At 46.8% G+C, this 143254-nt stretch overlaps 4 protein-coding genes across 5 annotated transcripts in view; 1 reads left to right on the forward strand and 3 right to left on the reverse strand.

Moving 5' to 3' along the window:
- Positions 1–26179: 26179 nt before the first annotated feature.
- On the forward strand, positions 26180–30076 carry FABP6 (fatty acid binding protein 6; the record flags this gene model as incomplete). Its single annotated transcript, XM_081135596.1, has 4 exons — positions 26180–26246; positions 27853–28028; positions 29259–29348; positions 30023–30076. 4 exons carry the CDS (start codon positions 26180–26182, stop codon positions 30074–30076), a joined length of 387 nt encoding a protein of 128 aa, XP_080991722.1.
- Positions 30077–36511: 6435 nt separating this feature from the next.
- CCNJL (cyclin J like) lies at positions 36512–77728 on the reverse strand. The gene is made up of 6 exons (XM_081136033.1): positions 77647–77728; positions 77137–77251; positions 56847–57060; positions 40701–41003; positions 39373–39532; positions 36512–38555 (listed from the first exon to the last, which is right to left on the reverse strand). Exons 2-6 carry the CDS (start codon positions 77197–77199, stop codon positions 38132–38134), a joined length of 1164 nt encoding a protein of 387 aa, XP_080992159.1. The 5' UTR covers positions 77200–77251; positions 77647–77728; the 3' UTR covers positions 36512–38131.
- Positions 77729–101291: 23563 nt separating this feature from the next.
- Positions 101292–115647, reverse strand: C1QTNF2 (C1q and TNF related 2). 2 transcript variants are annotated; one of them, XM_081135191.1, is made up of 4 exons: positions 115571–115639; positions 106978–107088; positions 105504–105756; positions 101292–102072 (listed from the first exon to the last, which is right to left on the reverse strand). In XM_081135191.1, exons 3-4 carry the CDS (start codon positions 105745–105747, stop codon positions 101459–101461), a joined length of 858 nt encoding a protein of 285 aa, XP_080991317.1. In that variant the 5' UTR covers positions 105748–105756; positions 106978–107088; positions 115571–115639; the 3' UTR covers positions 101292–101458. The 2 variants fall into 2 exon arrangements, with proteins under 2 accessions (XP_080991317.1, XP_080991316.1); XM_081135190.1 differs by lacking the exon at positions 106978–107088 and having other exon boundaries at positions 115571–115647.
- A 16723-nt stretch (positions 115648–132370) lies between these two features.
- Positions 132371–143254, reverse strand: part of SLU7 (SLU7 homolog, splicing factor) — a 12984-nt gene continuing 2100 nt past the window's right edge. Inside the window, exons 2-16 of the mRNA XM_081137428.1 lie at positions 142998–143181; positions 142232–142385; positions 141813–141893; positions 141346–141510; positions 140379–140447; positions 138961–139008; positions 138638–138769; positions 138290–138387; positions 138044–138111; positions 137792–137931; positions 136740–136901; positions 135434–135538; positions 135201–135272; positions 134975–135088; positions 132371–133899 (exon numbers count right to left, since the gene is read on the reverse strand). Coding sequence (XP_080993554.1) covers positions 133720–133899; positions 134975–135088; positions 135201–135272; positions 135434–135538; positions 136740–136901; positions 137792–137931; positions 138044–138111; positions 138290–138387; positions 138638–138769; positions 138961–139008; positions 140379–140447; positions 141346–141510; positions 141813–141893; positions 142232–142385; positions 142998–143167 — 1758 coding nt within the window. The 5' untranslated portion in view covers positions 143168–143181 and the 3' untranslated portion in view covers positions 132371–133719. The remainder of the gene's footprint in view (positions 133900–134974; positions 135089–135200; positions 135273–135433; positions 135539–136739; positions 136902–137791; positions 137932–138043; positions 138112–138289; positions 138388–138637; positions 138770–138960; positions 139009–140378; positions 140448–141345; positions 141511–141812; positions 141894–142231; positions 142386–142997; positions 143182–143254) is intronic.

The following is a 143254-nucleotide window of genomic DNA, read 5'->3' on the forward strand; positions in this document are numbered from 1 at the left end:
TGACCTGCACACCCACAGTGCTATACAGTCTCCTCATCAAAATGCAGGGCACACAGGGGCAATTGTGCTATAAATGGAAATGGAAGACACACACAACAAGGCCAGGATTTAGGTCCCTGATTCCTGGTTCAATGTGTGTCCAGCACAGGAGTAGAACCCAGCAGCTATGGGCATCCTGTGATACCTGAAAACCAGGGAAGGGCAACTGGGGCTCCTGATGGTGCCTCCTCCTCTTGGTCTTTGCACATCTGGAAGCTTCTACAGATAGCTTAGCCCAGCTTGGTGCAGATCTGCCACAAGAAGCAAGCTCTGTTTTTCTCTCTAAAGTGAGTAGGAACAGCCTGAAGCTCCCCAGCAACTGCTTTGGGGTCTGAGAGAAACAGATGCAGATGCTGCTAAAAATCAGAAGGCAAATAAGTGGGATGAGGTGTCCCCTAGTTCCCCGCATCTTCTTTTCACAAAGGCTATCATCTCATCTGGGTCCCTGCAGAGTTCCCTTAATCTCCTCTACCCTGCAGGCCCCAATATGACCTCGGTGAGCAACTGGGAAGCAGCTGCCTCCTGCTGCTCTGGAAGCAGGCAGGATCCCACAGGTGACGGCATGAGCAAGGGCTAGATCCAGGCCAGAGCACAAGAGAAGACGTGGAGTCTGAGCCTGTCCTGCCAGGATGTAGTAGAGATTGTCTTGGGAAACCTTCCCTTTGATCCCAAATTCTGCCTCTAGGAATTTATCACACAGATAATCTTACACAAGTGCATAAATATTTCCGGACAGGGATATTCACTGCAGTATGCGCTGCAATTAGCAGAAGACTAACTGGAAAAACAAAACAAGTGGGCAATAGGAGGTTATTTGACTAAACAAATTATGGTGTATTTGAACAGTGGAATACTCTGTGCTCTTACAAGGAATGAGACCCATCTGTATGTGCTGAAACAAGCTGATCTTCAAGATAAATAAAGTGAAAAATGTAAGGGACAGAACAGTGTGTCCGGTATGCTCACATTTTGGGGGGGAAAGTGATGTTTTATGCATATTACACAAGCATCTCTTGCTATCCAAATCTATTTTGTTTCTGAGTTCCGATAGCGAGGGTTCAGAAAGTAAGAGATGCTACATTTATTGAAATCTTTGACTCCTGCATTTCAGAGAGCAAATAACAAGAGTTTAGTAGCAAATAGTTCATCCAAGAGGCTATCGGAATCCATTTTTTCTGATGCTGGAATAGTGTGGGGATAACCTGAGTAAGAGGGTAGTGATACCTGTATATGTGAAACTCTCACCCCATGTATGTGTGGACTCCCTCTGGGAAGATACACAGGAAATTGATTAGGAGTGGTTGCTGCCAGGAGGATAATTCAGCTCCAGGGGAATGGAGTGGAAAGGAGACACTTTTCAGTTTACCTATATGTTTTGGTGGTTTTAAAACACGGTCCCAGCCAGGCTTGCCTGGCTCAGTGGTTGAGCATTGACCTATGAACCAGGAAGTCAGGGTTCGATTCCTGGTCAGGCCACATGCCTGGGTTGTGATCCCCAGTAGGGGGTGTGCAGGAGGCAGCCAATCAATGACTTTCTCTCATCATTGATGTTTCTCTCTCCCTCTCCCTTCCCCTCTCTGAAATCAATAAAAACATATTTAAAAAATAAATAAATAAATAAATAAATAAATAAATAAATAAATAAATAAAATAAAGCATGGCCTCAAATTCTTTGAGAGGTGGGGTCTATGTCCCCTCCTGATTGATCTGAGCAGGTTTGCATGTGCTTAGACCACTAAAGAATGGTGCAAGTGACATTATGTGACCTTTAAGTCTAAGTCATAAAAGGTCTTGCAGCTACAGTTACATCTTGCTTCTTGGATTGCTTGCTCTGCGGACACTCTCTCAGATCCCAGCCACCATGCTGGGAGAAGCCCAAGCCACACCAGGGACCCCACCCATGTAGGCACTGTGGTCTTTGGTCCCATCTGCGCTACAGCTGACAGCTAATGTCATATATCAGCCATGTGAGTGAGCCTTCTTGGAATTTCAGCCCCAGTCAAACATGCAAATGACTCTACCTTCAGCTGTCATCTGACCACAACACCAGGTGCCCCAGGTGAGGACCACCTATATGAACAAAGTCAACACAGAAACCTGAAAGAGACAATAACACATTGTTGTTTTAAGCCATTAAGTTTTGGGGTAATTTTGTGTGTGTGCATATGTGGGTGTGAATATTAAGTGGAAAAAATATATTATCACATGTATTACCTAGCCAAAATTAAGAGTACCTTCCTTGATGGTGCTAAATGTGTAATGTGCAATATCTACTTTATTCATCACACGGTGCACGGACATTATGTCCATTTCACAGGTGAGAAAACTGAAGCTCTGAAGGGTTCTTTGGTTACTTACCCAAGGTCACAGAGCTCTTAAGAGGCAGCCCTGGAGTATGAAACCAGGAGGTCTCTCAGTCGCAGGCTAACTGGCACTCCTGGGACCCACTCTCATTCCTTAATCACTGTGGGCCTCAGTTTCCCCAGTGAGGGGTTTGGAACAAGTGACGTGGAAAACTCAAAGCCTGTGCAGCAACATGGAGGGCCGAGGCGGGTGTGGTGGGCTCTGTCTGGAGCAGCCTCAGCTCAGCTCTGGGAAAGCCAGCTCAGAATCGCCAGATCTTCGTATTTTTAAAGAGAAGCCAGAAATCAGATTTTTATGTGCAATCTATTCCTGTTCTAATGTTGGCAACTAATTCTTTTCTTTCTTTTTTTTCCTACACTTGATCTTAGCCAAAAGGCCGAGAAGCGATCTTTTTTTTTCCTCCCCCCCCCCCCCCCCCAAGACTGAGAAGCAAAACAAAAGCAGCCAATTTGCCTCTCTGGACTAGAAGATCTCTAAGGAGGCTTTGGCTCAGACATCTCGACTTCCAGTAGAACCTCTCTGGGGGCACAGCTCACATTCCAGTCCCAAGAGGCTCAGATCTGAGAGAGGAGAGGCAGTGTGAGGATGAATGCCCAGCCTCTCCTGCTACCGGCCCTGCCGGCAGTGGCGGGGAGGCAGGGGTGCTGGGAAGCCAGGCCACGGGGAGCTGAGCACTGCAGGAGGGCTGCTGAGCTAGTGATGAATCAGCTGCCATGAGCTGTCGGCCTTCCCAGAGCTGTCAGGCTGTTCCCTGGGGCTGCGGGAGCAGCCCGGGCACCAGGGGAGGCTGAATTTCCCTTGCAGTGGGAAAACACCCCCGCCCACACCAGCCATTGTCTCCACTTCTCCTCACCCCACTGCTTTTCCAGTGGGAACCCTGCCCCTGCCTCCTCCCTTCAATCGACCCTCCTTATGTGGAGGGGGCATCGATCCAGTCACTGCTGTCTTTCTGGGCCTTCCCTCCACCCCCAGTGTCTTCGATTCCCTCCTGAGCCTGGGTCTGTTCCATCTTAGCTGACTTGTCTTCCTCTGAGACATGGCCTGACAGAGTTCATGGTGTGATTGATGAGCTTAGAAGCTCTGGCTGGCAAGCGGTGGGCAGCCAGCCAGAGACATGCTCTCACCAGACAGCAGAGCCCCCCGGGGGAAAGCCCACAGCTACCAGGATGCTCCCTGGGGTCCCCCCACTGCCCATGTGGGCTGACCTGGTGGCACTCTGGGTAGAGCCGATAACCACATAGGCCATTAGTACAGTACCTGGCACACAACGGTCCCTTTGTCAATAAGAATGCTCCCTTCTTTCCCACTTCACAACAGACACACAAGGAGGTGAAGACGGTGAACTTTTTAAAGCTGGGAATGTCTGTCATTCAGCCATGACACTCAGTGCAGGTGTTTATAATCTGTGCATCCATCCATTCATTCATTCATGCAAAATGAGGGTTGGCTGTGGGGATCAGCACTTTGCTATAATTGCTAGTGTGATCTTAGGGGAGGAAGGCAGGCTGGTTTAAATCCAGGCTTTCATGGCTGTCTAGCTGGGTGACCTTGGGCAGGTCACGTCACCTCTCTACGCTGCAGCTTCGCTCTTAGGGTTGCCACTGTGAGATTCATTCAGATAATACATGTAAGTACTTAGATAATACATGCTACTAACAAGGAAACTGAGGTCCAGAGAGGGGAATGGATTTGTGCAAGCTCACACAGCAAGTCAGTAGCAGAGCTGGGATGAGAGCCCTGATGTCCTGACTGATGGTTCAGTGCCTCTCCCACCCTGTCCCCACTTCTGTCAATCCACCTCCTTCCCTGCCCAGCCTTCTGCCTTTGAAGATGTCAGCAACCAGCAGATTGGAGCTGACAGGAAATCCCCAGGTGCCTTTTACCAGGGTGAAGGCATTGAGTTGGGGGGGAGGGCAGATGGGCGACCCATTAGGGAGCTAACACTGAGTTCCTGTCAGTTCCATTACTGTCTCTGATTAACCCATTAGCACCCACTGGAAGCAGGAAGCACAGGGACCCCCAAAGGGATGAGTCAGGAAGGAAGTCGGCTCTGACGAGGCCTGAGGGAGAAGAGTTGGAGAGACAGAAAAGGAGTCTCTCCTCTCTCCTTGGAAAGTGGGCTTCCTTAGAGAAGGTGGCAGGTAGGTCAGGGATGACAAAGAGCAGGCAGGACTCAGAGGAGGGTGATTCGGAGCTCAGTGGAGCCCCTGAGCTGACCCTTTGAACAGATGTGACAAGTGAACAGCAGAGAAAAGGAATTCATCTCTGAGTCACTCAGGGAACCCAGGGTTCCTGCCCATCAGACCACTTTACGGACTCAAGTGTGTTTCAGGAGCTATGGCTAAAAATACAGCCAACTATACTGGGTACTGCTAACGGCTTTACATGCATTACCTTACGTTTTCTTTTGTTCTATTTTATTTTTACATTAAGTCTGTATACTGGCTTGTGTGATAGAGGAAAGAGCACTGGAACAGGTAGGACTCTCCCTATGGCTACAGCTCAGATTGTTCCAGACAGTTTTAATCCTCTGCACAGAGTGTTGCTTGCAATGCATTATCTTATTTTCAAGGCAACCCTGGGAGGTAGGTACTATAACCCGAATTTACATAGCAAAACTGAGGTTCAGAGTGGTTGAGTAATTTGCCCAAAATCACACAGATAAATGCCTGGAGGCTGGCTTGGTGGAGTTTCCAAAGATAAGGAAGGTTTTGGTGATAGAAGAGTCAAGATTTGGACCCAGGCAGCCTGGTCACCAAATCTTTATCTTTGTCATCCCGTCATCCTGCTGAGCAGCAAAACCAGGCAGAACCCCTATTTGATAAATGCGTACTTCCTACAGATGTATTTCCTACAGAGTCCTTCGCATAGGTCATGCTCTATATTTTATCCACTTGAAGACGATATAGTCATCCTATTTTACAGGTGGAAAACCCAGGACCCAGTGAGTCCAAGTAACCCACCTAATGTCTCACATAAAATGTTGTCAGAAATAAGATGCCAACCCTTGTTTATCTCACTCCAAAACCAAGGCTCTCAACCATTCCACTGTGAGTATAAGGACCCCATGCTATGACAACTATGTAACATGCCTACCTCTATGCTTGGCATCCAAACTGACCTTCCTTCTTGTCCATCTATTCATTCACTAATTCCACAGATAGAATACTGAGTGCCTGCCGTGTCTGCCAGGCCCTTGCTTACAAGACTGTAGGACCTTCGCACCCCTGCAGTTTATGTTCTACTTGGGGGCCAAGACAGAAAGACAAGCAATTCTAATAGGGTAGGGATGAGCATGACCTAGTTCTAGGGGGCAGAGAAGGCCAAGCTGAGTCTTATAAGCCAAAGAAGCATCGCCCAGAGGTGTGAGAGAGTTCCAATTCCAGTGTGGGGGAGGAACAAACTCTCTTCTACCCTCAAGGTTCTTCTGGAGGGTCTGATAATCCAACAGACATGAGATAGATTAGCAAGAGAAAATAACCATGTTTAATATATACATACATTTGGGAACCCTGCATACATGAGAGAGTCAGAGACCCCACATGCACGAGAAGTTCAGAGACAGAAGGGGACATGGGCATACAAGACTTTCTGAGCTAGGAATGAGGTAAGGTGACTCAGGGGCTTCAAAGGGCCATTGCTGGCTGATAAGAAGAGCAGATACTTAGTAAACAGAAGTTTGCCCTGCCCTATAGGTGGGCCAAAAATGTTATCCTGTTATCCCTGGTAATTTCTTATTATGGGCAAAGCCTCTAATTCAAATTCTTCTAGGTGGTTAAAGGGAGGGGCAGAAGTTTCTCCTGAGCCTGAAGCTAAAATTACCCTTAGCTCCAAACAATCCACATACCGCAGAAGCACATCTTGGGGTGAATAGTTCTGAACCCCAACACCAGCCATCGATGGAGAGAAGCAGAGGCAGAACTGGAGAGTCAAGAAATGGTTGGAGCATGGACTTCATCCCTGATCTGAGGCCACGGGGAACCACTGCAGGAAAAGATTTGCATTTAGAAAGCAGAAAGGATGGGGGTAAATGCCTGGAGGCTGGCTTGGTGGAGTTTCCAAAGATAAGGAAGGTTTTGGTGATTGATTAGATCTGGGAGTGAGGGGCTAGAAAAAAAGGCAAATGGCCAGGCGGGGGTTGGGGGAATGAAGAGCCAGGGAAGAGAAGTCCCGGGAAGAGAGACAAGTTCCCTTGAGCTGTTGAGTGTAGGATGCCTAAGGGGCACCCGGGGGGTTCTGTCCAGAGTGTGGCTGGACTTCCTGGCTTGGATTTTAGGTCTTACTGGTCTTAAGGTCCTGCAGAGAACGGACTTCAGTCCTTTTTACCCTGTGCCTCAGTTTCCTCACCTGGAAAATAGATAATAACATCACTGCATAGAGTTTTTATAAAGATTAAATGGATATAAAATATGTAATTAATGTATAAAGCACTTAAAGTACCAGGCACATGGGAATGCTTAATAAAGGTTAGTTGAATGACTATATGAATGGATGGTTCTTTGACTGTGGCTGATAGAAGTTATTTGGAAAAAGAGTTGTTTAAAAACCCAAGGACCTCTTCCTCCCTCTTCAATATTCAGGGCTGGGTTGGAGGGTAAGGGAGAAGTACAGTAACACAAATGTTACCTGGAAGGGATTGAGTGGGAGAGGGGATGGTGCCATTTTTCAATCTTACCCCCACTGTGGACACGCACGCACGCACAAACACACACACGCACACTTCTGCTGGGAATGCATACCAGCTACAACACGTAGAACAATGTCATTCAGACAGTGGCTTCATCTGTTGTCTGACTCATCCCACAACCATGCCGACTTATGTCAGTATTTTGCCGATGAGGAAACAGAGTAACTGGGCACATAGGCCCCAAATGTAGGAACCCTGTAGGACTCCTCCTTTCCTTGAACCCATGTCCAATATGCTGGCCAGTTGTTTTGATTAATCCTTGAAAATACAATCTGAATCTACCCATTTGGAGGAGGGGGGAGAGCCATAGCACCCGTTGTTTGGGGCTACAATGATTTTTTAGAAGTGCAGATCAGCCCGTGCCACACCCCTGCTTAGAATCTTGGAAGGCTTCCTAGTTGACTCGGAATAAAATCCAAAACCTTCCCCTGCCCACAGGGTTCTGTGCCACTCAGCCCATCTCTCCCTGGCCCCCTACTAGCCCTCATTCCCAGCATTCCAGCCTCAGTGGCTTTCTCAGTTCCTCCATCTCTCCAGGGTGCCATGTTTCCTGTCCTCACCTGAGCTTTGACACTTCCTGCAGGTCTTCACATGGGAGATGGCCCCGGTGACACATCGTCAGCAGGCTCCCATGGCCACCCCTACCTCCTCCTACCCTCTTATCACAAGCCTGTTTCATTCTCTTTCCAGCTGTCATCCTATCAGACATTCTGCCCACACTGTGTCTCCCCCAGTGGAATGCCAACTCCATTCCAGCAGGAACCTCGTTTGCTTGCTCTCTCCTAAATCCCCAGTGCTCAGCCCTGTCTGACACACAGTAGGTGCTCAACAAATATCTGATGAGCTAATGACTCATTGTGTCTGGATGAACTTGCAACACAACCATCCAGCAGACATTGAGCCCTACCATCTCCCTGGCCCTGTGCCAGCCAGTGGGGCAGCCACAGAGACATGCCAACTCTTGGGCTGAGCAACTCACAGGCCCCACAGGCAGAGACATGTGCACACACAGTAAAGCCAGACAAGGTACGGGTACCCAGGTTTTGCTGAAAGCTGCCTGGGATCAAAAGTAGCTGGAGAAAATGCTACATGCTTCTGAATCCTGTAAGAAACGTCAGTACTCTGTGTCCTGGAGCTGGGCCTCTCACCAGGGACGACCTCTGCCTGAAACACTGAACACTGCCCTCTACTGCACCCCCAACCCTCAGGCTTTCATTCATTCTTCAGACCCCAGTTTCCACATCACTTCCTCCAGGAAGCCTTCCCTGATTCCTCATGCCCCACCTTGATGGTATGTCTTTAGAAGAGTCCAGTCTTAGTGTTGGTGGCGGAAATATTAATTGTGCTCTGTTGACAGTGATTGTTAGCTATAGTTATAAGAAATATTAATCATGTTCTGTTAACTGTGATTGTTCTGTTCTAATTAGACAAAGCACTTTCTAACCTGGCTGGGAGTTGTACGTCCCGGACATGGGAGTTGACCTTGGAATGCGAGCCATTCTCCTTAACTGCCTATCATCAGGGAAAGATTAACAACCTTGTTGCAGAAACAAAGGAGTCCCGGAGGCGCCCCACCGATCTGCAAACCCCTAGCCCGTATTTGCATTTCCTGTGACCTGTACCCATTATGACCATTATACCCATTATTCCCATTCTTATTCCTTGTGTCCACTTCCACATGTGATCTGTCTTCTACCCAACTTAAGGAACTGGCTTATTGGGGGGTGGTTAAAGAAGATTTTATGTGGACGAATCCCTCTGCTCACCCATTTTGCTGGCAATAATGGAATAAAACGCTCACATACGATTCAACCTTGTCTGCTTCATTGGCTGAAGCAGCGACAGGCAGCCCAGCCCCACTGTGTCTGGTTTCACCAGCACTTATTATCACTTTGTATTGTCGGCCAGTTTCCCAGTCTGTGCCTCCACACCCCACCCATCCCAACTCCATAGTGCCATTTGTTCCAGGGAAGCAAAGACCTTGCTTGGCCAGTGCCCAGCACAAAGTAGGAGCTCAAGAAATATTTGTTTTCTGAGTGCATAAACACATGGGCAGAGGCTTTCCTGGGAAGGCAGAATTTCATCTTTTTGAGGCCAGGACAAGAGCCCCTCTGTATAGTCACAACCCATTCTTTGTGTTTGCAGCTGGCATTGCCGCCTCTTCCTCCAATAAGGGCTCTAGTGCCAAGTCCCAAACTGATTCTGTCTCTTTAATTTGTTTTCTTAGATAGGTTGATGATGATACATATTTCAGGAGTATAAACATGTACACACTGATGCATCTCTCTTTCTGTCATACCTCTCCCCTGGGCTGCCCTCCTCTTTGTGGTACATGCCCCAAGGGAAATTCATGCCTGCAGCCTGAGTCTCCAGGCCTCTGGAGCCATGGCACCCACTCCCTGCTGGAAGGGAGAGTATTGGCTCTGGCATTAGTGTCCTTGCTCTGCAGCTGGGTTGGGGCAAAGGCAATAATGGGGTGAAGGCAGAGGGGATGTGGGCCAGGATGATTCATCCCAGACTGGAAGATTTCCAGGCTCCAGGGCAGCTGGGGTACCCTCTGCAAAGAAAAAAGACAGTGCTGGCCATCCCACATTACAAGGTCTCTGCAGGCCCTCCTGGCTTGAATGAAGGGGGTTGGGGTATAGTAGGAGGGGTGGTTGGCTCAGGCTCTCAGGGGAAAGGATCTGGCTCCAGAATGGACCTGGAGAAGGGTCATCCTCATTTTGGCTCATTCTGCTAGTTATAGCTCCAAACCTTCCCCAAGAGTGTTGTAAAGACAGTAAAAATATCATCTGTAGTCTTTATCTGCCCAGACATATGAATCCAGGTAACATTAGGTTGAGGTAAAGGGCAGGAAGACCCAAAAGGGAACCTTGATGGAGCGCTGAGAAAGAAGCACAGCCGGTTCCCTAATTCCCAGAGGCTCTCCTGGGCTGGTGTGTAGAGGAACCTCAAGTCTTATTTTCAATGTGGCCTGACAGCTCCATTTTTGAGTCGTCACTCAGTTGCAAAGAGTGGGGAAGGGCAAGATATCTCCCAGTCAAATTCAATTTCCCATTTCCCATATTTTAGGACAGGGAAGGCTTTAGCACCCACCCCCTTCCCGCTCCAGACCTCATCCATTATTCATGGAACCTTGTCTGCTAAGATGTGCACATTCCTGCTCAAGAGGAAACCTTTTTGTCACCCTGCCCTCAAGGTACTCTGCCTTAGCCCTCTTAGCAACCCGAGGCGGCCCAAGGGAATGGCGTCCCTGTAGTTTGGCAGTGCACAACCTGTGCAGCCCTCCTCAGTGGCCCTGGCAGGGCGGAGAGACAGCCTTGGAGGCTCCAGAGGGAGGATGGGAGTGGGGGCTGGGGGGGATCTTGGACACTCTCCCACCCTGCTTCAACCTTAGGAAGTCCTACTTCATCTCCTACACAGTGGACTTCCCAGTAAGACTTCATTTGAAGTAAAATGTCCCATTGCTCACAACGTCACAGCCCATGAAATCCCTTCACTAGAGAGGAAGTGGTGAAGGTGTAGGCATTTAGTCTGAATCCCACCCTGGCCGGTGTGGCTCAGTTGGTTGAGGGTAATTGTGCCCAGGAGGCAACTGATAGATGTTTTCCTCATACATCCATGTTTCTCTCGCTCTAATAGATTTTTAAAAAATTGTTTCAAAATAAATAAATAAATGTAAATCAAATCATGCCATATTCATGCTCAAAGCCCTCCAGTGACCTCCCTGGTCCTCTTTATCAAATCTAATCCCTTGGCATGGACTTCAAGCAGTGTATGTGGTCCCCAACCCCCAACTTTTACCTGAAGATCCTCTGCCCACTATCCCCAGTCTTGTGTCTTTAGCATTAATGTGTCTGCACAGATGTTCCTTTATCAGATGGGACTTCTCTGCCCACCCTGTTTGAAAATTACTTCCTCAAACACTGGTACATCGTCCTATGGTGCAGTCTTCACAGCACTTCTGAACATTCAAATTACCTTGTTTCCTTGTTGTCTGTCTCTCCTTGCTGTAGTCTCAATTCCTAGAAGTCTATCATTAATTTCCACATCCTCAGGGCCCATGTGTCTGGCACATAGTAGGTGCTCAATAATCATTTATTGACTAGACAAAGGAGTGAACAGTTACATGGTCTCCAGAGCCCTTTCCACATTATGCTCTGTGTCTCATTATAAGCTCTGTGGCAAGGCTGGCTGGCAGAGGACATGGTGATGGGGAGGCAGGGGCTGACATGGACAGCTCTGTGAAGGTTCAAAGAGGTCATCTGGGGGCAAGTGCAAGGATGTCAGGGTCGGGAGGACACTTTCGGGATTTCTTATACCTCTCCTGTGACTCTAATGATGGACAGATCATGGTTTCAAGAGCCCTTTTCCTGCTTTCAACAGTCTCTTTGTGTCTCCTTGTTATTATTATTAAGCTGGCTTCCCTCCAAGAAAGGACACCCCTGGGAGTAGTGGCAGGCCCTAGAGATGATAGCGGGGAGAAAGGAACAGCCCATTGTCCCCTGGGCCCAGCCCTTCCTGTGCCTCCCCAGGCCAGGCTGCAGAACTCGCCAGCAGAGGGCGCTCCAGGTCACGCACCTGGCCTGGAAATCAGAGGAGGGCTGGGCGGGGCGGGCCTGGCCTGGCAGGTGGTCCTACCTGCTGGGATGGATACTGCTCTGTATCAGGCCTCAGTGAGCTTTCTCTGAACTCATTCATTCATTTACACACATTGATTCACTTTTCATATATTTGTTCACCACACGTGCTCTGGGATGGGAGCAGGGATTTAGGCAGAGACTCTACTTTCTGCTGTCTATGGTGGGTGGTGGGGGTGGGGGGACAAGGGGACAGATATTGTGAACATACCACTACCCAACGACGTCACTGCCATTCCTATAAGTGCCCTGAAGGAGAAGTGACAAGGCAGCATAGAAAAGGGGACCTGACCTAGCTTCCAGGGCTGGAAAGGCTTTTCTGAGGAAGTGACTTTTTCCCCACTTAATTCTTAAACAATTCCTTAAAATTTCTTATGGAGAATTCAAACACACACCAAGCAAGAGAGAATGTTATAATAAGCCCTAAGCGCCCATCACCCAGCTCCCACAATGCTCGGTGCGGCCATCCCGTTTCATGTCCGCCCTGTCCACTCCTCCACTTCACCTTTACCCAATTATTTTGAAACAAATCCCAGATACCTTAATATTTCACTTGTAAACACTTCAGTAGGAATTTTTTAAAAATAAGGACTCTTAAGAAAAATATCATCAAAACACCATTATCAGACCTAAACGCAAATGAACAAAACAAACTTCTTTTTTCTTTTTTAAATATGTCTTTATTGACTTCAGAGAGAGGGAGAGAGAGAGATAGAAACATCAATGATGAGAGAGTCATTGATCGGCTGCCTCCCGCACGTCCCCTATTGGGGATCGAGCCTGCAATCCTGGCATGTGCCCTGACCCAGAATTGAACCACGATCTCCTGGATCATAGACTGATGCTCAACCACTGCGCCACGCTGGCTGGGCAACTTTTTCTTAAGGGAAGAAGCAACATATCAGCTGAGAGCAGGCCAAGCAGAGGGAAGAGCCAGTGCAAAGGCCCGAGGCAGAGAGGGGCATGTGTATATTTGTGTACATATCCTGAAGGAATAAAGGGAAGGCCCGTGTGGCTGAAGCAAAGACAAGGGTGATGGGCAGCAACCAACCGTTCGGGGCTTTATGAGCTGCAGTCAGGAGCTTGGCTTTGATCTTTATTCTCATAGCCAGGAGTAGCCCCCGAATGGCTTCAATCGATGCTGAAAGATGATCTCATGGGCTGTGAGAAAAGTAATTCCAGCAAAATACCTGTGCCTCCCATTGACCCTGAACTGTGCTTTTCTTTGACAAGGTCATGTATTGTAGGTCGAGCAGTTATTTACCTCCTTCAACTGTCTCAACATCTGTGCTCCTGTTTGGTGACGGGGACTGAGTGTGGGCTCTGGAGTCAGGCAGACTGGAGTTCAAATCCCACCTCTGCGCTTTATAAAGGTGTGACTGTGGGGAAGTCTCTCTCCCTCTCCCAAGACCCTTTCCCTCATCTCTAAAATGACCCTCGGAGCCCTTGCCTCAGAGCTCACAGTGGGACCGAATGGAGTTCTGTAGAGAAGATGGACAGTGACAGCACAGCCATGTCTTTTCTGCCTGCTTCCCACCCCTGCCGGCATATTTTCCTTCCTGGCAGCTCCGTGGAGAGTGTAGCAGCAGCCAAGGGTTCAGGGCCTCCTGAGGCAGGAAGCCTCACCCTCTGTGCAGCCTTGAACTTCCTGCTCTCTCCGAAATCCTGTCCGGAGGTTTACTGCCCCTGGGGTGGGGCTAGGGTGGGGACGGTGGAAGGAGGGGGTGTAACAGATAAGCTTTCCCATTGGCTGTTTGGGGCTCCAGGCTCCTGGGGAATTAAAAAAAAAAAAGTGGAGGGTCTCCTCCACTGCCAGCACTGTGGCTGTGATAAGGGCTGAGTCTTCTGCTTGGCTTGGGACCCAAGGTCTCCCAGTCAAGAACAAGGTCCCAGTAATGATTAGATTGTTACCTTGGCCTGGGTTTTTGCTCTCAGTATATCTTCCCAAGAAGGCCACAGCAAGGGCAGGCCAACTCCATCAACTTTCCCAACTATGCACGCACGTGTGCACAAGACCCTGGCTCAGGTGGGCAGTCACACCTGTACACATCTCCTCATATGTATATGCACGCCCCTCCATACATACTTGCCCACCTGCATGTGAGTATATGCACATAAACAGGCACACATGTGTAAACTGACAAGCGCACACTTACATACACACCGCCACATACACATACCATACTCCCTTTTTTTTTTTTTTTAAATATATCTTTATTGATTTTAGAGAGAGGAAGGAAAGGGAGAGAGAGAGATAGAAACATCAATGATGAGAGAGTCATTGATCGGCTGCCTCCTGCACGCCCCCGACTGGGGATCGAGCCCGCAACTCGGGCATGTGCCCTGACCGGGAATCGAACCCCAATCCCTTGGATCCTAGGTCGATGCTTAACCGCTGAGTCACGCTTGGCCGGGCTACCATACTCCTTAATACACACATACAAACAAAAAGGCACACACTCAGACACACCCACCCTCATGCACAATACACACTCCTGCTGTGGCAGGTCATTTCCAAAGGCAGCTGGCTTGGGTCCCTTTCTTCTCTGCACTTGCACGCTGCTCCACCTATCAAAAGGTAAATTCTGTCTCCCTCCTCTTGAATATTTGTGGCAGAAGTTGCATTCTGAGATTTCTGAATCCAGGTTTTAAAAGGACTGGCAGCCTTTGCTTCCTCCTTGCTGGAAGTCAGCTGTCATGTAAAATGTCCAGCCATCCTGAGACCATGGTGCTGTGAGAAAGCCCAGACCAGTCATACACAGGGAGAGGGAGCCTTGCAGAGGAGCAGTGCCATGTCTCACATGCCAGGAAAGCCTTCGTGGACCTTCCAGCTCAGCTGAGCCTAGTGAGTGACCTCAGATGCCGCCACATGGAGCAGATGACCACTTAGACACACACCCTGCCCGAATTCCTGATCCACAGAATCCTGGGAAATGATACAACTTTGTTCTCTTAAGCCACTATGTTTTGGAATGGTTTGTTATACAATAATAGGTCATTGAAACAGCCATACATATTATATACTCACTGATGTTCATATATATACAAACTCATGTACACTTACAAGTAAGCACTCTTGCATGCCTGCACATAACTTTGCAGTAGGTACTACTGACTCTCTACCCAACACCCATTTCCACTTGTCTTCTTTTCTGACAGAACTCTGTCAGATGAAAGGCTGCTGTTATCTACAGCTCCAGGAGGGTGATCTTGGTTAGTCTAAACCAACCTTGGTAATCTCTGTCCCCTTAAAAGCTGAGAAAGCATACATCCTTGTACATATGCAGATAGAGGGATATATATCTATACTTTTTCACTCATGCATGCAATTCCTATGTACAACACCACAGACATAAGTGTACCTGGGCAAGGTGTATTTTTGTACAAGAGGCACAGAGACACCTATACTGGTCACATCACAGTCAACAATGAATTCAGCCATTCCTGCCCATGTCTGAACAGCCACAATACACATACCCCTCCAACACCCCCCCCACACACACACTCTGAGGGGCTGCTTGGCTGCATGCAGGTGAGAAGCTGCTGGCAGAGGCCAGACAGCACCTCACTGGGACTGATAGTTCTGCAGAGCAGACCAGGGCCCAGGAGGCAGGAGGTCGGTTAATTAATTCCGGGCTATGATAAGTTTGTTTCTGCCCTCGAGGGGGAAAGAAAACTTTCCTCACCTTCCACATTGAGACAAAGCCCAGTCTGTCCTCCAAGGAGCTCTTTTTGTTTTCCTTATAGGCAAACAATGGAATTGGACATTACATGAAAGTGTATTTTCACCATTTACACTGCTGGGCATTCTGGGTAGAGAGAAAAGCATGTGAGCAGGCAAGAAGGTGCCGAACAGGAGTGAGGGTAAAGGATCCGATGGTAATGAGCCTACAGCAGGGAGTGCGAGCGAGACAGAAAATGAGGCTGGGGAGGTGGGCAAGGCCACATCAGCCCCTGGGCTTACCTCCAAGCTCCCGCGGCCCATCCGCTCTTCCTGACACCTGGTGCCCAGTGACTTTGCCCTTAGGCCCTTAATCTTCCTTCCACAGGTTTTATCATACCTAAATCAAATTGATAAACAAGAGATAAGATAGCAATAAGCACACTTCCTTTCTGGCTTGTGCGTGAGGTTATTTGGGTTTTATTTGCTAATTGTCTCTTTCCATGACCCAGAGTTATTATCAAGGATATTCTTGTTCAATTAGCTTTTATTGATCTTTTGATATAAATTCACCTTTCAGCAATTTCTAAGTTTAATAAAAAACTATTTCCAAAATAGCACATATGGTATGATCCCACTGTGAATAACATGTTTGTATGCATACCTGTATGTGCATATAATAATGTCTGAAAGGATATATATACCAACTGTTAAACAATAGTTATAGCTGAGTGATAAAATTATAATTTAAAAAATTTTTATTTATTGATTGATTTTAGAGAGAGAGAGAAACATCTACTTGTTTCACTTATTCATGCATTTATTGATTGACTCTTGTATGTGCCCTGACAGGAGATGGAACCCACAACCTTGGTGTATCAGGATGATGCTCTAACCAACTGAGCTACCTGGCTAGGGCCGGGAGATATGAGTTCTATTCTCAGTTCTGGCACCCAGTGACCTTGGGCAAGTCACTTCACCTCTGTGAACCTCAGTCTCCTTATCTGTCAGAGACGTAATGACAATAATTGGGATGCTGTGATAATCAGATGAGATAACTTATCTGTGACTGCTTTGTGAACTCTAAGGTGTGGTATAGGTCAACTTTTAACCTGTCACAGTGTCTCCAAAGCAAAGGAATACCTCCCTATAGTGTAAATTTAGACCCAAGCAGTAGGCAAGTGGAGTGGACTATTTGGGGGCAGAGCCACCTTCGGAGGGGCCTTTACAATCCCACCACATGGGCGGCAGCCTGCACAGCTCTGACATTACAACATATAAAGCCAGGGAGGGCACTTGAGCCTCAGCTCAAAGAACTGCACAACCGGTTCCCTTCTGTACACTCCAAGGAGAAAAAATAGGGACAGTCTCTTCTGGGCCTTCTCTGAATGGCTGACGCTCTCCATAATTTAACTGCCTGCTCTGGATAATTACTTTGCTCCTGCTTATGAGCTTAGAGCAATAGTGGTTCCCAATAACTAGAGACTTAATAAGGCTAAATTATAATGAGTGTCCTGCGGAATTACACACCACATTAACACCAAATGAGTTCATTAGAAATTCATTAGGAGTGATTCCTGTGGCTGCCGCGGGAATTAATCACAGGTAGCCGGCGGCAGAAAAACGGAATGAAAAACTGCACAAGCAACTGGATGAAGACCTTTTGGCATCTGGCTTTGGCCTGAAGCAAGATTTTTCAAGAGTCATGGGTTGCTCTAGTTGTTAAGTTTGGAGGTCCGGTTGCTTGAATGTTGTTGGAGCTGCCTCCCACCCTTCCTCCTGGAGATGGCCCCAGCCAGGATTTGACTGGTGGACATGGGGGTTGGGTAATCTTCCTTTCCAGCCCTGGGGAGCTGAGGAATCATATAGAGGACTTACAGCTCTTGCCTGTCTTCCTCTGGAAACACTTTCATGTTCCTTCCATGTTCCTTGGACTAGCAGCTACTTCCCCTGCTGCACATGGGTCTTCCTGGACTGTCAGTCAAAACCCTCCACCCAACCCCAGGAGCTGATAGCAGGAGTTGATACACGTCCCTAGCAAGGCCAAATGGACTTTCTCTCCTGGTTCTTTTTAAATATATCTTTATTGATTTCAGAGAGTAAGGGAGAGGGACAGAGAAACATCAATGATAAGAATCATTGATCGGCTGCCTCCTGCACGCCCCCGACCGGGGATCGGGCCCACAACCCGGGCATGTGCCCTGACCGGGAATCGAACCTTGATCTCCTGTATCCTAGGTCTATGCTCAACCACTGAGCCACGCCTGGCCGGGCTCTTGGTTTGGTTCTTTTTTATTAGCTAACATTTATTGAATATGTGCTAGGTGCCAGGCCCCTTTTTAAGTACTACCGTTTTTTTTGGTAATCAGACTTTTTTTTTTTTTTTTTTTTAACATTAGATAACATGCTTATTTTAACATAATTGAAATAAGTAACAAATACGATATTTGATGTATATTTAAGCTTATCTTGTTCAACACAGTATCTGATACTTGAGTTCGAGGATATTTTTTCCATGACTTTTCAGAGTGGAAGGAAGAGAAAGAGAGAGAGAAACATTGATGTGAGAGAGACACATCGATTTGTTGCCTCCCGCACCAGCCTGTACCAGGGCCGGGGATGGAGCCTGAAACTGAGGTACGTGCCCTTGGCCAGAATTGAACCGGGACTCTTCAGGCCGCGGGCTGATGCTCTAACCACTGAGCAAGACTGGCTAGGATGCATTATTCTTTTTAAAATTTTTAAAGTTTTTTAAAAAAATTTATTTTATTGAATTTTTATTTTTTTATTTTTAAGAGAGATGAAGGGAGAGAGAGAGAAACATCGATTTGTTGTTCCACTTGCTTATGCATTCATTGTTTGCTTCTGGTACGTGCCCTGACCGGAGACCACAACTGTGGCTATCAGGACAACACTCTAACCAATTGAACTACCTAGCCAGGGCTTAAATTTTTTCAATTACAGTTTACATTCAATATTATTTTCTATTAGTTTCATCTGTACAGCATGGTGGTCAGGCAATCATATACTTTACAAAGTGTTTCCCCTGATATTTCTAGTACCCAACTGACACCATACATAATCATTACAATATTATTAACTATAGTTCCTATGCTGCACTTTACATCTAAGTACCTTCTTGTATGAGTTATCCAATCCTCCTAAGTCCCTAGGAGGTGGGTTTAATTGTTAGCCCCATTGTGCCAACAAGGGACCTCAAGCACAGAGGTTAAGTGACCTTTCTGGTAATTGGCCGACCGAGAATTTGAGTCTTAAGTGGAGGGTATAAGGATAGAGAAGCATTGAAGGTCACCGCCCTCCACTGTTAGACCCATGAACATCCACAGGAACTTCAGCCCATACCACTCTCCTCAAATAATACTATTCAGGTTAGTAATGGTTTTCATTAATACTTTTGTTTGTTTTCTCCACATTGTGGTGTTTTCCATTTGTGAGTGTAATTTTTCCTACTTAAACTTACTGTCCAACAATAGGGAACTGGTTAAACAGTTGCAATATATCTGTACAGTGGATTACTCTATGGCCGTTAAAGGGATGGCTAGAGCTAGGGTGGGAATGATGTAGGAGACTTAATGACTAGTTGCTATGGGGATGGGGTTGGGGACCACTCAGTGATGAGGGGAAAGACTACAGAGCTGTTTAAAACCTGGCTAAGGGAGGACCATGAATTTGTAGTGGTCTCATTCCCCTACTGTGCCTTTTCTTGTGGTTGTAGTCAGCAGTCCTGAAGCTGGGAGGTGAAAAAATTAAAAAAAAATTTTTATGTCCAAGGATGCAACCTGGGAGGCCAAGGTGGCCAAAGAACATTGAGGATCCTGAAAGAAGAAGTGATGCATCCATGGACTGGATGGGAAAGGGAGTGAGGCTAAGAGTAGGGGGTGAACTGGGAGAAGGGGGATGAGTGGTGAGGTTGGGAGTTTCATCCAGTGGGTGGGGACTGTCTTCTACTGTGTATCTCCATTCCTAACACATAGCCTGGTGCTAAGTAAATAGATACTGAATGAATGAATGAATGAATGAATGAATGAATGGGTTATAACTCTGGCATTAGAGCCAGAGACTGGCATTGTTTTTCAGTACAGTGGCAGCAAGCACCACTTCAGGGCAGGGAGAGCTGAATTCAAACCCAATCTTCATCAATGACAAGGTTGTGACCTTGGACACTTAACACACTCCTGCATAATTTGTGCCAAGCTCTGAAAAAAGTGCTTTACAAAAATTAACTAATTTCATACTCATAACAACCCTTTAAGGTAGGCACCATTATTATGCTCATTTTGCAGATGAGAAAACTGAGATACACGAAGATAGATAACTTGCCCAAGGTCACACAGGAAATGGCAGAGCTGGGATTCAAATCCAGGCAGCCTGGCCTCAGAGTCTCTGTTTTCTAATTTCTAATTGTGGATAAACAAAGTGCGGACTGGACTTTCCAAGAGAACACTGAATTCAGCCTCTGATAGAGTGGGGAGAATCATCATGGAATAAATTGCCCTCAGAGGTTCCACTTAGCCTTGAGATTCTAGGATAAACTTCAATTAGTATTTCAGATTCTTGGTTGAGGAAAAAATAGGAAAGGGGTTTGATGGATCATGTACTCCATGCAAGGCCCTGGAAGCTGCCCAGGTTAGGAAGTTGGAAGGAGGCCTAGGGCTTCCCCTCCAGTCCTGGACGCAAGCACCTGCATTTCCCACCCCCTTCATTAGTTACTCTCAGAATAATGGTGGCCAATTTGAGGCAGGAGTCAGAGTGCAGGGGAGAAGTGGGTGGCCCATGGGCACTAGCCTTGGGGCATTTCTTTATCTCCATTGGGGTATAGTTGCTCTATTGGTTCAATTGCCCCATAAAACCTACTGTGAGTTCATTTACCCTTCTTGGAAGGCTCTCAATGAGTGCCTAAATTAATAGGGGAACCCCAGTTGAGAGGGAGAGAGACTGGGTGTGGGTAGGAGGAAGGCCAGGGGTTGGATGCACGCATCAACTCCAATGAAGTGGAGAGGAGCTGACTCAGGTGTTCTGGTGCCAATGTTGTCCTTTCCACACCCCCACCACTCCCATCTGCCATTGACTCTGACCTTGGATGAGTAGCTACTAAAGAGAAAATAGTTCGGGCTGTGCAAAAAGAAAGTCAATGAAAAGGGTGTTAAATGGGGGGCCTGAAGAGGCCATCTGGTCCATTTGGCCAGCTCTTGCTAATGTCCCCTTGCCTGGAGACTCTCAAGGTAACTGCATCACAACCACTGGGGAACTTGTTAAATGCAGGTTCCATGGCCCCACCCAGACCTACCAAATCAGAATTTCTGGGTCAGGGCCCAGGGATGTCCATTTTTCCATTTTTCACAAACCCACCCCTCCCCCCTGCACCCTCAGCAGTGTGCGATGAAGACCACACTTGGAGGAACACAGCCTCACAGTCTATTCCAGACTGATCTGAACAAATAAAACAAAATCAACAGCATCCCAGTGCCTGCCAGGTACATACCCATAATGAAGTGTGAAATGTGCCTCTCTCCTTGAAGGGATTACAATCTAATTGGGAGATAAGAGACACTTTGTGAAGAGCTAAATTAATGCTACAATAAATACTAATTCAAAACAACAGGTAGACAGGTAATGGAATTATGGAGAAGTTTTGAAAATGTCCTTAGATGATGTTGAAAGTTGTTTCAGTAGTAAATATGAACTACACACAGAGGCTCTGTGACTTTGAGCAAGTTACTTAACTTCTCTGAACCTTGGTTTCCTCCTTGGCAAAATGGGTACAATAATTGTACCTACTTCACAGAGTTGTTTTGAAGATTAAATGAGATAATCCATGTAAAACAAACACTCAGCATCGTGCCCAATGCATACTAAACACTCAATAAATGTTAGCTATTATTGTCATTGCTATTTCATCATTATTATCAATGAGGGGAAATGCTCATATGCTGTAGGTGGGAATATAAACTGTTAAAACCTTTCAGAAAGTCAGTAGAGTAATAGATAAACATTTTAGATACAAAAACCCTTTATCTCAGAGTTATTTATAGTAGAAAATGATTGGAAACAACCTAAAAATCCAAGCAATAGCTATATAAGTTATGAAACATACATTCAATAAAATACTCTGGAGCTATTAAGAAGGATGTGATATACATTTATGTAATGGTATAGACATTACATAAAAAGAGGTTATAGGATATATAATCTCATTTATATAAGAAAGAATATGTATATGTTTAGTTTAAAAGTCTAGGACAGCCCGGCCGGGCACGGCTCAGTGGTTGAGCATTGATCTAGAATCCAGGAGGTCACGGTTCGATTCCTCATCAGGGCACATGCCTGGGTTTCAGGATCGATCCCCGTAGAGGGCATGCAGGAGGCAGCCAATCAATGACTCTCTCATCATTGATGTTTCTATTTCTCTCTCTTCCTCTCCCTTCCTCTCTCTGAAATCAATAAAGATATATTAAAAAAAGGAGGAACAACAAGATGGTGGCGTAACAGCTGCACCCGCCGCCTCCCGCCTCCCGCAACCACATAAAAATTACAACTAAAATACAGAACCACCATCACTCAGAGCCTCCTGAAATCTGGCTGAACAGAAGCCCCACAGCCAGGGAGCTGAAGAAGCACCGAGACCAGTAGGAGGGGCGGAGACAGCGGTCAGATCCCAGCTGAATCACGGAGACGTGGCCTCGGCCCAGACCCAGTGCCTCGGGGTAAACCGGGAAGGGAATCTCCTCAGCAGGGGTTTCCCGGAGGAGGGAGGGGTCCCAGCCCCCCAGCAGGCCCCCAGCCCAGGGCTCCAGGCCGGGAAGAGACGTCCCCACAGCTCCGGGCTGTGAAACCAGCGGGGACTGTCCCTGAGGGTCGCGGAGGCTGCGGGAGCCCCAGCAGCTCCCCTTAAGGGCCCGGCGCGGACTCACTGGGACGCTCCCTCTGAGCCCAGCGCCAGGAGCAGCCTGAAAGGACCCGGGACACTCGGGGGGAACTAACCTGCCTGAGATCCGGGCGAGAGGCGGAGGGCGGCTTCCTCCCAGGCAGAGGGGCTGGCGGAGGCCATGGCTCCTGTGGCGAGTCCTCCCCGCACACAGCCGGCGGGCAGGCGCCATATTTGAGTCGCCAGCACCTGACTCGCACCTTTGGCCCCGCCCCGTGATTCCCGGAGGCCCCGCCCTCCGCACCTGCAGCTCACCCAGGCCATTTCCAGGGGCTTTTCTGTGCAAGCGGCCTCTCGAGCCTCATGCTTAGGACTTTCCTAAAATCTCTCAAACAAGCAGCAGCTGCCCCATACAAGTGGCCCCAGGCCTGGCACTAGCGGCAGCTGCATTGGCTCATAGCTGGGCCTCTCCTGGGCACCTCCAAGCCCAGCACAAGTAGCAGCCAACTACGGTTTGCTATGTAGCTCATGGTGGGTGGTCCTGGGCAAGGCACTGGCAGAGGCTGACTTTGCACCTCCCTGGAGGCCCCGGAGACAGTGCACGTGGTGATCAGACTCAACCACGCTGGATTACAACCCTACCACATCCACGAGTGACACTCAAGGGGTGCACTTGGTGAACACCAAAGCTCCACTGAAGTAAATCCTGATCCATAAGGGTGTCTCCAGCACAGCAGCTCTTTGGCTGTAGTTGCAGCTGGTCCTCACAGCTGATTGGCCTGGGGTCAGTTCCTCCCAGGGACACCAACAGCAACCAAGGCTCAACTATAACAGGACAGTGCACACAGCCCACACAGGGGAGCACCTAGACGGCCCAGCTCAGGGGACTGGGGAGGCTGAGCCACTGGGCCCCACAGGACACCTACTACACAAAGCCACTCTACAAATTCCAGGAGACATAGCAGCTCTACCTAATACATAGAAACAAACACCTGGAAGCAGCCAAAATGCGGAGGCAAAGAAACATGTCACAAAGGAAGAACAGGAGAAATCTCTAGAAGAGGAACTAAATGAAATAGATCCAAGCAAGCTAACAGATAGAGAGTTCAGAATTTTGGTTATAAGGATGTTTAAGCAGACTGTTAGGGAAATAACTGAGAAAATCGATAACATAATAAAGTACCAATTTGAAATGAAGGCTACACGAACTGAAATGAAGAATAATTTACAGGGAATCAACAGCAGAGCAGAGGACACTGAGAATCAAATCAGCAATTTGGAACATGAGGAAACAAAAAACACCCAACCAGAAGAGCAAAAAGAAAAAAGAATCCAGAAATATGAAAATAGTATAAGGAGCCTCTGGGACAACTTCAAGAGGCCAACATTCGTATTATTGGGGTGCCAGAAGGGGAAGAAAGAGACCAAGGAATTGAAAACCTATTTGAAAAAATAATGACAGAAAACTTCCCCTACCTGGGGAAAGAAATCGACTTCCAAGTCCAGGAAGCACACAGGGTCCCAAACAAGAGGAACCCAAAGAGGCCCACAGCAAGACACATCATCATTAAAATGCCAAAGGTTAAAGACAAAGAGAGAATCTTAAAAGCAGCAAGAGAGAAGCAGTTAGTTACCTACAAGGGAGCACCCATACGACTGTCAGCTGACTTCTCAACAGAAACCTTGCAGGCCATAAGGGAGTGGCAAGAAATATTCAAAGTGATGAAAAACATGGAACTACAACCAAGATTGCTCTACCCAGCAAAGCTATCATTTAGAATTGAAGGTCAAATAAAGAGCTTCTCAGACAAGGAAAAGCTAAAGGAGTTCATCACCACCAAACCAGCACTGCAGGAAATGTTGAAGGGTCTTCTTTAACAAGAAGCTAATGAACAAAAGAATCTGATGAACTAAATAGATCCAGAGACATTGACACATGTAACAGATGATCATATTTCAGAGGAAAGAGGGAAGGGGGGTGGAGGGTGGGAAGAGATAACCAAAGAAGTTATATGTATAACCCATGGACACAGTTAATAACGGGGTGAAGGCCTGGGAAGGGGATGGGAGGGAAGTGGAGGGGATCAATTTGGGGGGGGGGAAATGGTATACCTGTAATACTCTCAACAATAAAGATAAATTTAAAAAGTAAAAAAAAAAATAATAATAATAAATAAATAAATAAGTAAAACATAAAGAACCAAGAGTGCCGTGACTGGTCAAGAAATAAATGATGACTTTTTGAAAAAAAAAAAAAAAAGTTTAGGACAGATACCAAACTATTATCAAGGGCTATCTCTGCCAGGACTGTCAGTTGCTCTGAATTATAAAAAATTTTTAATTTTTATTTTTCCCTTTTTATTTAATTTATTGAGGTGATACTCAATTATACAGGTTAAAAAAATTATACAGGTTTCAGGTGCACAATTCTAGAATTATGAAATTTTAATTTATATAATCTAGCATCAGAAAATCCATGATGATGATGATGATGATGATGATGGCGTGTGTGTGTATGGGATGGTTTAATGTGTGTATGTTTTTTTTTGTGTGTGTGTTTTTAAGATAAGACCCCTGGCTGGCATAGGAAATTCCAAGATTGGAGACTGAAGACTGGCAAAATGTGGCAAAGTTGTTTTCATCAGTTTAGGAACCACTGAGTCCCAGCTCTGGGGGTTACCAACTGTGGTGAATTCTGCTTTGGATAGAAATGATGGGGATTCATGAAGAGCTGACTCTGGAAAAAGGGATGGACTTGCAAAATGTTCTTAATTAATAAGAAGGATGAGAGCCTTCACAGAGTGCTTCAGACTTTGCATCCTCAATCTGTTGGGTCCAGAGGACAGTCCCACGAGACAGGCAGGATGGGAGTTATCACTGAGGAGATGGGAGTCCCCACGTGTGAACTGGTGCCAGAAGGCAGAACAGGAACCAGAAGTCGGGGGTCTAACTCCTAGCCCTCCCAGCTGTGAAGCTCGAACAAAGTAGAGTTCATGAAGCTCCTAGCCAGTGCCTCTCACATAGTGGGTCTTCAAGCACCCTGGTACCCCTTGCCCAGTTTGGCTCCCTGGGTCCATGAGCTGGTGCTTTTCGCTGCTTGCATTCTCTGCACCCTTCTTATATCTATTCAAGTGTTCTTTGCTGCAGCCAAACTCATTGTTTCCTTCCATCCAGGCCCCTTCCACCTTTGTCACACTGTTCCCTTATCCTGGAATGTTGTTCTCCTATGTTCTTAGCCTCCTTTAATCCTACTGCTTGTTCTAAAATCCAAATCCTAGTGCTCCTTCAAGGCCTGTATCAGTGCCTTCTACACAAAGATGCACCAGCCACCTGGACATGGTTGTTCCTTCCCCATGCCCCAGACCACACATCTGCACTTCCCTCAGGACCCATGGCATCCTGTGTCAAGGGAGTTTTTGCAGGCGTGTGCCCTGTCTCTGGACCAGACCAGAAGCTCTCTTGGGAAGGGTCCATGTTTCAATCAGCGTTTCCTCAATGTTGGCCTATGCGGGAGGCGCTCCGTGCACTTTGGTCGAGGAAGGTGAAAGAATAACTGAGGGGCGCTGAGCATGGATGGAGGGCAGGGTATGGACGGATGGAGGGAGGGATGGGCAGAGCGGAGGACACCTCAAGCCCATGCAGTGCTGACTCTGGCCCTGTCGGGAACAGCAATGGGACTGCAGCCAGCGCGCCCCTGGGTGAATAACCTCGGGGCTCTGCTCCTCCAGGCCTTGCCCACATCATAAAACATCAAACACTTCCTCCTCGGGCAGGAGGGAGACGTGGGGTGACTTAGGGGCTGAGCCTGGGCATCTGGGAGGGTTTATAAGCTGGGGCGCCAGCCCCTCAGCACCACGAACCTTCCTCCTCTCCTTGCTCCCGGCCTCCAGATCTCCCGCAGCATGGCCTTCAACGGCAGGTACGAGATTGAGAGCGAGAAGAATTATGACGAGTTCATGAAGCGTCTTGGTGAGTGGGGCCCTAGGTACACCTTCCCTGGGCTGGGCTGGGCTGGGCTGGGCTGTAGCAATCTGCCCTGGGCTGGGAACTCGAATTCATGTGCTAAAGTGGGACAGGACTTCATTTAGTCATTCATTCCCTCCCTCATTTATTATTATTATTTTTAAATATATCTTTATTGACTTCAGAGAGAGGAAGGGAGAGGGAGAGAGAGAGATAGAAACATCAATGATGAGAGTCATCGATTGGCTGCAGCCCGCAGCCCGGGCATGTGCCCTGACTGGGAATCGAGCCCTGATCTCCTGGATCCTAGGTTGATGCTCAACTGCTTCGCCACGCCCGGCTGGGCCCTCCCTCATTTGTTGAGCACTACTCTGTCCCAGGCTCTCGGGCTAATAGGACCCACAAAGACTGTTTGTCTTTAAAACACTTGAAATATTAGTATCTCCAGTTTTACTGATAGAAAACTTGAGGCCCAGAGAAGTTGAGTCGCTAGTCCAAGGTCACACAGCTAGAAATTGGTGAAGTAGAGAGTTGATTGGCATATTCATTCACACATTGATTGAACATGTACAATATGCAAGGGCCAACTGGATGTTACTGATGGGGCACCTCAGCTCTTGCCCAAGGTCACTGGAAATCTCTGGCAGAGGATATTAGGATCCAGGGCCTTATGATGAGATGCTGAGTGATGTCACCACACCCTGCCTTGTAAGAGGTGACCAGGGAGTTAGCATCGAGACTAGGTTTGATAAGCTACTTCTTCATTCAGTCATTCAACAAACAAAGGCCTCTTACTGTGTTAGACTCTATGGGCAGAGAGATCAAAGACTCCACACCTCTCACTGCTGGATTTGCAACGCTGGTTGTCGAGAACCAATGAGTTGGTGAACTTGACAATCCTGCAGAAATCGTGGTGCTCTATCTAAGTCTGAGGCTGTGCAACGGTCAGGAGTTGGAGGACAGCTCCAGGCATCGGTGCCCTCACCTTGGTGGCAGAGAGGCCCCAAGAGCAGTCTCGTGAGCCCCAGGGCCTTAGGGAGGCAAAAGCCCTTCTGAGTCAATTATTGCCAATGGTCCTGAAGGAACGGTGACTTGGCCTCCCCTGAAACAGTCTAGTGTGGAATTAGCAGGGATCCAGTCTCAGTTCTAGACCTGGTGCTGCCCAGAATCTCCAGTGAGATGCTGGGAGGCCCCTTTCCTGCAGTGGGTCTTCATTTTCTAATCTGTGAAATAAGAGCCGTAGGAGACAGTCTTGAAAGTCCCCTTCTTTTTAGAACTTCGTGAACCTGGCAAGTTTCTCTTATATTTGTTATGTTACTATTAGAAGAACAGCTGTTATTTATTGAGTGTCAAATGTATGGCAGGAGCTTTAAAAGACACACGCTTTAATCCTTGCACCAGCTATGTGAAACGTGCCTTACGATCCCTATTTTGTGGATGGAAACAACTGAGGCTTGGAGAGGTACTTGCCCAAGCTCCATGGCTCATGGTAGAACTGAAATGTGTGCTTTTAACCATCAGAGTAGCCTGCCGCAGTGGAGGTGAGCTCCTTCCCAAAGCCACAGGTTGTAAGCAGCTCTTACATGGCTCTTTGCTTGTCCCCCCGGGCCAGGGCTCCCCAGCGATGCAATTGAAAAAGGCCGGAACTTTAAGATCGTCACAGAGGTCCAGCAGGACGGGCAGAACTTCACCTGGTCCCAACACTACCCCAGTGGTCACTCCATGACCAACAAATTCACCATTGGCAAGGAGTGCGACATGGAGACCATGGGGGGCAAGAAGTTCAAGGTGAGAGGCCACTGGCCACCCTTCCCTCTTTCCCCAGGCCTCTGCCTAACTTCTGGGTCTCCAATCTGTCCCCTGAGGCTGCTCCCCAACCTGACCTGTCTTTCTCTAGTCTAGCCTCCAGCAGTCAGAGCTTGAGTTCCCTGGCAATTTAACCACTCCTGGGTTTTAATGCTACCGTCAATAATAAATAATACAATGATGATAATAAAAATTGTTAACATTTGACGAGCTTAATAGATGCGATACTTGCTGAACACTTCACACGTTACTGCAGTTAATCCTACGAGGTCGCTACAATTATTACCCTGATTTACGGATGGGGGAGTTGGTCTGAGCCATGGGATTAAGTAGCTTGCTGGGATCACACAGCAGGGACAGGCTTTCACACCCAGGCAGCCTGGCTCCAGAGGGCATGCCCACTGTTTATGCCGCCGCCCAGGGCAGCCTAGAGATTAACAGCCCAGGCCCTAGAATCAGACTCATCTGGGTTTGAAACTGCAGTTTGAGGTAGCAAAGAAGTGAAAGGTGGCTGTTTGTTCCCATCCTACCCAGACTGGTCCCTCAGGTCTTCTACCCATTCTGGGTCCCCTCCAGAGCCCCCAGCCATGACCATGAGTACTTTGTTCTTCAAGCTGCCAATGCAGGGAATGAGTAGTCATAATATCTATATTCTGCCACTTGGGTCTTTTAAAAATTTAACCATCTCTCCTGACGTCTTCCCATGTCCACATATTGACTTGTCTTACTCTTTTTAACGGTAGCCTATAGTATGGAAATGCTGTTATTAACACTCCCTCACCCATAGGTATTTATTTACCAGTGGGTAACCTAGGTTGGATACTTAGGTTGTTCGCAGTCACAATCTGCAATAAACACCCTTGGATGACATCATCATCATCTTAATGATGATCACAACTAACCCCGTGGTGAACAAGGAGGCTCACCATGTGCCTGACGCTGTTCTAAGCACTTCGCATGTCATAGTGGATCACTTACTCCTCACAGTAACTCTATGAAGTATGTATAGTGATGCACAACTGAGGCACAGCAAGGTTGAGTTAGTTGTGCAGGTGATCTGCATCTTTAGTTTATGTAACTGTGTACCTACAAGGCAAATTAATTCCTAGACAGGACTGCTGGGGCCGCAGGCAGGCCCCTGCATCCCTGAGGGGCTGGCCTGCATTTGGGGGCTGCTGCCAACTCACACTCAGTGTTATGCTTCCTTTCCAGGCCACCGTGCAGATGGAGGGCGGGAAGGTGGTGGTGGATTTCCCCAACTATCACCAGACTTCGGAGATTGTGGATGGCAAGCTGGTGGAGGTGAGTGTTTTGCTGGATCCAGGGTGGACTGGAGTGTTTTTCTGCCCCCAGCCATGGCCCCTGAGAGGTGGGCCTCTGGGCAGCTGGCTTTATAAGAATGTCCTGGGTGCCAGGCCCTGTGCTCTCATTTGATCTTCACAATAACCGTGGAAGGCAGGGATTTTTATTTCCATTTTACAGGTGAGGAGACTGAGGCATGGGGAAGATAAGTGATTAGCTGGAGGGGACGTAGCTTTTATGACGGAGCTAGGATTTGTGACTCTGGAGTCCCATAAGTACCAAATGGTGCAGAGGTTGAGTGTGGCCTCTTGACCTCAGAGGGGTTACATGACTCCTCTAAACTTCAGTTTTTTCATGTGTACAATGGGGACAACCTCATAGCGTTGTTGGGAGGATTCAATGGGGTAATACAAGGGCAGTGCCTGGCCTGGTGAACTGAAATGTACGGACAGGTGGAATGTCATCATGCAGAGTCATCACTGCTTAGCACTTTCGCTACATTGAGTCTGTGCAGTGATTTGTGCAACAAATTGGGAAACTGAGGCCCAGAGAAGTGGTGCAACTGATTCATTTCTACTCAGGGCTGGGATTGGAGGCTGGTCTTCCATCAGCTGTGCCCCATGGTCACCTTGGGGTCCCTGCATTGACTTCCTCTGTTCTGCTGCTTCTTTCAGATCTCCACCATTGGAGGCGTGACCTATGAGCGTGTGAGCAAGAGGCTGGCCTGAGCAAGCAGGCGGGGCTCCTGGGGGGCTACAGAGCCACCAATAAAGCTGATTCAATAGTAGACATTCTGCTCACTACAGAACCTTTTTGTCTTTGTTTTCTGGTGTCGTGGGGGCAGTTTCTGGCTGGGTGAGGATGGTTTCATAGGCTAAACCTTGGTCCCAAGATCCCTGTGGATCTGTGTCATGGCAGAGGGAACCTTGAGTGTGGACTGAATTCTCCTGAGGCCCTGCAAGAAGCCAAAGGTGGTGCTCAAGAAGCACAGTGGGCACACTTCTGTGGGCTCACTTCTGTGGACCCCACGCCCCACTTTGCCACCCCCACTGTGTGGGTGAAGATCATCCTTTAAAGGGACAAATGTCATCTGGGAGGGGTGACACACTGACTCTGGGATGGGCCACAGGACAAGCATATCAGAATTGGTGTGGGGGTGGTGGTGAGTAGGAATGTCATTTCCCTGAAAGGCCCCCTGCTGCTGGGCTCCTAGGCTGCACAGACATTGGACGGACAAATGGGGCTTAGCTGGGAAGGTGTTTCAGCATGTCCCTGGCTCTGCCGCTAATTTCCTATGGAGTTGTTCCTTTGGGCCTCAGTTTACCTACTGGCACAAAGGGGAGCCAGGAGGGTCAATGAAGGACTGAGGAAAAATGATAGCCCATGAGGTGGCAAAGGGGCAATGAGAGTGGCAGGAAGAGACTGGGTGTGATGGTTTGGAATAATATTTGGGCAGGGGGGCCTGGGAGAAACAGAGAGAGGCTGTGGCTGGCAAAGGTGGTCAGAGGGTCACTCTGATTCCCTGGTAGGTCCCTGGAGCACTGAGTCAGGAAGGATTCTGAGGCAGCATTCAGATTTAGCAGACATCCCTGCTTGGTTACTGCGTCTGCCCAGGGCTTGGGAGTGGGAAAGGGAGGCCTGCTGGCCCCCTCGGCAAGATAATCCCTAACCCAGAGCACTGAATGGGACCTTTTTCCTCTCCCATCCCCTGGGAGAGTTGCCACACCTGGGTACCACCTTGACCTCTTTTTAGCCCATATTTTTCTGTACGACAATTCACTTATTTTTACTACAGTGAAAACTTTACATCACTTCTAAACATGAAAAGCCAACATCATTTGCCATAAAGAAAACTATTAAAAAAGTTGAAAGTGAACAATGTTGGCTTCAAGCTCGATTCTGTTGCCTGCCCTAAGCCCTGAGGCCGAGACCTCCTTCTGTGAAAACGGTGCGAGAGATGTCAAGTTACAGTAGCATCGAGTGGGAAACTCTCCCCTGACCAATGCCAATTACTGCAAGGCTACTGACAAGGGGAGAATTACAGTCACCCCTCCTTATCTGCGGGAATACGTCCCAAGACCCCCAGCGGATGCCTGAAACCGCCGATAACACCGAACCTAAATACACTGCTTTTTCCTGTACATAAAGTTTAACTTATAAATTAGGCATACTAAGAGATTAATACTAATAAAATAGGACAATTGTAACAATATACTGTGATAAAAGTTAGGTGAATAGGGGCTCTTTCCCTCTCTCAAAATATCTCCTTGTGGACTGGACTGACCTTTCTGGTGATAATGTGAGATGACATTACGCCCCCGACGTGACAGATGAGGTGAATGACAATACATAACAAGCGCTTGCAGCTTCTCTGACGCGTGTCCACATTGCCAGCACCAGTATTCTTGAACTTTGGCTCCATTTTGGAGTAAAATAAAGATGACTTGAACACAGGCGCTGCGATGCCGGGACAACCTGATGACCAGGATGGCTCCTGCCAGCTACGCTGGCACATGAGCAGCCGGGCGCCTGCAGGGCCAGGTGCCGGGCGGGGGGAGAGTCACGTCCACGGCAGCCAGCGGGACGCGCCAGATCTCATCGTGCTGCTCAAATGGCCCGCAATTTAAAACATGAATTGTTTATTCCTGGGATTTTTCATTCATTATTTTCTGACCTCGGTTGACCACGGGCTAACCAAAACTTCGGAAAGTGAAACTGCATATAAGGAACTATTGTACTAACTGTAAGAGGTGAATTATCTAAATTACCTTGAATATACAAGTCCCACACATGGGGCACAAGAAATAAGGGTCTGTGCACACAGCAGGTGCTTCGTAAGTGCTACCTGACCTAAGGCCCCTGCAGCCTGTGTAATCTACAGCATTTTACTCCAGGGGGCCAACCTCGGCCTGGACAGAGGGCACTGCCTACCCCACTGGCAGTTCACTCCTCGCCTCCTCCCTCAGTCTGCCCTGAAGCTCGTTTATCTTTCCAAGAACAGCACTCAGCCTCCCCCACCCACCAAGCCAAGACCCCTGAATTCCATCATTTTGCCAAGACTTATTGCTAATTAAGTGAACTAGGTAAGCATTAAATTAAACTAGCAGTGTTACTGTTTCCCCTCCAGACTGAATAATTACTCATAATGACCTCGGATAACAAGTCTGTAAATAACAGTGAGTTAACCATAATTGGGCTAAAAATTGAGAGAGAGAGAGAGAGAAAGAGAGAGAGAGAGAGATTGTTTTTACTTTGGAAATGGATTCAAAAATAAATTCAAATTATTGGAAGGAAAGAAATTCTTAAATTGGTGTTGTTATAGATTCACAGACTCATGGAATAGCAGGACCTCAGAGCTGTGAAATAGTTTAAACTCTATTTCACAGATAAGCAACTGAGGCTCAGAGAGGGAAAGAAATTCACCTGAGGTCACACAGCAGAGAGTGAGTCTCTGAGAGCTATGAGCAGTTGGGTATCACTGGCCGATGGAGGCTAGTTTCTCAGTCCAGCTCATGAGGGGAAATGGAGTAAGGTGAGCTAAATTGTCCACTTTGCTCACATCTTGGCAGAGAGGCTTTCTCAGTCAGTAGACGGGACAGTGGTTAAGAGGTTCAACTCTGGAGTCACACTGCTAGGGTTCAAATTCCTCTTCTACCACCCAGAAGCTTTGGGTAAGTTCATCCATTTCTTTAAGCCTGTTTCCTCACCTGTAAATGGGGATAACAGCTACTTACCTAATAGAGTTGTCATGCTACAAACTCACTAAATAGTAGCCGCTGCCACCGAGACCACCATCATCTCCATTATCACCACCACCATTCTCAAGCTTGGGATGAAAGGCTTAGGAACGCCTCTTCCATAAACTTGTGAGGCACGTGGGCAAGCCACTGGGTTGCTCAGAGTCCTATCTTATCCATGTGAAAAATGGACCAATCAGACCTTCCCTTGGGTCACAGAAGAGTTGCAAGGATAAAGCGTAAAAATCCATGCTAGCGGCTTCCACAATTAGAGGAGCTTCATCATTTTGCTGTGCTGTTCAAGGCTCTGTAGTGACTCCCCACTCAGTTCAGGTGCCCTTTACCCAGGTTCTTCATGACCTTCACCCTGACCTTGGGATGCATCTCTTCCACTCTGCAGGGGCAACCACATCCCTCCTGACAAGCTCATCTAGTGAAACGGGAGCTTCTCAAAGCTTCTTTACAGACCACCACCAGGTGGCACTCCACCACCCGCCTGCTGTCCACGGACAGTAAGACGTGAGTGTGCGCAGGGGAAGGCGGGGTAAGGGGGCCAGGCAGTGAAATCCTGAGTGACTGGACCTTGGTGCAGGTGTGTATGACTCATCTAGGGGTGACGAAGCACTGGAGGCCACGTGGCTCCTCTGTCAGGCATATCTAAGTGTGAAACTCACTCCCATCACTTGCCCACGGTGAGACCTTGAGCCTCCCTGAACCTCAGCATCCACATCTGGAAAATGGTGTTAACTAGCTCATGGTGGTGTTGTGAGGACAAATTAAGAGTAAGGGGAGTAAGAGAGCACGAAGGAAGTGTCAAGTATAGGGTCTGGAACATAGTAAGTGCTCAGTAAACAGCTATTAAGGGCCCTTCTTGGTTGGTTCTGTGGAAGGATGAGCACACATAGGTCAGAGCTTTTAGAGCAGGGAGAACTGTCCAAACCTGGTTGTGCATGTGCATCTCCTGGGGGTCCTGTTAAAAGGATAGCCCAAGTCCTACCCTAGACATGCTGAACCAAACTCTTTAGGTACAAAGACCAGGGAGCTATCACTGTTATCACTATGAAGTGCTTCCTAGCCAGGCACGACCTTAGAGTCTGTTCCAGTCCCAACCCTTCCAATTTGCAGGTAGAAAAACTGAGACCTAGAAAAGGGAAATTACCTGCCCAGGTCCACATAGCTATGGAGTAGCAGGTGGCCTGGCTCCCTGTACATCCTGTCTGTTGTGTCTCTGGCAAGGGCAGGGGCTGGGTCAGAGCTGGCCCAGCAGAAGCCTGACCACTTGAGCCCTTCCTGTAAAACTCAGAGGTTCACCTGAGCCCCCAAAGGGAGGAGCCTATTTATTCACAATATTCCTCATAGAACTCACTGTTGAATAATGATATCGTATATTCCATGCTTTCTTACCATAAACCTGAAGTGAAGGCTGGTAACCTTCCTGACAAATGAGAGGTTCAGAGTGGAGAAGCTGGCATTTCTCAAGGTCATCTAGCTAAGAGCAGACAAGCTCAGACCTTCCATTTCTCAGGCCCAATGTTCTTGTCTAGTAGTACTAGACGCTGCAAGCGCCCAGCCCAAGAACCACTCTAATCTACAATGTGTTATATTAGTCTTCTCTTGTGTTGAAATGATTTTTAATTTTTAAATTAAATGAAAAATTAGTCGATTTCCTACAAAGTATAGAGATTGCCAGTTTTTCTGTAAATCTGAAGGTTCAGCAACACAGAGCTTAACATCCCTGAAAGGTCTTACTTGCCAGAGCTGAGTAGAAGCCGTAGCTGCTAGCTGGACACTGGTTTCAACACAGTCCCCACCACCAGCTAGATTCACTTATGTTACCTGTCTGGTCCTGGTGGGCATTTGGACTTGAGACTCCTGTCAAATGCTATGGCCTTTGTGCTGAAATTCAAGTCACAAGGTCTTCCCTGCAGAACAGAGAATGAGGAAATGAGGGCTTGTAAGGTTCTTTTCCAGGTACTTGGTGCCAGAGGTTCCCAGAGCCAACCTAGAGGGGAGGTGTTTCCCAGGGGATGCTCCAGGGGAGCCTCAAGCTGGTTCCAGATCTCTACCTTCCCAGATGGGGCTCAGAGAACCCTCCCAGGTCAGAGCTTATTGGGGGCAGACGGATTGAGCTGTAGATCACGTTAGCCTGAGGCAGACATGCAAGCAGCTCTGTTTCTGTACTTCTGCTGGTGAGTACACTCTGAGAGGGCACCGGCCACTCTGTAAACCAGGAGCACTAACGCCAGGCAGCTCTTTTCTTTTATGAACCCATATCCATTATTCTGTCATGTCTTCCCACCAGGTGAGCAGGATGGCTATGGAGTCTTTCACTCACTCAAAACCCAAGGCACCATGGGGTGGCAGGGCAGCTCCAGACGGCCTGGGCTTGAATTATGGCTCCTTCCTTCACCGCTGCTGTCCTTAGGCAAATAACCTCTCCTTGCCCCATTTTCCAATCTGTAAAACACAGCTAATGAAGTTCCAACCTTGTAGGGTTACTAGGATGATTACAGGAAATGCCCTCAAAGTCCTTAGTATGGTGCTTTATACACAGTAAATGCTCAGTAATGCCAGTTGCTATTAGTGCCACCATCACCAGGCAATGATATTCTATATATCCTACTGGGGGGAGATAGCTAAGGACACATCATCAAATCAAGTACACAAATTAACAAGATCATTTCAGAAGCTTTTAAAAGCTGTTTAGAAAATAAAATGATAGTGTAATTAGGGGGTATTACAAGAGACCTCTCTGGGAGGTGACATGCGAGTTGAGGTCTCTTAACCTTGGCATTATAGTCATTTTGGGCCAGATAATTCTTTACTGTGGAGGCTTTCCTGTGCATTGTAAGACGTTGAATAGCATCCCTGGCTGCTACTTGCTAAATGCCAACCACATCCCTCCCCCAACTGTGACAACCAAAAATATCTCTAGACATTGCCACATGTCCCGTGGGGAGCAAAAATGAGCCCTTCTGAGAATCACCAAGACAAAAGAGAAGAGAATTCAGATGTGAGAACAGGTGGCTTTGGACAGATGGACTTGGAACCAGGAGGACGTGACGAAGCACAACCTTGACTCTGACGAACCCAGGCATTTGCAAGGTTGAGCCAATTTCTTAAAATAAATCCCTCTTGCTATATATATAATGAATTCTGTTCCTCTGGAGAACCTCGATTCAGTGGAAGAGCTGGGATGTCAAGCCTTACTCACTTCGGCTGCCCAAGTCCCCAGGGAGGCCCAGCTCCAACCCAGAGGGCCAGACCCAGCTCCATAGCAGCCAGTTCTGCTGTTGCCCATCCCCCACAAGCTCAGCATGAATGACACGTGTGTGTGTGTGTGTGTGTGTGTGTGTGTGTGTGTGTGTGTGGAAGGGAGTCAGGCACAGCTGGCTGAAAGACTAGGAACAGAACTCAGAGACCTAGGGCAGGCGACATGTTTATTGCGGGACACCTTTTTCCGGGGGCCGCCTCACAAGCCCCCAGCCACAGAAAACAAACACAATAACTTGGAATCCAAACCAGTCGCACATAAATAGGTTGGCCAAAGGAAAAGAGAAAAACAAACGAACGTGCAGCTTCCCATGCGAGTGTGACAAAGTGGCAGCACCAGACCCACGTCTAGTCTCTTCTTACTCCGTTTGCACGTGGAGGCTTTGTCCTGCTCAGAACATCACCTTCGGACCCGACTCAGCAGCACGCCACTGTCCCGGTAGCCACCTGCCAGTCTCCTGGACGGGCAAGTGAGTAATAAAACCAACATGGTTTCTTCTTAAAAAACAAACAAACAAATGTTTCCGTGCTTCTTTGCACCTCCCAGTTCTATTGGGTGAACAACACGCCCCCTGACCCCAAACAAACAAACAAAAACCCATGCTGAGCACAAGCCGCGAGTCAGAATAAAAACATATTGCACATGCCACCAGAGTGGTCCTGAGAGCCCCTTGCTGCAGATACCCCAACACTGGCCTTTGGTCTGGTGGTGTCATACGCACCCCCACTCCCCAAATCCAGCGGGCATTAAGCACACATTCCACGTTATTACCCTTTGCTATTAGCCAAACTCAAAGCCGAGGCTGGTTTAACCTCATGTACTAGAAGCAGGTAGAGGGAGGTGGGGATGTTGGTTTTAAACCTTTGTCTACCTTTCAACCTTTTGCCTCTGGGTGGTTATATAAGTTCTACAGGTGAACTCAGCATCCGAGGTGTGGAATCTCCTGGAACCGAGAGACTGGCAAGTGGCTCTCCCCAACCATATGCTTTTGAAAAGGGAGCTCTGCCATCGCCCACAGGTCGGTCACAAGCAGGGGTCAAGGCAACGGCCCGCGCGTGGGACCGGCAGTGGTGGTAGTCAACATCGATTTCCTCCTAAGGAATTTTCAAGTATCACAAAATCCCTGATACAGTGTGTAAACAAGACTTCTTGCTGAACAGAAAGCTAGGTCACTTCGGGAAGCAGCAGCATGTGAAATGTCTAAAAGGGTGAGTAAGGTTTTAGGTTCGACATTAGAGGCAAGAGAGCCGAGCACCGTGCCTCAGAAGGCAGACGCCCAGGCGTCACACACACACAGGCCCCTGCATGGAGCCAGGGGGACAGAAGCACCCGCTGGGGTCCTGAGAACGCGTCAGGCTGCCCTTCTTCGGTGGCGTAGCTGCCATCGGCAGAGAACAAAGGAGTCTTCAATGCTAAACACCGGACACGCTCGTGGACCCGTGTCTGCATCCAGCTCCCAGACTCCTGGCCTCTTTCCAGGAGTTTCTTGATTCTCTGGGCCCCTGCTCCAGGGGACGGCTGTGGAGCCATCCCCTTGCACCCCAGGCACATGTGGAAGATGTTTTTCAGGGGAATGCTCTTGGGTGAGGTATCTCATTGACTGTTTTGCTCTGGGTCCGTTTTATTTAAAAAGAGCACAGACCCTCTCTAGTCCAGGGCTGAGGCTCTGCGGAGATGGCCTCCCAGTCGCCGTGCTCTGCTGAGTTCCCCTCGTTAGTGTCTTCTTCCTCTGCCTGGGTCTCCAAGGCCTTCCTGGGTGGCCCAACGGGGCCCTATCTGTCGAAACAGCCCGTGGGGAATGTGTGGCTCCCACTGAAGTAGCTGCTTCTGTAGGTGGTGGCAAGGCAGTGCCTGGGCTCAGCTGAGAGGGCCATCTGCATGCTGAGGGACGTGGGGAGGGGCACAGGGCACACGTCCAGGGGCTGGAGGGAGGGGTACGGGGAGTGGAGAGATGAGCCAGTGCCCCCTGAGAGCAGGCTCCCCGAACAATGGGCCTGCAGTGAGTCCCGATAGGCTAAACACAAGTCCTGCACGGGGGTCTGGAACTGTGCCAGGGCCACAGGTGTCGGCTGGCCAAGGGTGGGGTAGGCAGGTGGCTGAAACAGCATTTGGGTGGGGGCTGGGGATGTGCCGGGCACCATCGCCAAGGCCTGGCTCTTGACTGCGACGGCATCCTTGAGGACATTGTCATAAGCTCTGAAAGGGAAGGACCGGGGTGAGACTCAGAGGTTAAAAGCAGACAGCTAAGAGCACCTCTATCTGCCTTGCTAGGTGGGATCTGTGTGCTGTTCCTGCTGGACCTTGCCCAGTCTGTGCTCACTGCCTCCAGCTTTGCCTTCCACATCAGGAGGCCAAGAGGTGACTCTTTAGGGACCGAGCCACATGTTCAGTGGGGCAGAGCATCTAGGAGATGCTGCCACCTGTCAAGCGGAAAAGGGACTGTGTACAGCCAGGTAGGATCTTTCTGTCCTGTCTTCTTCCCTGAGGTCACCACTGAGCTCTTCCACCTCTGATGTCAGTTTCATGGTGTTGGGTCTATGATGCCTTTAAGCATCTTCTCTGACACACTGAACATTTTCTCCCCGAGATTCCCAGGGATCCCTGCAAGAAGGTGTTGGGTCTATGATGCCTTTAAGCATCTTCTCTGACGCACTGAACGTTTTCTCCCCGAGATTCCCAGGGATCCCTGCAAGAAGGCTGTGGCTTCTTATGTTAAGCCACTCTGGGCTTAGCTGGCTAAGAGGTCAACTTTGTAGCCACATTGGAGAAAGCAACTTACAATGATAGTCTCTCAATGTGATCATCCATAAGAATGACTGATACAACCCAAAATAAGAAGGACCAACTCCCCAAACTTCAATTCTATCAGGAGGCACCATGGTCCATGTTACATGAGACACTAGCTGGGGAACCCACCATAAGGCTCAGACTTCAGGAAATTGCCTGAATTGGACATTAAGACAAGTGGAACCTCAATATTTCAGAACCATGGAAGGCTTGGAGGGGAACTTACACCAGCAGGATTTCGATGCATGTGCTGAGATGTTCCAGGGAGTAGTTTGAGATCCTCTGCAGGTCTCTGGTCCAGTAGGGAGAAAGCTGAAGGCAAATTCTAGAGGCCCCAACGCAGGCGGCAGCGACCACGGAAGGCTGGAATTTGTAGAAAATATGATCTGAAAGAGAATCAGAGGCAGTCAGCATCACAAAGCCTCGCCTGGAGGCCCGGTGCCCTGCCTGCCTTGTGCCCCCTAGAATCAGTAGATAAATGATTAGGTTCAAGGCTGTTCGTTGCTGCGTCCCCCTACCCCCGCAAGCTCATGATGAAAAAAGTGGGACTACCATGAAAATCTTAAACACCCTGGCTCTCAGTCTAGGATTTCTCATGCCAGCCTAGAGCAGTGATTTTAAAAACATGGTCAATGGCTTCTGCAAGGGGTTTGCTGATGGGCTACAAGGTATTTGTCCTTTCTTTGGTTATTAAGGGTGAATGATATGCCATTTCAAGGGCTACCTATTAACAGTAACAAAGCCTGGACCACAGTAGGCACTCAATAAAAATTTGTCAAATAAATGAATATACGAATGAATGACTAGAGCCGTTTGATTTCACTCAAATTGGCCTAACTGAAGATGAACAAATACAAATTGTACATGTAAATAAGGTGAACAATGTGATGCTTTCGTCTATGTAGACCCTGTGAAACGATCTGAGAAATGCTAATGTTCCACTAAGATATCTTGAGACTTTATGTGGACTTGTTGGGAGGTTCAAATGAGATAATGTATGCAAAGCACTAAAATAAGGTGCCACATGACCAATTTTGGGTTGTGGTGGGGTACTGGGTGGTTGTACGAACTGTATTTCTGACCTGGTATTTTACCTAACATCTAGATTTTTAAGACACTAGGAAGGGAGATTCAAACAGAAGTCCCTAAACAGGGTAACTTAACCACTAAAGCAGATGTAACATAACCACCTCCCCCACCCATCTGTGAGATGACAGCTCTTTCAGACTGACCTACCTGCAAATCTGTCCTATTTACATCATCTGCAAGTTGCAGGTTACCATAAGAAACATTACCAGGTGACCAGTTAAGTTTGTAGAATACCAGTGGCCCGTACTAAGCAGCTATTTCTCTTTTACACATGATTGGTAACAAACACACTGGGTGGATCCTTGTTTCTTTTTTGTTTATCCCTTGCAAAGTGGGAGTGATTTGGGTGGATGGGCTCCAGTCAGTAAGGACTCCCTGGATGGGCACACATGCCTCTTGGTGCCACCCAGTCCTGGCCCCTGGGTGGGTGGGGAAGGGGTGACGGGTCCTGACACCAGGCCCCACCTTGCAGGGTGACCTCTAGGAAGTAGTGGGCGTATTCCTTGAGGCACTCTTTGGTCTTTCGGGGGCAGGTGGTGGGCCAGCTGTGGCAGTGCTGGTCCTTCTGGCTGACGGAGGCCAGGAGGTAGTAGTCTAGGAAGTGGGCGGGCGTGGGCAGGCAGAGGTTCCAGCTGAAGGCCTCCAGGAGCAGCAGCTCCGTGCTCAGGAGCTCCTTCTTGCTGAGGGTGAAGTTCTGGCTGCTCAGGATCCTCGTGCTGTTTATCTGCTCCAACTTGGGTACGTGGTCTTCCCTGTCCTCGAATTTACCTGTGGGAGAAGCAGACAGAGGTTACTGAGAGACAGCAGTCGCCTGCATCCAGGAATTCAGTAAAGGTCCACCTTAACGTGCCTGGAAGGTCCTGGCAGGGAGTACAGAAAGCCAAAAGGCCCGCTGCTGAGGGAGTATGAGAGTCTACACTGGATCTGTCACACCCAGCTCGAATCCCCAAGCCATCACTCCCAGCTGTGTGATCATGCACAGGTATACCACCCTCTCTGGGCCTCAGTTCTGTCATCTATAAAACGGAACCTAGACCTCATAAGGCTTTTGTCAGATACAATTACAAAATGCATACCAAATGTTCAGACCAGCCTGAGGAACACAGGCGGCCTCCCACAGCAGTCAGCAACAACGGCGAGGGCCCGAGGAACGAAGTGGGCTCTCCCATCTGGTCATGACTAATTCACCCCAGGACTGCTCAGAGGCTCAGGTCATAGTCAGAATGACCCTGCAAATCTGTCCCCCCAGATGTGGAAAAGCCCTTCAACAGCTCCCTATTATCCTCAGTTTTGACTGTAAGCTGCATCAGTGGGTTTTTAATTTGGGTCATCCCTGAAACAGAGTGCTTTAGGGGTGAGTCTAGGAAAGACTGGTGGGTGGGAGAAGACGGGAAAGGGAAGAAAACCCCAAAGGGTACTTTATCAAGCGTGTCACCACTGTGGACTACGGGAGCCTATCCCTATGAGGAATTCTGAGAAACAACATAGTACAAGAGCCTTGGTCAAGGGAACCAAGGCACCGACACGCCAACCCTTGGCGGTCATCCTCAGGACAGAGAAGCAGCTGGCGGCAGCTGGGGGTCGGGCTCACTGAGGGTAAAGGTGCCGGGGCCGTGGGTGGGAAGTGGCAGCCTCCACTGTGGGAGGCCCTGCAGGTGGGGCCGCTGGGGACCTCCCAGCCTTACGCCCCTCACTCTGGGGAAACCGCGCACAGCTGGCTGGGGCTGTCACTGCAATCCTCTGAAGGCACCGCTGCTCTCCTTGCCTGCAAGCTTTGTCTACACAGCCCCTCTGTCCAGAGGACCCTTCTCCTTCCCCACTTCACTCAGCTAACCTCACCCTGTTCCCCACCTTGAGTCACTGCCCCTTGGAAAGTTTCTTGACCAGTGCCTTGTACTGCCCAATCCCACATCAGATGGTGACCCTGTGTCCCAGCCCCGCCCTGGTCATGTGTGGCTTCCAAGCCCCACCTCACTGGGTGCAAGGCAGCTGCTGAGAGAGTGTCAGAGGAGGCAGCTGTGCTCAGAGCACGTGTCTGTGCCGATGAAGGGAACAGACGACAATGTGGCCACACACCTGTGCACGACCGCCAGCGCTCATGACCCAGTTCTCATCAGGCTTTCCTGCTTCCCAGGGGAGATCAGGAGGCAACCACCCCAGGCTGCCCTACAGCAGATACGACACAGTCCTCAGGAAGGCTCAAGAGATGTCACAGAAATGAAACACTAACTCTGGAAAGCCCGTGTGCCCATCTTCTCCGCGATCCTGACAACACTCACTAAGTGGACGAAGGTGGCGTGACATGAACCTGGTCTTTGACAGGGAGGAGCTGAGAGGGTGGAAATGTATATACAGCATGGCGAGGAGCGGAGCCAACTGCTGACTGTTCCTAACAGCCTGCGCCCCCAGCCCCATCTCCTTCCAGAGCCTATCTATCTAACACTCACCTCCCCTTGTCGTACATGCAGGGGCAACTCAGGTAAGCGAAGGCCAAGGTCAACGCTGCCCAAGGGGGAAGAGAGCCTCTGGTACAGCTGGAATCCTGGGGTGGGGCCTGGCTGAACCCCATGCCCTCCATTCTCAGGCACAGGATCCAGCCACATGGAACTCTGACCCTCCTCCAGCGGGGAGTGTTTCCCCCCCCAGCATGTTACACCTTACCATGTGACCTCCAGAGCTCAGTTCAGAGGCCACTGGATGTCTCACCAGGGCACTTCTCACACTCAGATTGCTTGTTTAATATTGAGTATTAATATTCCTGGACAGCAGGTCTGAACCCCAGGAGGAGAGGAACCACGTCCCGCCCATTTGCTGCTGTACCCCCAGGTCCCAGCACAGTCCCTGGCACATAAAAGGTGCCCAATGAATATTCATTGAGAAAAGGAATAGTTGTCTCTGGATAGTGAAATTTTAGGCCATTTGAATTGTCCTCTGATGATCTGTATTCCCTACCTTTTTTCTACGCTCATGTATTCTTTGTGATATTTAAAAAGAAACAATATATATATTTTTTGCAAAACTGTCAAGGTTTTCCTGAACCTTGTACTGAACTGGGCCAACACTGTTCACAGGCACTCTACAGATAGGAGCTCTTTTCTTCCCAGGAGCAGAAGGTGGCATGGGGAAGGTCACAGTCTTGGCAGAAACGTGCGCTGTGCTAGGGGTGGCACTAAGACCCTTTCATGGCATCGCTGGCAGCCAGCGATCTATTCCGACTGGCAGATGTGCTCAATCAGATTAGTTTCCCCCCTGCCTTTGGTGCTTTTCAACCTTTTCAGAGCTCTGCTTGCTCCCCAGCCACCAGGCCCAAGAGGATTACCCTGAAATAGAAGGCGCCATGGTTACCGAGGAGTCTGACTTCACCTGCTGCTTCTTGGGGACCCACCATGCTACAGGCCAGAGCCAGGCAGAGGGGGTCTGAATCCTCAGGGGGTTGGCTCTGAACGTACTGGCACTAAACTCCAAAGGCCCTCATTTCCTACCTAGGAATGTGCCCCAGGTGGAGAAAGGATGGCCATGCAAAATGGGATGAGCTTAGTGCCCCGCACACATTGCTGCATGGAGCCCTATGCCAGGCCGGGCACTGTGCTCTGTGCTGGACACACACTGGATCCTCCCAGGTGGGTCCTGTTCAGATCCCCAGAGACTCAGAGAAAACGCTCGGAGAACTCAGCTCCACACTTAGGAGCGACCTCACAGCCCCTGGCCAGCCACCCCCCGCTTGGCAACTATTCTCCAGCACAAAACATTTCACAGCCAGAAAAGATTTTATGAGTTTCCTGGTGTTGCACGTGCCTGGCAGACATTTCCTCCCCTCCTCCCATGACCGTGAGTGGGGCCAGTCCTTTGTCCTCAGCGCTGCCACCACCAAGCCCCGCCACTCAGCTGCCTGCTCTTTATCGACAAGACAAATGACACAGACAACAGATGCCTGGAAGTTTTCAGGCAAGTCTCCCGGGAGGCACGGGGGACAGAGGTCCGAGTCTTTCCAAGTCAGACAAGAGCCACGGATTCTCTTCAAGTTGTTCGATTATTTGAAAAATTTTCAAGTCCACAGAAAAGATGAATGAATTGAGATGACCCTTCACCCAGATTCACTAATTGCTTGACCCATGTTTGGGGTGTGTGTGTGTGTGTGTGTGTGTGTGTATGCGCACACGTGTGCAAGTGTTTATGTAACTATTGGCTCTGCTCGATCATTTCTAGTTAAATTGCAAATGTGACATGACCCCCTAGACACTTCAGCATCTATCCCGAGGTCATTTTCATACATAATCATAATGCTATTAGTAATCCTAAGAACATCAGCATTAATGCAATAACATTTTCTAATATTCAATCCATATCTGACTTTCTGCAAGGGTCCTGAAAAATGTTTTTTTGTTTTTTTTAAGATACGGGATTCATCAAGGCTCACATAAGGTGCCTGTTATGTCTCTTTAGTCCCATTCTCTCTTTGTTTTTCATGACACTGATTCTTTGGATGAATCCAGGCCAGCTGTCTTGTAAAAAAAAAAAAAAAAAAGACTAAAGACTGACCTTCTGGACTGTCTGATTGCTTCCTCATGATCAAACAGTTTGGGCAAGAAAAACTATAGAGGTGAGGTTTTGATGTTTGTGCTTCTTACTGGATCACATCAGGAATTACATAATGCCAGTTTGTCCCAGCAATAGTGATGCTATGTTTGATGGTTTGGTGATCTCTCCATTTTAAAGGTACCATTTTCCTGTGAAATTAATAAGCAATCTGTGAAGTGTCACCTTGAGATTCTATGAATATCCTGTTTTCCAAAAACCTACAGTGGTTTGACATCCACAGATGATCCATAATTTCCTGAATAAATTACACTGAGGTTGAAAAAAATTTTTTTTAACAATTGTATCATTCCATCTACAGTTTTCTTTTTGGATGTTCACATGGCCCCACATTTGAACAGTCAGAGCCCTATCAACATTTTTTAAAATCCTCACTCGAGGATATGATTTTAAATTGATTTTTAGAGAGAGAGGAAGGGAGAGAGAGAGAAACATTGGTGTGAGAAACATCGATCGGATGCCTCCCCTACACACTCAGACCTGGGATTGAACCTGCAACCTAGGAATGTGCCTGGACTGAGAACCGAACCCACAACCTTTCGGTGCATGGGAGGATGCTCCAACCAACTGAGCCACCCAGCCAGGGCCCTATCAACATACTTTTAAGATTAAAAAAAATCCTAACCCTATTAAAGCACTCACCCTGGGTCCGGGAGCCCAGGCACACTCCCGGGAGCCCCTTGTGTTGGTGGCAGGTAGTGATGGTGAAACCTGCAAATGACGCCTTTTCAGACCCTCTGTTCACCCAGCTGAACCACTGCTCGCATCGGGTCAGGCGGCTGGTGCACAGAGTGCCTGGGCAATTCTTGGCAGGTCACACAACTAGTGGACCTAAACTCCTGACCACACACTAGGCCATGGTGGCAAGGCACTGTCCATCCAGCAAGCTGAGGAGGGATATGCATAGACTGGCTTTTAACCATTTTTAACTATATAGTTCAGTGGCATTAAGTACATTTACACTGTTGTGCAATCAATCTCCAGAGCTCTTTTCATCTGGCAAAATCGAAACTGTATACCCATGAAACAATCCCTCCCTTTGCCCTCCCCCACCCTGGCAACCACCATTCTACACTCTGTCTCTCTGAATTGACCACTCTAAAGACCGGCTTTTCTTTTTCCGCCTACTATCCTAGCGATCAAGCCTTTTTCAGACCAAACAGTATTCCTAACTTTTCTGAATTAGGGCCAAGAGAAACAATGCTTTGAACTGCTTAAACGAGACAAACAAAAAAAGGCTTTCTGTTGGAAAATTTTAAATATAGCAAAAGAAAAAGAGAGAAAATGTTATAATGAAGCCCAATGAATGCATTACCCAGCCCTAACCATCACCCATATTTGCCCTGCATTTAGAAAACTCTTAAAATGGTACGCAGCACAGGACTCTATAAAAAGTCAGTGTTGCCCCATTTCTGACGCCCAGGCTCAGCTCTCCAGCAGACAGGCTGCTTCTACAGGTAATCCCCCAACATGCTGGCAAGGTGCCCACTGATGGACTTATCCAGGGCTACCTGCTGCCCAATCAGGAGCTAAACCTAGGCTCAGAGACAAGACCCAAGAGAACCAGCTTTTAAAGCAACAGCAGCCTATTCTTCTTTCCTAAAAACACACAATGCTTTTAAAAACAGGCAAAGCTACAGGCCAGGCTCTGCAGGACACCCAGAGTGGATGCTACAGTGGCTCTAGCCTCCTTCCCCTGTACTGTGACCTCGACTTTCACCCTCCTGGTGGTGTTTCCAAGGTTCAGAGAAGGAGGTAAAGGGGAGTGTGGGGTCCAAAGCCTTTCCCAGGTCACACTGCTGGTTAGCAAGAGGCAGAGAATCCCCGCACCAGGACGTGAGCTCCAGAGGGCAGGGCTGCAGGCCTGGCCCCACCGCAGCCCTGCAGGCAACTGAAACCCCAGGCAGCCCCCGGGGAGGGGAAGCCTCAGAGGACTTGTTTGTTATGCCCTACACAAGTACACTCTGTTCATTGTGGTAACCACCACCCCGGGAGGCTGGCAGTGTTTTCCACATTAACCAGAAGCTCAGAAAGGTGGAGGTGCCGCCATTATCCAGCGATAAAATAAAAAGAGAAGTCTGGCTGTGTGCGCCGTGAGGGTGGGACCACATCTGTCTTGTAGAACATTACAGAGCCCCTTCACCTAGCACAGCATCTGGCATAAAGTTGATACTTAAAGAGCTGCGTGGGGTTTTTTTGGTTTTTGTTTTTTTAGTGAATAAATAAATGGCTCCAGAAGTCCAGAGCTTTCTAAACCGTAAGTAATAAATCTCTAATAGAATCACGAGGATCCCTGAAATCCCAGTCTCTCCATAAGGAGTATATCTATTTGAGTGTGAGAATTCCCGAGGACGAGAGGTCAGGCCAGCTGCAGCCCCTCCCCACCTAACTGCCCGTTCTCCACAAATACTCTGGTCTTCATCTTCCCCTTTGCTCATGCTATGGATTCATTCAATTCCAGAGCCTGCCCACTAAGGGGCTATATGATCAACAGGACTTAGTTTTCTTCCAATGATAGAACTGAAGTTGAAGAGTCTGTACTGTACTGGTATACTTTTATTTTACATTTTTATTGATTTTTAGAGAGAGATGAAAGGAGGGGGGGAGAAAGAAACATCCATCTGCTGTCTCCTGCATGCCCCCTACTGCGGATTGGGCCCACAACCCAGGCATGTGCCCTGACCGGGAACTGAATCAGCAATCTTTCAGTGCACAGGATGACACCCGACCAACTGGGTGAGCCACACCAGCCAGGGCTGTACTGGTATACTTTCTATAGTAAAGGACCACTCTAACTCTGCCTGGATCAGCTTTTTCATTTTAAAGAAACAACTACTCTGGCTTTTTGTAGTTATTGGAGGCCAGAAGGGTGCTTCCTACTCATTCCCAAACAGGGCATTACAATTATGTCCAGCAGACAAGTGTCTTCCTGAGGAACCAGGAGACAGATTTTGAGCAATTTGACAGAAAAGCCAAGAAAGTGCTCCGAGGCCAGCACCCTCTAAAAGGCTGTTTTACTCCTCGATGCAGCAGAGGGGCAGAGCGCACTGAGGATGACCATCCTGGGTTCTAGGGGGCTCGGCCACTCACCCGCTGTGTGGTCTGGGGCAAGTCTCCACCTCTGTGGCCTTGCAATGTGAAGAGGAGGAGATAGAATTGTGGTGAAGATGACATGAGCGCTCAGCATGCTGAGAAGGGTGCTCAGTGCTCAGCAGACACTGGAACTAGCTCTGCTTTATAAACCTCTGCTGGATTCAGGACCAACTGAGCAACTGCAGTCACAGGCACAATGACAGTTCAGTTTCCAGATAGGATTTGATGTGAGAGAGAAAGCCAGAAACAGAGCAAGCAAACCCTCCAGCTATAAGACAGCATTTTTACGGTGGTCTTCAGGGAAGGGAGGAAGCTGTGAAGACCATAGCGGTGGGGAGCAGGGAGCATCCCCCCATTCTGCCTTTAAAACACCTGCTGCAGGCACAACCAAGATCTCTGGGTATCCCAGGGATCTGGAAGTTATGGAGTGACCTGGAGAAACAAGCCTCCAATCCCAGCCATACCTGGGCTTCAGGGGCCCACTGGGTAGATCTGATACCTTCCCAGGCTCAGCTCCCTGTCCTCCTCAGGAAACAAAAGAAAAAGCTCCCATGCTAGCCGGTTTGGCTCAGTGGTTAGAGCACTGGCCCACGGACTAAAGGGCCACAGGTTCGATTCTGGTATAGGGCATGTATGTGCATTGCAGGCTTGATCCACGGCCTGGGTTGGGGCAGGTACGGGAGGCAATCAATCGATGTCCCTCTCACATTGATGTTTTTGTCTCTGTCTCTCCCCCTCCCTTACACTCTAAAAAAAAAAATCAATGGGAAAAATATCCTTGGGCGATGATTAACAAAAAAGAAAGAAAAAGCTCCCTCCCTGTGCCTTGCTCCTCTTAAGGGTAAGGCTGATCCGTTGGAGGCTGCATCTCTAGTCTCTGGGACTGGAGTAGTCCTCGACAGATACTGAATGAATGAATGAATGAATGAATGAATGAGTGAACACATTTCTGACAGGCTGAATCAGTTCCTGAGTACAACTGTGGAAACAGAGGCAGAGATGAGGTTGCAGGCCATTTTCCCCTTCAGGAGGGAACTGTAACTATGCTTCCAAGGCCAGAGGTGGCACTAAGCCAGCTGGGTCACACATGCTGGCTTCCCTTCTGGCTGTGAGGACTTCCCTGTCTCAGGATGGAGCAACTGGTGCGATGACTTCACACAGTGGCCCCGGCAAATCCCTGGCTCCTCTGTGCTCCGCTTTACAGGGGACCCAAATAAGTTCACTGACTGTCTAAAAGGAGGGGCTGTGGGCCCTGGATGGTGTGGCTCAGTTGGCTGGAGCGCCGTCCCATGTATGGAAAGGTTGCAGGTTTGGCTCCCAGTCAGGGAGCAGACCTAGGGTGTAGGTTCTGTACCTGGTTGGGGCACGTACAAAGGGCAAGCAATGGATGTTCTCTCTATCTCTCTCCCCCACTTCCCCTCTCTCTATAAGCATATCCTTGAGTGAGGAATAAGAAATAAGTAAATAAATAAGTAAATAAATAAATAAAAATGAAAGCAGGGGCTGTGGGCAGGGACCACTTGTTATATAAAGGGCTGGCATCCAGCGCCAGGGTCGAGCAAGGGCTTTGTGCAGAGGACGGAGTTGTCTCCTGTAACAAAAGTCACTCCCGGTGATGCTCTGGACCAGGCCTGATGGGGCCACGGCTCCCAGAAGAGCAGAGATCGAGTCCTTCTGCATGCACAGTGCCAAAGGCGTGGGCATCACGGGTCCTGGGTCCTTTGTTCCAACCTCTGCTGGGAGCAGGAAAAAAGAAGAGGAGAGGCAATCTCCTGTCAAGGCTGGATGGGAAGCTGCTTCCAGAAATGAGACCCAGTCCCGAGGGCTGAAGTTTTCATCCAGGTCAGTGAACATGTGGCTCAGAAAGCAGAGCCGGGGGTCTCCCAGCAACCTATCGCTGGCCCGAGTGCTCCTGGTGCAGCCACAGAAGGAAGTGATATGCTGCAGGACAAAGGCCACTGTGGTGCAGTGGCTGAGAACAAAGACTCAGGGACGGCTACCTGGGTCCCCATCCTAGCTCAGTACCCTGGGGCCAGTTACCTAACTTACTGGGCCCCAGTTTCCTCCTCTATCAACTGGTGAAAACAATACTACCTACTACATGAAATTGTTTTGAGGATTAAATGAGTAAATCCATGCAAAGAACTGCTTGGCATATAAACACTCATTAAATATTAGCCATCCCATGATCGCTGGGGCCAGAATCTGTTCTCCCTCAAATTTTGATTTTACACACACACACATATGTACTGAGTTTGCAACTAATTTTTAATTTATTCTTTATATTTTTTTCTATATTCCAATTTCCACAAGAAATAAATATTACTCTCCCACTGAGGAAAAAACAGTTCAAACTTTTCAGAAAACAAGACACCACTGATAGGACCCTAGAAGCCAGAACTGGCAGCGTGACTGCCAAAGAAGGATGCAGAACGTTAGGTCTGCCCTAGTCCGAGACTGTCCCGGCATAAATCTGCTTCATAAGTGCCCAAGGGTCAGGAGGTCTCAAACTTTCCTAGAAGAGTTCCAGAAACCCAACATGTCAGTGACAAAGAAGAGACTTCCTGTCTAGACACTGACATGCTTATAATTAAAACAACAACTTAGGGAGAGGCAGGCTCCTTGAAGACAACTTCGAAAATTCAGGCAAACACACTACCATAAAAACAATCATCTCACCACCCAGGGGTGTAGCAGGCTGGCGCACTTCCTTCGGGTCCAACAGTGGTTTTAACACCAGCAGAAGCTGCCTTGCTGGTACTATCACGGCCAATGCCGACCAGGCAGCAGGTGCCCAGCGAAGGGTAGGCTGCTGCGATCTGGGGAGTGACCCCTCCCCGCTGCGGAGTCTCTTAGGCTAGGCAAGGACCGGCTATAATCTGGAAAACCCTCCAGGTCATTCTCCCAGGGAACAAAGGACCTAATGAATAGGGACCCTAGTGTCCTCTTCTGCATCAGCAATAGCAGGAGAAGCGGTATAATGCAATCCTGGCCATAAAGGGGAGACGGTACTGCAAGATATAAGTATTCACCACAGACAGGGGTCAAGGTTAAAGCAAATAAAAAGAAATGAAAGAGAAACACCCAGCTCCAGCAGCCACACTGCATGTAGCAGGAAGCGCAGACAGGGTGCCTGACGTCAACGTCCCGGTCCTTTTCCCGCTAACTGGCTGAGCCAGGCTGTTCTCCTAACAGGAAGGACACTTGGGTTTTTCTTAGAAGGGAAATTCGCTTATTCTTGGCTCGGACCCAGAGACCTGCTGGCAATGCATGGATTGAAGGCTGCTTCTTTGGGACTGGGACTTGGTCTGCGATGTGCTCCACTGTCTGCAGGCTCAGCGCATAGTAGGTATACCTGTGTGAAATGAATTCTCTTCAACGACAAAGATTGTATACATTCCTTCCATTCACCACCGTCTGCCCGGGGCTGAACACAGCGTCTGGCATATAGCAGAGGTCGAATAAATGTTTTTGAATGATTTACCTGTGTGGGGTCAAGGGTTCCTGAACACTGCATGTTCCATTAACTCATGCAAGTTAAGATCCCCATCCCCCCCCACACAAAAATACCAAGAGCCCAGAATCCCAGGCCCTGGACAAACAGGTCTGGGCAGCAGACTTGCTAAGACAAACTGTACAATTTCTGAGTTTCCAGCCCAGCCAGCTGTCTGACAGGCACTCACACAAAATCCCTCCTTGCCTCCCCAAGAGCTCTAAGCCTGCTAGTCTGCAGAGATGGAAACAGGAATTGGAAAATCACCATGTCCTCCCTCACTGTGCTATAACCCGGGGCCCGAGGCTGAATTTGTGCAGCGTGGCCCTCACGTGACAGACCACCTTTTCCAGTCCACCCTGTGCTGGGCAGCGACCACCAAGAGGCCACGGATGAGCAGGTGCCCCACCAATGTTGCAGCAGATTTCAGAGGAATACAATCAACAACTGTCACATTACGTGCACACATCCAACGTAAGCCCTCTCCTGACTTCAGAAACAAGAAACCACGGCCGGGAGGAAATGTCGTGTTCCTCCTGGGCGGGCACTCTTGCATGGGACGCAAGAAGCTGTTCAATTATCTCCTGCACGGGGGCAGCCACATTTCCTTGCAGATTTGGGTTTAATCCTGCAAGGAAATCTCATGCTCTATCCAAAATTCACCCCTGAAAAAGGCCACCCGGAAAAACTATCCCTTTGCAGGTGCTGCTTACAATTAGTGCCCCGGAGGTACCTTCAGCACCCCCAGCACGGAGGGCTGGAGGGCTTAACCTCCCCAGGGAAGGAAGGCAGCACCATCCTTCATCCTTTCTACCAGGAGGGATTAAGACTGCTTTCAAGTTTCCAAAATCTCCATTGGGTGACCCCATCCTGTGCCCCTGCCCTGCCGTCAAAGCTGCTTCTCAGAAGCAAGTTGCCAAATGATCAAAGCAGGGGGGAGGGGAAAAGGAGGGATGCAGGGGGAGTGCTGGGGTGGTGAGGGTGGTTTACTGGGAAAAAGACAGACCTCTCTGAGAATCTCTGAGGCCCAGAGCACAAGCACCCAGCAGGCAATGGCTTTTACTGGTCCCTGTCCTATGAGACGTGGCTAATAATTTCTGGCTTTAGGATCCTTCAAAGCCATTGGTCTGGGAACTGATTCTTTGCCTGGATATCCTGGACAGGACAGAGCAGAAAGGCAGAATGCAAATACACTCCCCGAGGGGAGCACAGAAGAAAAGCCACCCATGGACACTGGAGAGGGATCAGGATGCGGAAGGGACATGGCTCTTCTTCTGATAGTCTGTTGTTTAGGTGGAGGGTGTGGTTCCGAATCTCCTGCAAATTAAGTTCGATTTAAAAAAAAAGGTATCTCATCAGTGTCGGTTTTATTGAAACATCAGCAAGGCAATTTAGTGCTAGCTATCAAAATCTTAAATGCACACACCCTTGACCCAAACAATTCCACCTCTGGGAATCTATCTCACAGACATACTCACTTAAGTGTGCAAATATAGCACAAAGGACAGTTACCATATTATGTATAGCAATTATCAGTACATAACCTTGTATTGTGTATTTCTGTATAACACAGTGTTGATTCATTATTATGAAACTCAGCCAAGAATACTGTAACTCATGCCTGAACGAAGCTTATCAAACATACATATTTTCTCCCAACGGCACACCACAGCCATCTTGCACTCAGGACCTCCAGACAGCAGCTTAGCACTATGATTGGGGGCCATTTAAAACAGCAAAATCACCAACAAGTGGAAAAACGAGACCACATGGCATTAAACAGACTATGAGAGCTGAGATGAGACGGCAGGGTGTTGCCTTGTTCCATCTCAGCTGCGAACACGAGTGCAGGACGGCTCACGTCTTTGGCCGCTCTGAGCATGTCCGTGAATGACCGCAGAAGCTCTCTGAGTACTGATTTTGAGGTTACAAATAAATTTCACTGAGCAGGTGAATTCGCAGGTACCGAATCTTCCAATCACGAGGCCTGACTGTGTGTTGGTATATGCTCAGAACATTGCTAGAAAATACACTAGATCAATTCTGGAAGAAGACACGAGAGCCTGCTGTTCCCAGAAGCCATCTCTGAAGACTGGGATGGGCAACAGATGGAGAGAAAAAGAGAGAATGAGAAACAGGAGGAAGGGAGGGAATCTGGCAGTTTTGTTTACTGGGCAGTTTCTATGGGTGTAAATCTATGATTCATCCCCTCCCACCCTAGTAAATGAAGATAGATTTTCCCAAACAATCAAAATCTTATGAAAACATATAAGTATATCTCGGTCTGGAAGAATGCACAACCAACTATGGGAATGGGACTACGGGTTCGAAAGGAAACTGATTTTTTACACTAAGTTAGTTCTCTATCTTTTGAATTTTTTACAATAAAAATATACCTCCCACTTCTTATATCATAACAATAATTTCTTACATTTAAGGCCACACTACCCTAGCAAAAAGGCCACTGGGCCCGCCTCATGTCCTCTGGCTTTCTCCCACTGTATTTCTTCTTGCTGCTTCATGCCCTGGGCCTAAGGACGCAACACCCACCCACCTCTGAAGAGCAACCGCCAGGCAAAAAACCAAAACTCCAGGTTCACTTGGAAAGTTCAACACGGAATTACTATCTGACCTGCACTTCCAATGAGCACTTTCACTGAAAGAAGCGAAAACAGCTGTTCAAATAAGACTGGTACCTAAACATCCACAGCGGCACTAATCATGTAATAGCTCGGAGGTGAAAATAACCCAATGTTCATCAACAGACAAATAAACAAACAAAGGCTGTGCATCCATAAAATGGATCGCACTCTGCCACTACAAGGAATGAAGTACTGTACATGCTATAGTACGGATAACCTTGAAAACATCAAGGGAAAGACGCCAGACACAAAAGGCCACATATTCTATGATGCCTTTTATATGAAATATCCAGAACAGGCAAATCCGTGTGGACAGGAAACAGATGAGCAGTTTCCAAGGACTGGGTTCCCTTTGGGGTGATGAACATGTTCTAAAACTAGACAGAGGTGACTGTTGCACAACAGCGTGAATGTACTAAATGCTACGGAATTTACACCTTAAAATGATGAATTTTATTCTATGTTGCAGTATGAATTTTACCTCAATGACAGATAATAAAAATCAAACTCTGAGCTGTGTGGCCTTGGGCAAGTTACTCAACCTCTCTGAACCTATAGAATGAGGAGATGACAGCACGACCACATAGGCTACTTGTGGATTCCATGTGATGTGTGTGTAAAGTGACTGGCACAGGGCTGGGTATGTAGAAAAGGACCGGGTAAGCAACGAAGCTGCTGTTGCCAGAATGACTGAGGATGATGTCACATCGTCTCAGTCAACTCACCTGAAAGCAACTCACCTGAAAGTTGTGGGGTTTCCATATTTTCAAATTATCTTTTTAAGTAAACAACAACAAAAAGGCAGTTGGGGGAGGGGTGCTGTATCAGACGAAAGATTCGAGGAGAGTGGGTCTCCTCAATTTATAGTATATATATAGCTAGACTATTTTTAGCCTGTCCTGGGTTAAGTAGGAAACCCAAACAATTAACTCGGACGTGACAATGGGTGGCTTTGCCACTGGTCCACCACGGAACAACCTATAGGCTGTTTTTTCTTCCACCTCCTTCCACAGGTGTGTAGATATGGGTCCTGGACTGACCCGTTTTATGCGGGCAGAAGGGCCTGTATATGCGTGAAAAGGTTCCATCTGTGCAAAGGCCCTTGTCTGGAAGCAGCTCTCAAAACCTAAGAACTGACAGTGGGGTAAGCAGCCCTGTGGCTCTTCTCTCTCTGGGAATTATCTGGTATAGAATTCACAGAACTTCAAACGTCCTGAGGCAAGGTGACCCCCCTGTGGCTGACAGTGCGCCTGGGGGGAGGGGAGGGAGGACTGAACAGGATTTCAGGCTGTCATGGAAACTTTTCTTTCCTTGGGCCTCTGAGCATATGGCAGGTGTCCTGAAAACTCCCGTCCTGCCACCCGAGGCTGGCTGCTGCCCTCAGACATGTGGGTGGGGGCGTCTGCCTCTCTGTCTGCTGGGCCCCCTCCCTCGGCCACAGCCCCAGCAGCACAAAGGAGTCTCCAGTGTGCGCCTCATGTCCCAGCTCCCCAGACAGACGCTGGGGGACAGCCTGAGTGGCCCCATGGAAATCTAAGTCCCCTGCCCCCGGCAAGCCTCGACGCAGCCCACAGATCACAGACAACGGCAGGCCAAAGGCCACGGCGCAGGCCTCTCCTGGCCGCCTGAAATGCGATGCCCATTCTGCCCTCCACTGACAGGGATGTCTCGCACGCCCCGCACCTCTTCCCAAGACCAAAGAGAGCTGCATGTTGATTTGAGGCTTTGAGGTAGCAAACAGGGTGGACTCGGCCAGGCTGGCTCCTCTCTGCAACACGGGAAATCCAGCTGGCTCCAGGTAGAGAAAATCACAAATTGCGAGGCTGCGAACCCAAAGCGGCCAGAGCAATTATAAATAACAGCAGGTGGAAGGCGCCAGCGTGGAAAACAAGACAGAATTTTGAAAAACCTAAAGCTTCTGGAACTGGGTGATTGTGCCTGTGGGGGTTGGTGGCAGTGTGCCAGGAGCAGACAAAGCCATGGGAGAAAAGGGGTGCTGTCTTCTTATAGCATCACCAGGACTCGAGGGTGGGAGCGGTGCCCATAAAATAAAACAGGACAATAACCTATGGTGGTGGAGACTGTAACATCTGAATGGATTTTAAGGAGAAAATACTAAATGTGAGGAAATGTCATGCTGGCCGCTGGCCACTGTGGGACACTCCGCTTCCCTGCAGTAATGGCAACGAGGTGAAGTGTGGAAGCCCAGCTCTAAAGAAACTCTTGCTCCACTAATTTCATTTATCCCATACATATATTTTTTTAAAGTCTGACTATGTTTCAGGCTCCTTTCCCTCCCTGAAACTCACTGTTTAGTGGGGAAGTGGGTGTTAATTAAAAGTCCATGATGCAATGCCCTGGCCGGGTGGCTCGGTTGGTTGGAGCGCCATCCTGTACACCAAAAGGTTGTGGGTTTGATCCCCAGTTGAAGCACATACGGGAGACAACTGATCCAACTGATCCAACTGATCCAAGCACATACGGGAGACAACTGATCTCTCTCTCCTTCCTTTCTCTCTAAAATCAATAAAAACCCAGCATCTTTGAGGGAGGATTAAAAAAAAATTTTTTTTTTTAAAAGTTCAAGATGCTAAAATCCTTATCACTTACTTAGCCTGGTACATTACAGATGCTAAAGAAAATGCTGATTATCACTAATAATATTAGTTCCCACTCAGTTAAGGATGAGCACAGAAGACGTGCAGACGTGGAAATGGACAAAGATCTGGGGGCACCCAGGCTCCCGGGGGAGGCGGCAGCCTCGGGGAGGAGGCGGTTTCCACGTACTTGCGAGCAGGAGGCAGGAGACGGCCACGGCGTACAGCTGCTTGGAGGTGGTGATGTTATAGCGATCCAGAAAGTGGTCCAGCAGGTAGACGGCCAGGTGCCGGGCCGCGGGGCAGAGCTGGCAGTGGCTGCTCAGCAGGGTCAGGATGTCCACAAAGAACCTGCGGCTCTTCAGGAGCGGGGAGTGGGCTCGGAAGGCAGGCAGCTTCAGTTCCTGGAACAGGCAGGGCAGAAGGGGGGTCAGGGCCGCCTCCCGAGAGCCTCGGATGCCCCAGAAAGGCAAGAGGTGGGAGCCTGCCTGCTGGATGGTAAGGGGGCACCGATTCCCTCCATACCTATGCTGTTCACTTTCCTTGGGGTCCCAGGATGGCAGCCCCTCTATTCCAGAAACTCCTGGACCATGTCCCGTGCACCCTCACCGAGCTCAGGCTCAGAAAGTGTCAGGGAACGTCACGATGACAGGGGCAGGTGAAGGGGACAATCGGCTTCATTCCCAGGAAAAGGCTGACTATTGGATATACACAGAATGTAGGAGACGCACATCCAAGGTGTGCCCCCTGGCCACCTGCCTTCATCCGTTTCCTCCTCAGCAGCTGAGGGTAAAATGAAAGATGGACATGAAGCACCCAGCACAGTTATCTCTCAGGGTCCAAGGCTTAATTCCCTCTGCGGCTGGGACTGTGACACAACTTTTTAAAAATTCAATGTAGCCTGGAAGGGCGTGGCTCAGCAGTTGAGCGTTGACCTGGGATCCAGACAATTGGGGTTCGATTCCCAGTCAGGGCACATGCCCGGGTTGCGGGCTCAGATCCCCAGTTGGGGGCATGCAGGAGGCAGCCGATCAATGAATCTCTCATTATTAATGTTTCTATCTCCCTCTCCTTTCCTCTCTTGGAAATCAATAAAGATATATTTTAAAAAAATAAAAATAAATGAATAAAAATTCAATGTAAAACAGTTGTTAAAATAATAGTACAAAGAACTCCCAAATACTCATACACAAAAAAGCCCTGAACTGTATACTTTAAAAGGGTGATTTTTATGGTATGTGAATATCTCAGTAAAGCTGTTAGGAGAAAATAACATGGACACACCATCCACTCACTCGCAAGGCATTTAGGGCGCAGCAGGAGAGATGGTGACCAAGTAAGACAATTACAGAATTTCAAACTGATCAATCCTAAGAAGGAAAGCTTTGACCACTGTGGGAGTCCCCTATGTCCTCTGAGGGCTGGGAGGTCTGCCCTGGGAAAGAGAAGCTGGGGTTGAGATATCATGCTGGGTGAGATCTTTCCTCTTCTGGCTGCCTCCCCCAGAGAGCCTGAGGCCAGGGCACAGCTTTTTCGGGAGCCCCAGAGCTTTGCTATGGAAAAGTGCTCAGAGCCTGAATAAATTAGTTCCTCTCCTTATGTTTGCATAGGAAGAACCAGAGTCTGAAATAGTCTTATAGCAACACTCCCCTCCTCCTGCAGGCTTTCCTTAACTAGTGACAGATCTGAGGCTGGAAGCCTTCTGGTGTATCTTTTTTTCCCCTCAACCTTTTATTTATTCATTCATTTATTTTTTTATCCTGGAGAAGAGCTTTTACCCCCAGCTTAACTTCTGATTAATACATGATTTCCAAACATTTTCTCCCCTTCCGTGGGTTGACTCCCTTGTGTGTTCTTCATCTTCATTATTTGTAAGTTTATTCGGCAACATGGGACTTTAAACTCCTTGAGGGTGGGGGTCTCATCCTTGTTTTCCCATCACCCTAGTGTGACTAAAACACGGCCAGGTGCCCAGGTACCCAATAACTACCGGTGAGGAAATGAAAGGAGGGAGGGGGGAAGGGAGGAAAGGAGGACTGCCGTGCAGTGGTGAGTACAGAGTGCCCTGGGCGCACTGAGGAAGGCGTGGCGAGCTGTAGAGAGCGGCGAGTCAGGGGGGACTTCAAGGAAAAGAGCTCTATCTAGCCAAGTTTTGGAAGGACGTCTAAGACTTGACTGTTGAAGATGCAGGAAGGAAAGAATGCTCAGCAGGACAAACAGCACCTGCAAAGCCACACAGGCGTCCCATCTGGGAATCTAGAGTGCTTTAACAACCAGACGGCTGGGGCATGCCTGGACCAAGCTGGCCAGGAGAGTGGGCAGGGCCCCAGCTTGTCAGTCCTGCTAAGATATCTGTTCTATCCTGAGGGCAATAGGGAGCCACTGAAGGGTTCAGAGCAGGGCATCCACAAGGACAGAGTGGCCACGCATGATGATCTCTCCCCCAGCCTCCTCCTGGGTTACAGCCAGACAGCTAGTAGCAGCCACCAATGTGGGGCTGCAGCTCCCTATAACAACGGTCCACCTCCCCACCCTCCAGCAGCCCCCACTAGCTTGCAGGCTACTGGCGTATTTCCTCTAAGCCCTAAGACTTTAAGGCTCTTGACAAGAAGCAACACAATCACAGATCCCTGGGCTCTGTCCCGGCAGCTACTGGAAATTAGCCAAGTGAACTTTGGCCCAGCTGCACTGTCCTCATGAAGACAGTTCAAAGCCCCAAAACATACGTCAGACACGCAACATCCTGACGCCCCTCCCTGCTCAACTCAGCCGGGCTTAACTCCTTCTGGATTTCCCTTTGTGCCAACTGGGAGAACAGACCTCAAAGCAACACACTGTCGGTCTTCCCTCCGTACACCTCCCGGGAAAAGGGTCCACTGGCTTGAGCAGATTCTCACAGGAAGCCACTGGTGCATAAAAGGAAAAGTTATGGGCCCCTGGAAGGGGCGACAATGCACGTCAGGGAGTCAGCAGGTAGGGCTTCCTGGAAAAGGCTCGTCTCAAAGATAAGCAGGATTCTGAGAGCCAGGCAGCCGCCTGTGATGCACTTCATCCCCGGTTCCACTCGTCCCTCAGGTGCTGGAGTAAACGTCCTTCCTAAGAGAGGCTTTTCGACCCCCCATCTTCCAAATCAGAGCCCCTCGTTCTCCCTCTTAGCACGCGGGTCTCCGTGGTCAAGTATTCAGTTACTTATTTGTCTCTCCCTGCTACACTCCAGCTCCGGGGCGCGGGGGCCATGCTTGTGTTGCCTACGCCACTTGCCCAGTGCCCGGGATGTGCCTGCACAGAAGCAGGTGCTCAGAAAATACTGGCACAAGGAAAAAAGAATGAATAGCCATGAAAAGGCATAAAGGAAACGTAAATGCATGTTCCCAAGTGAAAGAAGCCAATCCGAAAAGGTTACATACACTGTGATCCCGACTAGGACATTCTAGAAGGGAGAAACTATGGAGACAGTAAAAATATCCGTGGTTGCCAGGGGTTAGAGAGGGAGGGTAAACAGGCAGAGCACAGAGGGATTTTAGGGAGTGATACCTCCCTGAATGATACTATAATGGTGGGTACATGTCATTTGTCCAGACCCACAGAATGTACAACAGCAACAGCGAACCCTAATGTAAACTATGGACTTTGGGTAACAGTGATGTGTCAACATAGGTTCATCGATTGTAACAGGTACCACTCTGGTGGGGGACGGTGATAATGGGGGGAGCTTTGTAGGTGTGGGGGCAGGGGGTGTAAGGGAAATCTCTAACTTCTGCTCAATACTGCTGTGAACCTAAAACTGCTTAAAAAACGAAGTCTACTAAAAGAAAAAAAGGAATACAGGACATCCCTTCTTGTACCAAATACATTCCTCCCCCAACACATGGGGGAGCAGCTTGGCAGATACTGGAGTCAGGCATGTGGATTCTAAATCCCAGTGTCCTCATCTGAAAAATGGGGGCCATGCTGCCATAAATGTGAAGTATTTGGGAGCATTCAGCAAGCATTAGTGGCCTTTCCCGCAAGCTGGGCAATACAACCTCACATGAGGTAAGCTTTTTGCCTCTGTTGGGCTCTCAGAGGGACCCCCTTTGTACAGTGGAACCAACCTTTCTACCTGAGGGTGTAGAGCTGGGCCTGGAGACCTTTGCAGGACAGGAACCCTGCCTATCCCCTCCACAGAGCTCCCAAGCCAAACAGAATCCGGAGCTCCGAGCCTCGGCTTCTTCCCGGTGCTTAGGGGGCGATTCTTTGGCAAATGAACAACAATGTAGGACGCCAGCGTGCTGGCCCCGTTTCGTTGGAGAGTTTGGCTGATTACTTCCCTAACCCAATTAGGGGAAAGGCATTCATGACAAGGGCTTTGCTCTAAGGAGCTGCATTCCCCCCAAAGCACTCTTGACCTGAGTCAGCTTGAAGGCCACAGTGTCTGGTGCATGAAGCAGCCCCTTCTGCTGAGCAGCCTGGATTCCAGAAACAAAAGAGCAGCCCAAGCAGGCGGGCGGCCTGTAAAGCTCTCCAGGATTAGGCAGGCACTTGGCAGGCACTCAGCAGCCAGTGGGCGGAAAGGAGGCAGGAACCGGCCAGGCAGGGTGACCTTCCTCTAGGCAGGTGACCTTCCTCTCAGCAGGGACAGCTTCAGTGTGGCCAGCAGAAAGGCTTTGGGGAAGGTACAGATGAAGAGGGGTGGAGGGGCGGACAGAGGCTTCCAGACTTCCCTCTCAGGCTGCTGGCCCTTTATCACCTGAGTCACATAGGAGAGCATGTGCTCTCAGGTGAGATGACCAGGCAGGGCATAGGGACAGATGGCCTTGATGGAGTTTGGGGGGGGGGGGGAGATCCATCTTACAACAACCTGCTTTTGTTATCTCAGTTGTTTACTTCATTTTTAAAAATAATAATAGGCTAGAAAAAACTATTAGATATGCTCTGGAATGTTAACGTTGGTTATCTCAGAGCACTGGGACCTCATGTGATTTTTACTTTCATGCTTTTCAACAATGTCTGGATTTTTAAAAAAAACATTCACTGTATAACCTCTTTATTATTTCAATTACTGTGTTTCTGTTCGAAAGGAAAAAAACAGAGAGGGACTAGATAAGCACTGTATTAAGGCCCAACTCAGAATGTATCCCTGAGATTCCCTTCAACCCCACATCGTCACTGTCACAAGATTAACCCTTTAATAACAACCCCATGCCAGCACTGTGTTGAATATCCCATGTTATCCTCACAAGATGCCTAGGTCTCACCCAGAAGTAGTCTTTTTCTTATTTTTTTGTATTAACTTTGTTTTAATATAACTTATTTGTGACTATATTATTTTATTAATTTTACTGAGTATATAATTTCTTTAATTTTTTTCTTTTTACTAATTATAAATTATGTGTTCACTGGCAAATTTTCAAAACTAGTAAATAACAAATATCACTTATAGTCCCTCATGCAGAGAGAAGTACTATTAAGTTTTATGTGGATTCCTCAGATGTTTCTCTGGGCAAACGTTTACAAGATGGGGTCCTAAACTACGAAGGTGTCCCATGTCCAATTCAGACACATCAGAATGACGTTTTCAACAGCTGCCTAGCGTTTCACTGCGAGGCTGTGCCATGACTTCACCAGACCCCCATTTTAGACATCTGGGCCGTTTCTCTTCCTTTGGGTCTCTGCTCAGGCCACTCATCAGCACCCTATATGGTCCCATAGTAAGCAATTACTGTTGACTGAAGTGTTTGCTTGTTTATTAACTGTCCTCCCCACTCCCCAGAATGTGACCTCCCCTTCTCTCGCCGGGGCCTGGCTGTATCCTCGCACCGGCACACAGTTCGGGCTGCTGAATATCTGAGTGGAGTGTCCTTGCGTGATGAACACAGGTGTGACTGGAGTAAACACCAACTGGGGGATCCTCCCTCTGTCTGTGGCCTGCTATGCCCTCTCCCCCGCCAGGTGTCCCTTACCTAGCCCTGCATCTTTCCCTGGGGTAACCAACAGAGTGGGGGAAACTGTCCCGAGAGGAAAAGCCTGGCATTCCAGGGACCAGAGGAGCCATTCTGGGGGAAAGGAAGGTGGTGGGAGTCAAGACAGGCTAGAGTCCTTTAGAAACCACTCTTGTTGCTCTCCAAGATCTCTTCCTGGGAGTTCCAGAGAAGAAAAGAGGGTGGTCTGAGAGGGAAAGCATTCTGAGAAAGGACAAGTGAATCATGACCCACATGAAACCCCAAACCCAGCTACAGACAGAGGGGGTGGGGCTGCCTGGACCTGCTTCCAAAGATACCAGATGAGTGTCTCCTCTCCATTGACCCTCCCCGTGCAGTTTGACCTTGGCAGAGGTGGCAAACACTCCACAACTGTGCTGGGCTCAGATGTGCCTGGGAGTATGGGCCAGGCCAGCCCAAGTGCAGTTAAAAAGACCCCGAGTCCACAGCTACGACTGCTGGGCAAGGACCCTGGCCTGTCACTGCTGTAGGACAGATAGGGGAAAAAAATTCAGCGTATGCTCTTCACACATGGGCTCTGCTGGCCTTTTGAGGCTAACCTCAGAGTTTGAAGGTCACGTGCACTGTAAAAGTTCAGCCAGTCAGTCACCCCTGGTTAGTCATATTAGGGGAGGAAGGGAAGTCTTCATTTTAACCCTTGGTGTCCTGCACTGTGTTATTTTCTAATTACCTCACTATTAACCCACTCTTCCTTCAGCTTAAAAGTCACTTCTGGGCCCGGCTGGGCGTGGCTCAGTGACTGAGCATTGACCTAGGATCCAGGAGATCAAGGTTCGATTCCCAGTCAGGGCACATGCCCGGGTTGCGGGCTCGATCCCCAGTGCGCGGCATGCAGGAGGCAGCCGATCAATGACTTTCTCATCATTGATGTTTCTCTCTCTCTCTCTCCCCCTCTCTCTTCCTCTCTCTGAAATCAATAAAGATATATTTAAAAAAAAAAAAAAAAAAGTCACTTCTGAAAAGAGTGTTTCTTGGTCATGCCCTTATCAGACACTCCCCAAGCATCAAGGATTTTTCATCCATCCACCTATCCATCCTCCATCCATCCATCATCCATCCATCCATCCATCCATCTGCTTTACTGTTCTTCACCCCTTGACAATAAACATCACAAGAGCAGGGACTAGGTTTATTTTGTTCATCTCTGTGACCTCAATACCTGACACAAAAGAAATGCTCAATAATTACCAAAGCCTCCAAATTTGGGGAATGGCAAATACCTGAAAAGGTAAGAAAAAATGATTTGCTCCTAATCTTAGGTTGAATAAAACTAATAATCATAGTGAGTCATTCTGAATACTCATGAAGACCAGAAGGGAGGTACAGGAAGCTCGGGGAGCTGAATTCCAGGGGAAGGAGAAAGCTTGTCCTTGCCTTGGGGTGGCATGTGCCTCAGTCTACCCAATAGCATCAGAGAATCACTAAGGAAGAAACAGGTCAGTGTTTACAGAGGACTGGGAGCTTCAAGAATTATGAATTATGAACTCTATACTCAGTCATTTAAAACGGAACATTTCCCAATGTATGTTCTATTGGGAAACTCCAGTCCCAAGATACACTCTGTAAAGAAAAGGGTTCTGTGGGCCATTAGTTTGGGAAACACTGCATACTACATCGCTCCTTCCTAAAAAGAAACATATATTAGCCCATTAGAGGCCCTGAAACATTTGTTCAGGAAAAAAGACTTACAGAGTTTTGAGGAACTCTAGGTTAAATTTATCCATCCACAATGACCACCACACCCCTTTTGGAGGACAGAGTAAGAACATCCCAGAGAGTCTGTTCTGGAAAACGGTGCATTACGGTGCTGGCAGCTGGGTACTGGTGCATTGGGGAAAATTGAGCCCCAGGGCATCTGCATGGTGAAACTCGCAAAAATCCCTGGCTCAAAGTCTGATAATTCAATGATTCTAAAACTGAGAGATTCACGGAAAAGCTCTCTGAGTAAAAACCACAGCTTCCACCCGCAGAACTGCCCTGGTAAGAATTTCCACACAGCAGGAACCGAGGAGAGGCAGGAGAGGCTGGAGATGCCAGTTCCCCGAAGCCCCAGGCATCCCAGTACTGAGGGCCCTGTTGGGGGGCTGGTGTCCAGGGACTGGGCCCAAGGTTAAATCCCTCACGGCTGCCCTCTCTTTTATGTGTAATTGTATATATACATATATATATGTGTGTGTGTGTGTATATATATATAAAATATATGTATTTATAATTTTGGAAGCTCCCAAGTCTCTGTAAACACTGACCTGCTTCCTCCTTAATAACCCTCTGATTCTATTGGGTAGACTGACAAAGCTTTCTCCTTCCTTTGGAATTCAGCTCCCTGAGCTTCCTGTACCTCCCCTCTGGTCTTCATGAGTATTTGGAATTGCTCATTATGATGAAACCTTATATAACCTTCTACTTTATACATCTGCATAATCTGAAAGTGTGTGTGTGTGTGTGTGTGTATGTGTATATATATATATTTTTGCCAGACACAGTGTTTCATGCATTTTGTCTTCTCATCTTCCAACAGGCCCACGACGTGGGGATTGTCAGCCTTCCAGTATCCCTGACAAAGACGGTTCAGAGAGGCTAAGCAACCTTCTTAAAGGCACCAGGTTAATAAATGATGGATCTAAATCTGGGTTTGACTCTGTGCTCTTAACACACACGATAGTTTAGGTTTGTTTTTTCCTTCTAAAATAATGTTATAGTGAACCAATTATAAAATGTCTGATCACTATAGAAATTTTAGAAAATACAGATGAGTATGAAGAACATTAAAATCACCAGCAATCCCACCAGAAGGAGATAAGAGTATGTACATGTTTTGGTATCTGCCCTTCCAGTCTTGTTTCTCTGCGTGCGCGCGCACTCACACACAAATACACACACTTTTCCCTCTCATGGAACTATCACCCCTCACAGCTGTGACTCAATTTGGGCTCTCCACCCCAACACACACCCTTTCAAGGTGGGCCCAAGTAGCAGTAGCACCAGTATCGAGGAAACCAAGGCACAGAAGTGCAATGGCCAAGGTCACATTGCAGGCTGGTGGCAAATCCTGGACTTGGACATCAGAGAAGCTGGCCGGGCCAGGGGTGTGACCCTGCTTTGAGCGTGACAACCACTTTATAAACGGCCCAAGGTGCAGAGCAGAGCTGAGCTGCTCTCCCATACCAGCCACCAAAAGAAAACCACTCTGCTCGCCTCTGCGCATCCCACCATAGCCATGCTCATCCTCACTGCTGCCCACCACTGCCTCCCGAGGGAGGCTGGGCCTCCAGGCACCGAGCCAGCTGCTTGGGAAACAGCTCCTGGGGTTGAGTCTGCCTGAGAACAAAGCGTAGCAAGACATGAAGACACACCATGGGGTAACCGAGGTGACCAACAGGAAGTGGAGACTTGCAAACTGAAAGGGAAAAAGAAAGGGGAGGGGGTAGGTTGGTTGTTCAGAGGCTACAGGAGGCCGACCTGGGAGGCCCTGCGAGGCCGGAGGATCACTCCCCTTCCCTTCTGCGCCCTGTTGCTTCATAAACCCGAAGAGGCATTTTCAGTAAAGAATCGACATCTGTGTGGGCTACTATTTCAACAGAAAGCCAAAAATGCCAGGGACATCCCTTCCTGCTGACGTCCGGCCTGTAGCTTCCTTTCAGTAGACAGAGAAAGGTCATCCCGGGCCACCAACCAAATCTCTCACCAGCCCCCCAAACTCAGAAAATGGCATGGGGGGCTGGCTCCAGACACACCTCCTCATTCCCAGGAGCCAGAGGCTCTGCCTGGCATCCAACTGTGGCCAAAGACGTGTCTGCCCACCCCACTGTGGTCCCCCTCCCACCCACGCCACTGAGCCCTTCCAACACCTCCATGGACAACACTTGTGGCCTTTTTATAACCCTCCCCACCCTTTACTTCAGCAACTCCCTAATATGACCCCATCCGCAACTCCTCGGCCAGGCGGGCCCCTCATTCTCTCCCATGCCTTCTGTTGTCTAGGGCAGGGGTCACCTTCCATATGCCCCTTCCATGCTGTTTTTCTAGAACAGGTCCACCCCTTGGATCTTCCCTCCTTTCCTCCTGGGTCACCATTCCTAAGCTGTGGCCTCATAAGCCCTTTATCCCACACTTCCGACTCCCATCCCCAATTTCCAGATTCCTTCTGATGGCTTCTCCTGGGCACCCTGATGCTAATATGCAGCCCAAAACAGGTCAGTAAAGCAACCACCACCACTACCCACTAGTTGCTCCAGCTGGGACTCCTTTCCCCTGCTGATCCGTGGTCCCGGATTCCTTTAACTGCAGTAAGTTGACCACAGGCACTGGAGTCTCCTGGGAATTTACTGAAAAAAACGGAAGCCTCCCCCACCCCCATACTGAATTGGAGAGTGCCTCCCCACCAAGAACGCTCATGTCTACCCTGAACCTAAGAATGTCACCCTATTTGGAAATAGGATCTTTACAGACACAATCAAGTTAAAATGAGGGCCTAATGGATTAGCTTGGGCCCTAACGCAATGACTGGTGTCCCTATAAAAAGAGAAAACAGAGATGCAGACATACAGAGGAAAGACGAGGCAAAGGTGACACAGAAAGGCGGCCACATGAAGATGGAGGCAGAGAACGGAGTGACGCAGCTACAAGCCAAGGAATGCCACGGATTGCCAGCAACCACCACATGCTAAAAGAGGCAAGGAAGGACCCTCCCCCAGAGCCTTTGAAGGGAGCATGGCACTGATTTTGAACTTCTAGCCCCCAGAACTGCGACAGAATAAACTTTGTTTTAAACCACCCAGCTTGAGGGAGTCCGAGGAACCTACTACATTCCCTGCTTGCTGGTTTACTGCACCAGGCTTCCTGGGCACGGAGCTGGGCACCTGTCTGTGCTTTACAGCTGACGCTCGACTATAAGCTCCGTGTAGGTAGAGAACTTGGTTCTGTTCACCACTTACAGTCACGCATCGCTTAACGACAGGGTACGTTCTGGGAAACGCGTTCTTAGGTGATTTCGTCATTGTGTGAATGTCATAGAGCACACTTACACAACCTAGATGGCATAAAAAATCATTCCATTTCTTATTATGCACCTAGACTATATGTACAGCCTATTGCTCTAGGCTACAAGCCTGTACAGCATGTTACTGTACTGAACACTGGAGGCAACTGTAACACACTGGTAAGTATCTGAGTATCTAAACATAGCTAAATACAGAAAAGATACAGAAAAAATACGGCATACAGGATTAAAAATGTACACCTGTAGAGCGTACTTACCATGAGTGGAGCTCGCAGGACTAAAAGTTGCTCTGGGCAAGTCAGTGAGTGTGAAGGCCTAGGACATTACTGTACACGACTGCAGACTTTCTAAACGCTGTCCCCCAAGTCCTCCCCTTGTTCCTTCTAACAGGTCAGAAGTAGATGTCGAAGCTGTCGGTGCTGCTCCATGAACAGGGATGTGGGCTGGATTGATTAGAAACTGACTGAAAATCGAGGAGACACTGGCTGGATAAGCCCTGGCTCACAACACTTACTGTCAGGAGGGAGCAAAACGTGGTCTGAGGACCAGCAGGAAAAAGAAATGAAGGCGGAGAGGCAGAGAAACAGAGGGATTGTCACGACCAGAAGGCTGACTCCCTCCTTCCAAAAAAGGCCTCCTGACACCTGGGAAGATGTTGGTAGTGGTTTGACAAAAATTCCCCCCAAAGCCGATTCATGGCTCGACTTAAGAGTAACCATGCAAAAATGAACCCTGAAGTATTAAGGTAAAATGGGGTATGTCTGCAACTCGGTTCCAGGGGGAAATATGGGGAGAAAGAACGGTAAGGCAAATGTTTTAAAATGTTCACAACTGTGTACCGGGCTGGCCGCTCTTCCGTAAGTTTGAAATTATTTCAAAACAGAAAGTTAACACAAAAGGAGAGACCAACAAGAGATTTCAGCTCCGAGTCAACAGCCTAACACCCCCCACCCCCCACGGGCCTTCTCACCTCCTCAGTAGCCGCTCAGAGCGCCGGCCTGCTGAAGGGGAAGTTCATGTTACACCATCACCGACTTCAAGGCTGGCTGCAAGTCCTCTGCTTGTCCAAAGTCAGACTCAGGGCAGCACATTGCAAAGTTTTAAGGCTCCAGCTCTCCCACTTAACAGGGGGACCCTGGCCAAGTCCTTGTGCCCTTGGAGGCCGTTTCTCTACCAGAAAGATGGGGTTATTGGCAGCCATGCTACCTACCCCACACGCAAGACTATTTCAACAGTGAGGTCCGGGAAAGTGATGTGTGGGCTGTAACGCACAGACCTCAGATAAGGCGTCCGTGATGTGTACATACTGAAGGGGGGGGGGGGCTCACCTGCAGCAGATGCTTAGACCTGCGGAGACACAGGCCTGCCGGCCTGCCCCTCACAGGCCTGGGAAGCTGGATCCAAATGAAACAATCGCATTTATAAGTGAGTAATTAAAAATTGTGCTGAGTGCTAAGGGAATAACCCAGAGTGGTCTGAGAACATATAACCAGGGGCCCAGCCCTGACCTTGTCTGGGACTCAGGGAAGGCACCTCTGAGGAAGTGATGCTTGAGCTGTCAGCTAGAGAACAAGCAGGCTAAAAGCCCACAGAGTACGGATGTATATAAACCAACTGCTACTAGTGAACTCAAGTTAAACAGCACCATGAAGAAATAATAGGCCAAATCAAGGGTAGGGGACCTTCATCAGGACAAATGACCTGTTTTCTCCAAAAATCAATGGATAAAAAAAAGTGTTTTAAGGGGATGGGAGGCAGGAAGATTATTAGAGTATAAAAGACTTAAGAATAAGTTTTTAAGAATGGAATGCATGGGCCTTATCTGAACCACGACTGAAGAAATCTACTATCAAAGCCATTTGATGGTAAGGTTCTCTATCTTGATTATGGTGGTAGTTACAAGAGTGTATACATTTGTCAAAACTCACTGTACACTCTAAACTGTATGCATACTTAAGATCTGCACATTGCACTATATATAGATTATACTTCAATTTAAAATAATAAGCAGCTCCACTTAAATATCCAACAAGCAGATGAGTTCATGGGATCATAGTGTATCCACACATTCAAACATTACCCATGATACTATAGAATAGTTACTGACATAGAAAGCTACTTAGTACATACAGTTAAAATTAAGTTATACTGTAAATACACAGTGTTCTGAGCAAGATACTTTCCAGTTTTACTAAAATAAATAAATAAATAAATAAATACCCCAAATAAAAATGTATTGTGATGATATACACAAAAGAGCTTATACCAAAATGCCAGCAGAGATCACTTCTAAGTGGTGGGACTGTGGGGGGAATTTTACTTTCTTCTGTTTGCTGGTACTTACTTTTGCAGTTTCCTAAACAAACCAGGAAGAAAACACTGTCATGTATGTGTGTATAGTAACTTATAAAAAGGGAAAGAAAAAGAGAGAAAAGAGCAGAATCACAGTGGCACTGCCTCCTGCCAGGTGCTCAGACACAGTAGAGAATGGCTGGCTGCACTCCCTTTACCCAAGGTGCTGTGTGGTTTAGGAAGACAAAGAACAAGGCAAGGGCAAGGGCACAGGGCCAGCTTGAAGCCTTTAATGTCCTGCCCTCACTTAGCACAGGTTCCCCCAGCCAACCAGAGTGCCCGCCAAACCCCTTCCCCACATCACAACTCAGAGGCCCCGGAGGCTGACGAGTGCTCCTACACCCCCTTTCTCCTGGGACACCTGGAGGAGGGTGGAGCACGGGGCACTGTCCCCGTGTGCAGATGAAAGGAAGGCTCCCAGGTCACGTGCTTCTTCTATAGGTAAGAAGCACTGAGACCAAGTCTGGGCTGAGTGTCGCGGGCGTTTTGGTATTCTAAGTCCTGGAGGACTTGAGACAGGGTGCCGAGTTCTGATTCAGCTCTGTCTCCAGCTTCCTACAGAATACAGGTGAGGCATGGGGGTCGGGGAGTCTCCAAGCTGAACACCACCTTGACCGACATCTCTTCCAGCCCCCCAACCCAATTTCTTACCAATCTCCTATCCTCTCTATCCACCTCCGGGGCGAGCCCAGATCATCCCTGTAGGCTGGACAGCAAGAAACGCCTCCTTATACTAAGCCTCACCCTCACCTCCAGGGGCCCTGGAGGGCCAGTTGCTTAGGGTCACTTGAGCACCACGAGCATAAGGCAGCCCTGTCAGTAGGCAAGGGCTTGTGAAAGCCAGGATTTGGGTTTGCAAAGCCTGAATGACACATTCCTGGAACTCAGCTCGGCAGACACGTGCCGTCGCCAGTGTCTGGAATGCTTTCTTATAGGGTAGAGCTGGGCGTGTCTCATGATTTGCAAAAAACTGCCCCTAGGGGTGCAGAAATCCAAAAGGAGGGGGAGGGAATAGAAAAATCAATGCAGGGTGACCCAGGCAAATAGCTGAGTGTGGACCTGGGTCACCACCTTCTATAAGGAAACATGTTCAGCCTTACAAGGAGGAAATTCAAGGCATTTAAGCGGAGGAGAAGAAATGTTAATGTTGGGAGAAATACAGGTTGTGCATGCTTCAGAGGCCACTAGAAAATGACATGGTTTTACTCAGGGGCAAGGGATGGCGCTGGAATGAGATTCTACCACATCCAGCTGTTAATAGTTCGGGCAACAGAGGGAGGCCCCGAGGTGTCCCTCTTACTCTGGCAGGTGAGAACAGCCCACCACGTCCACCCCAGGGACAGGCGACAGCAAAGGCCAAATCACTTCAAGGTGAGACACACCGCACACAGGTGAGGCACCAGGACCCACCAGGACCAATTAAGGGAAGCCGTGCAATCAGCCCTCCCCAATGCCCACGGCAAGGCCAGAGCCCACAGCTGGCAGCTTCCCAGGACGGTTTTGGGAGATCCCAGCTCTAGTAGGACCATTGTAACACAAACTAAAATACAGACCTACAGTGTCACAAATGGCAGAGCCTCGGTTGTTCCCTGCCTTGTGCTTCTCTTCTCTGCTTAAATGGATGTTCTTTTAAATAAATGTACGTTCAAACTCACACCCTCTCAGTCTTGAAGTTTCCCCACCTATAAATCAGGGTCAAGTCCAGCACCGAGGGTGAGTGAGATAATATATATTCCTGTGCTTGGCACATTTCCTGAAACACAGTAAATGCTCAATAAACAGCGGTCACTCACATTATCATCACTCAACGTCGCTTTTTGTTGGTGGTGTTATGGAAGATCTTTGTATGAATTCAGTCATAGCCCTGGCCGGTTTGGCTCAGTGGTTAGATCATCCACCAGCAGACAGAAGGGTCTTGGGCTCGATTCCAGTCAAGGGCACGTGCCTTGGTTGCAGGCTCAATCCCTGGCCCCGGTTAGAGAGAGCAGGAGGCAACCAATCAATGTGTCTCTTTCACACCGATGTCTCTTCTCTCTCTCCCCCTTCCACGCTCTCTGAAAAGCAAAGGAAAAAATATCCTCGGGTGAAGACTAAGTCCAGTCACAAGTCAGTAAAAATGTCCTTTATACGTCCACTGGTTTAAGAAATGTGGTCTCAGAGGGCTCAAGTTCTCTAGGTGTGAAAGGAATTACGCTACAGGAGTAGGAAAAGCGCATTCATCTCTGCAGATCTCAAATCTGGGGCAGGGCGAGAAGACCCCAAAGGTCTTCCGTGGCTCCAGTCCTGAGAGAAGGCAAACACCTGAGGGAGGAGGCGGCCGTGGCCCAGGAAGATAAACCTACCACGTCATGCCACGTAGGACTTGTCACATGGCTTTGGGAGGGTAGGATTCCCCCCATCCCTGAAGCATCCCCAAATCCCCCTATGCAGAAAGTCTTCCACATCCTCAAGAAGCCTTAAATCACAGCATGAGGGTCCTTAAACATTTTCTTTGTTTCCTAACATAACCACTTCCTACTAATCAGAGTGTGAAAATTATATGTCAGACGGACATAAAACAAAAGAACAGACCAAATTCTATCTATTCTGCTGCTCATTAGGAGATAAAATTCCAGGAGAAAAGCAGAACCTCCTGGAAGAAATCTGGGGGAGGGTGATCTGGGCTCAACCGGTAGTTCTTGTTCTAAGATCCTTACACTGGACTTTGGTTCATGCCAGTAAATCTGCTCTTGGGAATTCCACTTCTAACCCCTTCCCCTATTCCTCTCCTTCCCCTGAATTATCCGGGAGGAGAAGATGCAAGTCTGTAGAGAGTAGGGAGGCAGCCCCCACCTGGTCTTGCGCCTGGCACCACAGCCAGCATCATAGCCATTCACACACACTGCCCAGCCAGGGCAGGGGCATCCCCTGGCACGTGCCAAAGACCTGACTAGGATCCCTGAGAAGTGCTCCTGCACATCCATTCGATGTGCCCCAGGAGGGTCCATCTGAGCCTAGTCCTTCCCTTCTGCGCTCTCCCAATGCTGTACCTGCAGCGGGTGAGGCAGTGGACACCCTTGGGCCCCTCTCCACACCCGACTCTGGTCTGGGAATGTTGAGACACCCCTCAGGGCTGCAAGGAGCTCACAGTCAAGTGGGCAGGACAAGTTACTACACAGGGTGACAAGCACCGTGAGAAAAATGAGCATGAGGTTGGGGCCAGGAGCCGTGGTGGAGGGGAGAGGCTTGAAGGACAAGGAAGGTGGCCCTCAACCTGTTGTTGGACTCGAGACTCGATTCATTTTAAACTCTGGTGTGTGCATTTTTCCAGGGGGAATAAAAAAAGGTGGCTCTTGGTTTTAATCTGAGTATTCGCGAGGGCACATACCTTCTTACCAAAAAATCATCACCGACAGCCTCACTGTCACGACCAGCCTGATGATCCGCTCCTCCCCTCATGTGAAATGCAGAAGTCCAAGGGCACAGGTGGGACAGGCAAGAAAACTGACTCCCCTGTCCTGGCTGGCACCCCCAGCCCCAGCAGAAAGGACAGAAGGGGGAGAGTCAAAGGAGGGATTCTACATATGATCCAGTGGAAGCAACAGGGCCAGGAAGGATGCTCGAAGGCGAAGTTTAAGGCTGAGCATGGGATACAGGCAGCCTGAGAGGCAGGACAGGGAGAGGTTTCTCCAGAGGGGTATGGGTGGAGGAAGGGTTACATTCTCTCCTCACCAGTCAGGATGCCTGATCAGGGCTGGTTAGATCTTGCTGATGGGGTCTAGCTCCTGGTTCCAGATCTCAGCGAGTGTATAACTTTTGGCAAATTGCTGCTTTTCCCACCCTCAATCCCACTGCAAGCCCATAATGGTCCAATGGAATAACAATGTCTTTCTTATAAGGGCTGCCTGTCACAACTGTGAACACCTCAGAGGGTGGTCACAAACCCCAAGCTTACCCTGACCATGCACGTGAAAGGGGCTGCTGGCCTCAGATGCCTCGCTTGTAAGTGGAAAGACACCTGTCATGTCCCCGCCACGCTTCTCACACAGCTGTTAGGTTCTCTCACTTACTCCTAACAGCCTGTAAAACATTCTCTCCAGTTTACAGACTCGGAAACGAAGGTAGAGTCATTATTTCATCATTCCGCACTGGGGAGGCTCTGTTCTAGGCACTGAATAAGGCACTGAACAAGGCCTATTCTTGTGGGGCAGATATTCTGGGGGAAAGGTAATAAACAGAAAATAATTCCAGATGCTGGCAAATGCTATAAAGAAAACAAAACAGGATGATCTGATAGGCTGACACAGAGGAACAGAAATAGAGAAAAGTGGACTCCAAATACAGGGAACAGCCGTGCAAAGGCCCTGAGACACGAATGAGCTCGACTTACTCAAGGAAGAGAAAGGGGGTTAGTGTGGGAGCAGGTGGGAGACAAGGTAGGAGAGCAGACCAGGGCCCAACTGTGTGTGGTATTCCAGGTGGTGGTAAGGGCTGGGAATTTTATTGTAGGTACCATGTGATGACAGCTGAAGGTCTTTAAGCAAGTGACACAACTTAAGTTCCGGCTATTTAGAAGAATGAGTGATGGGGGCCAGGTTTAAAGAGGTTTGAAGAGGTTAAATGAGCAGCTCAGTTTTACCACCATTCCTAGTGTGCATCCAACACCAAGGTGCGTTTCCACAGGGATACATTTCACGCACTGTAGTATAATGTTATATTGGAATGTCTACCCCACAAAGTGGGGTTCCCACTACCTCCGTGATCCCAGCCTCACTTCCTGCCACAGTCGAGAGAGGTGAACAGCTCATGGTTGCAGGACAACAATTCAACAGCAAATAAGGAAACATGCTCTGTACTCATCTGGCCACATTCAGCAAACAGTGAGTGTCTACTGTGCACCGGGCACTTGTAAACTTGTTCCACAGTGTTAGAAATGTGTTATTAGAGTATATGTTTAATAAAAAAATTACTCTGGGGAAAATAAAGGGCCAGCCCTCATTCCTTAAGAAAGGTGAAGCTAGTGTGGCTACTGAGTTCCCCTGGTCTTCACTTTTCTCTCCATCAAGTCAATTTTTCCCGAGAAGCATCTTCTTTTTGAAGAGGGAGAAGAAATAAAGGAGAGAAACAGTTAATATACTGGGGAGGCAAGACATAACAACCAAAGGATTTACCCTCTAAGACCAGCTTCAAATCACAGGTGACCCTGACCATCAACCCCTGAGTGAGTTTTCTATTTCTAACCTGTAAAACCTGAACAAACCTGTCCCCCCTCGAGGTAGTGAACTAATCTGGCACTATGGCATGGGTGAGGCACAATTAATGGGATCTGCCTGCCCTGCTCCTTTGAGTGGCTAGAAGAGAGACAAGAACACTCACTTACATATAAAAGATTCTCAGATAACTGAGTTGGTTGAGTTTATACTGTTCTTAGAAATCTGCCCTGCTGGAAAGGGGCAAATAAGGTCAAAGTCATTCCTCCCAAGCTATGAGCAGAACTGAAAACCACCTGAGCCCATGCTAAGCAAGGACATCCGATTTCCACGGCAGCCCTCACTAATCCATTTAGCCACCACCTCCAGAAAAAGACCAAGACTGCCTGGTCTACCATCCCACTGCCCCGCTCTTTAATTAAACCACTGAGACCCGATTTCTTCTCCAGATGCCCAGAATAGGCTGCACCTTGACCCCTCAGCTCCAGGGCAAAGACCAAGGGATGCAAAGGAAAGTTATAGCCTGGACAAGCAACGCAAGACAGACATGGACCAGTAGGTACAGAACAAAAGAAAAAATAACTTGGCTGAAAGACAGCTACTTCCAAATGAGGAAAAGACCCTGAACAGCTGGTGACTTTTTAAGCAGAATTCCATGGCCACTGGGTGCAAATGCACTGGATGTGGGACCTGTCTGTGTAGGGACTCAGATACCCCACTGAGAAGACCTCTCCCTCCCTGTACTGGGTTGAGTAGTATCCCCCAAAGTCATGTCTACTTGGAAACTCAGAATGTGACCTTATTTGGAAATAAGGTCTTTTCAGATGTATAGTAATTAACTAAATTTAAGACGAGTTCATGCTGGTTTAAAGTAGACCCTATTTCAATGACTAGTGTCCTAAGCAGAGAAAACAAAGACACAGACAGACAGGACATTCAGACACTACAGTGATACATCCACAAAGCAAAAAAAATGCTGAGGATTAGAATGGCCTGGCCATTGGACTTGTAGCCTCCAGAACTGTGAGAGAACATATTCCCACTGTTTTAAGCCCTCATTTGTGCTACTTTGTCATGGTAGCCCTAGGAAGCCATAGGCTCTATTTCACACCTGTTCCCCAAACCACGCGTCCCAGTTTCATCCCAGGGGCGGCAGGCAAGACACACAGGCCATGTCTCCAGCCCACCTGGACTTTCCACCCAGTCAGTGCCCCTTCTGCCTTTGAGGAGAGGGGAGTCCAGGGATCACATTTCAGCTCCCCCCCTTCTGCCACCGGAGGCAAACTGGCAGGGGAGTGTTTTGTTTTCGCCTCACATCCCCTAAGATTTATAGCCTCTCATTGAGATTAGTATTTCTTAAAGTTTATTCAGCGCCATCCTAGAGATACGGGAGGGGGTATAACTATGATACCTGATCTAATATTTCTTTATATTGAATCACTACTTTTACTAACTTTCTTTTTTTGGGGTTATATTTCTTTAAAAAATTTTTTTTTATTGTTGACAGTATTACAGATGTCCCCCATTTTCCCACCCTTTGCCCTGTCCACCCGGCCCCTGCAAGAACTGCTACATCGTGACAGTAAATGGGAAGGAAATCAGCATCGTTCATCCTATGCAAAACTTGCTAGGTACGTTTTTAAATTGCACATTAAAATGTTTAAGCCCATTCATCCACCTTTTAAAATAACCTCGTGTGACAATATTACGGGAAATACCACCTAAAGAGTAGAGCGACTCGGTTTCGCTGGCGGGGAGCTCTGGGCGCCTAATTAGAAAAAACCAACAACTTAAGCTCTCCCATCTCGTTTCTCCCCGGACTCTCCGGGAGAAGGCTCTGGGCAGGAGCGAAGGAAGGCACCGAGAGCTCCCAGTTCTCCCGGGGGCGACCCGAGCAAACAGCCGAGAGCGAAAGGGACGGGACTGAGCCCGGGAGCTGCGGGCCGGGGAGGGACTGACCTTCTCGCGCAGCGCGCAGTGGACGTCCGAGGCGACGCGCCCTTCCCACCAGGGCTCATCCATCACCGCGTCCGCAGCGCCGCGATCCGAGGCTACCGGGCTCTCAGGGCGCCCCCTGCGTGGACACGGGCCCCTCAGCGGCCGAAGCGCGCCCCCCGCTCCGACCCCGGCACCCCATCCTCGCTCGCCCCCGGCCCGGAGCCCCCTCCTGCCCACCTCGGCGGAGCTGGCGGTCATCTCCCGTCCGGGGAAGATTGCAGTGTCCCCTCCCCTCCGTTCGTGGGACCTGGGGGGTGGGGTGGGGGGGAGGGAGACCTGGAGCTGTGCAACAACTTGCAGAATTTTTATCTCCCCTTTTGCAAAAGTTGCAGGGAAAGTTGCCGACTCCGCTAGCTCGCCCGAGGCGGGGGCTCCGGCGGCGGCCACCGGCTCGCAGTTCCCAACTCCTCCCCCGCCGCCCAGCCTTTGTCCTGCTCCCACATCCTGCCCTCGAGCCCGGGCGAAACTCACGCATCCCTCTCCGGGCGGGGAGTGTTGCGGGCGCCGGGCCCCTCCCAGGGCCGAGGCGGCGGGCCCTCGGGTGCCCGCACGCGGCTGAGCCCTCGCGCCCCGCGCTCCCCGCGCTCCCGGCTCTCGACGGCCGCCTCCGCAGCCCCGCTCGCCCCCGCGCCGCCGCGCCCCTGCGTGCGCTCGGGTCCCGCCGCGGCTCGCAGCCTCCGGGCCGCCGGGGGCCTCCCTAGCTCGCTAGGGGAATTGGGGGCCGGGCCTCGCGCATGCGCTGCCAGCCCCCGCACCCCGCGGGGCGGGGGGCTGGGAATTGGAGTCTTTCTTTCGCCGGCTCTGGCTCCGCTTCCTGCCCGCCCTCCTCCCCCGCCTGGGTTGAAAGCTTCCCCTCACCTTGGCGGAGACTCCCCGTGGCCTCCTGGGCACCCTGCGGGTCTACGCGGGGAGCTTGCGGAGCGCAGCGACCCGGCGCCACCTGCGCGCACCACGCGTGAAACGCGCAGGCAGGATGCCCCCGAAAGTTGTCTTCCGCGTGCGCGGCTTCCACCTGTTCTTTGCTGCTTTTCTTACTTTCTCTGTCTCTTTCCTTCCTTCCTTCCTTCCTTTCTTTTCTTTTTTTTTTTTTTTTTGTTCTGTTTTTTTTTTTTTTTCTGGAGCCTGTCCTGCGACGGGGAGGTCGATTTCCACACGGACAGTTCTCCTGAGAGCTCGGGAAGGCCGCCCTGGATTACGCACGAGTCCCTAACTCCAAAGGAGGCTCAGGAAAGCAGCTGGTATTTATTGTGCTACCGCAAAGTACAGATCGACCCCGCACAGGGCAGGAAGAAGCCTTTGGGGAGGGTCCGGTGGGTGGAAAGCATTGTCTTTTTAACTTAGTTGATTGTTTTCTAAAAAAAAAGGCTCCTTTGAGTCAGCACGTCGGGTGGCACAGCCTTGGCGTCCTCTGGCCGATTGTTTTTCGTGATACTCTCGGAGAGTCACAGACCTGTTTCAAATCCACCTGCCAGCTGGCCGATTCCTGCCAAGTTCCTCGCGCTCTCCAAGCCTGGGAACCCTCGTGTGTAAAATGGGAATAAAAATTGCACCGACCTGCCGGAGATAGCTATCGCTAAGAAAGACAACTCGTGTAATGGGATAATCGCCATTCGGAGTGTAAAACCCAAACACTCCATAAAGAGCTGCTGCTAAAGGGCCTTTAGTTCGGACTGGTTTCCTGCAAGCAAATACCCATCTGGAAACATTTTTAAAGTCAGATTTGATAAGCTTCAATGGGAGCTTTAACAGTTTCATTTAAGAAAAAAAAAGAAAAAAAAAGTAAGATTATGAACTCTTGTAAAAGTGTGAAATACCTAGGAATGAACCCACTATAAAGTGCAGACTCCTAATGAAGAAATTATAAAGGTCGCAACATAAAAAAGGCTTGAAGAAGTAGAAGGTGAAATTACCAACTTCTCTGAAATTAACTCTTTTAATAAAATTCTGATGGTGGTGGGTGGATGGGGAAGGGATGACATAACTTTCTAACACTCGAATGGAAGGCTATGAAAAAAGCTAAGATATTTTTAAAATGGGGGGGATAGACCTATATTACCAAATCTTAAAACGTATTGCAAAGCTATCACTGAAACAGTGTGGCGTTGATACAAGACTAGATGATTAAGCATCAGTGGAATAACTGAAAGCTTAGAAACATATACAACATATTTAAAATGAACTGTATGATAAATGTGGCATTTCACTTTCTTGGGGAAAGGATGAATTCTTCAATAAGTTAGGCTGGGGAAAACAATTTGGGAGGAAAACACACAACTAAGAATTTATTTAAACCAGCACCAAAATCAATATCGGACGCTGTCAAATGACAAAACTAAAACAATTTAGGAAGATTTTAATGTGCTTTATACAAAGGAAAACAAGCTATGGTTTGGAGGAGCATCGTGCCTCACAAGCAGTGGAGCCCTCCACAGGCAGGACCTGGGGCAAAAGCCAGTTTAATGGGATGTTAAAAGAGGCAACGCTCGACTGGCTAGGAGGCTGGGCTTTCCTTGTAAGGCGAGCAGGTCCTATTTTCTAGGGTAAGGAAAGCTAGCTAAAGCTGAGCTGGAGGATCCTGATTGGTGTATGTTAGGTTTCCTTGGCAAGTGTTTCCCCTAAGTTCAGGCTGACAGGTTTAGATTTGTGACACGGGTGGGGCCTCCACTTTGTGGATCCCAATACAGCAGTCCCCCCTTACCCACGGTTTCGCTTTCCACAGTTTCAGTGACCCACGATACGAAAATATTATATGGAAAATCCCAGAAATAAACAATTTATAAGTTTTAAATTGCTCACTGCTCTGAGTAATGTGACGGAATTTCACGCCATCCCACTCCATCCCGCCCAGGGCGTGAATCATCCCAGTGTAGCCACCCTCTCTCAATGATGAGAGAGTCATTGATCAAGCCCACAACCCGGGCATGTGCCCTGACCAGGAATCGAACCCTGATCGCCTGGATCCTAGGTTGACGCTCAACCACTGAGCGACGCCCAGCTGGGCTCACACAAATATTTTTAAAATGCTCATACTCACTAGCAAAGACATTAAAAGTTTTCATTAGAAAGAGTGGGGTACATCTTTGTCAAGAATTTCTAAAAACATAATTTGCAGGGTTGACAAATATACAATGTTCTTGTGAATATAAATTAATATCATCTTTCTGAAAGACAATATAACTCAAAAAATGTATCATTTGCTCCAACTAGTCCTCATCTGGAGGTTTAAGAAAATAAAAAGATGAATACAAAGATTTATTTACAGGGGCTTCATCATAGTGCTTTTTTTATTATAGTGAACCATTAGAGCAGTACCTGGTTAAATAATGATTTAGCTCTTTAAAAAAAAGCATTTTTTAAGAGAATGAAGAATGACTTGGGAAAATGTTCACAATATAGTAAGTGAAAACGGTTAGAGTATGATCCCAATTATACTATATTCACACACAAAAGAAACTGGAGAATATTCATAAAAATATTAACTGTAATTAGAGTGGTAGGATTACAGGAAATTTTATTTTACTTGTCATTCTGGCATATCTGTGTTTTCTAATCTCTCTGCAAGAAACATGTATTACTTTCATCATCAGAAAAAAAGAATAAATGTTATTTGAAAATAATCACATGATATACTTGACTAGTGTGGGCTTCCACTGAATCACATAACTCACGATATTGTTTTGTTTTTGTTTTTTTCATAGCTGTATTATTTCTTTCTCAATAATCTTCTTATGCTGGGTGCACTGGAAGAAGACAGGCCTTTATCATTCACTAATTTGGAGACGGCTTTTCCTAAATTTCAGTTCTCAGTTTCCAGGAGTTCTGGTAGGTAAGAGAGGGACACAGAAACATTGGGCTTTTTTCCCCAGGGACTATTTTTAAAGGATTCTAAACATCATTTGTTCATTCCTTCATTCATTTCTTGAAAACCGAACCTTTATCAAGTGCTTACTGTGAGCCAGTTATCACCCAATCTTTGAAGCTCCCAGCTTGGGCACCAAAGATTTAGAGCAAGACCCACCCTCCCCGTGTACAACGTTCCCAGGTGTAAGATGACCTTTCCAGCCTTCCCCAGAGGACAAGCCCATCCAATATTATCAACTGCTCCCTTGAACTTCCCGTATTCTTCTGTTTATTCCTGTGATTCGAGCTCTCACCTGACATACATGGTGACACGGACAGGTTCTCACCCTAGTCCCAGGCCTCATTCTACCCTCCAAGTGCCCGGTGTTTCCTGCCAGAAGCAACCTATGCATTTACCAACATGGACATTCTCGCCTTTTCTCTTTTTACGCGAACGATAGCATACTGTGCATGTCCCTCTGCACCTTGCGCTTTCCTCTTGGTTGTTGCACAGCAGTGCCCACCTTCCCCGTGTACAATGTTCCCAGGTGTAAGATGACCTTTCCAGCCTTCCCCAGAGGACAAGCCCAGAGGGAGAGCTGCGCAGTTCTCCCAGAGCCCCAGAGTCCAGCTCCGTCACGATATGTGTAATTCAGCCTTCTGCTGGACATTTAGGTGGTTTCCAGCCTTTTGCTGCTATAACCACACTGCAGTGTGTATCTCAGGTGACAGGGAGGTCAGTGATGTGAATTCTTCAAGCACTCAGCTTGTTGGGGGAAGTTGAGGCATGTGCTTTGAGTAGTCTTGCCTTAGTGTCTTAATGGTTTGCATTGCTCCATTAGGACCAAAGGCATGAAGGGCTGGCTCTGTTTACAGGGACAGAGGGAAGACATCCGGGCCATAAACTTCGAGACATAAGCCTTGTTTATCACCCTGGTCTTTACCCAACAACCAAGCCAACCCTTTTAAACTGTTTCTACCTGTGTGTTCTACACAGTCAAGAGAACATTGGCCCAACCCTTTATGATCCTTGACCAGAGATTCTTGAGATATAACTCCACTGATTAGGTCTAAGGACCAGGCAAGAACAAAAGAGCATTTTACAAATAGAACTCAAAACCTAGGACATTTATAAAGTTGTCCCATATTGCTTTATTTTTTTAATTAAAAAAGAAAAGTATAATATCAAAAAGGCTCAAAAGGAGCCTTGGTTGGGTAGCTCAGTTGGTTGGAGCGTTGTCTGGATACACCAAGGTTGTGGGTTCGATCCCTGGTCAGTGCACATACAAGAATCAACCAATGAATGCATAAATAAGCGGAACGACAAAATCAGTGTCTGTCTGTCTCTCTTTCTCTCTCAAAATTAATAAACAAATAAAAGAATTTTTTAAAAATAAATCTCCCTTTACCAGGGGCGATTTCATGGTGTGGGACCTGGGTGGTGGCACCGGCCCGTGTGTAGGAAGGCCTGGCACTGGGTTTAACGCTCCGCATGAACTGTTTCTTAGAGTGCTGTTGCCTTCTGTTACGTGTTGAATTGGGTCATTCCATCAAGATATATTGAAAGTCTAACACGCAGTATGTCAGAATGTGACCTTGTTTGGAAATAGGGTCGTTACAGATAAGTTTTGTGCAGTACGTCCACTGTTACTATGTGAACTAAATACATATGTGCCTGTGAGCACATGTTTGGTGATGAATGGCCACCCCAGCCAAGGTGCCAGGGACAGTAGGGAGTGGTGAGGGCTGTGGTCAGCCAGAGAGCTCAGGGTGCAGCTGAAGTGAGGAGCCACTTCTGCTCCCCTCTCGTGGTTCAGAAGTGGGGCCCTTTATTGCCAGATTGCTAAAATTTCCAAATAAGAATTCGAGATATCTCCTGATTTTTAAAACCTGTATTGCCCTTTTGTTTGTTTGCTTGTTTTAAGGCCTTGTGGCCACACTCAGCATCAGCCCTGCTCTGGGAACTCTGGAATAGGTGTGTGATAAGGAGCCTTCCAGCCTGACCAGGACTCTGGGAGGAACAATGAAGCGAGACCCTAAGAGCTCCCCAGACTCCAGGAAGAGGAAATAAAAGCAGCCATTAACTTCAAAGCCCCTGAGCCTGCTCCCCTCCTCCGACAATGAACAGGAAGGAAACTGAGACTGGACAGTAAAAACCAACCGGATGCGGCTGCCAGGGGCTGCCCATGGGACCCTTACCCTCAGGCCCAGGAGGTCCTGGCTGTCAGCAGCAGGGCTCTGCTTTGCTCAGACCACGGGACATCTTGAAGCCAACTTCTAGGAAGGGCTTCCGAAGCTTCCAGGTGTGCAGAGACCTAAGGCCGAATAGCTGAGCATTAAGGTAGCAGCCGTTCACCCTGGGGAGACTGAGGCTGGGCTGTGCAGGGCTCTCGGTGACAGTGCTCAGACTTCGATCGTGGCCTTGTTTCTTCCAAGTTGATGACCTCAGCAAGTAACTTTACGCCAGGTTCCTCATTTGCAAAGGGGGGATATTAATAGTACTACCTCTTTTATAGAGTTATATGAAGATCAAATGCTATAATGTCTGGTTCACACAGGGCACCAAATAGGTGTGAGCCCAAACTACTGTATCATCAAATTGTAATCATATGAAAACATTGTTTTGTATCCTACCCCTTCTAAGCTCAAAATGACCTTATAAGCATTTTTCATGAGATTCCTTAAGTATATCTTACAAAAATATTTGTAATGGCTGCCTAATATTTTATCATATAGATAAATCATCATTTAGTTAACCAGTCTTTTATTATTGGATATTTTAAAATACAACCAAGAGCTATTAGCAACTCTCACGTTGTTTCTGGTTTTACTCTGTGCATAATAAACAACAGTGAGATGAAAATCCTGACAACATACTTTCTTCATGCTTCTCCAATTATATCCTTACGATGCACTCCGAGAAGTGAAATTGTTGTGATAAAGGGTATGAACGCTTTAAGGCTTGTGAACCGAATTATAAATTGACTTCCTGGAAGGTTCTACCAAAACACATTCCTGTCCACAGTGTTAGAAAGTGCTTGCTTTCCAAGACTAAAACTTCATTTTAAAATTAAAAAAAAAATCGTTTTGGAATTTTAAAAGTGTGATTATATGTATTTCTTCTCAAATTGTCCTTTGGCCGTCTTTCTGTTGGCATGTTAGAGTTTTGCTAAAGGAGGAGCAGTTATACATTAAAATTAACAAGACTTGGTTTGTTGAATTTGTTGCAAATGCTTTTCCTGCCATTTTTACATTTTATGTTGTTTTTTTGTGACCTACAGGACACCTGCAGTCACACCTCCGTTTCCTTCCTGAGAGAGTGTGCTTCCAGAGCCCTTTGTGTGCATCCAAGGCACCTGGGAACCAGGTTGCAGGCCCACCGCTGCCCTAGTTTGATGTATAGCCACAGGCAAGAGACATTTCCTCCCAGATCACAGCTTCCTCATCTGTCGTTGGGGGGGGGGAGGGGGTTCTGGTTACACCTCTGAGCTTTCACTCAGCTCTAGCATCCTATGATTCTAGTTCTAGAGCTGAAAATTTGGCTGGGAGCTCAGAGCCCATTGCAGGAAACTGTTACTGCCTACTGCAACAGTCTCTGTCTTAGCTCAGGCTACTATAACAAATTATCATGGTCTGGACAACAAGCATTTATTTCTCACAGCTCTGGAGGCTGGAAGTCTGAACTCAGGGTGCAAGCATGGCCAGGTCTTTGGAGAGGGCCCTCCTCCTGGTTTTCAGACAGCAGCTTTCTTGCTGTAGCCCTGCTTGGCAGAGAGAGAAAGCTCTGGTCCCTTCATCCCCTTTTAAAAGCACCATTTCCATCATGAGGGCTCTATGCCTATGACTCCATTCAAACCCAGTTACCTCCCAAAGGCTCCACCTCTAAATACCATCATATAAATTTTGGGTGTGGAGACACATTCAGTCTATAGTGGTGTCCTAATTGGTCTCCCATTTTTGATCCCTCCAGGCTCCAATTTTTCCTTCCTCTTTCTTTCTTTCTTTCTTTCTTTCTTTCTTTCTTTCTTTCTTTCTTTCTTTCTTTCTTTCTTTCTTTCTTTCTTTCTCTCTCTCTCTCTCTCTCTCTCTCTCTCTCTCTCTCTCTCTCTCTCTCTCTCTTCTTTTTCCTTTTTTTATTGATTTCAGAGAGAGGAACGGAGAGGGAGAGAGAGATAGAAACATCAGTTATGAGAGAGAGTCATTGATCGGCTGCCTCCTGCACGCCCCCTGCTGGGGATCGTGCAACCCAGGCATGTGCCCTGACAGGGAATCAAACCATGACCTCCTGGTTCATCAACCACCCGGTCACACAGGCTGGGCATCCAGGCTCCAGTCTTTAGTGGGCATTGCTAACATCAGCCTTCCTAAGGGGCACTATGAGCACTGCTCAAGGTCTGTGCACCAGACCCTAACTCTCTTGGCAGCCCTTGACCTCCTTCCCTGCTCTCCAGCCCATCACCTCCTGCTCTCTTTCAAAATGAATATTTGTGCTTCCCCAAACATTTTTGCTCATACCACTGCTTTTGCTGAGAATGCTCCCACGCTGTAAATTTTACACAGAAAAACGTTACCTAACTTTTAAACCCCAGCTAACACCACCTTCTCTATAAAGTTTTAGCAACTACCACCCAGTGCAGAGGAAACTTTCTCTTCTGAGCTATAGTATTTTTCACATGCCACATGTATTATGGTTGTTGGTGTTTTATTTCCTGAACAGCAATATACGAACCTCTGAGGCAATAGGGCAAGTCACTAAATTAGTGAGTGCAAACTGGTGGCCTGTACAATGTTTTCAGAATTTAGAAATTTCACATAAAATCCTGATTTCCATCTTCTCTTGAAGAATCAGGAGATCTGGACTACTGCCTTCCTATAAGGCAGACTACAGTGGGCCAAATCTAGCTTGTCACCCGTTATTGTAAATAAAGTTTTATTGGAACATGGCCACGTCCATTTGTTTACATAGTCTCTGTGGCTACTTTCATGCTACAATGGCAGAGGCGAGCAGCTGCCACAGAGATTATATGGCGTATAAGCATATTCACTCCTAGGACCTTTACACACAGAGGTTTGCTGACCCTTGCGGTAAGGCACCAACTGTGGGCCACCATAGAGGCTATGTTTATTTTTTTAATTTATTAAATGTATTGGAGTGACATTGATTAATAAAATTATATAGGTTTCAAGTGTACAATACATATCTTACAGAGGCTCTCTTTCAATGGGGCACATGCTCTCCATTTTCCTCCAGGAACCTTAGATTGAGCCTGGCCAGATGCAAGGATTTATTTTACCCTTGAAGGCTTTTGATCCATTTGCATTTTTCATTCTTTTTTTTTTTTTTTACTTTCTAAATTTATCTTTATTGTTGAGAGTATTACAGGTATACCATTTCCCCCCGCAACTGACTCCCTCCACTTTGCTCCCACCCCCTCCCCAGGCCTTCACCCCGCTATTGACTGTGTCCATGGGTTATGCATATATGCATATAACTTCTTTGGTTAATCTCTTCCCATCCTCCACCCCCCTTCCCTCTTTCCTCTGAAATATGATCATCTATTGCATGTGTCAATGTCTCTGGATCTATTTAGTCCATCAGATTCTTTTGTTCATTAGCTTCTTGTTAAAGAAGACCCTTCAACATTTCCTGTAGTGCTGGTCTGGTGGTGATGAACTCTTTTAGCTTTTTCTTATCTATGAAGCTCTTTATCTGACCTTCAATTCTAAATGATAGCTTTGCTGGGTGGAGCAATCTTGGTTGTAGTTCCATGTTTTTCATCACTTTGAATATTTCTTGCCACTCCCTTCTGGCCTGCAAGGTTTCTATTGAGAAATCAGCTGACAGTCGTATGGGGGCTCCCTTGTAGGTAACTAATTGCTTTTCTCTTGCTGCTTTTAAGATTCTCTCTTTGTCTTTAAGCTTTGACATTTTAATGATGATGTGTCTTGCTGTGGGCCTCTTTGGGCTCCTCTTCTTTGGGACCCTCTGTGCTTCCTGGACTTATAAGTCGATATCTTTCCCCAGGTAGGGGAAGTTTTCTGTCATTATTTTTTCAAATAGGTTTTCAATTCCTTGGTCTCTTTCTTCCCCTCCTGGCACCCCAATAATACGAATGTTGGCCTCTTGAAGTTGTCCCAGAGGCTCCTTATACTATTTTCATATTTCTGGATTCTTTTTTCTTTTTGCTCTTCTAGTTGGGTGTTTTTGTTTCCTTGTGTTCCAAATTGCTGATTTGATTCTCAGCGTCCTCTACTCTACTGTTGATTCCCTGTAAATTATTCTTCATTTCAGTTCATGTAGCCTTCATTTCAAATTGGTACTTTATTATGTTATCAATTTTCTCAGTTATTTCCCTAACCATTTGCTTAAACATCCTTATAACCAAAATTCTGAACTCTCTATCTGTTAGCTTGCTTGGATCTATTTCATTTAGTTCCTCTTCTAGAGATTTCTTCTGTTCTTTCCTTTGTGACATCTTTCTTTGCCTCCACATTTTGGCTGCTTCAGGTGTTTGTTTCTATGTATTAGGTAGAGCTGCTATGTCTCCTGGAATTTGTAGAGTGGCTTTGTGTAGTAGGTGTCCTATAGGGGCCAGTGGCTCAGCCTCCCCAGTCACCTGAGCTGGGCCTTCCAGGTGCTCCCCTGTGTGGGCTGTGTGCACTGTCCTGTTCTAGTTGAGCCTTAATTGCTGTTGGCATCCCTGGGAGGAATTGACCCCCAGACCCTCAGCTGTGAGGACCAGATACAACTACAGCCAGAGAGCTGCTGTGCTGGAGACACTCCTATGGAGCAGGATTTACTTCAGTGGAGCTTTGGTGTTCACCAAGTGGGCCCCTTGAGTGTCACTCGTGGATGTGGTAGGGTTGTAGTCCAGCGTGGTCAAGTCTTACCACCAGGTGCACTGTCTCTGGGACCTCTCGGGAGGTGCAAAGTCAGCCTCTGCCAGTGCCCTGCCCAGGGCCACCCAGCATGAGCTACACAGCAAACCGTAGTTGGCTGCTACTTGTGCTGGGCTTGGAGGTGTCCAGGAGAGGCCAAGCTATGAGCCAATGCAGCTGCCGCTAGTGCCAGGCCTGGGGCCGCTTATCAAGCTGTATGGGGCCCGCTGCTGCTTGTTTGAGAGATTTTAGGAAAGTCCCAAGCATGGGGCTCGAGAGGCCACTTGCATAGAAAAGCCCCTGGAAATGGCCTGGATGAGCTGCAGGTGGGGAGGGCGGGGCCTCCGGGAATCACGGGGCGGGGCCAACGGTGCGAGTCAGGTGCTGGCGACTCAAATATGGCGCCTGCCTGCGGGCTGTGCGGGGAGGACTCGCCACAGGAGCCATGGCCTCCGCCAGCCCTTCTGCCCGGGAGGAAGCCGCCCTCCGCCTCTCGCCCGGATCTCAGGCAGGTTAGTTCCCCCGAGTGTCCCGGGTCCTTTCAGCTGCTGCCCGGCGCTGGGCTCAGAGGGAGCGTCCGAGTGAGTCCGCGCCGGGCCCTTTAGAGGAGCTGCTGGGGCTCCCGCAGCCTCCGCGACCCTCAGGGACAGTCCCCGCTGGTTTCACAGCCCGGAGTTGTGGGGACGTCTCTTCCCGGCCTGGAGCCCTGGGCTGCGGGCCTGCTGTGGGGCTGGGACCCCTCCCCCCTCCAGGAAATCTCCGCTGAGATTCCCTCCCGGGTTTCAACCTCAGCGCCGGGTGTGGGCCTGCGGCAGCGTCTCCAATTCAGCCCCGATCCGCCCGCGTCTCCGCCCCTCCTACCGTCTCGATGTCCCTTCAGCTCCCTGGTTGTGGGGCTTCTGTTCAGCCAGATCTCAGGAGGCTCTGAGTGATGTATTTTAGTTGTAATTTTGATGTGCCTGCGGGAGGCGGCGGGTGCAGCTGTTACCTACGCTGCCATCTTGTTTTTCGTCTCCTTCTATATTTCCATTTTTCATTCTTATTAATCCTAAAAATGACACTCTACCACAATATGAAAGCCAGTATGCCATGTAAGGCAATTTCTAAAAAGTACCTGAAAACATTATACTGCCAATACTAAATTTGATGATCGAGTCTAATATTATTCCTTAGTAGCCATAGCTGCTGATAAAGTAAGTTGTTTTAGTTCAAAGCCTGAGTCGAGAGTCTGATTGCCTGGGTTAATATTCCAGCTGTATCACCAGTGAGCTGGATGACCCAGGTAAGGAAGACTGAGTCTTAAATTTCTCATCTAAAAATGAAGATAATAGCACCTACCCCAGGTTGATGAAAGGATTAAGTTCCTTCAAGTAATATGTACTGATAGTACTGTCAGGCTCCGCACTGGGCTCTCGGGTGAACAGAAATGGCAGTCTCCACTCACCAAGAGCTGACACTCTAGTGGGGGACACCACTAGCCCTAGGGGAAGGAATAATCCAGAATAGAGGGAACAGCTGGTGCAAAGGCCCAAAGCAGGAGTGTGCTTGGCATCTTAACAAAGAGAAAGGTGAGTGAACTGGGAATTTAGTGGGTAAGTAAATGAGGTGAAGAGGAAGGCCAGATGGTGAGGGACTTTTACAGAAATAATGATTCGGGACTTTATTCTAAATTCCATGGATGAGAGCTCACAGGAAGATTTTAAGCAAAGGAGTAACATGGATTGATGTGCAGTTTCAAAATAATATGTAAGAGTGAGTTAGAGTGGGGAGTGGAAACAAAACACCCAGCAGTGGCTGTGGGTGATGATGCTGGCTTGGACTAGTGTCAAAACAACAGAGATAGAGAAAGTAGAAGATTTGGGACATGTTTTATAAAGAGTGGAAAACACAAATAGGGCCTACTATATGCAGGGCACTCTTCCGGCATCCTCCATAAATTGACTCACTTATTGGTCATAAAATCCCTTGAAGGAGGGTGCTATTCTTGGCCCCATTTTACAGATGGAGAAATGGAGATAAAGATTGAGTAACTTTCCTAAGGTCACTGAGAGTGGAGATTTGAGGCAAGGTCATCTGACTCTGCGGTCTAGACTCTAACCATTAGATTACTGCACTTCCTAGAGCCCATCAACTTGCTGAGGGATCAAATGTGGAAAGAAGATGTTCCAGGCAAGACCCCATCCCTCCCTCTCCCCAACACTCACAGCCTCACCGTCATGATCTGCCTTGAGGCCACTTTCAGGTACTTGAATCCTCCAGCTCAGGTCCCCCAGGCCTCCCCTCATTCCACAGGCTCAAATCCTCAGGCCTACCAGTCTCCCCTATTCTGACCCTATCTCCTAAAGCCTGCCATTTTTCCCTCTGGACCCCAGGACAATCAAAAACAAAGTCCCCTACATCCTTGAACTCTTTGGTGTGCTACAGACTGAATTTTGTGCCCCCTCCCAAATTTATTTGTTGAAACTTAATCCCCATTGGGATGGTATTTGGTGATGGGGCCTTTGGAAGGTGATTAGGTCATGAGGGTGAAGCCCTCATGAATTCAGGATTAGTGCCCTTGTAAAAGAGGCCCCAGAGAGCTCTCTTGTCCCTTCCACCAGGTGAGGACACAGCAAGAAGATGGCTGTATACAGCAGGAAGTGGGTTGTCACCAGACACTGGATCTGATGGCACCTTGATCTTGGACTGTCCAGCCTCCAGAACTGAGAGCTATAAATTTCTGTTGTTTATAAGACACCCAGTGTATGGTACTTTGTTACAGAAGCCAAAATCGACTAAAACATTTGGCTTCCAGCAACAGTCCCTTGATTCTCTCCTACCTCTGTAGAAGAGAGGCAACATGACCGAGGAGGCAGAAAGTGGAGCAGTGGCCACAAGTCAAGGACGCCATCACCCACCAGAAGCTGAAAGAAGCAAAGAACAGATTCTTCCCTAGAGCCTTCAGAGGGAGCATGGCACTGCTGACGTGCAGAGCTCAAACTTCTGGCTTTGGAAACTGTGAGAAAATCTAGTTCTGTTGTTTTAAGTTTGTGGTAATTTGTTCCAACAGCCCTGGGAAACTAACAGAGATATCCAATAGGCATCTCCAACTCAACACGTCCAACAATGAGCTCTTCATTTACTCACCTCCCACTCCTGCTCTCCAATCCTGCTCCTCCCGCAGTCTTTCCTGTCTCAGTGAAGGGCAGTTCCAGTTGCTCAGGCCAAAACCTTGGTGTCCGTTCTTGTTGACCCTTCACTATTATCACACCCCGCATCCAAATCATCAGTAAACCTTCTTGGCTTTATCTGCAAAGAGAGCCCAAATCAGATCCCTTCTAACCTCTTTCCCTACAGCCACCTGGGTCCAAGCCACAGCATCTTGTGCTTGGATAATTGTAATCATCTCCTGTCTCCATGATTTTTCCTTGTCCCTTACTGTCTACTCTCAAAATAGTAGCCAGAGTGATGCTGTTAAAATCTAAGTTAGGCTTAACCATTGCTCTGCTCAAAACCCTCCCACGGTGCCCCGTCTCACCAAACGTAAGAGTCAAGTCCTTAACAATGTCCTACAAGGGTCTGTATGATTTGGGCACCCGCAGCCTTTCTGATGTCATCTCTTGCTACTCTGCCCCTCCATCAATCACCCTGCTCCTTGAACCAACCATGTTGGGTCCCAACTTTTCATCGAGAATGCTGGCAGTTTGGGAAGGGAGCCGGTAGGATTACCAGGCTACGTTATGTGCCATCTGAGACTTGTAGGCTGATTGGCACAGTTGTGCGATCTCTTAACTTTCAGTTGGGAATGAGTGAATGGAGAAAGGAAAGGGTTGGGTTTGGCCAGAGTAAGGTTTTGCTGGGGAAGAATGATGGGAAGAGAAGAGTCAGGACATTAAGGCCATTTTTATAAGGCAGTGATCCTAATGTTGGACCATGAAATCTAAGCTGGATGAGAAAGATGGCTTTGAAGAGATAGCAATAAAATCCAAGACAAAGATAATACTTAACAAATATATATGAATCTGAGGTTTAACGAAGTAAGAAGTATATTTCTGCAGTCATAACTGCTTTTCAACTCTAAGAATTTATAATAAACAGCATGTGAAAAATACATCCTTTGATTTAAATACAAAAAGATTTGCTTACCTCTCCAAACAGTTGAGCCTAATGATCTGGCGGTTTTCTCTCATCTGACAAATCATCACTGGGTTGCTTTCAGTGACACAGAAATGTGCCTGACACAGAAAGTGCCTTTTCATCTGCTACCCATATCTGCCAAGTGGCAAGCTGTGGTTGACTAACCGAAAACACATATCCAAATGGTTCAGCTTTATCAATGTGTTCTGGGTCCCCAAGGCCATGGCCATGTTCCTTTAGGAGTCAATATTATTCAAAAGATTTGGCTAAGAAAAATATTTTATTTCTATGTTCATAAAATAGAGATGTTAATGAGTAGAATGTCAAAGTCACATATATCTTAAAAATTAAAACAGATCAGCAAAATTCAGAAGTTGGGCCATGGAACAAAAAATCAACAGATGGGGGTTGCGGTGGGAGGCTCTGTCTGCCAAGGTCCCGCTGATTTTGGATTAAGACAAACCCTCTGTGTCAACACTGTGGTTCAGGGAATGATCCTGACATTTTTGAACTAAGCACCTAACTGCATGGGGTTGTCAGTTACTAAAGTGCGGGAGTTGTGGCTGAAATAAGTGGTTATGGGTTCAAGTCTCTGATTTTATACTTCTAATTGCAGGAGCCTCAGTTTTCTTATCTGTAAAATGGATGTGATAACTCTGAATTTCCTTAGTTTTATCATTCACTTTTGAACATTTCTGGTGTTGAGACAGTGTCTTAAAGTTAACCCATTTGAAAGGTAGTGCTTTTTGTCTTTAAATGGAAAGAGTTAAAATGGGAGAGATTTCCTTTTTTATTGGTGTTGATTAAAAATGTAATGAAGCAGATAGGACCCAGCTCATAAAATTGTGTGAGGACTCAATGAGTGAAAATGAGATGATGTACATAAAGCCTTTAGGAGAGTGTGCACCTGGGGTTGAGGCAGGGTCGGGGGAAGGGCTGTAATTCTCAGTCTGGGGTGCTGCCAAGATTCCATGTCACCTCATCAGAGCTAACGCCTGGTGCACGGCAGGAAAAAAAGAGGGAAAACACCCCTATCCTGCTCTGTGAGGTTATTTCTTATCTATAATTTGTAACTAGGTTCAAGGAGGTGCATTTCTCTGGAGCTGTTTCCCACACCATTGCCTTTATTTTGTTAATCACTGTGAAACCTATTTAGAACTGGGACAGATTTGGCCCACCCCATTGGCACCTCTGCAGGGGGTACTGGAGCCTTCATTTATTTCTTGTTTACATGCAGGGTCATTTATGGAAAACTTCTGTTCAAAATGCTCCAGGGGCTCCATCTCCATGTAAAAGCCAACATCAGGTCAATGGTCTACACTGCCATACCTGGTCCACAATGCCCATCATTATTTTTCTGCCTCTAGCTGAGGTGGCCTCCTGGCCTCCTGGCCCTATATACCACGTAAGCTGCTGTCTCAGGCCTTTTCATTTTTTCATCTCACCTTCTACAAGGTCTTCACTTAAATGTCATCTTTGCAGTAACAACTCTCTAAAGTTGTGACCCACCCCCAACCAGTGACCCATTCTCTTTCCTGATTTATTTCCTCTCCATAGTAGCAGGGACCATCCAGCGTACTATTTTACCTGCTTTCCTGGGTTATTGCTTATCTCTCTATTAGAATGTAAGTGAGGACTGTTACTATCCTTGTTTAATGACTGAGGAGACTGAGACATGATGGTCAAGGAAAGAAAAAAGTTGGGCTGGGATTGGGCTTATCTGGCACTCTAGTTCTGAGGAATTGAGAACCCATGGTCCTAACAGCAACTTTTCCACTTAGAACTCACGTGAGCTGGCACTATTTCCATCCCACCTGCCTTCTCCCTGCCCCTCTCAGAAGTGGGGCTCTGTGGTGTAGTGGTAGGAAAGGCCAACGGTAAGAATTTCTGGTTTCTGTTTACCAGTGGGACCTTGGGCAGATTGATTCATTTCTGCACCTATTTCCTCATCTGTAAAATGGGTTGATGGTACTGATTCCGCCCCCACTTCTTGCAAAGTTATCTGAGAACAAAGCTGCCTCAAAATTGGCTGGAGTCATAGTTTAGGCCTTGCCACTCACAAGCTGCATGACTTCATACCAGCCATAAAATCTCTGGCCCCCTCCCCCAAGTTTCTTATTTCTGTTATGAGGAAGGCACATGAGGTCATCATGAGGCTATCAGATTCTGAGTCTGTAAATGAGACAATAGCTCCAGAAGGGTCTGGAACAGGGAGAAAGCAGCCCACAGACCTGAGGTCTTGGTCTTCACACACTGCTTCCCCATCTCTTTCCAACTTCCCATGGTTGTGCAGCCATTGGGCTCAGAGAGGGTCAGATAAGCGTTTGTGACTTGAGTCACAGGTGCAGCTGGTTGGTGGGATCCTCCTCCCCCCAACCTTCCAAGGCTCCAGAAGCTCTCAAAGGAGTGGATCCGTCCCTGGTAATGGTGCCAACAGCCAGCAGCACCCAGCTCTGGCAGTGCCCTCCCAGGATCAGCTGACCACTCTCTTCCTCCTGGAAACTTGTCTGCAGGCTGGGTCTGAGCCAGCAGGAAGGTGGCTGGCAGGGCTCAGAAACACAGCCTTGAGGACTTGGCTCTCCCTGCCCAGCCGTTAGAGCCAGTGCAATGTTACCAGGTCCCTCAGCCTTCATCTGTCAGTTCCAGAAAGCCAGTTACCTTGAGGAAAGGCTTCTGGAAGCACAACTGGTGAATCATAAAATCACAGACTATCCAAGCAGGAAGGGAACTCGAGGTCACTGAGCCCAGCAGGAGAGATGGCTCTCTGCTACAGCAGCCCTCCCTGGAGGTTGTCCGGGTCTCGGGCCAGTGGGTCTCCACCTGGCTGCACAAGAGACTCACCTGGGGAGTTTCTAAAAATCCCCAATGCCCAGGCTGCTCTCTAGGCCCATTGCATCAGAATCTCTTGTGGGGGTGGCTTCAAATTTTAATACCCACCCAAGTGATTCTAACATGCTGAAGGAAACCAAAGTTTTGCCACCCTGAAGCTGCCTTTTTAGGATATTGATTTTAAGCTGTTTGTTAAGAAATAAGACTCAGAAAGAACCTTTGCTCCTCCCCACTTCCCTGCCCAAGAGATTCAGACGGAGAAACCTGCTTTAGGAAGGGAGCCTTGGCTTGATCGCTTTAAGAATCTCCACCCTAGCATTAGTCAGGAGGACTCCAGGCCTGTTAGCTGGATACCCCCACATACCTCCCCACCCCGTGTCCCATTGTTTCTGAGTTGCCCAGCAACTTTTCCTGCCATGTATGTTCAGCTCTTCCTCAACTACCAGTAAATCACCCATTTTTACTTCTGAAATATACGACCCCCCATTCCTCTCCTTTTCTCCTTTATCCAAAATGTCTTACATACCCAATGTGGCCTTATTGTCTTTGGAACTTTTATGCTTATGTGAATTCCCCATGCGCATGTTTGTAAACATTTGATTTTCTCCTGTTAATCCGTCTCTGTTAATTCGATTATTAGCCCAGCCAGAAGAATACAGAAAGTGGGAGGAAAAGTACCAAGCTTCTTAGCCCCCCCAGTGAAGGCTGTGGTCCCTTGCAGCTTCTGGCGCTGCAGTCATTACGAGCGGAGCCTCTGGGGTCAGACGGACTTCGTTCATTCACACTGGACGATTTTTGTGTTGTTTTTTGTCATTTTTTTCTTTTCTTTTAAAAGAAATATATCTTTATTGATTTCAGAGAGAGGAAGAAAGAGAGATAGAAACATCAGTGATGAGAGAGTCATTGATCGGCTGCCTCCTGCATGCCCCCGACTGGGGATGGAGCCCACAACCCGGGCATGTGCCCTGACTGGGAATTGAACCTCAATCTCCTGGATCCTAGGTCGATGCTCAACTGCTGAGCCACAGCCAGCCGGGCGTCATTTTTCAATTTGACAATCTGAGGGAAAAGAGGTCAGTGCCCCTGACTCAGTAGTCAGGTATTGCATGTTTTAAAAATCTTTGCAGCACACCAGTTGAGACGTTGCTGCTCTAGAGCATCCCGAAGCCACTGGCGTCCTTGACCCCAGGACCCCCCTGCACGGGTGGGCAGGCACCCTCAGGACTCCCATTTTTCTCTCTTCTCTGTTACTTCTAGAAGACGATTCTTCCAGACCTTGCCCATCCTTCCCCCACCAGGTTGTGGTTGTAGGACGCCTGGAACGGACTCCAACTAGGGGCTGGGGAGCTTTTCAAGGGCAATTTGCCCATACAGTCCTCCCAAGTGATGGGGCAGCTGAAAAGTGGTTCAGGATTTAATGCCCTAGTTAGCCTTTCACCACGGAGGCCCTCGATCTCCATGTAATTAAGCTCATACATTAATGAGTTTTAAGGGATAAAGGAGCCCCAAGTGCCATATGAACTTTTCACACTAGGAGGCCGTTTGGGGTCATTATCAGCCTCGGCTTGAAAAACACTTATTTGGGGGGGGGGGGGGGGGATGATTGGCCGTTGCAAGCTTACAAGGGCAGCGAAGAAAATAAAACCCAGTGATGGAACCAGTTCTTCCTTCTTGTTTTTAATCAGGGCCAACCTGAGGCAAAGTGATAAACTAGATGAAAAATTTGCCCGTAGCCATCTGTGGGCCCTTTCCGAGAATTTCTTTTGAAGCCTCTGGCTTCTGTCTCTGAAGCTGGAACCGGGGAATGACCGGGAATTTCAGAGAGGTTATTGGGGGTGAGCGAGCAGCCTTCCCCCTCCAGCCCATGATGCCAGTTGAGGAATTGGGCCTGGGAGCTTACCTTCCAGGGCGCCCTCAGGGCTCCATTTGCCATGTCCACCTGGGCCTGAGGGCAGCTGTGGCCACCAGGAAAGGGGGAAATGAAGAAAAAGGAACACATACATGTCCCACCCCCATAAAAAAGCAGAATCGGAGCCTTTCCTGTTTTTGGTTTCACCCAGCCCAGGGATTGGGAAGCTGGCTGTACTTAGAGCTGGGAGCTGGCTGAGGAGTTGTTAGGGCCAGACTCACAGGCTGCACCCCGGAAGCTGACGGGGTGGCCCAGGTGGAGCTGTCCCACCCCCTTTCACAGCCCCACCTGCCCTGGGAGATTCTGACTCCCCACCTGTCCTGGGACCACTGGTGCCTTCCCCGGCCTTGCCCCACGGATGCCTAGAAGATGTCTGCTGAGCTGACATCCACTAGACTGGATCCTGCTTTGTGGGAGGGAAGTGTTTGGGGTCCAACCCCCTACCACTCAGGAGAGCCTCAGTATCAGAGCCCTTCTCATTTCTCTGGCTGCCTTCTTGTGGGGGGCACACAGCAGGGCAGGGAGGGCCTGGCCAGTGCAGCTGAAAGGCAGCCTTGGGATTCAGAAGCCTGGTTCCAATCCCAGCTATGCATTTCCCAGTGAGGTGACCTCTGGCATTCTTTCTAGGACTCAGATTTCTCCACCTGTAAAGGAGGGGTGTCAAGAAGCTGAAAAGAAAGAATATACATCAAACCCAGCATATGGCTAATGTTCAGTAGCAGTTGGTCATGATTTCTATTCTAGCTCAGGAAACCTAAGAACAGCAATCTGTTGGAAGTCTTCAGTTGGAGACAGAGGGCCGGATGTCAAAGATCAGCGTTTCAGAGCACGCTGGCCCGATTCACCCAGCTGTTTTAATTTATGCTTCAGGAATGCCAGGCTCTCTCCTTGGCTCTGCTTTGGAGACAGAAACATAAATGTTTAGTGCCAAAATGGATTCTGAGATCATCTGATCCAACCCTTCATTTTACAGATGGGGAAACTGAGGCCCCCAGTCTAGAAATGACTTGACCAAACCTGCCCAAGGAATCTGAAGGCAGAACTAGGACTGGAACCCAGACTTTCTGTTTCCCTGACAACTGCTATTATATTCCTGCCTTACACCAGCTATGTCTGCAATTTAGAATGTGTCCAAAATCCCTTTAACTGAGAGTACTAGGAAGACGTGCAGCTCTTGTGTGTAATTCTTTTTCTTTTCCCAGCAGAAGGTCATGGTCGTATAAAACAATGGGCCAGAATCTCTCTCTCTCTTTCTCTCTCTCTCTGTCTCTCTCTCTCTCTTTTGTCTTTGGCTCTGAATCTAGAAAACAGTCTGGAGAAGAGACCAGGGCATGCCTTTCAGTTTCTATGCTTCAGGACTGAAGGTTTGTATAGTAGATGTGCCCCACCTGGTGGAATAAGTGAAGATGACCGTCAGGAAATGAAAGAGGGCCTGGCTGCTGCTGCAGGACTCAGCTGGTCTTATCTCTCCTTAATTCCAGCACTGTCAGATCTCTTCTTTATTTAAAATTGCAATAGTTTGTTCACAGAAATTTTTTTAAAAAATATGTTTTTATTGATTTCAGAGACAGGAAGAAAGAGAGAGAGAGAGAAAAAGATAGAAACATCAATTATAAGAAAGAGTCATTGGTCTGTTGCCTCCTGCATGTCCCCCACTGGGGATCCTTGGCATGTGCCCTGGTCATTAATCGAACCATGACCTCCTGATTCATAGGTCGACACTCAACCACTGAGGCACACTGGCCGGACCATCACAGAGATTTTTTTGCATTAGTTTCAATGTATTAATATATATTACATTAAAATATTACTTACATTGATTGCTGAGGTTTTTGGCACTCAGTAGGTGAATGCCTCATTTGCCTTCCCCGGTCATGGTCCTCATCTAGCAGTCAGCCCTGAAGACCCTCCCAGATGTACGGTGCCCTCACTTGTCCGATGAGCCATGAGGCTGGGCATGGGTCTGGCTGATGTGTCAGGATAGCGGCCCCAGTGCTCTGTGCAGCTTAATAACCAGAGCTGCAGCTTCTCTAGGCTTTCTCCAAAGGGGACCATGACAAAGACTCTCTCCTTGCTCAAACTCTAGCCAGGCTCCTCTGAGCCCTCTTCTTGACCAGGCCCGTCAACCTTGGCTTATAAAGACTCGAACAAACACATAGTTTCTAACAGCTCAAGGCTGCAGCCCAGGGATGACCCAACCCTCCCTTAAAGTGGCTGCCTGAAAAAACTCAAGCCAGCCCAAAGAATGTATTGCTTGTTCTAGCCAACATCTGAAGATAGCATCTGTCTCCCAGTTTCTGTGGGAGGAGAGAAGCCTATTCAATAAGAGCCAGTTAGCAAACACAGTGTGTTTCACATGGACTGATGTCCCATCTTCCTGTTTTTCGTAAGTTTTCACTTCCCTGACTCTACAGAGTGCCCCTCCCCTCCTCTCCCTATTCCCTCATCTGCCCTTTAAAACACCCAGACACCTGTGTACAAGGTGAGTTCACGTTATACGTGCTTCCCTATTATTAAAATTTATATATTGTATATTCCCTGTATACTGTTGCAATAGTATATTACTGATTAAAATCTGACCTTACCACTTTAACTAGTGTCGAGCTTAGTTTATCTTTGACAATGGCTGAATTTCAAAGTTCATCCCTTATGAGAAAACACCCTGGAGTCAAGGGCAATTTTATTGCACAAAGATGCATTGGGCTCTGGGTTTTCACCAATGCCTGCAAATGTGAAGGCCTAAAGGTAGGCCCTGTCTGCTGAGGCTCACAGTATGGGGCTGGTCCCCCAGTGTGTCTGCAAAGGCCACCTTCTTGGGACACCTTCCTTGTTTGGGCCTCCATCCTGCATCACGTGCTTGCCAGAGGACTCCAGTGGTTCACCAAGGAGGCAATCACCCTCAGAAGTGTTAGTGGATAAACCAGCCCTCCTCCTTGCCATCAGCTGGTTATGAGAGACCCCCTGAACTGTGTCACCTGCTTCTGCCCACCTACCACAAGCACTCCCGTCACCACCTCCAATGGCACTGGACCACATCCAAGGGAGAGAAGACCCCGGCCCCGATTCCTGCAAGGTTCTGCCTCCATCTGCCCCACCCCCACAATGGATGCTGACTACCCCCCCACCGTCCCCACTGCCCTGGGGATTCTCTGGTAGGGTGACAAGAAGACACGGGTTTAGGTCAGACCCAGATGTGGCAACCACAGAGCTCTGGGGTCCTGCTCATCTTGCTCAGGCTGGATTTATTACCCAGGCTACAAAGGGTTAAGTCCACTGCCTTCAAATGCCTACATCCCTGGAGGAAGGAAGAGGAAGTGGTTAAATAAAGGAAAAGTGAAAAGAACTGTTCACAAAGATTCCTGCTCAAACTCACAAGCTGGCCCCTCCCCACAGGGGTGCCAGGCAGGACCCCGACTGACCTACGCATTAATCTGTTTGGGCCCCAGACCCCTTCCTGGGTTTCTTACCTGGGGACGTCCTGGTGTATCTCACTGATTGAGAAGTGGGCCTGCAGGTGATTTGTAACTAACAATAAGGTGCTTAAATGTGAGATGGACTTGACTCAAGCACGGAGCAGATTCAAGGTTATCCCTACATTGCCCTGGCTGGTGTAGCTCAGTTGGTTGGGCACCATCCTATGCACCAAAGGTCACTGGTTTAATTCCTGGTCTGGGCACATGCCCGGAGTACAGGCTTGATCCCCAGTAGTGGGTGTGCAGGAGGTAGATGGATGTTTTGTTGTTCTCACATCGATGTGTCTCTCTCTCCCCCTGTCTCTCTAAAAATCAATAAAAAAATTTTTTTTTAAAAGGTTATTTCTATATTAATGTCATGCTCACTCTTGCATCCTGACAAGCTTTCTTGAGGGAATGAACTCTGCCACGACCTATGAGGTTCTGTATAATCTTCCAGCCTCGCACCTCATGCCTCCCGGCTCCTTTGTTACTTCTCTGCAACCCTCTGGCCTTCAGTCAGTTCCTCAGCTATGCCAAGATCTCTCCAATGTCTAGGCCTTTCCACTTGCAGCTCCTTCTGCCAGGAGACCCCTTCCCCCAGCCCTCTGCATGGCTCCCTCTTCTGCTTCAGTGCTCAGCTTAAAAATGAACCTCTTTCTGGGACTGACTTGGAAGGGACTTAAGAGAGCCTTGGGTAGTTGGGGCGCTGGAAATACTCTGTTCCTAATCTACACAGAGGTTACAAACTCTGCATATAAGTAAAAATCCATTGAGCTGTCCATTAAGATGTGTAGACTTTACTGAGTATAAGTAAACCTAAAAGGATGGAATCCAAAAAAACTTCCACCTCTTCTCTGTCTCCTGTTATTCCGATTACTTTTGACCATGGCGTGTGCATTTCCACCCTGGCTCAATAATTACATTATTTGTTTATTTGCACATTGTATCTCTGCTGGAATGGGAGCCCCATGAGGCCAGAGCCTCTGTCTGTCTTGTTCACTGCGGTACCTTCCAGCCTGTAGCACAGCTCCTGTCACACAGTAGGTACTAAAAAAAAATAATAATTAGTGAATAGATAAATGGAAGGATGAATTAAAAAAAGCTTGGATTTAATGATGGAGGAAAAGGGGGCAGAGGAGGTTGGCCTGAGTCCAGAAGCTCCTGACCCCCAGCCCCAGCAGACAGCTTAGGGGTCTCGCCCTGTAGGCCCAAGTCCAGGAGTGGGTTCTGCCCCTGGAGACCCAGTGCGGCCCGTCTACACCTCATTGGGGTCGCCCTGGTCGGCGTAGATGAGAAAGCCTGTGAAGAGGCTGTCGGTCCAGTAAGGGTCATAGAAGAGCCCGTTCTGCTCCGAGTAGAAGATCTGCAGCCAGACCTCGTCACCTTGCTTGAGAGCCAGGATGGTGGAGCCCGAGGCCACGTCGTGGTTGCCCGTGTTGGCGTCGAAGGTCCGGATGCGGTACTGGCCGTTGTGCACCAGGCCGATGGCCAGGTGCTTGTTGGCCAACGTGATGTCGTAGGTGAAGTAGTAGATACCGGGCACGCTGCAGACGAACTTGCCGCTGGATGCGTTGTAGTGACCGCCCTCGTTCATCAGGATCTTGTCGAACTTGATGGGCAGCCGCTCCCGGGGGTAGCTCTTGGTCACCGCCACGGAGAAGGCCGACTTGGCGTGGCCACTGCCGCAGCTGCAGGGGCCCGGGAGGCCGGGCTCCCCCTTCTTGCCCTTGGGCCCCTTCTTGCCCGGTGTGCCATGCTTCCCTGGGGCACCACTCACCCCTTTGGGGCCACGAGGGCCAGCCTGCCCGATGGCCCCGGCTTTGCCCTTTGGTCCTGGCTTTCCTCGGTTACCTGTTCGGCCCGGTGGACCTGGAAGACAGAGCAGCTGGTGTTATGAAGGGCGCCTCAGAGAAATGGGCAGACCTGTGGGCCTTGGCTTTCCATCTTTGGAACACAGGCCTTTGGGTAATAGGAAGAACCAGAGGGCTTTGGAGCTACCTGGAAACGGGTGCAAATCCTGGGGCTGTAACCCGGGGCACGTGTCCCAGTCCTATCTGGAAACTGGGAATGGTGATACTTACCTTCCAGAATCACTGTGGATCGGGGCAAAACTAACGTAACAACTCATAGCCTTTTCTCTTCTTGCCTTCTAAGGAAGAGTCTGGTTTGTTTGCTCGAACAGTCCTTCGAAGGGCTGTGCTGGTCAAGGGTTGAGAAGAGAACTGGAAGAAGCCTCTTGACCTCAAAACACTGATCTTAGTGAGATTCCTGCCTAGTGCCCAGATCCCTGCCCATGTGTGCAAGGGTGTTTAGCACAGCATGGATTGCAATAGCAAACACTGGGGACAACTAACTGCCCATCCAAGGGGAAAGTATTAAAGATTATGAAATTCTATGCAGGAGTTTTTAAAAAATGAGGCAGATTTATGTGTACTACATGAAAACTTCTCCAAAATATCCTGTTAAGAGGAAAGAGAAGGTGGTAGAACCATTTTTTTGCTTTTTTTGTTTTGTTCAAAGGAAACCACAATGCTATTTCTGCTCATTTAAGTACATAGAAGAGCACCTGGCCCATAGTGAGCATGAGCTAAATACACTAGGCATGCCCTGCAGAACATTTCCTGTAGAATGCCTCTTGGTTTTTAATACCATATTTCACAAAATGTGCATTTCTCTCAATACAATATTTTTGGCCAATGATTATATAGAAAATATTTATAGTCATGTCTCCTAAACTCAATACAACATTTTATCTTTTTAAAAAAATTGATTTTAGAGAGAGAGGAAAGGAGAGGGAGAGAGAGAAACATTGAGTAGTTGCTTCCTGTACATGCTCCAACTGGGGATTAAACCCGCAACCAACTATGTGCCCTGATCGAGAATCGAACTGGCGACCTTTTGGTGCATGGGATAGTGCTCACACAACTAAGCCACATTGGCCAGGGCTAACACAACATTTTAAACAAAACATATTAAGGGTAAAGAGCTGAGTCACATCCAAACACAATTGTACAACTGGTACAATTGGTTGACCGGTAGAACTGGGTGTAGATATTTTGAAAAGCCTATTGAATGCCAATGAAGGAGCCTGCTTCTGAAGGTTGTTGGTGCTAAAGAACATTCTAGCATCACTGTACACAAGGCAGCTCTTTGTTAACCACTAAAAATTGGATGATCAGAAAGTAATGTAGGTATTTTATACCCTAACAAGATACTTTGCTTCTTATATGTATATATGTAGGCATTTTACTGTGTTTTAGAGTTTTGGGTTAAAGTGTAATATATTTTAATGTTTCCTAAGTAAGTAAGGAAATAGATTCCCTAATAGTATCTTCTCACTGAACATTTAGTTTTCAGGAACAGATGGCTTACACTAAGTGCCTGGCAGTGCCTGGTATTATTATACACGATGTAAGTATGTAGAAAAGGGCCAGGGAAGATTCATATTTAACCAGTTATCAGTGTTTACCTCTGGAGGGTGAGGGCAAGACAAGAAGGGGGTAGGAATTAAGGAGGACTGTTGCTGTATTTGCATTGTTTGAGTCTATTGCAATGACAATGTATTTGTGTATAACTCAAGCTGTAAGTTGGTTGGGCGTCATCACATGCGCTAAAGGGTTGCCAGTTCGATTCCAGGCCAGGGCACGTGTCCAGGGTTGAGGGCCTGATGGCCAGTGGGGGGCTTGCAGGAGGCAGCTGATGGGTGTTTTGCTCTCGCATTGATGTTTCTCTCTCTCTCCTTCCCTCTCCCGTTCTCTCTCTCTCAAATCAATTAAAAATCTTTAAAAATAAGTAAGTAAATAAATAAAAGGAACAGGGGGAAAAACAAAACCAAGAAAGGTCACAAAGCTGTTCTTTAAAAAAATGAAAACAAACAGATGGGAGAAGGGGCTGAGTGAGGAGAAGTAAAGGCAGAGTTGTTTTGGATTTAAGGTGTTTGGGGAAGACAAATAAGGAAGCCTACCGGGAAGTTTCTACCACATGTTATGTGATGTGCTTCCTTCTTGATTACTTGTTTGAGAAATTTCAGGAAGAGCTGACTTCACGTTTCAAGACCTTCGTGGAGATAAAGTTATGCATGTGTGTCAGGGGAGGTGGTTGGTGGTCTTCCTGTACTAGGACTGGTCCCAGGGTGACCGGGCTTTGTCCTGGTTACATGTCAGGGCTTTCCATCTCTCAACATCACATTCCTTGGTGTGTTGGATTAATTCTCAGCAAAGATTCACTACATGGCAGGAGAGATGGCCCAAAGCAGCCTCAGACCTCCATCCCCACAGCTCTTGATCAAGAGGGGGGAGTCAACAGCAGATATATCTGTCCTACCCTAGGACTCCTAAGGTGAGAGTCAGGGAAAACTCTGGCTGGTCCTGTGTGGAGCACATGCCCAGACCCGAATCTACCACTGTTGGCAGGAAATGAGATAATGCTTTGTCAATGTTAAAATGCCATACAAATAAAAGTTATGATTTCCCTCCTGCTTAAAACGTACACTTTGGAGTGCTGCTGACACTGGAAAGTATTTGGTTACTGGGGTGAGAGTTCAGAGATGTAAGCGAAGTCAAGGCTGAGAGGGCCTGTAGACGGTATCCAACGTGTTTGCTGGCTACCTGGCATCCTTCGGGAACTGACCTTCACTACCTCATGTGATCCCAGTGAGGCTGTCAATCCCAGTGACCAACTGCCCTCACCACCCAATCACACACACCCAGGGGTGGGCACAAGACCCAGTTCTGGCAAATGGTGGTACCTCACCTCCATGGTCAAAGGGATTGATCCAGGATGGACATGTGATCATGGAGGATCAGTCATCCTGAGATTTGCTCTATGGGTCAAACCTTGAAGAGGAAGCCTTGAGCCTACCAGTTGCCATTTCAGAACTTGCAGCCTTCGTGAGAACAAAACCAACACACAGAGAGAAGCAGAGCCGTGACAATATTTGAGTGCCTGGATCCAGTCATTCCTGAAGCTTAACTCTTGGGCTTCCCAGTTGCATGAACCAATAAATTCCATTTCGGGCTATAAACTGGGTTTCTACCACTTGCAACCAAAAGAGGTCTGAATAGCATTTCAGGAAACTTGCCCAAAGTCACTCAGCAAGTCAATGGTGCAGCTGGGGAAGGAACACAACATTTAATATTCACTTTTTCTTTCAGAATACACTGCTCTTTTTTAAAGAGACATAAATTTGGTTGATAATGAGGTGGGATTAACACTAGTTTTCGTAACTTCATAAACCCCATCTGTGCCAGATGCTATTAACCCCAGGTGGGAACAGGAGGGGCAGACACCGGGCCTCTTACCTTCCTCTCCGCTGTCGCCCCGGTCCCCATCCTGGCCATCCTGGCCATCTTTGCCGGGAAAGCCCATCCTTCCCACCATTCCCGAGGGCCCTGGGGCTCCTGGGGGGCCGGGTGGGCCCTGGGGGCCAGGTAGGCTGCAGACAAGTTGAGGGGAGCCCTTCTGGAAATCCCTGCGGACGAAGGCACCAAGCAGAGGGTCGGCTGCACAGGGGAGCGCACAGGCCAAGAACACCCAGGGGATCATGGTGGTCACCTGCAGGAGGCAAGAGAGCTGTGAGCAGGGGAGTCCGGCCATTGAGCTGACTGGTGGTCAGTCAGAAAGGCATCCGGGGGGAGGAGGCAGCTGGGAGAGGCGCAATTCTATTTCTCGCTCCTGCTCTCTCCTACCTCACATACAAGTAGCTGGACACTGTCATCAGATCTTGAGTATATATTTGGATGAGCTGAGTCATGGGCCCAGGATATACTTTGGAGGGGTCTTGGGGTGACACACTCATCATCACACCATTGTCCTCTGGAGCAGCAGGACTTATGGCCCAGTGACATCTGGGCTCCCAGAAGAGAAACCCAATTCTTCAAGCAGGTTTGCACTGGTTTGAGAAGTCACAATTTTGGTTGAGGGAGAGAGAGGAAGGAAGCAGTGGAAGTGAGTTTCCCAGGCAGGTGAGAGTCCAGTGAACAACTAGATGAAGACAGGCAGGAGAGAGGGGAACCATGGGCGTCAGTTACCCATCCCCCCTCTCTCTGACCTCCACTCTCAGCCACACATGCTGGCCAAGAGGGAGGCGGGCCTGCTCTCCAGCCCATGCCTGCCGGCACCAGCCTCTCTGAACAGCAGGGACAGCCTCAGTGACAGCTCGCCCAGGGCAGGCCCAGTGTCAGGGCGGAGAAGCAGGGCTCTAGAACACACAAGGAACAAGGGATTTCTCAGAGCTGCAGCTGGAGGTTCCCGCAGCCGGAGCCAGGAACTGTTTTGGAAATAAAGACTGGATGACTAGATTCTGGTTCCAAACCTAGAGGGAGGGAGAGGAGAGGCTCCTTGGCCCCAGGACACCTCCAAGGAAAACAAGGCTCCAAATAGCCTTGCTCCCAGCCTGTGCACCCACCCTCCGGGTTGCCCCCCCTCCCCCAGTCTACTTTCTATACCAAAGTGCTGAGAAAACCTGGGGTGGGCGCCATGGCCTGAGGAATCCAGACAGCTTAACTCTTCCATGGTCTTTTAAATAAATTCAGAATTCCAGACTTGGGGAAGCCCCAAGGATTGGTCTCCTCTGACCTCTTCAGTGACTGACAGGGAAACAGAGACAGAGGCAAACTGACTTTGCTGGACACCTACAATTTCCCAGGCACTGTGTGACGCTCTTTACTTGAATTCTTTTATTTGAAGTTTACAATACATCCTATGAAGGTGGAAAACTCATTGTTCCATTTTTCAGAGGGAGACACAGAGGCTCTAAGAAGTCAAACGATTTACCCAAAGTCACATAATCGGAGCAGTGGGAACAGCATTCGAACCCGTGTCCGAGGGCTCTGCAGACCACACTTCATTCACTGCACCTTGCTCCCTTCTCCCGATATTGGTTTCCTGTTTTATAGAAGAGGAAACTGAAGCTCAGAGAGGCTAGTTCGCTCATGTTTACATAACTAGTTTGCGGCCGAAGTTATATTTGAACTTGGGTTTGGCTGACCCTCATGCCCAAATGCTTTCCATTATATCAGGGTTTCTTACATTTTTCCTCCCAAATGTCCCAAATTACAGGAGGGACCTGAAGTGTGTGGCAAAGCTATACAGAGCAACAGAGGTTTCTTTGATATTGTGTATTTTGTCATTTTACACACATCCCCACACACACTACACACAGAGACTTTGAAAATGTAAGAGTGATGCGTTTTCTCCTCAGGATACTCGAGTAAATCGATGCTTGAAGAAAACCTCCTGTTCTTTAAGAGGCCTGCGCTTGGCTTAGCCAAGATGATGGGGGAGGGAAGGCAGCCTCCTGGGCTCTGACTCCCCACCATCAGCCTCTTTGGAGTGTTAACGGGGTGTTTTCAGGGGCTGAAGCAAAAGACCAGGGTGCACAGAGCCCATCCGGAGGCCATCAGCTCATTCCTTGCTTGGACCTGGCAAGAGCCTCCTCCCTGGTCCCTCGCTCCCCACGCACGCACTCTCCGAGCTGGAGCCAGAGGGATCTTTTAAAAGCACAACTCAGCCACATCACTTCCTGGCTGATCTTGCTCCACTGGCTGCAAATATCAGACCCCCTGGCGATGTGGCCCACAAGGCCCTAAATGACCCGGCTCCCCTCTACCACCACCCAACCCCGGCTCCCCCCACCTCTCACTGCGCCTCCGGACATCCCTTCTCCTTCAGACCAAGCTCCAGGCTGCCCCTCTTTCTGAAACCCAGGGGCCCCGCCCTTTGGCAGGCTGGCTTTTTATCCTGTTTCAGCTTAAATGTCACTTCTTCCGAGGCCTTCCTCACAGCTCTCCCTTTGGACCCCAGCTCCTTGCTTGTCTTTCCAGCTCTACAAGCTCACCCCTATTCACGGTATTTGCCTGCTTGCCTGCTTACTGGGCCTGTTGCCTTTCCCCTGTGCCTCCCATTAAAACAGAAGCCCCTTGGGAGAGGGGACCGCAGCTAACCTGCCATACCCCTGGGGCTTCCAACTTTCTTGCACATAATGGGTGTTCAAGAAATACTTGCTTTGCCCTAGCCAGGTTGCTCAGCGGTTAGAGCGCGGGCCCGCGGACTGAAGGGCCCTGGATTCGATTCTGCCAAGGGGATGAGCTTCTGTTGTAGGCTCATATCCACCCTGGTCGGGGCCCATGCAGGTGACCAATAGATGTGTCTCTGTCGGATTGATGTCTCTCTCTCTCTCCCTCTCTCCTTTCCACTCTCTCGAAGAAGCAATGGGAAAAAATATCCTCAGGTGAGGATTGAAAAAAAGGAGAAAAAAAGAAAAAGAAGTACTTGCTTGATTAACGAGTATTTGGGACTCAGTCTCCCCTAGAGAACATCCACAGCAAAGGGAAAACAAGGCAGCGGCCTATTGGTCCTTCCTCACCTTTAAAAAATTATCTTAGTTCCCACATTGTCCTTTCTGGAGTGAGTTGACTGCAGGAGGCTGCAAGACAGTCTGCCTGCTAAAGGGAAAAAAGTGTTGGACGATTAAACCCCAAACACAGAATCATGAGGTGCTAAACTTGGATAAAGTCCTTCAGTCTGGTTTTAATCTGCCCAGTCTCTTAACTCATCTTTCAGTTAAGTAGCTAATGATTCATAAATACACATGTTCTAGGGAAACATTAGGGGCTAAAGGGCCCCAGCCAGGACTGTCAGGGAAGCAGCCTTTCTCCTCCCTCTTCCTCCCACCCTCAGGAAATGCCCCCCAATTCCTTCCCAAGGGCCCTCCACCCAGATTGTGATGTGAGAAAGGCCAGAATGGGGACATCTGTCTCTGGCTGACTCTACCTGAATATGGTCTGCCAGTAGAAACTCAGGGGACACTTGTGTGGGCCTTGAGCAAGACTGCTAGGCCTGAGTTCTAAATAATCTCATCTTGGAGATCAGAGGACATAAATCATGTACAAATAAATTTGACCTGTTGGTGATCAGGCTGTGGCGCACTGATAGGTAGGGGCGGTTTTTAAGAGACATGAGAAACCCAGCCAGGAAGTGTCCTCAACTATCCGGTAGAAATAATAGTATACCTGCCTCGTGGTGTGTGTAGGCATAGTGAGACAATGTCCTCAGGGTTTCTCGCCCAGTGAGAGACACAGTAAATGCTCGGCGGCTGGAGAGAACTCTGCCTAAAATGCCCCCTGATGCTAGTCTCCTCCATCCAAAGCCCTCCAATAGCTGCCTGCCTCCTCCTTCAAGCCTCAAGTCTAATAACCTCTCCTCCGAGAGTCCTGCCCCAGCACAGGATCTAAACGAGCCCGCCTACCCTGCTTATTTGCTCAGACCACCCTGGCCTTCCTTTCTAAGCATAGGGCTCAAGTTGTGGTTCTATATTTCTTTGCTTCTTGACCTGTTAACTGTCTATGTCTTTCCCCTGGAGATGAAGGTCCAGGAAAGCAGAGATCCTGCCCATCTTGCTCTGTGTGATGTCACCGGAGTCTAGCAAGTGCTCAACTCACAGTTGTTCCAGCCTTGAATGAAATGGTCACTTACAATAAAAGAGCAACAGGATCAAAAGGGTTTCAGTAAATGTGCGGATGACAAAGCCACACTTGGCTGCTGAGGGAAACCCAATGAGATGACTGGACTGGGATTCAGAAGACTGGGCCCCAGTCCTAGCTCTGCAACCTACTGGTCATGTGACTGTAGAAAAATCATTTCCTTTATCGGAGCTTCCATCTCCCCACCTACAAAGTGGAGATAATAACACTCACCCCCTCTGCCTCACAGCGCTGCTCTGAGAATCCAACAAGATAATGGATGTTGAAAGCAAAACGTGATACAAAAGTTAGAGCCTTGTTTAAAATTGTAATTGCTGCCAACTGCAGCTGAGCTAACAGCACGCAGTCCTGATCTCACACTAGGGGCTCCCGGAGTATTTCATGGGGAGGCCTAGTTCTGGGTGGGGGAGGGTACCTGAATCTGACCCAACTGGGCAAACCTTCCAGTGCTTGGACTTAAAACGGAAGGGCCGTGGTTGCAATGGGGCGGGGCTTGCTTGCAGATGAAATGCCTTAAAAATTGGCTTTAATGGGAGTGCAAATTCTATAATGAGAAACACACCTCGCCCTCCCTGAATTCCAGGAAGCAAATTGGAAACAGCCGTCTCCAGCTTCTCTGAAGAGCTGAGACACCGACTGGAGGAGAGAGGCGCTGGCTGCAGGGACTCACACAGCGCTCATCCCACGGTCCCCTTTCTTGGGATCTCCAGGTCGATGCCCATTTGGAAAACTCCAGCATCCAGAGTCAAAATACAGACCATTAAAAGTCATGGGACCTACTTGTCAAACGGCCCCAGAAAATATCTGGTCTCTTTTCTCTTTCCACCCCCTTTTTCTGGCTCAGTCTAGAAAAAGAGGCCCGCGGCCAAACCATGACCTGGTGAGGTCTCAGCAGCCAGGATCTCTCGGGGTCTGTCTCAGGGGTACTCCTGAGAGCACACGGGAAGTCAGCCTGGTGGCCACTGCATTAATGCCCCAAATCCTAAGAAACCAGAGAACGTGGCACGTGATGCAGTGACGTCGAGCCCATCCTTTGGGCCCTGGGCTTCACGTTGGACCTCAGCTGCTTGTGCAGTGCGGTCCAGAGTCAGGCTGTGGGGTGTCTGAGGCCAGAGTCATCAAGCTCCGGACCTGCCCAGCGCTGCAGTGAGAGGGAAGAATGCAGCTGATGTGCCAGATGTGAGGGGAGGTAAGGAGGCCTGAGGCTGTTTAGAGGCCTGTATCCAGCTTCCCCTGAGGACCAGCCACCAAACAGCAGGCCAGAGGGCTGGGGACCATGTTTGAACAGTGCTGTCCAACAGACATGTGACATAATGCCACATATCATTTTAAATGGCCTTATTGCCACGTTAAAATGTTTTTGTTTTTTTTAAAAAAAAGCAGGTGTAATTAATTTTAATAATATGTGTAGGTTAGACTAATATATCTCAAACATCACCATTTCAACATTTAATCAATAGAAAAATTATTACTGAGGTATTTCACATTTTTTAATTGGCACTAAGTCTTAGAAACCCGGTGTGTGTTTTACACACTTGTAGCGCATCTTAATGCAGACTGGCCACATTTCACGTGCTCCCTAGCCACGTGGCGGCTACTGCATTAGCTCTAAGCGCAGCTGCTTGGGTTGCAATCCCACGAACTAGCAGTGCAGCCCTTTACAAATTACTTGTCTTCTTTCCCTCAGCCTTGTTCTCTCCTGGGGGCGACGGCAGCGGTGTCTACCTTAGAAGGTTCCATAATGCTCCTAGAATGCGGGTTGCACATGGTAAGAAGCATCACCTACTGTTATTTCATTATTTCTTGTCTTTCTGAAAATCAAGCAACATAATGGATGTTGGAAGTAAAGCTTGATACAAAAATTCAGACCTTGTTTAACCTTGTCATTACCACCAGCTGCGGCGGAACTAATGAAAAACAGTCTTGACCTCCCTCCATGAGTCCCGTGGCATTTCAGGTGCAGGCCCTATAGTCTTAGAAGAAACTCTCCTTTTTCACTTAAGCTAGTTTGAATTGTTTCTGTAGGTTGCTACCAAAAGAGTGTTGTAGGGAAGCTTGGCCTTCATTCCTGCCCAGCCATTCCACACTGGGGGACGTTGTGGGGGTCCCTGTCTTGGCCCCACACACCTATGAGCCACCTGGTGTGACCACGATCCATACATAATGCAGGTGAATAATAAAGGCAGGTGAGTCGATGGGATAGTGCTTAGCTCTTCAAGTGACAGAAGGCCCGTGGGACGTGTGTGCTGGAACTTGGCACCACGGCTTGGCAAGGATGCCCAATCGATGGTGTCACCTATTTTTACTGCCTTTGAGGCTGGATGCTGGAATGAAAAGCTGTGGTTGTCGCTCATATAGGGCACAGCGTCTGGTCATAATGAGGACCCAGCCTGGCATACCTGTGTGGCCAGGAGAGGAAGTAAGTCTTGCCCCTTCTTTCTCTTTGACACAGGCTCTCTCTCAAGGGCAGCCAGGACCATGCTGAAGGCAGGGGAAGGAAATGGGGCTAGGCGATTCCTCAGAATGGCACAGAGGCACCACATTTGAGGATCTGGGAACTGAGGCAGGGGAACAAAATCTGAACTCTGAAGGGTTGGGGAAAAAAGGCTAGGTTTTCTTTGACTTCCCTGGGCTTGCTGATATCCATGGAGCCACTTCTGGCCAGGCCCTGACAGACATTTGGAGTAACTCTAAAGATCTAACATAGGACTGGTTTTCAAGAAGCACAGAGCTGATCTGGTGGTTAAGAGATGGTTAGGAGTCATTTTCTAGCTATTTGACCTCTGCTAAGTTATCTCTGAGCCTCAGTTTCCTTGTCTGTAAAATGGGAGAAAACTGTACGGTGATATTTGAATCACTTGAATTTGAAATAGCATGATAGAAACATATTTATGGTTTCCCTTTATGTGTGAGAGCTTGTGAAGAACCTTGCAAGGCAGCAGGAGTTATAAATTGCAGACTGTGTTTATGCGGTAGCCATGTGAGAGCCCTTTTCGAATCCATGAACAGAAATACTGCCATCGTTCCTTCGGCAGGTGCGTTTTGAATTATATCAGGAATTTGAGTTATATGAGGTCTTTAGGAATGTCTCCCTGAGTGCTTTGATTGCCTGTCCCTCCCTTATAGAGTAATGATAATATTAAATGAGCTAATGTAGTAACCAGCTCTCAGGAAGCACCCAGCAACTGCAGTGTTATTCTGATATAATAATAATGTGTGAGACCCGGCCGGGTGTGGCTCAGCAGTTGTGCATCAACCTAGGATCCAGGAGATCTCGGTTCGATTCCCAGTCAGGGCACATGCCTGGGTTGTGGGCTCGATCCCCAGCAGGGGGCGTGCAGGAGGTAGTTGATCAATGACTCTCATTATTGATGTTTCTCTCTCTCCCTTCCTCTCTCTGAAATCAATAAAGATATTTAAAAAAGTAATAATAATGCGTGAGAACAGGAGAGATGTGATGGGAGATTAAAAAGCACATCCCGGGTGGCGTGCAGCCCCTGGTCCAGAGGAGGAGGGGACTCCCTATGTATGTGTTCTCTGTGTGGACTGTATGTTCTTGTTTCAAAGCTTTGATGTTCACCCTCTCCGTTAATCTCCCCACAATTCTAAGACGCTGATGCTATCATCCCCATGTGGCAAAAGAGAAAACAGGGCTCGTAAATAAAAATGAAGTCAGTCCTTTTTCCCAGGTCGGAGCTGGAATGAAACTCAGGCCTATTGACTCGGGGCCCAGGGCTCCCTACCCTCTCCCATGGCCCCTCTGCTTGGGCACAGGACATGTACTTAAACCTGACCAGGGCAACTCTGTAAATAAGCCATCTACAGAAATGCACACATCCAAGGGAGAATTATTTCCTTGAAAAAAGATTCAGCACAGAATTTCTTTCAAAAGTCCACATAGACTAGAACTTAATGACCAGAAATCAAATTTCCACAGGAGCTCATCTCACGAAGGCCAAGGCAGGTTGGCAGGCCTTTGACCTGAGGGGGGGTGCGGGAAGCTGTGAGTGTACACCCTCTGCTACCCCATGGTGAACATTGGGGAGTAGAAAGCATCAGAGACTGGGACTGTGGAGAAGGTCTGGTGGTCTGTGTCCACTCAGTAGATGAAGATGAGAAGGGATAGCAAGATAGGGCATAAACGCCTGGTCAGTGTGGCTCAGCAGTAGAGAGCCCGCCCATGAACCAGGAGTCCACTGTTTGATACCCGGTCAGGGCACATGCCCGGGTTTTGGGCTCGATCCCCAGTAGGGGGCGTGCAAGAGACAGTGGATTGATGACTCTCTCATCACTGATGTTTCTAACTCTCTCTCTCTCCCTTCCTTTCTCTGAAATCAATAAACACATATTAAAAAAAAAAAAAGATAGGGCAGAATGGAGGGATTTGCAGAGAAAGAAGTAACTTCTTGGGGAATTTGCTGAATATCTGATGGAGGCAGAGTAGCTTCAAAGATGACCCCAGACTAGTGAAAGAAATCCTGATTTATTGGTACAATGACACACTAAGACACCGTCATAAGAACAAAGTAGGTCTGTGTATGCAGATATGGAAAGATGGCCAAGATACACAGAGCGAAAAAGGCAAGTAGCAGCATGGAATGTAAAGTATGATTGTCCTTGAGTTAAAAAAAGATAGAGACATACAAATATATATACAGGAAATTTCCAAAAGGACGCAACATCTTGTTGAAGGGGTTGCCTTTCCGAATTGCGAGCTGTATGGGCTTTTAGTTTTCACTTTCTACCTTTTTGAAATGTACATTGTTACATTGTTAGTTTTATGTTGTTTAAAACAGGGGGTAACCCTAATGTAGAAGGGTTAGAAGATCAGTGAGGTTGGCATCCCTGCCAGGGGCTGGAGGGAAGCCAGACATCTGGGAAGAAACGGGTGTGTGGTGCATGCGACGTGTTAGGACGAGGGCAGTGGCGATGTTCTGAAGGTGTGGAGGGCATGAGGAGTTGGCAGCTGAGAGTCACCAGATAACAGAATAAATCAGAGGAGAACTGTGTGGCCGGACGGGCCTGCAGAAATGGAGAATGGGAGAGAAAACACTTCAGACAGTGCTAGGATCAGCCTTGGGCTGACATAGAGAGGACACTGTTGATGCTGCTGGTTCAGCGTGGCAGGGACACGGGGCCTCTGGGAGGAGGCCAGTCTGAGGAGGGGACTCTTGAAGGGCTCTGGGCAGGAGAGTTTGTCCTAAAGGAGCAGAGGAGGACCACACTGAGGCTGTGGAAAGCACTCAAGGTGTTAGGGGAGAGGCCTGGGCTGGGAGACCAGTCCTGCAAGGGGGCAGTGGCAGTGGGGATGGAGAAAGAAGAAAGTCTGGGGGAGGAAGGAGGCGCCCAGGGCTGTGAAGAACGGGCTGCACGCCTCGGCTTGCAGTTTAGTACTCAGAGCTCAGTCTGCAGCTCTGTATAAATTCAACCACGCGAAGAGCCCACGAGGTAATGCGCGCAGTAACTGTTAGCCAGGATTGTTAGCTGCGGTACTGGACTCAGACTCACCAGGGTTCAGATCCCCTGACCAGCAGTTACCAGGTGCTCAGCCCTGAGCCAGTCACTAGCACCTGAGCCTGGCCCCGCTCCCGCCGAGGCGCCGAGCTGCTGTCCTGGGGATGAGACACCACAGCCCGCGCCGGCAGGGCCGCGGCTGTCAGCAGGTGAGCCCAGCCCCAGCCCGCACGCAGCAGGCGCTCAGTAAACGCCAATTCATGGTACATGCAGTTCAGGAGACAGAGGCCAAGAGGTAGGAATCCGTGCACTGCCAGGCCTGCAAAGAGGGGGCGCTCGCGGCCCCCCTCCCCCTCCTCGCACCCCCACCCCAGCACCGCGCGTCCTCCCCTCCCCGCCGGTCCTTCTGCGGACAGAGGGAGGACACTCACCTGGCTGCCGCCGCGGTCCAGCAGCGTCCGGCGCGCCGAAGCCGAGGGCCCGCTCGGTGTCCCCGCCCCCGGACCGCCCCCGCCCCCCGCCCCGGGCATACTTTTCCCATCCCGTCACCCCGACGCCTGCCTCCCGGTCACGTGGGTCGACCCGCGGCTCCGCGCGCTCCCTTCCCAGTGGGTTTGGAAAAAACTTTTAGCGCTGGTGGCGACCGGGGTGTGTGAACGCATCTCTCCGTGTGTAAGAACCTGGCAGTGTATTTGGAGGTTTCCGTGCGTGAAAGCGACGGTTACCCAGGCGTTTGCAAGGGCGTGGGTGCGTGTGCATGTGTCCGTTGCTTGCACGTGAGCACTCCTGTCACGGTGGATCTGAGGGTGCCTGTGGGCATGACAGCTTACAACAGAGCACATTTCCCTCCGTCCTGAATGTGCATGTACTTGAGAGTAAGGATCACGAGTGTGGGTGTGCATGGGTAAGTACATGCGTGCAAGCATCCATCAGGGCTCAGGTATGCACATGTACATGCACATGTCCGCTATTGCAGCTTGGTGTGCAACCGAAGTGTATTTCAGTTGCTGGGTGTACGCAGTAGTGGCTGGATATCTGGGCATTGACTGGGTGCATGTTTAGATGTGTGTACCGGTATGCAAAACTATGCATCAGTATGTATATGCACGATGTCTGTGGGCACCCGTTTGTGCAGCGGCTCATTCTGCGTGTGTTTATATGTATGTATGCGTTGGTGTGGATTTTGTCTAGATGTGAGTGTGCTCATGCATAATAGTGTGGACAGGCGCCCCTGCATCGCAGCCCTCATCTCCCTCCTCCCCAGAAGAAAAGGCTTCGCTGGCCTCGCTAACTCTCTGGCCTAGTCCTGCTCCAGGGCCCCAGCTCCCAGTGTAATAGTTATAGGATAAAACCTAAATACCCTAGCAGTTCTGTAGCCTCGCTAACTGAAAGCCCATGTTTTGACATCTTTTCTGCCATTTCTCCCATTTTCCTTGTATGTCAGGGTTTCTCAACCTCGGCACTATTGACATTTGAGGCTGGGCCATCTTCATTTGTGGGGACAGTCCTGTGCAATGTAGGATGCTTAGCAGGATCTCTGGCCTCCACCCTCTAGATAAGAACAGTAGCTCCTCTCCCAGTTGTAATAACCAGAAATACCTCCAGATGCTGCCAAATGTCCTGAGAGGGGCAAAATCACCCTTCATTGAGAACCACTGCCCTACAGGGAGCCCTGCTTTGGTCAGGGTGCTCTTCTTGCTGGCTCCTAGATACACCTTCAACTTGTATGTTTCTGCACCTCCACTTATGCACGTCCCTCTAACTAGCACCCACTCTTCTGCTTCTCCACAAAGCTGTGCCCATATGTCTACCAGAAATTCATGACTCTTATCTGCCAGTAACCCTATGTCCACTGGGGAAGTCTGTGTGGATGATTCTCCTGTGTACTGAGTGGCAGAAAGAATGGTCTCTCCTAGTGCTCTGCCTGCCCTCTGGCTGCAGGGGCATGTGGACCAGGTACCCTTTCCTTTTGTGCCCAGTTAAGAGTCTAAACGGTGGGCATGAGACCCAAGCAGAACCAATCAGAGTCTTTCCATGTGATCTCCATGGCAGGGCGCTGCTTTTTATTCTGACTGGTTAACTGAAAGACATAGTCCTGGGTTGCCACTGAGCCTATTTCCTGCCATGTGGAGAGAGCCTGCTTATGGCAGGAGACAATGACATCAATACACAAGAGCAGATGCAAGAAGAGCTGAAAGCTGGAGAGCAGGTGCTAGGGCTACATTAGTACAGCCCTTCGTTCAGATCCTTGTGCTAGACACTCACGCTCTCATGTTCCTGTTTTCTCTAGTTGGAACTCTGTTGGTTACGGTGGAAAGATATCCTAGTGCAGTACCCTCCAATGCCTATGTCAGATCTCTCCTCTCTCATGAAGTCTTCTCAGCACAGAGCCATCTGAAGAAAATGCTCTTTGAATTCCTAATGGATGGTTTGCTGAGGCCAGCAGCCAATCCTGTACCTCTCTTCCTGACTCTGTTTAGTGTCGTCACATTAGCAGTTTGAAATTTTCATAGTGGGAATAATTAGGCTACAGAAATAAGCAAATGCTACAAATCAAGGCTGTTCTTCCCCCAACTGAGCCCCAGGTTGTTTACCAGCACATCACTGTCGAAGTCCCTGCTCAATTGTACCACGCGCTTGGATTTTAATAATGTACTGATTTGTGACATCTCTTACTTTTTGAATACAGTGAGGTTGGGAGGACGAGTGCCCCTGACCTACACTCCATCTGCATCTTCAGAATCTCAAAGCAGGAAGGGTCCTGAGAAATAATTTGGTCTGTAGTCTTCATTTCACACATGAGGACAAAATGGTCCACAGGCCTTCAGTGACTTGATAGTTGTAGAGTCAAGACAAAGAAGTCCAAGATCATTTTGTCTTGCATCCATTATTAAAAAGTAGGCCTTCCTGTTTGCCTTTTACCAACCCTTTCTTTTCTCCAATTTTGGTAAAAAGAGTGTTTAAAAATGATTATTGAGTCATTCCAAACAGCTAATGGCCAAGACCCAACCTGTCAATATTTTCTTTCAACAAGGATCTTTGGGGCAACACAAGATCATCTTGTATGCAGTCTCACTAATGCTGCAATACTGGGGACAGCTGTTGATAGAGAGGACTCGCTGCCATTCCACAGAAAGACCTTGATGGAGCAAATGTTGGCTACTCTCTGTGTTATGTCACTTAGAATGAAAAAAGATGACAGCTGAACTGCGAGGAAAGCTTTGCAGATTTATAAAAATGAGAACTACACAATTTATTTTTTGACATAGCCATTCTATTTCCTGTAACTTATCCTGGAAGTGAGTATAAGAATGTTCTTTGCAACCTTGTTTGAACTGATAAAAGACTGGAAACAATCTAAATGCCTAGCAATAGTGGACTAATTAAATAAATCATTATATGTACATAGAGGCAGATGTCTATGTACTATTATGGAATTATCTCCAAGACAGTGAGAAAACAGTGTGTTTCGTTTTCTACCATTCAAGTTAAATAAAGAAGAGGTGAGGAAAACACACACAAACACCTGGACATAGGAGCATAACTGATCTCCAGAAGGATGTACAAAAAACTCTAACACAAGAAGTTGTCCCTGGAGAGGGGAACTGGAAAACAGTGGTGAGAGGGAGGCTTATTTTTCCCTGTGTGTCTTTCGGAACAATTTAATTTTTAAAACCATGAAAATCTATTACTTATTACTACCTCTCTCAATAAAATTTTTAAAACTATGTTTTTGTTGATTTTTGTTTTTTTTTTTTAGAGAGAGAGGAAGGGAGAGGAAGAGATAAACAACTGGTGACCTCTTGGTCCAAGGGTTGATGCTCAACCAACTGAGCCACACCGACCAGACCAAAAAATTTGAAAAAAATGTCTCTCTCTCTTTCCCTCCCTTCCTCTCTCTCTCTAAAAATCATTTAAAAAAACATATACTCGGGTGAGGATTTTTTGAAAAAGCATATGCTGTGTTACAGTTCTTGGAAATTCTTCCTTTGCCCCTATGGATGAGCTGGATCTGGGGATACGGCAGAGGGTTTAGAGAGTTAATAATCATAAATCCTTGACAGTTTTAAAAAACACGTTTCAAAGAGCAGTCTGTTCCAATCTTCCCAGTTTGGAACAAGTACTTCTCCCACTGTACAGCGGAAGGAACTGCAGCACCGGAGCAGGCATCCTCCCAGGGTTACACAGGGAGTGAGGGGCAGGGCTGGGATGGGAGCGACGATCCGGCCCAGTCATAGTTCCTCCTGCTGGGCCCTATTTAGGCGGGCAGAGGGCTTCACCAAGCAGAGCGGTTTTCCTGGGAAGGAAAAGAAGAACCAGGGAGTTCTGAGAGGTTCTTCTGGTCTAAGGTTTCAGGAGAGTTAAAGCCCACAGCCAGCTAGAGCCCCGGCACAAACGAAGTCAGACCAAAATAGACACCACTCATATTCAACGGGAAATGACCCAGAAAAGATCCAGCCAGTTTCCAGATGTACTTGAAGGGCCTCGGTTGGGGAGACTTCGTTTTGGAATCTGTTGCAATAAGCTCTTGATGAGGTTTCACAACTCAGTGTGAGGATGGGAAATGAAAAGATGTCTGAATTGAGGAAAATGCCCAGCGAAGAAGGCCCAGGGGCTTCTGCTTTATAGAATCAAGCTTTGAGAAAGCAGCCTATGGATGACAGGAACTAGGGCTTTCCCAGCATCTTTCTGGGAGGAAATACGAGAAATAAAGGGCCCACCTCTGCCTTTTGGCTTGGAAGAAAAGCAGAAATCCCAGACTGAGAAAACGAGGCATGATTAAACTGCGCACATGAAATTTAGCTAGCGGCTAGAAAGAAATTTTTTGTCTGTTAGCTGTCATGAAGTAGAGGAGGCTAATTTCTCTAAGTCTTGTATTTCAAAAGACTTCTACAGATTTCTTTTAAATAACGCTCACAGACACTTAGCTCCACACATCTCATTCACTTAATTTATGTGTATAATAAAAAATTAAAAACCTTAAAGCATACAAGAGTGTCTAATGTGCTACCACTTGTGGAAAAAAAAAGGTTATACACACACAAACATGAATGTTTATGTGTAACCATCTCCTTAAAAATAGCCTAGTAACAGTGGCTGTGGCTGCCTCTAGGGAGCATTGTGGAGCTAAGAGATGACGTAGGAGACAGTCTTTGCTGTACTGTTTTGATTTACCATATGCCTGTAGTAAATATTAAAAATAAAACATGCTCTTAAAAAAGTTCAAAGGGAAAACATCCCTTTATAATGGAGAGATTTGGTGGCCAGTCTGTTAACCAACTAAGGAAATTTAGCATTACCAAGTGTATAACAACCTGATGCACTTGAGGATTTTAACTTGAATATAATCTAGCCTTCAGATCTAACCTCTGATTCGTAGAAAACACATAGAATAGAGGAACGAGTTAAATGATATTGGAGAAAACAATTCAGACAGAGGGACACTCTTCAAAATGTTAATGTCATAAGAAATTAACAAGGTGGCTCAAATAATTAGTAATAAAAGATATTGGGGCAACTGGAGGAACTTTGAATATGGCCTGAGTATTAGACAATATTAGGGAATTACTGTTAATTTTCTGGGGTAAAAATGGTTTTGCGTGCATAGGAGAATGTCCTTATTTTTTGGAAATTCGTGCTGAAGTATGGAGGGCAGAAGAGATGTGATGCTGGGAACTCACGTTAAAATGGCTCAGCGCGCACACACACACACACACAGAAACAGAGAGAAAGAGAGTTATTAAGTTAGTCTCTTAGCTTTAAACTTGGCTCTGTGATGCCAGGGCTGAGACTGCAAATCACATTTCTCCTTTGCCAGGTGCCCTTCTGTTATTCTGCCAATAGGGGGCACTAGAAGGAGAACGGAAGTCTAGAGGAGTGGCAAGGAATTTGTTCCTTTCTGTTTTGCTTCCTGTTACTGTCACTGTCACCCAAGCAATAGTTCCTCACCCTGGCAATGACAGAGCTATTTCCCGTAGGAGCAGATGGTTCAAGTTCACATTTTTTCCACAATCTCAGAAACAGCCTTATTATGCTTCTTCAGACATAATGGTATCAGCAGGCAGATGACTTCTCTGTCCCAGCTCCATGGGACCCTGCACCCAAGCTTCTAAATTTTATTTTTTTAATCTTTATTGTTGAAAGTATTACAGATGTCCCTCTTTTCCTCCCCATTGGTCCCCTCCACCCATCTGCCTCACGCCCAGGCCTTCCCCACACTATCGTCTGTGTCCCTGGGTTATGCATTTATGCACATAGCTTCTTAGATTAATCTCTCCCACCCACTCCCCAGCCCCGCCTTCCCTCTGAGGTTCCTCAGTCGGTTTCATGAAGCTTCTAAGTTTTATGAATCCCAAGCTCTTCTTGTTTCCCTTCCTAGGGATGGTAACTCTTTCTGCATTTGGCACAGTATACCTTTTGCCTTTCCAGTTCTCCAATACCTGGCTGACAGTTCTTTATATTAAATTCTCTCTGCAAAAGTAACTGGAGGAGTTTGTGTCTCCTGACTGAACCTTGACTCATTAGATATTTGCACCAGGAGTCTCAGGAAACACCCTCAAAGATGAAATTTTCTCAGGTGCCAGGGTTTGTCTTTAGACTTGAATGCAATGTTGAGCTCCTTGCCATGGAAATGGGATGTCGGTATTGCATGGCATGGAGTGGCACTGATTATTGTGATGAAGAGCCTCCTGTAGCATGCCCTGGGGGACCAAGTGGCTGCTGGGAATAACTACACAGACTGTGGGGTGGGTGCCTCCTAGTGCCCCGCTGAGCCTACAGAAAGGACACACTCAGCTCTAACACCTCAAGTCCCAGTCAGAGAACTAGAGAGGTTCTACGGCTGCCCTAAAATATCTCAAATCTCTTACAGCTGCAATACGTGCTCCGAGTTGTGACCAATGAATATGGTTTGGTTTGGTTTCCAAGGCAGAATGCATTGGTCCAGGAATTAAGGGTTGGATGTGGGAGTGGCTCAGACTGTTGCATCTAATAACTCACAGAATTTTTGCTTTCCATTGGTACAACTGTGAACTCATTGTTTGGAAATCTTGGTTCCCAAGGGAGAAATGCTTTCACCAGGGGATGTAATAGTGGTTCTACTCAACTGGAAGCTGAGACAGTCACTGACCATTTTGGGCGTGTGCCATGAGGGTTAATGCCAGAGGGCCTGAAATTGTCCTGATGAGTAGTGTTTTGTAACCATGTGTCTGAGGAATTTCTGGGTGGTTTGTACCAGTTTGTCATCATTGCTTATGGTAATAGTGAGGTGATATATACCTACAGACCTCCTCTACTACACTCGTCCCCAAGCCCCCAAAGAAAACCCAACTTGGTTGTTGGGCTTGTTTTTTTTTAAAATATATTTTTATTCATTTCAGAGAGAGGAAGGGAGAGGGAGAGAGAAACATCAATGATGAGAGAGTCATTGATCTGCTGCCTCCTGCACACCCCCACTGGGGATCGAGCCCACAGCACAGGCATGTGCCCTGACTGGGAATCAAACCTCGATCTCCTGGATCCTAGGTCGATGCTCAACTGCTGAGCCACGCCGGCCAGGCTGGACTTGGTTTTTAGGCAACAGATTAATGAGACTGCTACCAAATTTGAGTTGACTATGTGACTCCTCATTCTGGAGAGAAGGTGAGAACATCTTCATTTGTACAAAGGATAGTTATACCTTAAAAAACTCACAAAGTTATGCTTATTGTATACAAATTCAAATATGGATAGAAAGGTATGAATGGATGCTAAATAGCCAAAGGGGTGGAATGTGCTGCTTATTGTTTTTCAGCTTCAAACCCACCCTTCTATACTTTCTATAATTGCTTTGAGATGCTGTGGCTGGAACTCCACAAAGTACATTTCTTTATCACCTATATTTCTGTTAGGTTGTGCAAGTAAAACATACAAGAGAAATAGTGTAAATCTAGAGGGAGGGCCAGGGACTTGCTTCTCCCTTTTTTGCTTCCTAATGCTGTATTATCTCTGCAGTGGTTGTTCGCCCCAGTGACAATTAGCTCCAGTAGCAGTAGAAACTAATTGGGTTAAGTGTTCCATTTTTTTCACACTTCCAGAACCAGTCTCATCAAACAAACATATCAAGCATTATACATACTCATCCAGGTTTATTCCTTTACGAGCTTGGAAATTTTTCCAACTGTTCTTGACATTAGATTATACTAGAAAAAATAAAGACATTTTGTAACTACATTTTTAAATGAAAGAAGGCATATATTTATTGACAAAAGTATTCTGATGGATGGTCATAATGTTCAGTTTTGAGTAGACAATATAAACTTCAATTTGCAGTTTTCAAGTGGCATCTTAATTAGGTAGTCACATTCCATTCCCCTCCAGGCTTTTTTTGTTTTTCCCCCCAATTTTTCACTATTATAAAATGCTGTGATCACCACCTTATAAATAAAACTTTGTGGAAATCCCCGATTTTTTCCATGCAGTAAATCCCTAGAGGGGAAAATCCTCAACCAAAGGACTATGAATAATCAATAGAGCAACTAAAATTAGTACCATAATAAAAAAATTAAGAGTAGCAGGAAAGGAGATGGATGCTTCATAAATTCAATCCTTACCTATTATCTATAGGAGTCAATATGTAACTTCTAAAGCTAATAAATCAAAACTTGCATATGTATTTGGTGTAAACACATTTCTTAGCCACATGTGTGGAACCACAGAAAGTTAAAGCAGAAATGGTTAAGGTAATTGGGCAGGAAGGAGACTGCAGCTTTTCATTATAGGGCTAATTTTTTTCCAGCCTTGAGCATCCAGTACTTTGATAAAACATTAAAGTTTTGAAATAAAAATGTAAATTTATTTAAATTAAAAATATATTTTGCCAAATTATCATTCAGAAAGAGTACACATGGCAAACTTTTGGATGGCCCTTAATTACTAGTGACTTCATGTCAATTTATTACTTATATTCTGGTCCATTTAAAAGTTTTCAACTATGTTAGAAAAATACATATAAGATATAAAATAAGAGAGAAAACTGGGGTAAAGGAAAAGTAAGTGTAAAAGAAATAAGATGAGGCCAGATGACCAACAACTCCATCAGAACCACTTGGAAAGCTGGTTATTAAGAATGAGGATCTTGCCCAGCTGGGCGTGGCTCAGCAGTTGAGCGTTGACCTAGGATACAGGCGACCGGGATTCGATTCCCGGTCAGGGCACATGCCCGGGTTGCGGGCTCGATCAATGACTCTCTCATCATTGATGTTTCTGTCTCTCTCTCTCCCTTTCCTTTCCTCTCTCTGAAATCAATAGATATATTTAAAAAACAAAACAAAAAAAAACAAGAATGAGGATCTTTGTCCTAGCTGGTTTGGCTCAGTGGTGAGAGCGTTGGCCCAAGGACTGAAGGGTCTTGGGTTCGATTGCAGTCAAGGGCATGTACCTTGGTTGCAGGCTTCATTCCCCGCCCCCGTCCGGGTGTGTGCTGGAGGCAGCCAATTGATGTCTCTCTCTCACATCGATGTCTTTTTCTCTCTCCCTCCTTTCCACTCTCCCTGAAAAGCAATGGAAAAAAATATCCTCAGGTGAAGAGCAAAAAAAAAGAATGAGGATCCTTGATCATATCCCAGACCTGCTAAATCAGGATCTCTAGGGTAAAGCTCTGGGATCTCCCTTTTAGCAGCCTCCATGACTAGGGAGTCCTGATGTAATTTAAAAGAAGACAAAGAGTGGCTAATAGGATATTAGGATATTTATTAATGTCATATTCAGAGCATGGTAGCTAGAGGAATGGACACTGTGAGACTAACTCCAAAGAATACATTTAAAAATAAATCCTATATAAACTAGAATCATCCCTTCCCCCACGAGAACATTTCATAACCTTCTTCTGATTTCATTATCCTCCCCATAATAATCCTCAAAGACATGGGAAGACTCAGCCTGTCATTTTGTCCTTTGACTTTTACTCTTAACATGGAGATGCATGTTCTGGGAAGTCTTCTCTTTTTCTCTTGGCTTTATTACTTAGAATACTGCCCTATTTGGCTGGATATTCTAGTGCTTGGGTGTCTTTTTAATGTATCATCTTAACAGGTTACATATACTTAGAATCCTATGCATCAACTGGGCAGTGGTACGAAATCTTTGCTCCTGCTTTCATTGTTATTCTTAAAACATATTTTCACATGACACGTGAAAATTAAAAGTTAGCGATGCTAAATTTTTTAAACATAGGATTCGCTATACCATAAATATAAAAGGAAAGAGACAGAATTATAGCTTAATTTTACAATGGAATTAAGAATATATTAAAAATTATACATTAAAAAAGTATATCAGCTTACAGTGACTTCCGCTGTAGCTTTTGTTCAATGATGTCTGAGAAACGAGGAACCTTTTTGGAAATAGCCACACGGATGTCATCACTCATATTAAAGCAGCTTCTGGACTTTGTTTTAAAATGTAAAAGTGATGAAAATCCCAGTTCACAAAGGTACGTTGAGGCAAATGGTATAAGGATTTCTAGAGCTGTCTTTGCAAGGTTTGGAAACACTGTGAACTGAACACACCAGAAATCCTCAAGCTTCATTGTCTCAAATTCCATTAAAATCTGGCCACTGGCTCGTAATTCAGCAAGATCATTTTTCATTAAATAACCATCATCAACAAAATCCAGGTTAAAAAGAAATGGGTCCAGGATCCATTTACTCGCCTCGTCAAGATCTCCGACAGAAAAATAGCTGTGGAAGGAGCTGTTCAATAGTTGCAGGTGCAGTGTTATTTCAGCTGCAATGCTTCCTGCTTCATCGTCTGAAACAATTAATTCTTCAAGAAAAGGAAAGTTGGTAAAATTTCTTTTCTCAATTCTTTTTAGCCAAAATGGAAACTTCCTAACAAAAGCAGATAACTTTTCCCTTGCCGATACCGTGTTCATCCCAGTCCTTTGCATAGATGCGCTAAGTTCATTCAGGTGTTTGAATAAATCTGCAAGGTATGCTAGGTGAATTTTAAACTCTTTATTTTCAAAGCCATTAACTAAATTGCTGCTTTGGTGGTGAAGAAACTGATTTATTTCTTCATACATTTCAAAAATATGAGTAAGTATCTGGCCTCGGGAAAGCCACCTCATTTCCGTATGGAAAAGGAGGACGCTATACTCTACTCCGATCTCTTCAAAAAAAGCCTGAAACAGGCGATGATTCGGAGCTCGCCCTTTGATGAAATTTACTACCCTCACAACAGTAAACAGAGCATCCCTCAGCTTTGTAGGTAATGTCTTTGTGACAAGTTCGTGAGGGTTCAACAGACAATGGGTGATCACAATGTGAGGTAGCTCTTTTTTCACACAAGCAACAAATTCTGAATTTTCTCCTAGCATAGACGAAGCTCCATCAGTGCAAACAGAGCCACACACTTCGAGTGCTATCTTATGCTTCAGAAAGAAGTCTCTGAAGAGAGTGAACACATCTTTTCCCTTCATTGTTAATTGCAATGGTTCACAGAACAGGAACTCTTCTATGATCTCTCTTTCTTTTATGTATCGCACAAATGCCATTAGCTGGCTGCAGTCGTCCATGTCCATGGTCTCAGCAAGCTGAATACCCACTTGAAGAGGACTGGCTTGGATGTCTTCTAGAACTTGCTGTAAGATGTCGTTGCTCATTTCATCAATTCTAGAATGGATCACATCATCTGATAACGGGACTTGCTGAAGCTTCTTTTGTGCATCTGGACCCAAAACTATATGTGCTATTTCCAATGCACAAGGTTTCACTAATTTTTCGGCTATCGTATGAGGATTCTTCTCCTTGGCACATAAATACGCAAACTGATATGATGCTTGTAATAAGGCATCCTCTTGAGATGCAACTCCAAATGCTTTCAAGGTTTTGCTCTGATCAGATGGTGTGGGCATATGCTTCAGGCTATTGAGGTCATGCCCACCGACACCACCATGCTGTCTGTTAAAATGGTCAGACAGTTTTGATGGTCTGAGGTCAGCATTTGAAAATACCGAGTTACACAATACACACTGTGGGCGTTGAGTTCCATCCACCTCCGTTGTACAGGTGAACCAGTAACGAACATAGTCATCATCCCATTTGCGTTTCTTCGACATGGCACCCCAAAATTTTCAGGTAGTATTCCAGAGATGCTGCAGAATTTTGCTTTGGGAGTAAAATATAACCCACACATTAAAAATCAGTGGCTAACCAAATTAAAACAAAGCCACATCACATGCCATCCTGCCATCTGTGTTCATGTCAAGAAATATCCTGTAAGATGTCAGTTCAAAGTAAGCCATGACGACATGACAGCCCAATTTAAAGCTAGAAACTCACAGCTAAAGTCCTGCAATACGTGACTTGTGAGCAAGTTATATATGGGATATGTGGGTCTATGCAAGGTGTGAATACTCCGAAGTTCTCTACTGGTGAGCTGTAGTTATGCTTTGTTTTCAAAGATGTATGTTCCAAACAAATCTAGTACATTTTGTGTCCCCAGAAAGGGGATCTCACTACCACCCCCTCCTTCCATCCTAGGTGAATAATGCATGCACACCCTATTATGAAGCACTGAATAGAGAAGGAAATAATTCACTAAATACTCTAAGGAAGGGCAGATATTTTGACAGGGTAGCTAGTTCTTTTTAATAGTTAAGGATTAAATAGGTCTGTAAAACTATTTTGATCCTTGAGTGTCTCTGACTCCAACATAAGCAGAAAATTTCAAACAGGTCTGATTAAGCCACCCTTGACATAGCAGGACACAAATTTGGCGCAGAGCTTCCCTCTGCTAAAGTGTAACATACTATTTATATAGAAAAGCAAAACAAGTTGCTTAGGAGAAACACAGCTATACTTGTTACCAAGACTTCAGAAAAAACTCTCATTCTCTTAATTACAAGAAATTTCACGATGCTTTTTCATATAACTATCCCTTAGTAAAAGGAGTCAAGAAAAGCCAAAACAATGAAAGGAAAATAGGCAGTAGTCCTAAGATCTGGCTTAACCCAAGGCAGTGGTTTTCCAGTTTAGTAAAAGGAAGAATCATCTAAGCCTCTTGCTAAAATGCAGGTTCCTGGGCCCCACCTCCAGAGATTCCGATTCCCTAGCTCTGGAAAAGGGGCCCATAATCTGTGTTCTAAATAAGCATTTTAGATAATTCTTGTGAATAGTAACTAAAAAGAAATTTTTAACAAAAGATGCCTATCGCAATCACTGGGACTCCCTTGGAAAGTATACATGCCCCTGTCCTACCTTAGAACTAATAAATCATCTCCAAAAGCAGGACAAAAGAATAAAAAAATACAGCTGTCCAGGTGATTCTGATCCATGTCCTAGTTTAGTCGGACTGAGAGGAATGAAAACGTATTGTTCAGGACATTCCCTAGCTGGCAGGTATTCTAGGGTGCTAAGTAAACAGTCTAACTGCTTTAATAGGCATTTACGTTTTCTGAGTTGGTGATAACCTTTTTATTTTTCTTCTGCCCGAACCATGAGCAAAGGTATAATATACAAAGGTAGGCTCAAATATACCATAGAAAACAATTCTGTTTCCCAGATAAATAAGTGATCACCAAAGTTTCCAAAATTCTGACACAGAATGTGGCTGAAAACTTAACAGGGACACATTTAAATCCAAATGTCCACTTTGGCCATGAAAAACCAACCTCACAATAAGTGAGCCAAAAGTATTTACTTAAAGTACTAGCTTTCTAGTGGCTCTGCCAAGTTTAACTAGTTGTAAAATGTACTTCAATGCAACCAAAAAGTTGACTTGCCAAATGGTCGTCTGTTAAAAGCCAGTTAAAAATTGGAACACGTCTGCTAATCAATAAAGAATTTAAAAAGCTGATCTTAAGCCACCTTTTGTCAAGTGATGAGACTAGAGGGCCAACTGTGTTTAGAAACTCTCTGAATTGATAAGAATAAAATTATGACATCAACATAAAAAAATGCTTCTTTCTGTATTACTATGTACAGGGGTGAGCAAAAGTAGGTTTACAGTTGTAATACAAATAAATTATACAAGAATAAATTGTTCCAAGTGCTCACAACTGTAAACCTACTTTTGCCCACCCCTGTATTTACTGTGTACATATTTGGGGCAGAGCTTTTTCCTTCAGACTCATTAGAAATTACAAGCTCGCCTGGCCGATGTGATTCTGCAGCTGAGCATCGCCTAGGTTCCAGGAGATCGTGGTTTGATTCCTGGTCAGGGCACACGCCTGGGTTTCAGGCTCGATCCCCAGCAGGTGGCAGCTGATCAATGCCTTTCTTATCATTGATGTTTCTATCTCTCTCTCCCTCTCTCTGAAATCAATAAAGATATATTAAAAAAAAGAAAAAAAAGAAATTACAGGCTCAGTTAAGCATCCATTCCTATCCACCCTCACTATGCTACTCAAGTGTATTTTGATTGTAAGATTTACCTGTTTTTAAGCAAAGAATTTTTAGAAAAATTCATTTATAGTTTCCTCCGAAGAGGTAGCAAAAATTTTCAAGAGCCTCAAAGATGAACTTACCACCCAAAAGGCTTTCTTGTGTTTCAGTGCCTCACACTTTTCACTCTCTCCTTTGTGGTACTTAGTAATCACAATATTCTAAGATACGTAAACGTTAAAAAATCATCACCATAGAAAGGAATCATTGTTAATTTCAACAGGTGTGATAACGGTATGGTTGTGTTTTTTAAAAAGCCCTCATTTATTAGGAATACAGACTCAGCTATTTACAAGTGAAATGATAAGGTGTCGTGATGGCCTCTGAAATAGTGTACTTCAGCACACCCGCAAACACACACACACAGGGGGCGGAGACGGAAGAACTAAGCTTGGCCTTGAGATGCTAGCTGCTGGAGCTGGAGGAAGGGCACACATCACTGCACCCTTCTCACTGTTCTTATGCATGCTGGAAATTTTCCACAATAAGCAGTAAAACAAATAAGCAGACAAAAAGCAATATCCTATTGAGATAGATGTGATTCTTTTTTAGAATGATTCCTTTGAGAGTATCTGAAGGTGCAAAAGGAACTATCTGGTACAACAAAGAAGAATGTTTCTGCAAGTTTCTGAGGTGTAAGGGTAGATATGAAAATGTATCACGATTGGGGGGGGGGAACCAGTTAAAGGTGAACATTCACATAACAGAAATATTTGGGGAATGCTGACGCGTATATTCCCGCAATCGCAACACCCAAGTGCAGTTGTGAACCTAAAACTCCAAACCGAATTCGATTCCACTTCTATCTAGTCTAGGCCAGTGGGCGGCAGGTGCGGGTGTCTGGGGTTGAATCGCTACATTTTACAGCTAAAAGCAAACAGCCAGGAGGAAAGGGAGGAGCAAACGCCCCGGAGGCAAAAGCCTGTGACCCTGGCTTTGTCACTGACAGGCTGGGACTGGGGGTGACAACAGTACCTACCTGATAGGGTCGCTGGGATGTTTAATTATGAGCATGCGTGCAGAGCACACGCAGCTCGTAACTGGAAGGAAGGACCTGTTGGTGTTATTGTTACGGACGCTTAGGAGGCTGCCCGGGCGAGCCGAGGGCGCCGGCGGCGAGGAAGGAAGACCCGCTGGGTCTCCGCCCGCGCGTCTCCCAGCCGGGGGCGCAGGCCCCGAGGGCGCTCGCTCGGGCTTCCTCGAGGCGCCCGTTTCAGGCCCCGGGTCACTTTCTGCTCCGGCTGAGGCCCAGCCTCCCGGCGCCGGGACCAGTGTGGGCGGCGGTTCCTCAGGTGCGACCCAGGAGCAGGAACCTGCGGAGACGGGGTGACACCGAAGCGCGCGCCGCCACCTCCGCCCCAGCCGCGCCGGGCTCCCATCCGGGTTCTGCGGCGGCTTCCCGCCTGCAGACTGGGCGGGGCGTCTCCCCGCACGCAGGCGCACTAGCCACGGGCTGAGGGCACGGCCGGCTTTGGGAGGGGAGCATGCGCGCTGGCCGTCCTCCCCGCACCGCATCTTTAGGTTGTGTATGTGGAGCTGGCCTTTTGTTTACTGTGTCTGCCAGAAAAATAGAATCTAAAGAATGGAAAGCGCTGTAAAGTCTACACAGTTCTTCAGAGCCCTGGAAATAAAATGTTGCAGCGTGTCAGGCTTTGAACTTGTAAAGCTGCAGTAACTTACCATTTTCTATGTGGAATCAATGACGAAAAAGAAGAGGGTCACTGTACTCCCAAATTAAACATTCAGGCAAATGGGACAGGCTGTAAATTCCATTAAGATACACACAGTGGAGGATGTGCTTCCAGAGCTTGGGACCTCTTGCCCAAGCTGGTCGCCCCCGACCCCTTCCATAAGTTAGCACGAGGATGAATTTCCTGAGGACCATCATCCATCTTAGAGAAAGTGTTTTTATTTATCATTCTTTTTAACAGGATGTAAAAGTAATAAACCTAGCTTAGAGATATTTTAGAGGTAAACCCCAAAGGAGAAACTAGGAAACATTGTTTAAAGAAACAAACCCTACTATAGTCCTATCTCCTATTTGGGGAGGAGGGTATTTTCATTCAGAATTCTTTAGGAAATGGTATTTTATTCACTTTTTTGTATAGTCTATCTTCTTAGAAGCATCCCACAAAGTTGGGGGACCAGAGAGTGTTTAAGAATGTAGGACAGATGCATCATTTTCAGGTGTTGCGAGTGAACTTGGTCAAGGCTGAGGGCCTGCTCAAGGTTTCTGCTAAGGGAAGAAATTTAAAAAGACCAGCATTCCTGGCCCCAGGAACCAGGGCCTTAAATACTAGAGAAAGGAGTAGGCTTTACAGTCAGAGAGACCTGGCTTCATGTCGTGGCCTTGAGCAAACTGCTTGGACTTAGTAAATTAAGCCCATGTGCTTATTGTAAAGCAGGGATACCACCCACTACTCCATGCAGTTCTTTTGAGGGGATAAGTTATAAGTGAAAATTACAGCACATAGTTCTAGCACTCAAAAGGCAGCTATTATTGAGAGAAAATCAAAGCACATTATTTTGAGTAATGTTCTGGGTATTACCTTTCTTCAAAATTGAAACAGAAATAAGACATGATTTCAGATATTACAGAATTCTTCCTAAAATCACAGTAAATTAGGTTTCACAGAAGAGGGAACAGAGGCCCAGAAAGGATAGGTGACACATTTTTTGAGTTAAAGGACCATGAAATTTCTGATTCAAACTCACAGAAGTTAACCCAGGCTCCCTTGGAACCCTATCAACAACTACTTTTGTATTACCAAGTATTTGAAATAATGCTACAAACCATTCACAGTTAAGTATACTCAATTATATATCTTTATTAACAAAAGATAAATAAGATACAAAATAAATACTAACCTCAGATTTATGCTGAACTCATCATATGTTAAAGTAGGAATATGAAAACATAAACTCTTGACATTCTTGAAGTGGATAAGAATTACATCTATTTGCATTGCTGTTTAATTTCGTATCAGTCTGAACTTAGATACCATGTAGATATATATCTATAGTACTTGACAATTTGATTCAGTTACTCTCCCACTAGGGTTATTTCTAAGATGCTAACTTAATGCAGTATCCTAATGGATTTTGGTAGCTCAGAAAATCCAAGCTGTTTAAAGTAAATGTACTCATGTCAGAAGTTTTTAACTAGTTTTTTTTCAGTACTCTCTCACTGTCAGCATTATTTTCACAATGTTCTTAGAAGAGGCTTGAGGACCATGGCAATCACAGTTACTAGTAGCCCTATGAGCTATCCTTATAATTCTTTGAAGAAACCGTCAACTTTAGGTTTTGCTTTTGCAAGTTTAACAAAGTGACACCTGCTGGCTACAGAGATTAGGTACAAGGGAATTCTATAAGCTTTTAAAATCAAATTTAATATTCATGATTGTTACATAAAGGCAATCACAATAAAAAAAATAGTATCACAAACAATATCCTCTACAATAAAGGATTTCTGTGTCTAAAGGCTCACGTTCAAAATGGTAAAAGGCCTAACACTGATTGGTCAACTCTGATTCAAGAATGACAAAACAGTTCTTTTTCCATTCAAAGGCTAACACATTTAGTTCTGGGTGTGAAAATCAAAAACTTTATAAACAAGTGAAAAACAGAATTATTACCACAGAGGATAAAGTTATTCACATGTTCTATAAATTTCCTATCAGATCAAATTTTTTTAGCTGCTGACCAGGAAAACCTTAGAAGGCAAAAACAAATGACTATAAAATAACTACAATTATAATTACTACTAATTAAAAAAAATAAAGCCCTAGTTTTGAGAAAGAGTAATTAACCTACCTTTAAAATGTGTCAAACATTAAAGGGCCATAATTATTGAAGAAATAAAGTTTAAGGCTTAACTGTTGAGTGGAAGATGAGAAAGGGAGCCTCTTTCCATATCACTAATGTAAAACTGGAAACAAAATCTTAATCTGCACTTAATGTGCCTTCTCTTTGTTTTTCTTCATTTCTTCAGCATAAGGAATGAATTTACTATTAGAATTCTGGAAGCTTTATTAAAATCAGGCAGCAAGATGAGCAGACACTGACTTTTCCATCTACAATCATCGGCAAAAAGCTGAAAAGAATATATCTATCATCAGCTGTGTTTATCATGGGTGACTGTCTGCATCTAGTTTCTACTGTCCAAGAAAAGAGGCCATGGGGTCATCCGGCCTCTGACGCTTCATTCTATAGGCCTCCATTTCCTCCTCGGTGGGTTCCCGAGTTTCATACAGGATATTGTAAGGCCGCTTCCTCTCATCAATCTGCATGAGATCCTTGACATGAAGAAGGCGGGCCTCCTCTGCATTCAGTGCCTGCAGTGAGACGAAAAACATGAGTGCCACAGCTCTACATCAGTTCTCCTTTTGTTCCAAAGTGGCAGAATACCAAGATTCCACTGAATATGAATTACTACATCAAAAACCTAGATTACTTGAAAGAGCTTTGGAGCCAGCCCTTCCACTATCAAGCTGCAATTAATTACTATTTGGCCCATGAGATTATTTTCATAGAGCCCAAAACATTCTACAGTATTTTCAATGTTAAAGAATTTTTACTTAAGATAGTAAAGAGGGGAATTAAATGGTGATGGAAGGAGACTTGACTTGGGGTGGTGAACACACAATACAATATACAGCTGATGTAATATAGAATTGTACTCTTGAAACCTATGTAATTTTATTAACCAATGTAAGCCCAGCAAATTCAATAAAAATTAAAAAAAAAGAGAAAAAGAAGCGTGAACCCTAAGGTAAACTAGATAGATGTTAGGTGACTATGATGTGTCAATGCAGGTTCATCAGTTTTAACAATCTACTACTTTTGTGGGGGATATTGATAATATGGGAGGCTATAAATGTGATATTATAGGAAATAACTGTACCTTTCTCTCAATTTTGCTTGGATGGACCTAAAACTGCTCTAGTAAAATAAAGTGTTTTTAATTAAAAAAAAAAAAGAATTTTTACTTTAATAGCAAAAATTGAATGATGTTCATTTTACTGACAGAAGCCCACGAGTGATGCTTCTGGTGGAGATGGCAACTCTGACTTCTCCCAAGGACTTGATGAAACAGATCATAGAGCTAGAAGGCAATTCTTTCTGGGAAACATGTCAGTAAGTTTAAAATGACAGCTTTACAAACCACGCTTTTTCCTGTGAGTTAGTGATATTTGTCAAACATCCCCAGCAGCAGGCTACGCCCACACACGGGAATCTCCATTCGCACTCTCCACCTGATTGAGCTGACCGGGGCAAATGACCCAGAAGGGGAACTCGTTCCTTTGTCTTTAAAATGAGCTTGGACGAAGGACTAGATAATTACTTCCTAAGGTCCCTTGCCAATGCAGAATACTGCTGTCCCTTCTACTGCTTAGACGTCACGAGTACCTTTTTCAGCTTTTCCCGTTTCTTGTCTTCGTCGTCACTGTCTGAGCTGCTCTTCCGATGCTTCTTCTTCTTCTTTTTCTTCTTCTTTTCCTCTTTTAGTTTTTCCTGATGCATCTGACAGGGAGGATTGAAATGGTGTTTTTAACACAAAAACAAAGCTCCCATGCAAGTCTTAAAGTCCTCCCTCGGTGGTTTAAAAACTCAGTATGAATGATGATAGACTTACCTCCATGAGGGTTTGAGGTTTTTTCATAGATTCTTCTCCAGCTATGTCACTTACAATACATTCTTCTGAGTTCTGTGGGAAAATATATGTAATTGGACTTGAGTAGAATAGCTATCGATCAAGTAAAAAAAAGGTTGAAATTTGAAGCACGAGGATATATATGTTTCATACAGATTTTAACTTAGGAGCTTTGGCTGATTCATAGCTGTAAGAACAAGAGGACAGTTACTTACAATAACCTCCTTCCCAGCTTCTCCAGTGCAATAGGAGAACTTGACAAAAGAGTGACAGCATTTGTATCCCCATCGGCCTTCTTTCCAGTATGATCCCCAAATATGCTGTAGAGAGAAAGAGAAAGAGAGATGTTACTTAAAATGAAACCTCAACTGGGGACTCTCATGTAATTTGGAAGGAAAATTTTGGGGATTCCAGGGTTAGCTAACAAGCAAAGCCTGGCCCGACCTCAGGTGTCAGAAGCACACATTACAGTACAGTGGTCTTATATTTTATTCCCAAAATGTATTAAAAACTTTAGGATATGTGACTTCTCTTGAAAAATTAAGGACTAGGAAATTCTCAGGTCACATTCCCATTTGGCAAGAACTGGCTGTTGCTGAACAGTGAATGCTTCTATTAGACAGAGTTTGTGTTTTCTACTGTGTACAATGTGCCTGGCTCACTTCACTTATGCATGTTTACTGGCCTGGCTCCTACAGACAGTTAAACTTTTAACCCCTAACTTAAGTCAACTGTAATTTGGGTGCTTCAAGGGCACAGCAAGTGACCTTACATGCTTTATAATGTGATGCAATATAGAGCATTCTGCATCATTAAAATCTTTAACATAATAATTAAGCCTTTAAGCCTGAATTCCTATTTATAGGAAATAGAGGGAATAGAGGAAAAGTATATCACTAAAAGCCAGTCAAGTACAGAATATGAGGCAGTTTACAAGATAACTGGCCTGATCTGCTAAAGAGTCACTGTCATGAAAAAGAAGAGATACACTCTAGAAAAAACAGACATAACTATCAAATAATCAAAATAAATTTTGATTGGATTCTGACAAAAATAAAAAACAACGAAAAAACCCTAAAAAACCTCTGAAGAGCTCTTTAAAGGCATTTTGGAGAGTAATTTGGAAAATGTGAATGAGGCCAAGAGATTAGATGATATTAAGGAGTTAATGTCAATTTTCTGAATTGGCAATGTAGCTACAAAAAAGAATATCCTTAATTTTAAGAGTAAAAAAATTATAAATATAAAATATACACACACACGTATTTTCGCATGCGTACATGTCCACACACCTAGATAAAGCATATATGGGAACATGCAAAAAATTCTGAATCTAGGTGGTGGGTATATGGGTGAACAGAATAGTAGTCTTTTACATTTTTCTCTATTTTTCAAAAAATTCATAAAACAAACTTAAAATGTAAAAAAAAGAAAAGCACAGCACTGATTCAATAATGAAGTCATAATATAAAAATATAATCCAGAGTAAAATGCTAATAAGGACACAAAATTAACACATACCGTGTGATTATGGATCTTCACATCCTCCTCATATTTAGAGCAGGCGACAGCCCGCTCCTGTCCTTTAATGACTGTCCCATGTCTTGAATACTCCACATAGTCTTCTGTCTGAGCTAAAAGCAATTCAGCTGGAGGGGCATCCAAATGCTCTTGGCCACCATACTAAAAAAACATTGAACATTATTAAATACATTTTACAATAAAGATTTGCATTTAACTCTCTACTGAGTTTTATTTCCAATCAGAAAGATTAAAGAAACATTCTTTTGGGCCTTGTTATAGAAAACGCACTGGAAAAAAAAAAGCCACCAAATTTTCATAGGCAAATACAAGATGTCTCAGTTGCTATTTATCTGTTGAATGTGGCCATACATTCCTCTTATCCTGTACACATGCCCATTTGCCACATGATTTTGCTGCTCCTTCCCTGAAGAAACAGAGTCTGTTTCTCCATTTCTTGAACTGGGCTTGGCCACGTTATTTGTTGTAGCCTATGGAAAACTGACAAATGTGATCCAGGAAAAGGCCTGGAAATCACTCATGCACCAGAAAACTGACAAATGTGATCCACAAAAAGGCCTGGAAATCACTAATACCTTTTGTTACTAGTCTCTGGTATCCTGAGAATGCCATGGAGAAAGCTGGGCTAGCCTTCTAAAGGAGGAGAGCCCAGGTGGGGCAGAGATGAGCTGTTCCAGATAAGGCCCCCTTAGGATAATCTGCCTGCTAACTGTCAGAGACCAGAGTAAGGCCATCCTAGACCGTCCAGACTCAGATGAGCAGGCCCAGACCACGAGACCCTGCTGACATAGATTCATGAGAAAAAAGAAATGTCTGTTTTAAGTTACTAAGTTCTGGGGTGGTTTGATTTGCTACCAAAGCTCAGGGATACAGCTATACTGATACTGTTTGCTAAATGATTAAGTCAATGGAAAGAAAGGAATATTCCTGATGAATTAAGAGGGACCCTCTTTGTATTGTATTTCAAATGCAGATCAAATACTTACTAACTGGTTGTTTGTCTTTAAGAAATGCTCTTTAGCCAAAATTACCTTTTCCAGGATGCTTTCTTTCTGCTGTTCTTTGAAGTCTTCCTTTTTGACTTTGAAGGACTTATACAAGAGCTCTAGTTTGGTAGGATCAGCCTGCAAATGTACTTCAGATCCCTTGTCATAGGCTTCCCATGCAAACACTAGGGCAATTAAAACATCTTAGTAAGTTGTCAGCTATACAGTGTTTTTAAAATGCCCCCAAATTTCTTATGAGCTGATATAAAATGCCTTGACAACAGAGGAAACACTTACACTGTGTCTGAGCCATTGAAATGGTATCACCCGTGTATCTAACAAAATTATCTCCGGCATAGCTCACTCTGTAAATACAAATTGAAAAACAAATTGTTTCAGACATTGATTTCTTTAAGGAAAGTTAATTCTTTTCTGACCCAACCATAGATGATGTTCATTTTAATTCAGATTCAGTTTTATAATTAGAAGCCCCACCACCTCCAGCCCCCATCTTGAAGTCTGTACAGTCAGCTCCATACTTACTCATCTGGATTCTTTCCTGCATTGGCATAGGGATTCTCTCTCATCGCTCTCGTTTTGGGGTCATAGTAAGCAGAATTTGGATCTAAATTCCGCAAATACTAGAAAAGAAAAATGGTTAAAGACTGCATTAATGTTTACTTCCAACAAAAAAATGTGAGCAGACCACGAGCTGGTCAGAATCAATTCCATGTGTGGGTGCACTCTGGGGCACGGGTGGGGAGGAAAACCAGAACGGTACCCAACTTTGGAACAAGTGACTACACTGCCCAGACACCAGACGGGCAGGTAGCATTTAGGCTAGGAAGACAGGTACTTTTTGAATGTGTACACTGAGCTGGCCAGGCTTACTTTTGCAATATCTTCCCGAATCCTGAGATTGCGAACAGTAATCCGCCGCTTGGAGTCGAAGTTTTGCCCCGGCATGTCAATGTCGTCCGCGTACTTATCCTCATCCTCGTCTTCGCTGTTGTGGTCTTTTTCCTGAGGGGGGAAACAAAGGAATAGCATTCAGATGTCTTCCTTTCATTTCCTTTTAGCCACACCCTACTCACTGTGCTCTTTAGGGCTATTACTATCATGTGTCAATGTAATTAGGAATAATTACATTATTGTATTGGCAATCAGAAGTTGAGAAATTTAATGTACACCCAGGAAGGGCAAATGTTCATTACCATCTGAGAATTTGGTTCCTCTTCTCCCCACTGGTGTTTTGGAGAATTCTGCAACAGGACAGAAGGAAAAAAATTCGTTATTTTATTCTACTAAACCTATTGATTATTTAACACTTTAAAACATAGTTAAGATAATGTAACAAATCTAACTGAACAAATTCTTGTATTTCTCATCTGTAATGAGCTCATAAGTTCTGAATACAAGTATGTCACTGTGAATAGTTAATTTTATTAGAAGCCAGAAAATTTCTAGAGAAGTTTCATTGATATATAATATTATAATCACACAAAGGAAACAGAAAGACTCAAGTGACCAATGTACCCAATAAATATCCATTTCATATGTGTTAACCTTAGACATATCATTTTCATTAAACCTCACTAGTTTACTATCAAGTCCAAAAAGAAAATGCTATCAGGATCATGTAATAAGGATCTTTAGAGGCAAAACAGCCTGTATAAAATTTAGGCCATGAAGGAATCTACTCAAGTAACACCATACTGTGATTTAAGGAGAGTGAGAAATCCTTGTCACACAGACACACACTTTCTTCATTAGCAACCGGTCAGGATTTTCTCTAACTCCACAGAACACCTATAGCAAAGTAGTCAGTATTTCATCATGTCCATTTAAAAGAATTCAAAGGTTAAAAAGAATACCTTATAGTGCTAGTGGGGGAATACAGAAGTGTGTGTATATGGGCCCCAGCTGGGTAGCTCAGTTGGTTAGAGCATCATTCTCATATGCCAAGTTTGTGGGTTCGATCCCCGGTCGGGGCACATACAAGAATCAACCAGTGAATGCATAAATAAGTGAAACAACAAATTGATGTGTTTTTTTTTCTCTCCCCCTCTTCCTCTCTTTTTCTAAAACCAATCAATTAAAAAAAAAAGGAAATGTGTATATGTTAATATATATATGTATCATATAGCCTTTATGAATGGAAGCTAAGTGAAAAATCATCAAAATTTTAAATAAATATATTCACTGCATCAACAAGTATGTTTTTAGGAATTTATCATAAGGAAATAATATGTCAATTATATAAAGAGGTATGTACAAGAATGTGATTTGCAGTATTAATCTTTTTTTTAATCCTCAACAGAGGGTATGTTTAGAGAGAGAAAGGGGGGGGGGAAGAGAAGGAGGGAGGGAGAGAAAGAGAAACATCGGTATGAGAGACACATCGATTGTTTGCCTCCCACAAGCATCCCGATAGGGGGCCCGGGGATCAAACTTGCAACCCAGATACGTGCCCTTGACTGGGAATTGCACCCAAGACCCCTCGGTGGGCTGGCCGATGGACGCTCTAACTACTTAGACACACTGGCCAGGACTAAAATAAATTTTTGTTTCAATTTTCATTTTTTGTTTACTAAGATTTGAAATTTTTTTATTGATCATTTTTATTACTTACAGCCTGTTCCACTAATTTTCCTGAGGCTAATTCTTCTTGGAGTTTCTGGGCTTTCAGTGTTCGTTTTGCCTAACCGAAAAAAAAGAAAACAAAACATTTGCAATTTACTTACAACATTCAAATGAACATTTAATTTTCATAATATATTTAAAGGGAATAAGGTTATTGTTTTCCGAAAAGGTCACTGGATGAGGTTCATCTCTTTGAGATTTCCTGGAGCTCTAGACATATGGCTCTCTAAGGAACATGAGTTACAAACTCCTGTTTGAGCCAGGCATTAATGGAAACTAAGCCAGACAGCACCTGTGGTAAACTGCAGAGAGTGAGCCCTATCCGAAAGGGGCAGTTGCCACCTGACTCCAGATGACTGACTCTTGCCAGGCAGGCCCAGTATTTCCCTATATATCACTGTTCAAGAAAAGATAAAATTCAGATTAGGTGAAATCCTATGATATTTAAATGTTAACTACCCCTTAGAAAAATAAAAAGGCAGTGTGACTATGGTTTTTAAAGAATGGGGTGAGTAGGTGAAAACATAACAGAAAAAAGTTGAGGTTTAGTTAAAAAAAAAAAAAATCGATTTTCTGAAATAAGTTATCTTTGTCTCCTTCTACCACCCTCTAAATGCTCTGAGACAATTGTAAAATAGTCCCATGTGGCAAGATAGTCTGGGAACCAATTTTATAACCTCAAAAAGCCAAAAGCTTGGACACTAATCTGTTCTCAAGCTTCCAGTATTCTTTGCAAACTAAGTCGGGGAGTAAAGGACAACACAAGAATCAAATAAAAAGAAATTGCTACCAAGTGGGGGCAGCACACTATTTATGTTCATTATTCAATTAGTCTTACATAAAAATGCCTCCATTTTTAAACTGCTTGAAGGCTCAAAAAATAGAGTCGCTAAATTAGAGATAGAGCAAAATGTACATTCTTTAAGGACACTAGGAAATCAGGGAGTTTTGCTCACCAGATCAACTTTGGCATATTCTTCTACAATTTTCATGTGTTCTTCTGGATTGTAGCCATTCCACCGATCCCTCTTCCCATCATAGTCAAACATCAGCTGAGGCTGGACATGTTCATCTGGAGCTATGTTAGTTCCTGTAAATTTTGCTCCAACTCGCCTAGGTCTCTAAAAAACAGAATAAGATTAAATCTTTCCCTAAGTATCTGTAGCCCAGAGGAAAATGTCCTATAATCTTTACAGAGCTTGTGTGAACATACCATGGGACTTTATGGTTTATTTATAAAATTACCAGTTAGTCTTCCAGCAAAAAATTTGATGCTGCTGAACTAATTTCACTCAAATTAATTTTTATTTAACTGGTAGCTAAGTACAGATAATTTTAGAAAAATAGAATTAAGCTCTATTACAAGGAATGAAGAGAGAGAGACTCTGACAATAGTTTCCACAATTCTCAAAGGTGAATTTACCTCAAAGCAGTCTTTCTTTTTGTGTGTCATGGCCCCACAATTTTCACATGCTCCTTTGCGGTACTTAGTAGTTACAGAATTCTATAAGTGAATATAAAGAAAAACAAAGGAAATGTTTTATTTATCTGAATAAGTTAGAAATAACAGTGGCTCTCATTATATTGTTCAGTGAAATGATTTACTTGTTAAGAGGATAACCAGTTAAAGTCTCCTACACTTTCATAAATGAGAAAGTTTAAGAACTTCAGCAATATAAAATTTATAAAATACACAAATATATGTATTGTGAATATTAATACCAGATAAAAGGTTATGTAATCTATTTCTACTTTATATAATATTGTATTAAAAGTTGTTATATTAAGTTCTTAAAATACAATCTCCATTTCCACATGGATATATAAAGGTTTCCTACAAACCTCTTTTACACCCCTCTTGTACCATTCTCCAGATGAGCTGAATTGCTTTTGTTTTTCTGGTTGTGGTCTCTGGTGCTTTAAAGTAGGTCTTTTTGATGGATCAATATACCATGGCACTGAAGAAATATACTGAGGAATATGAGGATTGATGTCTCTGTAATAAAATAAAATAACTGCTATTACAATTATTAAAGGTAGCCTATACAGAATCTAAGAATAGATATTGCTCTGTGTGTGTGTGGGGGGGGAGGGGCAGAGGGGAGAATACACTTGATAGCTCTATAATAAAACAATAAAAAATAAAGTAATTTAAATTCAAGTGAAAAAATTTCCCACAAAGAAACTAAGAATAGTGTAAGAATAGTGATATAACTGAAGGAGGAAAAGAGATGTATTTTAGTGAGATAAACCTTGTATCAGAGCAAAAAGTAAACTAGTAATGTCTTAGAGTTGATTAAAACAATAGGTTAAGTATATTAGACATGTGGAGGTATCAGCCAGAAAAACTAAAAAATACAAAGGTTTAAAATTAGTGACTTTTGTACAGTGGGACAGGGAGTGGGAAGGGTTGAAAGGGGCTATAGCTGTTCATTATGAGTCTGTCAATATTATTTGATTACTAAATCTTATACATAAGAGTTTGACAAAATAAAACAAACATGATGTAAATGGTAAAGACAGCTTCCTGTCAAAGGATGAAGTATTGATAAAGTAAACATGAATCTGAATTGTGAATGAACAGATCATGCAAAAAAAAATTACTTACTTTCCTTCTTCATCAACTTCTGCAGGAGCATTACCCAGTTTTCGCTGTTCTTCTAGCTCTTTCTTCTTTCTCCAGTCCTCTCTGGTCATCTTCTTTGGTTCCTCCAAACTTATTTCTTTGGACCCCGACAGGGGGGCAGCATTAACTGTATCCACAGCTGCAGCCGCCATTGTTATCTCGCCTCCTTTATGAAAAGGAAGAATCTGTATTAGTGTAAATTAGGCCTTCGGGAGCATCAGTGAAACTATCAAAAGTAT

This window comes from Miniopterus schreibersii, assembly GCF_964146895.1.
Source record: "Miniopterus schreibersii genome assembly, chromosome: 4".
Taxonomy (NCBI): domain Eukaryota; kingdom Metazoa; phylum Chordata; class Mammalia; order Chiroptera; family Miniopteridae; genus Miniopterus; species Miniopterus schreibersii.

Coding starts and splice junctions, on each gene's coding strand:
- CCNJL (XM_081136033.1), bottom strand. CDS start 77,199: ATGGATGAGCCCTGGTGGGAAGGGCGCGTCGCCTCGGACGTCCACTGC. Junction 41,004..56,846: donor CTCCTGCCTCCTGCTCGCAA/GTACGTGGAAAC, acceptor CTTCTCCCACAG/GTAAATTCGAGGACAGGGAA. Junction 38,556..39,372: donor TGCATCGAAATCCTGCTGGT/GTAAGTTCCCCT, acceptor CTTCCCTTTCAG/AGCTTATGACAATGTCCTCA.
- C1QTNF2 (XM_081135190.1), bottom strand. CDS start 105,747: ATGATCCCCTGGGTGTTCTTGGCCTGTGCGCTCCCCTGTGCAGCCGAC. Junction 102,073..105,503: donor GGGCGACAGCGGAGAGGAAG/GTAAGAGGCCCG, acceptor TCTGTCTTCCAG/GTCCACCGGGCCGAACAGGT.